The following is a 111,323-nucleotide window of genomic DNA, read 5'->3' as shown; positions in this document are numbered from 1 at the left end:
GTGTTTGTTCTCATATCAATTCCCTTCTCCTCAGTGCATTTCTATTTCCACATATCCTAATCTCATCTGCCAACAGTTGAGTGGTGATTAGGTCAGGCAAAGCAAAAGAGGGACCTGAGGTGATCTTTTGGGCAATCAGCATGTTCTCTTGTACAAGTCACTCACCCACCCACTCATTCACTCATTCATCTTCAGCTATCACAGACACACATAAAGACAATCATCCCCTCTCATTCTCACATCTATGGTCAATTCAGAGTGTCAGTTAGTACCTAATCCCCAAATCTGTGATCATGTTTTTGGGAGGGAACCGGAGAACCCAGAGAACCCCCACACACACACACACACACAGGGAGAACATGCAAACTTATAGAAGTCAGTCAGTCAGTCATCATCTAACCGCTTTATCCTCCACCAGAGGGTCGCGGGGGGTGCTGTGCCAATCTCAGCTACATCGGGCGATAGGCGGGGTACACCCATTCACTCTCACACTCACTCCTATGGTCAATTTAGAGTGTCCAATTTACCTATTCCCCACATTGCATGTTTTTGGACTGTGGGAGGAAGCCGGAGAACCCGGAGAGAACCCACGCACACACGGGGAGAACATGCAAACTCCATGCAGAAAGGCCCTTGTTCCAACCGGGGCTCGAACCCGGGTCTTCTCGCTGCAAGGCGAGAGTGCTAACCACTACATCGCCGTGTGGCCCACTTATAGAAGTCATTTTTCTAAAGTCAGATTTTCTGCACTTTAAGAAGGTAACTCGAGACATAACAGTGTGTTTCATTTGTGCTCAGAGAAGCTTTGGATTTTGAGTGTTTATCTGTAGAGAAAAGGTCATCGTCGCAGTGGAACAACGTGCTCTGTGAAAACTCTGGATGGAGGGCTTGTTTTTGTCGTGCACACAAAGTTTTAATCCTTAAAGACCCAAGGAGGTCAAAAGGTGAGAGAGGACATAGGAATACGAACGAAAGCATGGACGTTAATAGAATTGTTAATAGAAACATGACAGCCTGGAGCGAAGATAAACATGCCCATTGGGACTAAAGGTCATGGTAACTTTCTACAACCAGTCACAATGGCCATAATTATACGGATATAAGCCAGGTTAAAGACTACTAGAAGTGTCCAGTAAAGAATCAACTTACAGTACACCTACAATGTTGACACATGAGCATCATGTGAGCACAACTCAATGCAATTCAAGTCTTTATGTTCTTTTTACCTCTCTGGTCAGTGTCCAGTGTACCCTTTAGGAAAAAGAACTCGATCTCCAGCTGTCAAATGCTTTGCTCTGTCTGTAATTTGCTGCTAAGTGGGTACATTTTTTTCCACTTTAAAGAGCTGTCTGCTCTATCGTGCTCTAGTAAAGATGTGGCTTTTTAAAAATAAAGAAATAAATAAACTACACTAGAATGTTACGTAGAGTTGAATGAAACACCTGTTTGTATTAAAAACCAGAATAATCTTTATTCGGTTTAAAAGCTTCATGCTTGTATTTCCTCCGTGTGGTCAGTATTGACGGTTATCAAAGATGAACTCATTTGTGCACCTTCCTCTGTCTTGTGCTGTGTCGACAGTTCGAGCAGCTGGATTAGCGAACGCGAGTGGAGACAGGGAACGTGTTTAAACGTGACTCAAACTGCTCCTGGGTGAACAATAAAGCGTGCCTTTAATCTCCGCAGATCCAAAATGGCATTTCACCGTGAGCGCTATTCTGTGGACGGACAGGATGGTCGAGAGGCCGACAGATTGGGAATTATGTGCAGCTGGTGACAGAAGAAGAGGGATGCTGAGGAATTTAAGCCTGACCCTCTTCCAGCGAGTGCAAGGTCTTATGATGCCTGTGTTTCTTTTATAACATCCATGCTTCTCTAAGCGCCTTTCACTGTGTGACAAAGGACTATTTATCGTTCCATTATTTAATTAACAGGGACAAGGCTGTTTAAAAAGGCAGGGCATGTGCTGCACAAATAGTTCAGATCAGTCCCTTGAGATTTTTAAATGTAAAATACATTGGAAGTCCTGCAAATGCATGGCAATGCAACACAATAAATCATCACACAGCAGACACATCACAAAGCACACATTTCATGTGAGTCAACGTTTAACCTTCAAATTAAAAGATTTTATATATGAAATTTATCTGAATATTATTTGATGATGTATTGCACAATTTTACAGAAAACAGCATTTTAGGGGGAAAAGCAGTCTGTGAGGGATTCTGGAGCAAGATGATACATTTAAACACTAATTTAAGAATTTTATAAATCCGTCAGAACTAAGCAAACTGTATATTTCTAATTATATTACAATGGTGCCAGCAGTTGGGCGTCTTGTTCATTGTTAATGGGGAGGCCAGACGTCTGATTTGGGATTGGGAGGTTTGAGCTCAAACTGTGAAAAATGTGAGAAAATCAAAGAGTGCATAAATAGCAGCGCAGCATGAGATGGTATGTAGTGCCTGATTGTGAAACAATATATTTTTTTTTACAGTTTTAGAATTGTTACTCCCATGTTAATCAAATTTGAGTTGATTATCTATAATCAGTCCTCAGTTTGTCAGTCAATTTGAAATCACAGACCTCTTGTATTTCACCCTTGAAATAAAAATAATATATATATATAAAGACAAATTCAGCCGCCATCCAAGGACCTTTTCAATGAAATAGCAATTGGTTGTTTCTGTGGAACATTTTGCTCTAAAGCTTTGGATAAAGAGCACCTTAGGTGAGTCAGAGGTTTAAGGAATTGTATAGAAGTGTATTTTTTAATAAAGCTTCACCTTTTTATTGTTTTTGACACAAGAACACAAGAACCACGACCCCATGTTACTGTTTATTTAACTCCCTGTTCTATAGACCCCAGTTTTCAACTATAATATGTTCCTAATGCTCTGTAATGCTGTTTAATGCTACATGCTATACAGCGCAGATGCCTCTGCAGCTCCCTTAAACCCAAACATGTTAAAATAGTTCTGCAGCTCCGAGTGATGATATCGGGAAAGTCTAGAGGGGAATGTTTCCAACCTGGTAGGAATTTTGTTTTTGCACCGTGGAAAACTTGGTTACCACAGAGGTGATTCACAGCATCTTTTGTGCAAGAAGTGTCTGCGCTTTGGGATTACTGCTGCTTTCAGCATAGCTGCACTGCAATAAAGTGATAACTCACTTTAAACTACATTTCCACCACCATGTACATAGAGCTGGCCCACACACACACACACACACACACGCACACACACACACACACAGTTACTCATGTAACCCTATAACCTAAAGCTAAACCTAACCTTTCCCTAACCTTAAAGCTGTACACATAACTTCTAAATATAAACGAATGTGTGTTACATTCAAACCTGTGTTAAAAGGAGTTCACGCTCTCTGTGTTTCTGAGTATAGCAGGGTTTAGATCTTGTCTCGCTCCCGGCGACGTGAAGTGCGGGAATGTCACATGTTGTGTGTTTTGTTTCATGCCGAGACAGATGAATGCAAACAAGTTTACGTACGACTGAAAACACAAAGAAGCACCCACAACAGTTTTAGGAGTCATTTGTTATAGGATAAATGTCCCTGCACCACCGCTGCATGTATACACATATAAACGCTCTCTCAGTCAGGTCTGATAGTTTTGCTTGACAGAGAAGAACGAAGCATACAAATAATGTTATATTGTTAGCGAAAAAATCAATGTCCGCACCTTAAAATGGTAACGATTTATTTTATGAGGACTTACTATGTCCTCATAAACAGAATCTGAATGGACTAACGTCTCCATGCCTTCAGAGGACATTGCATTGACTTACATTCATTTCCTGGAGACTTACTCTGACCATAACCATAATTACTAATGACCTAATCCGAACTCTGACCCGAACCTAACTTTTAAACATGTCTTCACTTGTAGTAAATGTAGTCATTTACATTATGACGACTTGATTTTTGTCCCCATAATGAAGACACGTCCTCCATAATGTGACTGTGTCAAACAGAGTTAGGTCCCCACAACATTAGGGTAGCAACACATTTAAACTTTAACTTCCATCCTCTTTCCTTCCCTTCTCTCCAACAAACAAACACATTCTTCCTGCGTGGATGTTGACTTGAAGCGTACAGCGTGTGTGTGTGTGTGTGTGTGTGCGTGTGTTTGTGTGTGTGTGTGCAACATGACCCTCCGGCCCTCTGGCACCTGCACAACCTTCGAAATGCCTCGTCCCGTGATTGTAAAACTCTGGCTGATATTAAGAGGATCAGAATCTTACACAAAAGTCGCATTATACAAACCAAATTCACCAATGCAAATGCCAAAACAATACGTCTCTGTGTGGAATGACCCCACCGGTACTTCCTCCCTTTATCTTGCTGATTCCTGTTCAGGTCAAATAAGGTTGCGTTTCAACCCCCGGGATCTGACGCCATCCACGCAGCAGCTCAGTGTTGAGCACGGGGATCATTAGCTGTAAATCCAATGACCCATTTTCAAGTTGATGTGTCCAGGGTATTACATACTTGTTTGTTTGTTTCTGCACATGTCCAATAAAAAAAGGAGTCGATGAAACATCATTTAGAGAAAGTAAAGTGTAATACAGTCAATTGTACATAAACAAACACAAGAAATAACTCATATATGTTATGACAAAATAACTGGTCTTTAATGGCTTTTTCCCTATTCTGTTCTTTTTAGTCCCAGTTTGTCTTAAAGAGGACGGGAGACTCTTTTTAACGATCATGGAACTGAGACAGCTTAACAACAACGACTTGGTCTTTTTGTTTCAAACAAAAGAAAAAGAAGAAATGAAGGTTTTTACGTGATAGCTGAGGTTGGCGTCATTTCACACAAGAATCAACTGACATTTAGAAACTCTGTCTGGGTTTGTGACAGGAGGTCACATACCCAGGCACAGGAATCACATTCCAGTGATAACTGACTGCAAAGAATGAATCAAGACGTAGCAACTATAGGTGAAAAGGCTCAACAGAGAGAGGCACACTGAAAAATAAAGGTTAGTGAAAGAAAGCAGAGTGATTTTATTTCCAAAGTTACATAAGTGTGGAACTTTACTTTCGCTTTGTGTGATTTGTTCACTATATAATTCAAATTTGATCCTAAGTACATTACTTACAGTCATTTTTAAAGACACAGTGGATGCACCGTTTTTACCTCTGTGTCTGTGAAGAGCTGTGGCTGCAGGTGGATGTGGAGAGTGTGAATCTAGCTTTTATGTTATTGAAATAATTTTAACACTGCAATGTGATGACAAAATATGCCGTGAGATACAAAGGCAAGAAAGGCAGTCACTACATGCAGCTATGGTTCGGAGTGCCCTCAAGTGACAACACTTGAGGGCACATCTCCTCCCTGTCTGCAGACAGATATAAAGAGAAGGAGAATGATGTGAAAGCAAAAAGAAAATTCAACAATAGTAAAGGAAAACGTTTGCAGGTCCACCAGTGTCTTCCCACAGTCCAAAAACATGCAGAGGTTAACTGGACACTCTAAAATTGTCCATAGGTGTGGATGTGAGACTGGACTAGCGACCTGTCCAGGATAAACCCCGCCTTCGCCTGCGTTAGACACTGAGTAAAAGAAAAACTGAAAACACACGGATTTCTCTTTCAAAGAGAAAACAATAGCAGTTTCCCCTTTAGATTGGAGGAAGAACAAAGACAATTGCCAAAGGAATCTCTTGTTAGTTTTTGTTCCAAATACAATTTGTTCTCAGTTTGAGAACTCTTAGTCTCTTCCATACAAGTCTGCCGGACTTCCCTCTTGTTGTTTTTCAGCCTTTTTGTCAAATGAGAATTTGCAGCTGATTACCCACAGCAAATGCTGGATGTCACGAACAGTTTCCACGAGACATTGAAAACAGATGTTATCTTGCCTCTGTTACAAGCCTGAGTAATGCACCTGGCTGCATACTTTCATTACTCACTTAGATTACAATAACTCTGTATATATATCGTCCAACTACAAATAGCTTAAAGGTTTTTATTGGACTTCTAACGGATACAAAAAAGAAAAGTAACAAATCAGTCTTTATCTGGTATATTTGCACTAACCTAACTAATCTCCTGAGTATTTTCAGTATTTTGCCTCCAGGTCACATGACTTATCCTGACATCAACCCCTGCCATTCCTAGTCTGTCATTTGAAATCCAAAGGTGAGAGTATTTCCTCTGTTGCTGCCTCCAAGCTGTTGAATAGTGTCGGCCTTTACCATCACGCCCCTTGATGTTCAGGAGGAATAAACCCAGAAAATACACCAGTCATAGCTTAAAACCCTAAAGTCCCGCTTTCAACGTTGTCTGGTTTGATCTCATCTTGCTGTTAATGTAATCATAAGTAGTTCATCATTGCAGCTCACCTGTAAAACAACTCATGTTTCCAATGTGCCTTCCAAAGTGTTACCCTCTGTGTAACCCTTGGTTTGTAGCTGAAGTTTTGTACAAGCTGTGCCAATGTGTAACTGCTCTTTCCCAACCAGCATTGGGGCGGGATCAGATTTCTAATATTATCGGTAAGCAAGGCATTGTTTGCCTTCAAGGAGATGGATCGACATCAAATATTACAGATGGAATTGACTTAAAGGGCCTTCTGGCCCTGCTGGCAAGATCTCTGTGCCCCCTCACTGACACTCCCTCTCTCTCTCACACTCTCTCTCACTCTCTCTCTCACTGTGTCTCTTGTGTTTCTAGTAATTAGGTTATGTAAAGGACCTGGCAGAGGCAACAAGTTTAAAAAAAGGTGCTTTGGGGCCTGGAATTGCTCCATGACAAACAAACCACAATACTAGTATTTAAGTATTTATCTGATTTACTCCAAGCATGCACATATGACCGCTCCATTTCAACGCTTATATATTGAAATATGCTTGATGCTTCAATGTTTGCACGAAAAGTCAAAGACTGATATACAACTAACTCAGCCGCCTCACATGTAATGCTGCTACAGTTTTGATTTGAATTCTTGAAGTGAAACAACAGGTGTAACAGGTGTTCTGTAACTAAGGGTGTAGTTTACTGACAACAGGCAGAACAGCTGTAAACAGGTTGTCCCACATAGCTGTTGTTCATGCAGATTGGCTGCTTCCTTATTGAAAAGGAAAACACAACTAACCCACAGAGAGCTTTATTCACAGTTTGCTCTCACACAAGCAACAGCCCAGACATAAAGGGAGGTAAAGCCTTTTTGTTGCTTCATTAATGACCCTCGATAGAAAACATGGAAAAAGCCACGCCTGCTGAAGGTGAGTCCGAACTAAACGACTCTGTGATTAAGAGATGATCCACAGTCTTCAGTCTTCCAACGTGTAACGCTTCCTCCTCTCGTTTCACCTCCTCACAGAGCTGAATGTGGTGATTGTCGGTTCCAAAACCTCGCAAAAATATCTCGCCGGAAACATAATTCTGGGGAAAAACGCCTTTCCTGCAGACGATGCAACATTCGATAGCGTGATAGGGGAAGGGGAAGTATGCGAGCGAAGAGTGACGTTGGTAAAATCCCCTGGATGGCATCGAGGATATCCACTCTGTGACACACCAGAACTCGTCAGCATGGAGATGATTCTCAGCCCCAGCCTGTGTCCACAGAGACTGCATGCTTTTCTCCTGGTGATTAACGCTGAGCAACCATTCAGAGATGTAAACAAGAAGGCAGCGCAGGAGCACTTGCATCACTGTTATGGTGAGAAGGTGTGGGATCACACTCTGGTGGTCTTTAGCCACAGAGGCCACACGACGGCTGAGGAATACATCAGCAAGCAAGGGCCTCCGTTGCAGTCGCTCCTGGCGGCCTGTGGCGACAGACGCCATGTCCTGTGTGTAGAGGACACAGACAACAGTGTGAAAGTCAGAGAGCTGTTTCAACAGATTGACATCATGGTGGCGAAAAATGGCTGTTACCAAACTGAGAGCAGGCTGATGCAAGGTGTTAAGGAAAGGAGGGAGGAAGTGGTCAAAAAAGCCCAGGAGTTGAGTCAGTGTTCACAACGTCAGAGGCAAACACTCAGAACTCTCCTGTTAGGTGAGTCACAAATGAACAACATTCCTCAGTGTCTTATTTTGGTAGTTTTGGTAATAAGATGTAAGTGTTGCCATCGTCATGGCAACATGGCGATATATATAATTTACTGCACATCGTTACCCATACATACAAACTTTGCAGATCAACTTCTAAAATGTTTCCTTTGAAACATAACTTCATCCACATTTGAAGAGCTCTTAAGCACAGCTAACGATCTAGACAGGGAATTGTCCCCTCAGTTAAGAGCTCCAGTCTTTGTGTGAACTTTTTGAGTCACAAATTTAAATGTGTGTTAAAAAAAAAAGATCCTTCTAATAGCAATCTACTCACACAGATCCAAAACCCAGCCTGAGAGTCTTAATGGTTGGTTGGGTGTTTTCTGGGAAGAGTGCCACAGGGAACAGGATTCTGAAAGCTAAAGTGTTTCACTCTGGTGAGAGAACAATCAAACTCCTAAAGCATTGTGGCACAGTGGCCGGAAGAGAAATCCTCATCACGGACACTCCCGGATGGTGGAAATTTTTCCCATCAAACTTTACCCCAGCTGCTTTGAAGAGTGAGATTCTAAACGCCGCGTCTTTGTGCTCGCCACCGCCAAATGTCGTCTTGCTGGCGGTGCCCCTTGACACGTCGTTCACGGATGAACAGAAAAGGGTCACAGAGGACAACATGAGGCTGCTTGGGAAGAGAGTGTGGAGACATGCAATTGTGCTGTTTACATTTGGGGACACTCTGGGGAGCAAAACTATCGAGCAGCACATTGAGAGCGAGGGGAAGCCTCTCCGCTGGCTCGTTGACAAATGTGGAAAGAGGTACCATGTCCTCGACAACAGGAGCAGCGCTGATGGTCAGGTAACAGAGCTGCTGGAAAAGATGGAGGAGGTGGTGGCAGGTAATAGCTCCTTTTACCTCAGTGAAGCGGACGAGCCACAGCTTGAGCCACACAGAAGTGATAAAAAGACTGAGGAAGAAAACGAGTACCGGGCCAAGGAAATCACAGAACAACTTAACGTTGAGTGGAATCGCAAGAACTGGGAAAAATACCACATCATGGGAGGAAACTGGAGCCTACCTGCGCCACCAAACTGTAAGCAAAGACATGCATTCAATTACAGAACAGTAGCTGTAATTGGAACCGAATTAAATGAAGTTTACTCTCCCTGTGAACCTAATGCTTTTCAAATTGTCTTCACCGCTATACACATTTTGTGGACTTGGCTTAATACTGTGAACTATTATTATATTTACCAGTGCCTCTCCAAAAGTGATGATGACTCAGCAAGTCAAGTGTCTTTATTTGTGCCCTGTAGGTGCATTTGTTTTGCAGTGTTTGGACAGACATCTTACTTTAAAAAAACACATAAGATTAAAAAAAAAAACATTTTAAAACTATGTATGAGAGGGGGTTAAAAGACGGCAAGAATAAAAAAGGAAATAAATAAATCAAAGTATCATGACTAATTAATGTGCAATTTTGGAACAAAACTATTTTTATATCTTGCATCTCGGGACTGTAAACCTCTGACGGCAAACTCAGTTTAAGTCAGTCAGCAAACTGCTCTAAATTTCTTAAATATATACGAGACCTGTGTTGATCTGCCTCCGAGAATGAGAGCAAATCGATTCAGTGCAATCACCCGAAAAAACAAAGTCATCATGGTTTTGTCGATGTGGGAATACGACGCGCAGCTTCACCGTCGTGTGCAGAGCATGGGCATAGCAGCGTTGCACAGTGTACTTTTTAAATGAGAAAGCAGTTTATCCTCTTCACACATGTTAGATGTTATATAATCATAACTGTGGACTAAATAATTATGGAGCTAAGACTGGAAACAGCTGCAGTCTTTTGTGTTTGGTGTATGTTCAGGATTTTTTTGGTGTATCTAACAATACGGCTCGATGATGCCATAAAATATAAATGAATATGGTTTGAATACTATTGCTCTAGTGCATCAAGTCACTATATATAGCTATAACTATTGTATTTTCTCTCCAGTTATTGAAGCCAGGCCGAGTTCTGGGGGCTCAGAAGAGGAAGCAGCGATGGCGCACAGCCACAAAGATGACCAGTTTAATGCCGGTCTCAAAGTTGAAAGTGACGATGATGCAGCATCTGGGTCTCTGAAGATAATGAAGGGCCTGCTGGAGAGAGAGTGGGGCAGACGAGAGGCGTCGATGGAGCTTTACTATGATCTTTTTGCAGGTGAGTGACTCAGTTATCCACTGGATGTGCACATGTCTTCTGTCTTGACCTCTTTTGTATTCCATCTCTGTGTCATTCTCTGCCACAGAGACAGGAAACCCGTCCGAACCAGACGTTGACGAGCTGCGGAAATCGAGAGACAAAGTCTTATTATGGCTGAAAACCCAACACACAACGTCCGGACGTACGGCAAAGAGAGAGAAAACCTGGAGGAAAAGAAAGCATTGTCTTACACCTATGAGGAGAAAGAAACTTTTCAAGACTTGCTGAGATTAACTGAAGTACTTGTGGTAAATTTGTTCACAATTTAGTAGAGGCTCAGTGTAATAGAATTAGTGACATCCAAAGGTGAGACTGCAGATTGCAAACTCCTCTGCTCACCACTCCTAGATGTTTTTTTCTCCTTCATATGTGCAGAAAGAATTCACTTAAAAACGTCAAACACGCACACATACTGATAATAATAATAATAATAATAATAATAATACTAGTAATAATAATAATAATAATAATAATAATAATAATAATAATACTAGGAGTGCAGAGGGAACAAGCAAGTGAAATAACATAAAGGCACAGAAAGAGCAAGCAAAGTATTCCATAAAATCTTTGACAAGCCTTCCTACAAATGTGATTTTTCATTAAAACCTGTAATGGAACATTTACAGATCAGCGAGCAGCCGTATACGCTCATGCCAAGAAAGAAAAGCACAGATGTGATTTTTGTATAGAGAAGGCCAAGCGGCGCTGCACTGTGTCTTTGAGGATCTAGAGAAAACCTACAGTCGACTACCAAGAGAGGAACTGTGGTATTGTACAAGGTCAGGAGTCACGAATGAGGGTGGTGAAGGACATGTGTGAGGACAGTGAGACAGTGGTGTGCAGTCGGAGTGATGGATGGGTTCAGAGGTGGGATTACATCAGAGGTCAGATCTGAGCCCCTTCTTGTTTGCAATGGTGATGGACAAAGAGCCTGGAGAGGTGGAGGGATGCACTGGAAAGAAGAGGAAAGAAGGTTAGTAGCAGCCATCCAAAGCAATGGACAGTTCACTAAAGAGGTGAAGAAGAGGGTGCAGCGTGGTGGAGTGGGTGGAGATGATTGTCAGGGGTGATGTGTGAGACACGGATTGCTGGTGATGCTTTGGTCACATGCAGAGGAGTGATAGGGATTGTATTTGACAAAGGATGATGAAGATGGAGCTGATGGGCAGAAGGAAAAGAGGAAGGCCACAGAGAAGAGGTCATGAGGACATGAGGGATAGGGCAAGATGGAGGCAGATGATCCACTGTAGTGACCCCTAAAAGGGAGAATCCGGAAGGAGGAGAATGGAACTTGCATCCCTGATCTCCTTATGCAGGTTGTTCCACAGTGTGTGGCCTCCTTAAAACAAAGTCATTGCCTTGTACACGTGTAAGTAAATATTGAAGGCTTATCTTATTCTAAGGCTACAGAAACAGAACTGTTTTTAGTTTATTATAGTGATTTTACACATATCCAAGCACACTTGTGGTAGTATATCTATTTTCTACCCATAAACTTTGCTGTTGTTTGTTTGGAATTGTTTTTCAAACAATACGAGAACAAAGCGCGAATACAATAAAGCAGATTCCACACACTGTGGCCACTAGTGGCTTTGCTCTGGGCTTCCTATCACCAGGCTGCCAGTTAACTACACTCCAATGACCCTATGCATTAGTTTAACGCTACATTGCACGGTCAGTCAGTCATCATCTAACCGCTTTATCATCCACCAGAGGGTCGCGGGGGGTGCTGTGCCAATCTCAGCTACATCGGGCGATAGGTGGGGTACACCCTGGACAGTTGGCCAGTCCATCGCAGGGCCACACACAGATAGAGACAAACAACCATTCACTCTCACACTCACTCCTACGGTCAATTTAGAGTGTCCAATTTACCTATTCCCCACATTGCATGTTTTTGGACTGTGGGAGAACCCGGAGAGAACCCACGCACACACGGGGAGAACATGCAAACTCCATGCAGAAAGGCTCTTGTTCTTGTGCTAACCACTATACCACCGTGTGACCCACATTGCACGGTATATAATATAATTATAGAATTCTAATGCAGTCAGCTATCTATATATATTTGGTCTGTTGTTGTTTGTTGGACAAATTGTGATGAAATTGTCTGAACGTAAAGGCCCAAGGAATTAGATCTGGATACCTATTAAAAAAGATTAAAAATAAAATTATAAACGAGATAGAGTGTGACAATGTGGAAAAGAGAGTGGCCTTGGTGGAGCTTTTGTGCTCTCTAAGTTCTTTGTCTGGTGTTAGATTTAGAAATTAACATTTTATTTCCTTTCACTTTCCACTGCATATTTAATATTATCAGGTCAGCAAAATGCTGATGAAATGAAAGTTGTTAATTAAAAGAGTCTCCCCTTGTGGCCCTCAATGAATAAGCACTATAAGTAATGGACACATAGATGAATGGATTCAATTTTATGTGACAGTCACTCAATGTTGCAATATGTCAAAAAAAAAAAAAGTTATAAACATCACAGTTGGGTAAAGAGAGTCACGGAGAGGTGATAGCAGTAATGTGGAGAGAAGAGTGGTCGAGACCTGGAAATGTGTACTTGAATCCTGCTGAGGCCCTGAACAGGAGCAGCAGGAGCAGCAGAAGGGATTAGGAAAACCGTGGATTAGCAGCAGAGAGGCGAGGATCTGTCTGTTTTATCAGAATGAACGTTAATCTACAGCTAAACCATCGACATCTCTGTACTTACAGAGACTTCGATATGCAAATACATGCACCCTCGCAGAGGTGATGCACACAGTGACATCAGTTTACTCACTGACTTACTATTGTGTATCGTATTTATATATATATTTATGTATGGAAATGCATCCACATATTACACCAAAGGCCAACAGGTGGCTTTTAATAAAGATAACCTGTGGTAATAACGGGGTTATTGTTTTTTTGATTTTTTTTACAAGCAAATACACACGCTCATTGTCAACCAACGCTAAAAGTGGAAGAGCATAAATGCTGGTATTCCAAAAAATATCAGCAGTGCACCATAAAGACAGCTTATGTTCTCAATTTATTAATTTATTTATTACAACTCTGGAAAATTCCGCTGTCAGATGAGCTTGTCTTATTTCCCGCTGTCACTTGGTCCAAATGTCTGCAGAACCTTCCAGGACTATCATGAATAGGGGTGGGTCAAAATATCGATTTGGTGATATACATCACTGTTATGTAATTGTCTTGCAATAATACTGCAAGACAATCATATAGAGGATATATGTATATATACATATACATATATATACATATACATATATATATATATATATATATATGTATATATATATATATTCATTATCACAGAATGGTTGTATTGCGATATTATTGGTATCGTGGACCGTGCATCGCGTATCGTGAGGTACCCTGTGATTCCTGCCCCTAGTCATGAAGCTGTTGACTTGAAATAGCACAGCACAAAGTTGTGTTAAAGGCACAAGTTGGTGCCCATAAAAACTGTGAAGGGGTTTAACTGGCGTCATCCTCCTTTGTCCACAGCTGGCATTACAGGTGTATTGTCACATGTGTCTTAAGTGAGCACTTAACACAGTCACTGTGTCAGGAGAAGCTCAACAGGCTCTATAAGCATCAGTTATACACTACAATTAAACGTCAGTGTCAGTGTAAGGCAGCGGCATGTTCTTCAAGTCAGTGTTCACTCAGGACAGATGTTGATAGCAGCGCTGACTGAACTGGGCCTCTTACTGCTGACTGCTGGCTGCGTTTCACTGATAGATTTTCAAAATATGGAGAACATTTTGGAAGAAAAGAAATGCAGCGTGCGGAAACAGCGAGAAGGCTGCAGAGTTCACCGTGTGTGTTCACCGTGCACTCGTGAGCACAACTACACGTTGACCTACAACACACAGACTTATATAAGTTGAAGGATTCTGAGGCGCTCAAGGGGGCGTTAAGTTAAAACACCTTTAATACTCTGTGGCTATTGAACCATATCTACAGTAAGAACATAAGGGTGAACTCAACTCTGGGGCTGTTTGATACCTAGTGGGCATGTGACCATGTTGGCAGTCACATGATCGGTGCAGAACGTCCAGGATTTCCATGTTTGTATGTTACTGGTGTCAGTGAGCAGAGACACTACATTATTGAAGTGAATGAACAAAGACTTTGCATAATAAAGCTAATGTAGCTGAGGAATGTGAGAATATTATCACGCCGCGCTTTCTCATCAGTGCAGCAACCAAATTCCTACAGTGCAATATTACACAAAATGCTTTGTAAACATTTCCTCCAGCAACTGTCAAAAATTACTTCTTTTTTTTCTCCCCCAGGAAACAGACAGCTTAGAAGAAAAGCAAATGTCAGACAACAGTGTCTCCTCCTTCTTTGGCTCTGTCTTCTGGTTACAACCCAAAACATATGAGCAAAGGTCGAGACAGGTCATATTTATTATTCAAACCCAATACCGCAATTTGAAGGCAAACTGTTATGACCATTTTCAGCTGTTTTTATTTTCTTGGAATCCAATATGTCCATTGCATTATTTACAATAAAACAATGCCTTCATTGTTTTTCAAACAGCCTGTTATGCAGCCTCCTAGTTCTGCACTGAAACAAGCAATATTAGCTCAGGCCTCCTTAAATACACATGTTCCTCTACTTGAACATCCAGGGCAAGGGGTTACTTCTCATGAATCGACTTAGAAAAGAACCGTGGACAATAGAAATCTCTTTGCACAATGCTTCTCTGTGTACATTTATTCTATATCCACACATTATGTGTGCGCTGAAGTGCATTGAATGAGCATAATGCCACTCAAAATGAGAAAGAGCTGTGCTAAGTATTGTAAGTGCATCTTAAGTGTTGAAAAGGAGAAAAAAAATCTGACAGCAGTTCAAGGACAGTTTAAGTGCAAGTGCAATTACAATAAGAGAAATTATGCACAGATTCCATGAAACTGACAGTTTATGAGAAAATGTTCTCGCTATCTTGCAGGTTAATGTATTTTTCTTATCTAACTCATAACTAAACCTGACAAAAATCTGTCCACACACTAACACGACATGTGAACAGGGTGGGAAACTCCTCTGTGGTACAGGAAATAGGTGTCTCAGTGTCAGATTCTGGATTCAAAACATGAAACACTATTTGCAACACGTATCATAAACAGAACATAATCTGCTGCTGGACTATTTATTTTCTCCTTGGCAGGAGAACAAGCAGAGATGCTCAGTAATCGTGTGACTCCACAGTTTAGGAGCTGGAATACACTTTTATGAAAAAACTGCACTATTGACACCTTATGGACAAAAGTATTCAGACAGCTGACACCAACAGGGACTGGAGAGACATATTCAAATACATATACAGGACTTGAATATGGAGTTGGTCCCCCGTTTTGCAGCTACAGTATAATATAATTTGTATAGCACCTTTCATACAAGGATTGCAGCTCAAAGTGCTTCACAATAAAAGGAAAATAAACTGACTAGAAAAGAGATGCAGATACAACACAGGGTGGAATGAAAAGGAGCTTGTTGAAGACTAGAGTAAAAAGATAAGTTTTAAGTCTGCTTTTAATATTTAGTGAGCTGGCTTCACTGATATCTAAGGGGAGTGTGTTCCAAAAGTTTAGGGGAGTAAGTAACAAAGGCGGCATCCCCAGTGATCGCATGGGAGTTGGCAATGTAACTTGGTCCTAGCTCATGAAGTGCTTCGTATACCAGGAGGAGGAGGAGGAGCTTAAAGTCAACTCGAAATGTTACAGGGAGCCAGTGTAAGTGCAGCTAAGACTGGTTTTCTTTGTACACGACCTTAGTCAACACGGGTGTGTCTTTATAGTCGTTGCTTTGTGCACTGAGGCACCGTCATGCAGGAATAGAAAGTGACCTTGCTCCGAACTGTTGCCACAAAGATATGGAGGTATAGCATTGTTCCAAAATGTGTTGGAAGACTTTTACTAGAGACAAGTGGCTCGAGAGCACGTCACTACTGTAAGGAAGGAAGTGAAGGTCGCATGTGCACGAGTCATAGACGAAATTCAACGTAGGCTTCGGTGTCAGAACGTTCAAGTGAAAGCGTTCATGTGCGAGGGGGTGAAGTGGCGTTCAACGTGAGGAACATGTCAGACTGAGCAGTGTTGATACAATGGCGATGCAGAAGCCCATCACCTGCTCATCAAGTTATTGTCGACGCTGACGGGGAGCGAAGACATTCCCACAGTTTCTTTTTGTCTTTTTGTGTCGATACTAAAGCACCGGTGCAAGGCACTGAGTGGGAGGAATGTCGCTAACTCACAACAACACTTAATCACAACATCACTTAATCAAACCGTGACGGCTGACGTTTCTTCACCACACAAAAAAAAGCATGTGCCTTCCCTGTGCGCTCCTCACATAAGAGACAAACAGATTAGATTAAAACGACACGCAGCAGATTAAAATGGCACAGAGGGGAAGTGATTTTTATTCTTGTTGTGCGAGTCGGGTGAGGGCATATCAAAACTGACAAACAATTTGGGAGTCTTTCTCTGCACAAATCTCCCTATGTGTGTGTGTGTGTGTATGTGTGTGTGCGTGTGTGTGTGTGTGTGTGAGAGAGAGAGATTAGGTGAGGCAGACTGAATGAGGGAGAGAGAGAAAAAATAATCTCCAGGTTTTGGCAAAAATGTAAAGACTGTGTGGGAGGGATGGGAGCAGATATGATGAAAATAAAAAATGACAACATATCAAATGGCACACTGATTATACAGCAACTCTGCTACATAAGCCCTTCTGCACCTGACTGAGGTGGACCATTCACTAACATTATTATTTTATTATTTAGACGTACAAATAATTTGATGGTCTTCATTAAAACATCTTACATGACCAATGACACTACCTTTCACTCCCTGACCGTAAAACACATGCATGTAATTATAACCAGCTCCTCTCCTGAGGACCGCTGTATTCGCTTTATAATTTAAATGTTATATTTTACAGAGGGACTTTAGAAGAAAAAGAAAAGAAAAAATATAAGAAAATTCTGTTCATGTCAAATTCACAGAGACGTGAAAGAGATTAATATGGAGCGCTCCATAATTACAGTTTTATTCAATCAGTTAATTTTTAAATTACATGCAGTAGGATAATAAAAGAAGGTCCTTTATAACTTCCCAGGAGCTTGTATTTCAAGTATTAAATGAATATGAAAAAAAACCTCAGCACATGATTGACTAAGATGAGGAGATGTGAGGAATGACACATTAATGCTTTAAGCTTAAATGGCGTAAGTGTCTGCTGCTTCATTCATACAATAAACAGTTGAGAGACTGGTATCAGTGTTCTCATCTAACTCTCAGTGTTGAATCAGTTCTTTCATCATGCCATTGTTTTAGCGCCGTTTCCGTTGCTCGGAGGTGCACGGTGCCATGCAAAGCCTTTCCGTGCCGCTGCCCGGATTTCCCCGTGAGCACACCTAACTTAACTCAGTTAAACTGACAAGGCAGTTAGAAATGCCTGAGATAAGATTCAGGGCTTTAGCACACAGGCTAAATAAGGCAGGAGGAGGAGGAGGAGGAGATTGGTGAGATAGAGGGATGGATGTTTCATTTCATTCATCAGGTAGGAACTCGGTGTAAACATGTCACACAAAGCCTGTTCAGTCTGGATCACAGGGCCCTGCACTGATATATACACACACACACACACACACACACACACACACACTCCTGCTGCTGTTCATCCCGTCATGACTCTGCCATCGGGGATGTATGGATGATGGCGACTCAGCTGGTCAGCAGTGATGAACGGTTAATGGTAGCACTAAAGTGGAGGGTGGAATCCCTCTCAGGGGATTGGAGATGTACGGAGCATGACATGGCGGGGGCAAAAAAACCAGGGGCCACGAAATAGAATGTCGCACAAAATTAAAGCGAGCGAAGAGGGCTGAAGATGGACAGAGATAGTGTGATTAAGTTTTGTTTTAGGTTGGGAATGAGTGACAAAGATATCCTCAAAAGCCAACGTAGTTATCCCCGACAGGATTTCTATCCCCTGCTGCCAGAGCACGCAAGCATTCAGCGAGGCGGAGGCAGGGTTAGGTTGCTACCTGTAAAGTAACCTGGCTCTTAATATTCTGTTTAAATGCCTCGGATTCCTTGCAATGCCCGAGTTTAGAGAATATCTTTGAAAATAAAACTCAATCACGCTATCTCTGTCCATCGAAAAGCTTCAGCCCTCTTTGCTCGCTTTACTCGTGCAGCTCTCCCGGTAATTCATGAAAGTGTTATATCTATTCTGCCTGTGTGTGTGTGTGTGTGTGTGGGGGTCTCCGGTTTCCTACCACAGTCCAAAAACATGCAGTATGGGGATTAGGTAAATTGGACACTCTAAACTGACCGTAGATGTGAGTGTGAGAGTGAATGGTTGTGTCCTTGTGATGGACTGGTCAACTGTCCGTGGTGTACCTGCCTTCCACCCTATGTCAGCTGAGATTGGCACCCCCCTGCGACCTTCATGTGCAGGATAAAGCAGTGGAAGAAGGATAGATGGACCTTTTTCCATGTCAAGTCTGAGGCTCCATAGAGATGCCAACCAAGTGATGAGCACTGAAAGAGTTTTCCATCACTATACTGTATATAGAGACAGAATAAAAATGGGCCTATTCTTCTGTAATGAACTTGCACTTGATGGACCGTGACAAAGTTCTGCCTGCAGCACCCAAACCTTTTACATGGAAAACACATCTGTCCAGTATCTCTGCAAATTCCTCTCATTTTATTGGATTTAGCTCAACACAACTTACTGTTATGGAGATTTTTGATGATCAGGTGAGAGATGACCTATGATGGAACGTGTGGAGTCAGTGATGAGTTAAGTGGAAAGGTCTTGTTGAAGATAGCTCAGATCCGAGGAGAACTGAGTCAGTGCCTGACATCTGAACAGTGAGGCATCATCTCAGATTGTGGCGAGCAGACGTGTCAGGTCTGATGCATATAGTGAGTAAGACTTGACATAGAGTATCTGGTCCAGATGCTTGGCGCCTTGGTAGGGAACCTAGTTTGTGTCTTATTGTCTGGTTATAAGAATATGTGTGTAATTAAACTTAAAGTTGGCTGAAGATTAGAATGTTCTCTCAGATGCAGTGAAAGTGCAGTAAGCCACATGCAGTTAAACTTTTTTCCTCTCTGATATATTGAGACCAAATGTGACATGCAACACAAAACAGCCGCCTCTGATTTTCTCTGACAAGCAGCGGATCCCTCCCGAGGAGCGCGTTCGGACGACCAGCCAGGAGTTCAACTCAATGAACTGTGACCCCAAAGGAGTGCTGAAAAGTGGCCTGGTAACTCATCACACATGGGGTGGATTTTTGGGAGTGTGTGTAGAATAATGTGCAGTATTGATAGCCGATCAAGCATATGGTCCTGCACAGCGAGGAGCAGAACCTTGAGTGACAGCACCTTCCTCCATGACTCCACCGTGTTGACGCGGAGGAGGAGGTGGAGCATTACAGAATGGACAAAGGATGAGCTCATCGCACCAGTCTACTAATATAAAAATAGTAACTATTGCCTTTTATTGTATGGCTACTTTATGTGTTAAAAGGAACGACAGGATGACACATGAGACAGGACGTCAGCACAGTCTTCATCCGTTTCACTCTCCCACTTTTTCTGCTGTTTCCTCCTCCTTCTTGTGGGTGGAAGCTTCTTTATTCAATTGCGCAATAATATTCCACTTCAAAACACAGAATGTGCTCTCTGTCTGTCCATTTAGGCTGCTGTAGAATTATTTTACCACAAAATGGTTTTATTTTAAATTGAGATACACTCCTACCAACGTACTACACACAAGAAGAATTTAGGATCTGACCACGTCCTTCATTTTGTCATTATTGTATTATTTTTTTCAATAAATCCCTTCAGTATATTATTAATAACGTGTCATCTGGCTGTAGCTGTGACAAGGGTGACTGGGAACAGTTAAGCCACCAGATCTGGAGGGATGAAGGTGAAAGATATGAGATGTACAAGAGACACAGAGAACATGAGAGAGAGAGAGATGGAGACAAATGGGGCGCACCGTGAACATCACAGGAAAGAGCCAAAGTGCCAAAGAGGATGAGGGGAAAGGATGAGGATTTAAGAGTGTCGGACAAACATGTGAGAAGCGAAGGTAGAAAAAAATTGATTTATAGCCACTCAGATACGACCGTCTCCTCTGACCACTGTGTTTTCAATTAAAAATAACGCCAACAGACGATCTGTAGGGGCATGATACACATGAGGGCCAAACCCATGAAATGGGGGAGGCGAGCAGAGAACAGTGAAGTAGAAGAATGGAACAGGAACAGAGGAGAGAGTTAAATGTGTGAAAAGAGGATGAAAGGAAAATAAGATACAGAAGGGTTGCCATTGTGCGAGAGTAAATGACCTTGGCAACAAGCATTACTGTGACAGATTAAGGGTTAATGTCAAAGTGGGAGTCTTCGAAAGAAGAGTGGAACACTGTGTGGTCAGAGCCACACAGTGACACCAGTGGAAGTGGGGTCAGACAAGGAGAGAGACCGGGTCTGGATTAATATTGGTCTGGTATTCTTGTGACGAAGAGCTGTACAAGTTGAACAAAAGGAGCTCTAAAATGGCTCGGAGCAGGTTCCTCTCCTCCTTGATGCATACATTATGCTACATGTCTGTTTTCACTCGTGACCTATTAGAATAGATGTGACAGCTGACAGAAATGAGTCGTCACACCGGCTTTTGTTTTGGTCTAGTGTGTGTGCTCAACGCCGATTCCTATAAGCACTCAAAAATTGTGTACAGGACCTTCAAGGATGTCATTAAACTGTAATGTTCCAACACATGTTGGATGTTTAGCCTTTTATATTCCTGGTCACACAGCAGTAGAAGCAGCACATTACTGAGAGTGAAGACAGCTGATGACTCAGTGACTGACGACATAAATGACCTGATGAATGTAGCGGAGAATGAATGGCCGCTGGTCTGGTGGTACGTATGGTCTCTTACACGTGCAAGAGAGCAGTTGATAAGTCTTGGTTACCATAGTTACAGAGCCGTCTCTCTGGGATGTCCACACTGAGGCTTTACGTTTGATTCCCTGCCCACAGTCACTCAGAAACACCAGCTCGGTGTGAGTTCTGACACCACACACATGCACTGATTTGTCCAGACAGTTGAACTTTTAAGTGCGTGTCGGGAAGTAGCGATGCGTGTGGCTCTCTTTAACCGTGAGATTTCATGTTGCCCGTTCACCTCATGTTCATTCACTCAGTCATGACTTGCTTGAAAGGGTGTGAGGAGCCAAGAGGGGAAGCACAAGCCAGAAATAGACTTGAAAATAAATATAAAAAAAACAAAAAAAGAGAGACAGTGACGGCATCAAACCTACTTAAGATGCAGCACAGGGGATGCATGGGGTAAAAATAACCCCTAGGTTTATGTTCCTTTCTGTGATAGTCTTCTCCTGCTCCTCTTCCTCCTCCTCCGATGCACTATTTTTAGCCAAGGATGACTCTCCTGCGGGGAGTGTGAGTGCCTATGTCTGCTTCTGCACCACACGTGAGTTTTGCAGCACGTGCATCACTCTGGAATCAGACGCAGCCCACACCAGCCCCGCTGGTGCCAATACCAGAGGAGCAGGAGAGAGGAAGTCGAACACGAGGGCAGAGACAGAGTTGAATGATAGCCTGACTCAAAACGAATGATAAAAGACACGCATTGATCAAGTAATTAAAGCTGCAGGTGGCACATTTGCTCAGAAAATTGTTGATTGTGGAGTTTCACCCACATGTTGTTAACCCTCAGTGCTCACACCACGCTTCAATCAATGGGAAAATGTATTTCGGGCCGGGTCGGGTTCGGGCTTAAAGACCCGCGGGCCGATTCGGGTCGGGTTGTAATTTTCAGGCCCGTTGAGAACTCTACCACAGATGCACCCTTGGTAAATTGCTATGGGTATAATAAACAACTCCTTATATGGACTTCCTGGGAGTGTGTGTTTATAGGTTGCATATTCAGGCTTTAAAAATGTGTAGTTTTCGGTCTTCTTACGTGTTGTTGAGTCAAAGTTATGATTCGTTTTATATAGCATTTTTAGTAGTGATATAAAGTAGCAATAATTGTGCAGACGTCACAAAATAGAGCGTTTTTCTTTTATTGTTGATCATAAAAACGAGCCAGGTGAACTTTGAACTGTACGTATTTTGAACACACATTCTTATAGCCTTTGTATATACTGTATGTTTAAAAAATAGTCCTGGAAAAAAGGGTTAAAACTGTAACTTTTAAATAGAAACCAAAGTTGGATTCAGTCCACAATGTTAAATGAGATCACACAATGCTGTTTAAGCCTAGCAGCTCCACACAACTCTACCTCTGCACGGCTGTGTTTTGATGTCTCGTCGCCCTGGCAACATGCGCTGCATGCAAGAGCTGAAGACATAAAGAAAAGTTTCATGGACATCCTGTCTACTTTAGTTGTGAGGCTGTAAACAGAGGAGGTGAAACGGTGTCGTGCCCTCTCAGATCACATGGCTTACTCTCCCTCATTATTGCTCAAAAACCAAAAAAGTCGTCCTACTCTACCAATAATACTGTTTTTTATTGTTTTTGTATATGTCAGCTGTCCTTGAGTGTCCTAACAGGTGCCCATGAGTAGAATGTATTATCAATCAATACATTTGTCGTGGGTTTTTGGACTAGAAGCAGGATTATAGATAAATAACATTGGCTATGTTAGTGAAAAATGAAAAGAAAGAACTTTATAAATTATACATTTGTTTATGTATTTATTTTTGTTGACTTACTGATGTGGGATTACAGTATCAGCTCTGTCTTTGAGAAAAATATTGGATCACCATAAAGCTTATATTATATTTATAAACTTATATATTCTAAACTTATATTTTAGTCTTTCGTCTCTATGGAGACTTTCCCACCTTCTGATGCAGTCACAATTTATTACTGCTAGTCTTTTCTCTGGACTAAGTGTTTTCCCCCCAAATTTTACTTGGCTTGGCTTGGACCATAAACGTAGAGGACATTTTCGTCTTATTCACCTTTCAGACCCAGTGTGATGAATGTAAATCAAGCTTTTTCCTGCCTTAATGGCTGTGGCTCTGTCTTCGATTGAAAGAATCACAGCTCATTATCCCCTCTCTATAATTTCACTAGTTTTAAAGGCTTTTATCCGAGTCTGACTTCTCCACACGGCGAGTTTCTTTACTGTCTCAGTGTCGGCGCCAACCTTCATGAGTATGCCCTACTTGACTCTGTGTCACCATGGTATTAATGCTTTTGTTGATCAGATCAGTAATCTTTTACTGGGAATAAACTCTGAAGAAGGCGGTTGTGCTAAATTGTGTGGTACACATCAAGGCCATTATCTATTATTTAGTCTTTTTGTTTGACTCTGCACTGTAACTCTCACGGCAACACTATTTTTCTGTGATTTCACAAGGTCTCGGCTCCAGTTCTAAGCTTTGTTTTCAATACTTTTTTGTTAAAGGTGTGTTGTCACCACTGTCTTTGTTCTGTACCTTAGGTCCAATTAATATTACTGCCTCATATAATATATATTGTTGTTGGCATTCTAAACCTTACTGCTACATATATAATTCTATGCAAGACCAGCTAATTTTCCCCTGAATGGGAGCACTGTTTATTAAATCGACATAATGTACTTTTAAAGAAGACCCAAAACCTGTGATTGAGAATCATTAACTCATCAAGATAATGTTTACTGATATTGAAAATGAGAAGTACTGTGGGCTCATTTTCCAAAAGTCTTCAAACAAAGCTCTTTTTGCACCAGCATAGTCATCCCCTGGTGGCTAACCCATATATTTTTACTTTCAGCTTGGCATCAGGGAGGAAACCAGAAGACAACATCTGTTTTTTGCTTTTTTTTATACAAGGTTGGTTAAAAGCAAACACTTCACACTACCTTTTACTGCATCAACTGCACAAGATTAAATTGAAGTCACCAAGTGGCCAAAATGAATGCTTGCTTGTCACCAACAGAAGACGTTTTACACTCATATATAGAACCTCAGTGCACGTACATGAAGAATCCCATGTCATTTTCATAATAGAAGCCCCGATCAAGTTCCTCATATAATGGGATGCACTTATCATATGTCATCTCCATGCATAATGCACATTAAGCAATTAAGCAGTTTTTTTCTGTCATTATCCGTTGGAGTTTCCTGCAGGAATACAAATCATTTTGTCATTGTACAAGCTGCACATTTCTAAAAAAATAACCTAAACCTTTGCATTCTGCTCAGGACACGTCACTTCTAATCGATTACATTAACTGTTCTCTCGAGGATACCACTGAACACACACACACACACACACACACCAACGAGAGCCATTAAATGCACTCTGCCTAACTTGCAGGGTGAAAGATGGCACCGGTGTGTGAGGCTGGCTGTCTACTTCTGTCTCTGTGGTTGGAAATGTGTTGTTTCACTCAACAAATCAAGTGCCTACTGGTGAACGATCGCCAAACTCTCATGGATCTTCCACCTTCTGCCAAGGATCCAGTTACGTTTACAGTTGCCAAGTCTGCTTAGCCCAACTTTGGGCTTGTTTTTCTGTAAAGTTGATTAAAAATATCGGAGGTCGCGGGTTGCAGGTTCTTTGGAATTGTTGCTAAAGTGTAGTTGCGTATTTGGTCTTGTACCAAGACTGAGTTGTCTTATTTGACTACTTGATATTTTTGATACATTATTTAAACACAGGATAGTTTGTCCACTTGTTGTATCCATCCACAACCGCGTTCTCTCCACCCCCTTTTTAGTCTGTAAGTCTGATGGAGGAGGTTTTTAACAATGGCAGGATTTAAAAGATTTTTTGGTTCTATTTTATGATATATTGGTTTGAAGTCCTGGACCTAAAAGAAAAAAGGAAGATGGGTACATAAAAAGCAATAATACATGGATAATAAATGGATTCAGGATGGTATTTATGTGTATATAAAATTGATTTGCAAATGTTCATATATCATACTATTTAATTATTTTGAGAGAGTGAGAGAAGTCGCTCGTTTTGGGCTTGTTCTCGTAGGCCCAGTTTCTTGTTTCTCTCGCGAGATCTGGCAACACTGCCGACTCACCTGTACCGGGCTTCCGCTCCACCCTTCCGGTGCAAGCTAGTAAAGCTAAAGGTCTGCCTCTAGCTTGCTCTTCTGCTGTTACCGTGGATTTGAACTTGGATTATTTCGTCGCTGTTCCCTGGATCCAGCTGATGTCTGTCTGATACCGAAGACCGGCTTGGATGTGGTTCCGGTCCCGCCGCCCCTGCTGTCCCCGGTGAATCTCCTCTGTGCCGGTGAGTTCAGCGCTTTTTCGGACACTTTTACAGGCTGATTTAACTCTCATCTACAGACCTCACAAATAAAATAGGAACTTTATACTTTTTTTGTTTGTAATTGTGCCTAATTATGATCGTGTCATTATTGGAGATTTTAATATCCATGTGTCTGGTCCACACACTTGATCTTAGATCTTGTTCTCTCACACAGTGTGTCTGTGTTAAACTTGGAGATATGTGACAGTGAGTTCTCATGATCACAAGGCAGTTTTATTTGAGGTTGGATTATCCTGCGCTGCAGTTAAATCTCGCGCTCCTGCTCGGTTTTGTCGGATTATTAACCCTTTACCTGCTGCTCAGGTGTGAGGACAGAAGCCTCTCTGTGGTCAGATTTATAGGACAGCGCGTCTTTTAAACTGGAGCACATAAGAAAGAACAGTTTTGGCGTCACTCCACTGGCTGCCCGTGCAATTTAAAAATCTTTTTAAATTTAAAAATCATTACACACTCTTGTCTTTTAGGTCGATCAAAATCTTCTTTTGCATGTTAAACAGATCTCCTGCCTATTTTTAAAATCAGTGTCTTAAAACTCACTTTTACTCTTTGGCTTTTGACCCAGTACGAAACATTAATTTGACTTGTTTTTATTGTACATTGTTGTTTTTACCTGTGTTGTTTTAATGTTTTTCTAGAGGTCCTTTATTGTTTATTTTAGGTTTCTATATTTTACTTATCCTTGATGTACAGCACTTTGTTTCAGCAGTTGTTTTTAAAGTGGTTTATAAATAAAGTTGGATTGGAATGGATATACTGGAGAGAAGTCAGTATGAATGGCCTATTGCTCAGCTTTTCCTTGCTTTGCTCTGTGGGGTGTTTTTTTTATTTATTTATTTCTCACAGTGATGAAACATAAAGGTCAGTTCTTTTGTGAATGGGCAGGAGTGACTGAATCAACAAGCAGGCCAGTGAATCACTGGCTACACCTGGTGGTAGAGGGAGGAACTGCAGCGTTGGCTGCTAGTGGTGGGCAAGAATGGTGTTCATGTAAATGAATGGAAACAAGGTTTTTGTCACGAAGCAGTACAACACATAGTACAGCACATTGTATGCGTTACTTGTACGTTTATTGGCAGTTGTCTTGGGAGAACGTGTTGCAGTTCATGTGTTGAAATATTACAATTCCACTGTGATGATGAGAGGAATACACTTGTCTGAGCTACAGTACTGTGCAAAGGTCTTAGGGCATCACCAGCCATGTAGTTTCTTTATCGCTCTCTTTGTCTCTCAAATTCTGCAATGGGCCACACAGTTGGTGTAGAGTTCGTCTTCCAGAAACATGCAATATGGGGATTAGGCAAAGTGGACACCCTAAATTGTCCAATCTGTCCACTCTAAATTGACTGTAAGTGTGAGAGTGTGAGTGGATGGTTGGTTGTTTGTCTCTATATGTGTCCCTGTGATGGACTGGCGATCTGTCCAGAGTGTGACGCCTATGCTGCCCTATGTCGGCCGATATTGGTACAGCTCCCCCCGCACAAACCTCCAGCTCCAGTTTTGACAGAGCCAGGGGTCGTGCTATTATTCAAGTGTAAGCTTAGTTCACACTTAATACTTAAGACATGTAAACCTATAGAAGCTGTCTTTCTGGAACCGCACTGCGTGGAAAACTATTTTTGTGTTAGAAACACTGATAACCTCTACATTGTGGGTGTTTTCTTGTTTTTCCAAGGGAGAAGATTTTCCAAACTCACTGCAATTGATGTGACAAGAATGACACAGATATGTTAAGGTGGTTACGCCCCCTGTGGGAGTGCATTGGTAATAACTTTATTGCAAAAATACAGGTTCCCTCTATCCCCGAGCAACAACAGCCCAGAACTGACACACATAGTCTGCACACACCCACTAACAATAAACCATCTTTAGTAGTACCTGGTTCACTCTCTACCCTCCTCTGACAATCATGCCATTCGCGAAACACACACGTTCATCCTGGTTTACATTCATTCATCCTCTCTCTCCATCTTAATCTCTCCTTGTTGCTCTTTTTTGCATTCCATTGAATGAAACGTAGTAGTAGATGCAGAACAACAAAGTTCACCAGCAGCATTAAACATGAGATTCTCCTTCTTCCTCTCAGTGTCTTGGCCAGAGTCTGTGAGAGCGCCCGTGGGTGGGTGTGTCTGCCTCCTGACTGTCTCTGATACAGGATTGTGAGGGAAGGTTGATTTGCATAGCGGACTCATGCGCTACAATTGGCTACATTCTCCCACATCCAGAACTCCAAAACAAACAAACCAAAAACATTGACAAAAATTTTAACTTAAATGGAAAAAAAACAAAAGGTCAATGCTAAATAAGCTCTCTGAGTTAAGTGCCAACCTTTGGTTTAGTTACATCGATCAATCAACATCACTGAAGTCTTGAAGAACTTCACATAGGCCAGTTTTTTCTTTAAATAAGGACTTTGTTATTTTTATATAATATTTAATAAAGCATATAATAAATGTTCTCTACATACGTCAAAATGCTACTCAGTAAACGGGGAGAGAATTAATTTTTACCTGTTCATTATAATAACCGTTCATATAACTGAGGAATGGTTGACATCTCTAAAGAAGATAGCTCACTGGCTGAAAATATACCTCTAATACATATATATCATATAAAGTATGTTCATATTAGACATGTCACTGTCTCAGGCTGAAGATGAGCAATTTTTCTATTCACATCTGAGATTGCAAAATCAGCTTCAGTGGGAGAAAGAAACAACAAAATGTGAATTCGTAAGTGCCACTGAAGTTCACCTGAGGCCTTTAAGTAAAACAAACACCACTGATTTCTCTCAAACGGCTTCTCGGTCAAACAGCCTTCGGAAAGTGCACTTCTGCCAAATAATCTCGCAAAGCGCACTTGAGTCATCTCTCGTTTCACGGATAAAGCCTAAGAGAAGGATTTCCAAGCCTATATTCCCCTTTATTCCTTCTCGACTTTCCTTCCCTGCTGGCCTATTTCTGGTGCTACTGGTTCCTATTAGGAAGGAAGAAAGCAAGCAAGGATAACAGAGAGCAAGAAAGGAAAGAAGGAGAGAAAAGAAGCAGAGGAAAAAAAGGAAGCGCTTTTCTTGATTAATCTCCCGGTAGAAACGGGAGAGCTGTCATTAGGTCGGCGAGCGGTTTGGGGGCGGAAACTCCAGCTAGACACTTGTGAAGTGCACTCCACTCGTATTTGAAATGCAGACATGAGGAAGTACCACTTTAAGTTTATCAATATTCGTTAATTATCATTATCAACATTCCATAAGGTCTTATTAATTAACATACAGGTTTCATACATGTGTTTTTCTGTACATGACTTTTAGTTGTTAGAGAGTTCAGTCTCGGGCGGGTTTACTGTGCGCACACACAGAAAGAAGAAAACAAACGGACAAACCCGAAAAGAAAGAGAGAGAAAAAATATGGCTGTCCATCTGAAACAGTTCGGCTAAGTGTGCGTCCAACAGGAAATGCCCGTGAAGAAAGAGGAAGAGGCGTGGCTACTTGGTAAGAACTTCCCCCTGAGCTGAGGGTCCTGTGAGACAGAGGGCAAGTCTGCTGAGAGCTCAGGTCCCAGTCAGACCGGGGCCGATGCGACACCAACGGCAAACTGAAAATGCCATATGAGCGCGGCATGCTCGCCAGGCTGGCTACACAGGAAATCCCTCTGAAAACCAAGGGGGAGACAAGAAACAACAGTCCAGGGAAGTAGGGGAGGAAGCTTGAGGTTGTAGTTGGGTTCAGAGTGACTGCATAGACAGAATAGTAGGTTAAAGGAGGGGAGGGGAATAGGCAAAAAGGGGCGAAGCAGGTTGCTGCAGGCGCTGAGGGGGAGGCTCTACATCAGTGCAGATGTGCATGTGTGCGTGCATGTGTTTGCGTGTGCATGTCGTTTGAGGGAGAAGGAGAAAGATGGGGATCGTAGCTGAATTTGATCCTCCTGAGCCTGGTCTGTCAAGGTGAGGCCATCGAGGACCCTGGTGCCGCTGCCCCATGTGGGAGTGGACGCGGTGAGACATTAGTGGAACAGAGCAGGACTCTGGTCAGATGACAGCTTGACCCCCGTCAGACATAGCCAGAAACTGCCCGCGCTGCCCGACAGCTCCTGGACGAGAAGAGAGAATGAACAGAGGGGTCAGATAAAAAAAAAATATATATATCGCGTGTAACGTCAAAAATCGTTGTCATAATTCACACAATACTGATCTGTCAGTTCCACATAGCTAACGTTTTTTTGTCAAGACAGACGGAGGCGACGGCAACATTGCGTTGGTGAAGCAAAACAGATGCAAACAGGTTGGAGGATGACTGAAGACACAAAGATGCACCTATGAACGTTTCCTAGGTAATGTGGAAAAACTCAGTCTGAATGACTGAGTTTGATGGGATAAATATTCCTTGTCTCCATCCACACGGTATCAAAGGTGTACACACTGTAGCTTTAACATGGAGGTCAACAGAAAAGACTACATGTTGCTGAAAGAATCAACAGATAGATTTAATAAAAAATAGACAATGAATATGAAATGTCTTACATTTGGCATATTCTTCTTTGTTCTAAGTTTTATTAGATTACAAATGTGGATTTCATTAGTTTGAGTTGGTTAATTGTTTATTGAGTGATTTTACAGATTGTGCTCAAATGTGAGCATCAAAGTTGCTGTTGTATTCAAAAGATTTGATTCAACATTATTGATTTGGAAAAATGATACTGTTATTGTTTTGTATTGATTTCAGTGAATACTCAGAAATCTGGAGCAGGTGTTGACATGTGAATAAATTCAGGTTTCGGATTGTGGGAAACAATGTTTACATATAAGTGACACACAATCGTACACAGGACAACACAATATACAAAGTAAACCTTTTGGTGCACACCGCATTGTTTACTTAAGACCAGATGTGGACCCATTTGAATCGATTTGACCTCAGATCTAATCCGGTAGAAGATGGTGAATATAAATCTGACGAGTGAGTGTTTGCACTCGCTGCTTTGTAATCATATTGATTTCTAATTGGCTAATTATTAAATTATTGATAACAAAAGGTCAATTGGTTAATGCGACTATTTATGAGTTTATTAAAAAAGACGCATTATTAAAAGAGTGTTGATTCCATTACTTTATCACCCAGGTCATGTGGCGTCACTTCATGAAAGTAACTTCTTTTTTTTCATTATTATTATTATAATTATTATTATTATAACCTTTATTTAACCAGGAATGATCCAGTGTCCCGGCCAAGACAGATAGCGGTACATATAGGTTCTTTTATTATTCGGCCATCTCTAAATTAGCAACTTCCACATTCCTAAATACAAACCTAACAACTCAGTATAGACCAGCTGCTGCTCACAAATCAGAAAGGCCTCTGTGCAACCCTGGCACCTTTTAAATTCTCTACAGAGTGTTCTTCCTTATATCATTGTCCTAACGCTAATGGGGGAAAAGGACCGATGGTTGACCCTAGGTATCAGCAGAGGATGGTGCCGGTCCTCTTGACCTTTAGCCTCCCCTCTAGAGATAGATACCTTAACTCTTGGGTTCACAGAGTAACAGAGGATGCCCAAGTGTTAACATGTCATTGTTCATGTTTCGGCATTGTCTTGATTCTCCTCGGTACTGAGCTGTCTTCAATAAAGCTTCTCATCTTAAGTTAAGAGACTCTCTCCAGCATACAATGTAAAAAAAACAACAACCCCAAAACATTACAATAACAAAATAAATAATAAAATAAAGTATGTTCCAGAATGGAGGAGTTGTGTTTTTAAATACTTAAATGCCTCAGAATAAGTCCTGTATGATTGAAGACATGACGGGACCAGACCCAAGATAGACTTACTGTATAAATTAAGATACAGCAACACAAGCATACAATAAACAGTGATGTGTTGGCCGATTAAAGTCAGCGATGTACGTCAAAGCTCCATGATGGTCTATATCCAGAGTATGTAAAGTGTGAGAGGATCTGTGCACGTGTAACACGTCACCATGGTCGAAGACGAACATAAATGTTGCAGCAACAAGAGAACAGGACAAGACTTAATTCCACAATAAAAACCCGCTTAATGGGTTTATGGTACGCAGATAAAATAGAGTTATATTATATTACATTTTTTTTCTGGTGGTTGTTTTTTCCTGTGGTTCAAGCGAGTTATTCTAATCCAAGATATTAAAATAATAATACAAAATACAGTGTCTCTGCTAAAGAGATGCTGTCGTTGGCATATGACAAACAACATGATGTAAAAAAGGCTGTCAGGTGTGATATGTGTAAAAAGTGACACCTCTGTTTGTCAGACTCTTTGCTGCATAAGAGTGAATCTATATAACTAACACAAAAACATGCAGCGTGGCAAATTTTTGCATACTGTAAGGGCGATTTGCCCTGATTCTGTTTCTCTGATTAAAATAACATTTTTAACTTGAGTCTTGATTGTGTCACTTCCCAAAATACGGAAGTAAAATGTCATTTTGAGTCACCGTGTCTATATTTTGGATTATGATCTAAGTCTTAGTGTAATGTGACACATGACACATGGCATCTTTGCACAGGGATAAAAAAAAAAAAAAAAGGACTGACTGTCCACAGTAAAAAAAAACAACCCCAACACATAATCAGTCCACATCCCCGCGATATGGCCATGTGCAAACAGGGGCTTAGCCTACTTTAGTGCCGGATGAGTGTGCTTTGCCAGAAACTAAAATGCTCCCCGGTGTTTTCACAAAATACCGGGACACGACTTAAAACCTTGCTTTTCTGTTTTGATTCTAAAGCTGCTCTCAAAACATTCATCTGGCACACAAGTATACTGTCCCATTCTTAAGCTTGTGACTTTTTGTTGTTTTTAATGTAATTTACAGGTTGGTTTTTTTTTACCTGTGAAGCAGTGGAGGGAGGTGGTCATGACAAGGTGATGAGGATGATGGAAGAGATGATAGTGGTGGAATAGCAACAGGGACTCAGAAGAGAGGAAGTAAGCAAGGAGAGGAACTGACATCAGTCTGCTTCACCTTAGAGGGAGAAAGAGGAAAGAGAAGGACGAGAAGGCACAGAGAAAGAGGACAGAAAGGAGAACAAAAAGCAGGACAAACAGCAGGGAAGAAGAGCACAGGGCAAAGCCATGTGTAAAGTGCCACGGTGATGTATCAGGCAGATGTAGTTCAAGAGCACAGCCATAAGGGGGCAGCAGAGCTGAGGGAATGCCACTCACAAAGCTGCGGGTTGCAGTCATGCGGCTGCGGCGCGAGGTCACTACTGTGCCACTCAGGCTGCGTCCAATTTGCCTCCGATTTTCCCCATCGTCAGTCTCCGCCCCAAAGCGCAGATCACGCAACATCATTGGCTGCAGAGGGACAAAATGTCTGTCAGAGGTTGGGAAATGGATCCAAATGCTGACCTGTGGGGGTGGGGTGGAGGGGGGGGGCGGTGTTGCAATTTAAAGACGCCCAGTGTCACCTTGTTGAGGTAGGTGGGGGTGCTGGTGCAGTCTGCCCCGTACACACTCCTCTCCATGTCTGCGTTGGGGGTCTTAGAGCGAGCCTGCCCTCCCACTCTGGATATGAGCCTCTCTGATGGGCTGCAGCCTGGAGACACACACAGTCAGCAGGTGACACCGTGAACACAGCCTGAGCCTCCTCTGCAAAATACGACATGTGCCATTTGACTTAGGCTCATTAGCAACCTGAACACTTCTTCTTATATATGTCTTATATATGTATATATACATATATATTCATATATATATATATACATACATATATGTGTATATATGAATATATATATATATACATGTATGTATATATATATATATATATATATATATATATATATGTATATATATATATATATATATGTGTGTGTGTGTGTGTGTATATGTATATATATATATATATACACCATCAACAAATTAAAAATTCTGTGTATCATATGCAATATTTTATAAGCATTTTACAGTAATACATTTCTGGAAACTCTGACTTCAGATGGACCAAATTTGGGGAAGACGGTGACGACACCAAGAACAAGGAAAAGGGAGTTTTATGATAAATTGGATGACTGAAAAGAACCATTTCAGATGCCAAAAGCCATTAAACACCTAAATAAAGTTCTGTAATTAGTTACAATAATGTGGCAAAACAATCTCTGACGAACAGTGAATACATATAAAAACTGAAAAACAGCTTTAGGAAGTAACTCCATTAAGACTACTGTTGAAAAATAAGAGTCATTTTAACCGGAACCTGAATCAAATGCCACAAACTGTGTCTCAGCTCCATATTATATGCTGATTATGTACAATGTAATGTAAACTATATTCTGTTTCAGACTAAAAGGAAATGCTGTGAGATTTGCCTTTAGTGAATTTAGGCAGAAAAAAAACATGGATGTGACCATGACTTTACAGTAAATACAAGACGAGTAGGAATCAAACTAAAGAATGCACACATTTCTGTTTTGAAAACTAACAACAACCCTGATTATATTGTCATTTATGTTCAAATTAAAACTTTTTTTTATAATTTTATAGTGTTAAAATTGGACTCTTTTGTACTATTTGTAGAGTTTGGTCAAAACTCCACTATGTGATTATTGAATCCTCTCTATTCATTATTTGTGGATTAATATCTAAATGATGCATGTAGTTTGAATACTACTTATCATAGTGGCTCTTGGTTTGGTGTGTGTGTGAGTGTGTACACTTGTGTTATGTCTTTGGGACCTTTTCTGGCATAACCACTGACCTTAGACATTAGGACATTTGTCCTCAAGGAGACCAATAGCTAGTTAGGATTAACTGGCTATGTTTAAGGTTAAGGCTGTGTGTGTGTTTGTGTACCTGTCTTTCCTGCTTGTAGACTGGCCTGGTAAAGGGAGTCAAGCTCTGTCAGCTCAGCCTCTTCGTGTTCACAGCGAGGGTCACCGTGTTGCCCTGGGGCATGCTGGGAGCTGTAGTGCCCTGGAGACGACTGGCAACTGTAGCTGTAGTTCTGGCTGGACACCCGGGGCCCAATGGGAACACAGCAGTCTGGGGGTGTGCTGTACGGTGTCACCACGGCATCAGGGCGGTCCAAACTCCAGGAGGACCAATGACGTGTGCTGCCGTCAGAGGCGGCGCCGTGCCTCAGCCAGTGCTGAGTGGCGACGGCGGGGGAGTGGGGCTGCGGAGGCTGCCAGAGAGGCGCGAGAGGTTTCCTCTCCCCAGTTGCTTCCAGGGGGGAGGGAGGGGCGGAGGGTGGAGGGGGAAGGTGTGTGTGCGGGGGTTCAAGGTGTGTGGAGTGTGCGGTGTGTGTATCCCAGAGACGCAACGGAAGCGAGGGCAGAGAGATGGCAAGATGCTTCCCGAGAGGTCTGACGCTCACCCCCCCTGCCTGCAGCAACTCGCACATCCTCACCCCTGTTCCCTCCCTCCCAACCTCCTCTTCCTCTCTTCTCCTCCCCACACAACCACCCTCGTCCTCCTTCGCTCGGCTGGAAGGGGCACAAGGGTGAGTAATGTTGAGGGTGAGAGGGGGGCGAGGGGGAGCCGGCCGATAGAGTGGAAGGGGCGGGTCCGGGCCCAGAGCAGAATCCTGGTTGGGCACTGCCTGGTCTTCTTCCTCCTCCTGATTGGGCGTCAGCAGAACTTGGACCGGGCCAGGCTGTTCACTAGAGGATATAGGAGAGGGAGGGTGTCAGTCAGCCAGCAGCACGAAAATAAAGATGCAGAAGACAGGGGGTCTCTGACGTCAGGTGAGTTACTGCATAGAGGGAAGGTCATAACAGCATATCAGGATAAACAAGCAGACACCGATACACACACACAAACACACACACGCTAACGTACAAAACAAACAGCTACACACACACACAATGATGCAGCCCCGTGTGCAAGCGTTGCTCTGTGCATTTCGCAGGCCATGCCGTCACTTCCTGATCCGAAACATGCTGTATGTGTGACTCACGACACGAGGGGAGATTTCGTCTGTAATCTGATTTTCCAAACCGTAATCTACCCTCTGCTGCAGCGAGCCCTGGTGCAGTACATCAACACTGAAAATAAATGTTCTGCCTCAACAGTGCGGAGTAGCTCAGTCTCACTGGAACACTATATTACTTTATTGATTTACATATATTGATATGTGGAGGTTATGATGTATGTTGAGCATTAGTGGCTGTCCTCGTACATATTCTGCAGTCTGTCGCTGTGCAATGAACTACAGTGTGTGTGTGTGTGTGTGTGTGTGTGTGTGTGTGTGTGTGTGTGTGTATCAGCTGTGTGTGTGTGTATGGCTCAATGTGTGTGTGTGTGTGTGTGTGTGTGTGTGTGTGTGTGTGTGTGTGTGTGTGTGTGTGTGTGTGTGTGTGTGTGTGTGTGTGTGTGTGTGTGTGTGTGTGTTGGTATTTGTGAACAGCAAGTCAGTAAATTTGTGTGTGTCTATTTTGATCCAAGTGTGCAAGTGCAGGCCTATATGTGTCGAAGTAGGATCCAGTCCCCATCCCCCACATTAACTCTCCCGTCTCTTTTCGGCCTCAGTAATTACCCAGCAGGCTTTGCAGCAGCGGGCCATAAATCAGAGGCTTGTGTTGATCAATAGAGGAGAGGAGGAAGGTAATAAAAGTGGCTGAGTGCTGAGCTTTACCTCCACCTCCTCCTCCAGTTACTCCAGTCCTGCTGTTAACAGTTTGGATTTACAGTTTATTAATTCTTGAGCAAATTTAGCTGCAGTTTAAACTAAAAGCTGGGACTAACGTTAACAATTAAACACCAACAATCCTTGTCCTTATTCAGCTGCAGCACTGAGACTTCTCACAACATGTCACAGGAGGATTATTCTATTAGTAACTTCCAAGCTCAACACGAGCCTAAGTTTAATTTGCGATGCTCATTGACGTGTAAATTTGTGATAAACAATAAATACATTTATTGTATAAAGAGTATAAATTAGTATCTCTGGATTTTTGGTTCTGAAATCTAAAGGTCACATCTCATCTCATAACTTAAATAAATTTGGAGTCTGTCTGCTTTTAAATATTAAAGTTTTCGCTATATTTTGAAACAAAAAGCTTAAAAATAAACATTTTTCCATTTGCAGGAAAAGTTCTTGTTGAAAATAAACTGCTAACACTCACTTTTCCTTCACACATATACAAAAAGAAACGGAAAAAAAAGAAAACATCCTAACGCATCAAAAGTAAAACATACTGACACACAGGCACCGCAGCAAGAAGCAAAAACACAAACCACAGCACAGAGTCTCTGACTGCAATCTCAAAGCAGGACACAGGGCAGAAACTGCAGCTTCACAGTGCATGGAAGAAAAGATCAGCCGAGCGCACAGAGCACAGGGAAGCCTTGGCAGCACACAGCTACAAAGAACGACACAGAAAAACAATGAAGGGAAGCGGTGAAGCGCAGAAAAGCAGAGAGCAACACAACCTCGCTGTCATTATTCTCGATGGCAACACAGAGCTCAGAAAAGCAGGCGTTTACTGCACTGCAACAGACACACAAACACAGAGGGAGAAGAAGTTACTGTATATAGTCAAATGTGTGTGCTGGAAAACACATGCACATTGAGACGCACACGCGCGCGCGCACACATACGGAGACAGCAGGGTGCGAGAGTGCTGTGTGTGGGGATTCTGGGATTTTGAGCAGCCAGAGCTGAAGACAAACACAAAAAGGTGTTTTCAAACAGCCAGCACCCAAAACGACACACACACACACACACACACACACACACACACACACACACACACACACACACACACACACACACGGTAGTCCTGAAGTGGGTCTGAGGGTAAATTGAGGTGTGGACACACACACACAAAATGAGGGAGGGGGGGGTAAAAAAAGAGGGTCTGAGGTACCATTGCAGACACACAAGGAGATGACAGTGGTGGTACCTGTGAGGCCCCTGTGGACGGACGCTTCCCGTCTCCCGTTCCATTTCCTGTTCCTGCCTGCGTTTGATTGGGCCCCCAGTGCTCCTCATGCACGCAGCTACAGCCAATCCGCTATGAGCGTTAGCCTCATGCAGGGGTCTGAGCACAGCTGAGGATGTTACCAATAGAGCGGGAGATAACAAAGAAAAAGGAGGAGAGGAAAATAAAAGACAGAAAGATATATATATATATCGACAGGGAGAGTGAGGTCACCGGGGTATGAGTGGGACAAAGTTGAGACAGAGAAGAGAGAAGCAGAGCAGAAAGAGTGGTTATGAGGGGGCTGGCATGCATTACGCTCCTCTAGTCAACAGGTGTGTTCTATACAGTTGCAAAGTGGGAGTGGGTGTCCTCTTTAAATGATTACTAATAGTCTACTTTGAACTGATTAAATGAACAATTTAAAAAAAATAGTCAAATAGATTATTTGATTAAAAGCTGTTCTATGGACGTGACTGGAAGGAGACTACGAAGTAGTTTACATTAAGGATGAACTGATATGATGGGATATTGGACAGATAAAAAATGTAAAATCTAAATGGCAATCAAAACATTCTGTAATATTGCACGTGTCGCTATAAACTGGCTGTATAAAAAATATGATTTTAGCTGATTCATGTTGTAGGCTGCTTATTTCTTCTCTTACATGGAGAATCACGTCGGGGCTAAAATCGGTATTGGTAGATACCCAAAGGAAAACGTAATATCCAGCACTCCCCCAGTTTACAGTTCTGCTGCTTACGGTGAGCTACAGACAATAAATTCCACTTCATTCAGTTCACGTTCACACCCTGGGCCAGTTTCACACAAATTTATGACTATTTATTTATGAGTATTTTGTTCCCGCTCACATCCAAAGAGCACATCGGATTTGTGGCAGCTCTGGGGCTCATGGGCGTCGTGGTACTCCAGCCATCGATCACACCGTCTCTGCAATATTCTTTAACTGCAAATATCATAGGATCTACAAACGTGCATTTATTCGCTCACGTTGGCAAATTCAGTTCCTTTCCCACTTCACAACACGGGTGTTAATGTATCAATATGTTAATTTTATTGTGACGTTAGTGAGTCAAAGACATTAGACTAAATGAGGGGCAAAGTTGAGGCTACATTCATTGAGCTACAGGCACCAGACAGGAGGGAAAAAGAAAGGGACAGATCAAAAGATTTGTTTCCAGAGAAAGCTGTCTTTAGTACGTAGCCTTGTGAACGCACCCTGAATGGTGTTACTTTGTTATAACTAAGATGCAGTAGAGGAGAACAAAATGAACGATGGCTGAAGGCCGCCCTCGTTGTTGTTGTTGTTGTTGTCGTCGTCGTCTGTAATGACCTCTTACAGTGAGGCACTTTGTCTGGACTTCACCTGAAACCATTGCTACGGATGTGGAAACCCACGTTCTGTTATGTAAGCGCACCATAGTGATGCCATCTGTTCTTTTGGGGAAATGTGTCCTTTCAGTTAGTTCATCAAGGTTGAATGTACTCACAGCGATGTGTGTGCGCACGTGAGAGAGAGCCGAGCACATGTGTCCGTGTGTCAGCTACATGAGGATGAACACACACACACACACACACACACACACATGGTAGGACAGACAGGACACGGAATAATAACCCCTGATATAGATTTAGTTTGTGCTGAGCTGGAGGGGAAAACCTGCACACCTGCATTTCACACATGACTCACTCTCTCTCTCACACACACACACACACACACACACACACACACACACACACACACACACACACGAAATTTGGACTTACATTTTGTCTTTCCAGCAGTGTGTCAAACCTGTCAAGGCCTCTATGGACATAAGTCACAAATGTGTACTACTTAGTGTGCAGTAAGACGAGGCTCTTTCCACTTGATCACCTCTTTTTACAGTTCTTTCTTCTTTGGTGTTTAACGGCGGGTGGCATCCCTCCTGTTTGGACATTATTTAAGGTATGATGAATGATGTAATTGTACAGATAGTCGCATCAGAAAAAAAAAAAGCCCTCGTTTTGGCAGGTATTTTAAAGTCGATAATGATTCGTGCCACAGGACACAGCACATTTTCATTTAAATCCATTAAGGGCATGTTGAGTTGTCTCAAGTGAACAAATCTCAAAGTCATTGTGGGGCTTAAGGAAAAGTCTGGGGGATCGCCGCAATCATTAGGCGCCGTCGTGAATGTCTGTAGCAAATTTCATGGCAAATTTCTGGGTCAATGAAGTGAAAATCAAAATGTGCAAGATCGCTGCAGAGGTCCAAATACACTTCCCATAAAGCACCTGTTTGACCCTTCCTCTCCGCTGCACACCTACATTTTTCAAAACCACATTCTCCTTGTTTGTGATGACAATGTGTGGGCCCCCTAATCCTGAAATGAGATTACTCAGATGATGTGAAATGACAAATTGAGCCAAATATTCACCTACAAAAACCTCCTTTCTGAGCCACAGGCGAGATTAGAGTCTCCGCTTTTCCTGTGGCTAGTAAATTAACCGGTTAAATTAACATCTGTCATTAGCTGGGTGCTCCTTTTAAATGGGCTGACATTCAAGTTGCTCGTCAGAATGCACACACACACACACACTCACAGACACACAAAACCCCCCGATATATACAGTTATGAACGCACATACTGAATTAATGACCAAACAGAGAATATCGACGTAGGGAGACAGATGCAGCGACAGACGAACAGATGGGGGAGAGGACAGAGAGGAGGTCAGACAGAAACATGGACAAATAAGTCACTGTCACCACTTAACAAGACAACAGGTGATAATGTGACCCACCAGGTGAGGTTTTCACATAAGGATACGCTCGATCACAAATTGATGAAAAAAAAGGAAACGAGGAAAAAGTCTCACATCCGTCCATTAGAAATGTAATTGCCTCGGTTTAATTATTCTTTCGAGGTGAAAAGCGAGGGTGAATTTAAAATGAACCGAGTCACCGATGGCTCATTGGTGACTCAAAAGGCTCTTTGGAGAAGTTGCCTTTTACAGTTTTAAATGCAGGTATGATTCCCCTTAAAGAGGCAGTTCACACCTAAGAGACCCTACGATGCAAATAGTGAAAGTTTTCAAAAAAAAACAAAAAAAAAAACTCTAACCCATTCTCTAAAGAATCTACAACAGCGATTCCCAAGGTGTGACGGTACTGCCGGCTGTGATAAGTCATTAACTATAAATAAATAAATTTCATTTTCAGTTTTAGTAACTGGAAATATATACAATAGATTTAAAAAAAGAAAACAATCACATTTAAATGGTTGATGTTGGGTTTAACATTGGCATTTTATGTGTAAGTGTCTGCCAGTTAGGCCTAATATGTCAGTATTTGCACTCCATGTTCATTTTAAGAAATCTACGTTCATGGATAATTACACACGTTGTTGTGAAGCTAAATTGGGGGAGTTATTGATCCGTGTCTTGTGTATTGATCAGGGTCATGGTTTAAGGTCTGGGCCTCAGAGAGTTTTCAGTGGGCCCCTAGACTCTTTTGGTGATGGCTGCTCTATAATCTGTGGGTATGAGGACAAAAAACTGCCTTTTTTAAAAAAAAAAAATAAAAATAAAAATCATTTCCAATCCCTTAAACATTTATACTCCAAAACATTATTATTTCCTTCCTCCACTCACTGTTACACCATTCTTCCTTTTATTCTTCCTTCATTCTTTTCTTACCCTGGTGTTGGAGCTGGTCCAGGTCCATGAATTTGCTGGGTTTGGGGTTGAATCCCATGGCTGCCTCCCGCTCTGCCTCCCTCCGCTTCTGCTGCTCCTGCTGGCGGGCTCTCCTCGCCACCTCCTCCTGCAGCTCATCCAGCTCGCTGCGCCCTGAGCCTGAACACGGTGCACAGATATGAGGTGAATCAAGTGTGAATTGCAACAGGTGTGCGACGACGTACAGTAGCACATGCGCAGATGCACACCTGTGGCGGCGCCCCTGCCCCAGCTGGCTGAGGGCAGCTCCTGCAGGATGGCGCCACTGCTCTTCGACTTGGGCACTGAACGCCATGACGGGCCTGACATCAGCACCCGTTTCTGTTGCCCCACCTCCCTGTGGAGAAACACGCAAAGAAAATAGAGAGAGCAAGAGACAAAAGAGGAACACTGTTGAGAATGCCAACTATATAGATAGACAAATGTGTTTAGTGATTGATCTGTTGCTAAGTCCCTCTACCGTGGGACCATTTGTTATTATTAGTGTCACATTTATATTTGATGCTGATAAAGTGGAGCTGAATGGAAAAAGAGCGACAAAGGAACCAACCGAGGGAAAGAGGTAGAGACAGTAATCAGAATTTGTGGGTTTCCTACCTATCGGGGCTGCTGCTGTTTCTCTCACTGCTCTCGTAGCCACTCTCCATTCTCTGAATCAGACGTGGCTGATGCTCCACCCCTCTCAGAGGCGGAGGGGCAGGGGGACCCATCGTCCGCCCACTGCCCAGAGACCTGGGCTGCCCCACCAGCCCAAACCCCGTCTCCGACTCCCCAATCTCTCTCCGTTCCGCCTCCAGTAGCCCTGGCTGTGTGGGTGGAGTGGGTCCCGCCAAGGGGAGGGAGTCCCGGGGCTCCGGAGGATGAGAGGGACCAGGCAGGGTGTTGTATCCCAGAGAGGAGGCTCGCTGGCGGATGAAGATGCTGTCGATGTTCAGGGCCTCTCTCCGAGGCCTCCAGGTGGGCCTGTAGCGGCCTCCAGAAGAACTAGAGAGCCAGGGAGAAAGCTTTAATGTTACATGATAAATGATATGATTAAAAACTACTTAAAGACACACAAAAATGACCCATTTTACAGTTCGCACACACATACTTTAGAGCTTTAAACTTTCTGTTAATATGGCTCTTCTCATTTTGATGATTAGGGATATACACGCTTTCATGAACATCAACACATAATTGAAAGAAATGTTTTACAAAATGATTTTAAAATCAATTATGTGCAGTGCTTATAAAAAGAGGCCAATGTACAGTGTGTTTATACACTGAGACATAACCCATGTGGTCGCTTTGGATGTTTTGCATTAGTTGGAAAATTCTGTCCATGAAGACGTTTACAGACCACTGGTATCTCTGAATCATCTGCTAAATGTCAGATAATTATCTCGATAATTATCTACAATGACTGATTTGGAACATTTTTGCCCACCCATAAGTATTGTATTGTACTTCAGTTGATTCAATATTTTTTCAGAAAAGCCCAATAATCAATTAAATATCCCCTAAAAAATGAATAATTTTCCTCAGATTTGTCACGTGACCCCGACCTCTGGGGTCGTTTGGACAGAGTGTATCTATCAATGGTGACGATGTAATGGATCCATATTAACAACCTAATAGTGTGCGTATGAATTCAAAGCCTTCAAATACCCAATGTTTGACTTTTCACAGATGGAATAGGAAAGAACAGATTCAGCGAATAAAAGGACTAAGGAGTCACAATATGAAAAGTAGCACTGATGAGAAAACCACAACATTCCTCCACTCGACATTACTTCCATAATAACCACCAGTATGTACGTCGTCAAGTTCTCATCCGTCTGTGGTGACTTTTGCCAAACTTTTGATAGATTTGAATAGAAACCTAGCTATAGGTGCAGTACCTGGACTTGCTCTCACTGCTGGTGCTTTCATCCTCCCAGTGGGGGCCCCCAGCCCCACTCTCGCAGCCTCCTACTCCAGACGAGGAGGAGGAGGAGAGGGGACGAGATGAAGAGGAGGAGGAGGTGAGAGGCCGGCGGGAAGACAGGAGGAAGACGGCCGTCTCCTTGTACTCCTGCAGCGGAGGAGAGGGAGGGCGGGGGACCCTCCACTGCTGACTCTGAACATGTGAGAAGAGGTTGGGGGAGTAAAACCAATAACTTTTATTTATCCCACAGGGAGCAATTATCTAGGCAGCAATCCAAGTAAATATGAGGATGAGCACTAATGAGGCGCATAAAGAGAAATGTCTGTGATGATGAAGCACGGGACAAACAAGAAAAATCACTTCATTTCCTCTGAAATTTGAATCCTGACCTTTGTTTGCTCTTAGTTGCTCTGCAGATGTACAGTTACTCTTACTCTCTGAAAACACTGTGGTCACTTGTCTGTTTGCACTTGTCGGGAGTTTTCAAATTTGCTCTTTGTGAGTTTAAATTTGCCTCGTGGGTTTCCCAGCATTTACCTCTGGCGTCAACAGTGTGCGGTGGCGTGCCGATGTCGTAATTACAGACCACTGTGGTCTGGGATTCACTGGAGAGGTGGCTGCCTGTGGACTGGTGGAGAGAGCGGCTCCGAGAGGCGCGGTGACTCGAGCTCTCTGTTGAAGAGTCGGTGCGAGTGTCGCTGGATATGGATGGCTCCCGGCCTGGGAGAGAAGCAAAGAATGAGATGTGACCTTTTAGTTAATCCTGGTTTTCAATATGTTAATAGTCAAAGGAGGAAAACAAGTTCAGTCCCTGCAGCATATACAGAAGGATTACAGGGTTGAAGGTCAGATCTTTAAAGCTGTAACCTTGCATGCCCCAGATGATAAACACAAAGTAATCTGATCTGATCTGTCGTCTTTGCTGTACCAGAGTCTTCGCTGTCGTAACCAGCCTTGCTGCTGCAGTGCTGGAGCTCCAGCTGCGGGTTGGAGCTGGTACAGGGGTTGGGGCTCTCCTGCAGTATCACTGGCGTCCCACGGGGGTCAGCGTAGAGCAGCAGCAGGGGCTGATAGTGGCCTTTGATACAGCGAGACACCACGTCCTTCCACTTCGGGCCGATCTGTAGGAGCAGCATTGGAACAAGCACACTGCATGTTTCCCTTCCGTAAAGAAATGAACTCGTGTTCAAATATAGAAATGCAACAAAAGACCAAATTTAGCTCCAATACCTGCAGCCTACAGAAAGCTAGGATTACACCTTTGTCAGAGAAGTGGCATACAGCAGAGTCCCAGTTGTGCCTGCTCTCTCAGGCACAACTGGAGATGCAGCAGAAACTGTACAGTGCACCCTCCCTGTGCTGCAGCATGCACACTCCATACTGTGTCTTACCTCTTTGACGTGGGCGTCGTCGAAGTACATCCACTTGCGTATCTTGGTCTGGAAGAAGAAGGTGGAGTAGTGCTTGCCGTAGTAGCACACCATGCCCACCAAATAGAGCTCCGCCTGACGAGCCTTCTCCTCTGTCACACGGTAGAACAACTATAGAAAAAGAGAGAGAGGGAGGGAGAGAGAGAGAGAGAGTGAGTGAGTCAGGAGGGGAGGGGGGAGGACACAGGGATGGAGGGAGGGAGAGATGCAGGGATGAGAGGGAGAGGTGTGCAGTACAGGAGGAGATGGAGCAGCAGAAGAGTTAATGTGAATACAAGCACATTTTTGCTCACCTAGTATATACTGTATATATATATATATATATATATATATATATATATATATATGCTCTATGCAGTAATCCTTCACATTCTCCTCTTCCCTCTCCTTGTATGCTGAACACACTGTACAGTGCTGCGGCTTTTCACGCACAGATAATTCACACAACTCTTACAGTAAAGTCCGCTGCTGCTGATGCTCCTGCATGTGTCCCATACAAAAATGCTAGTGCTGATTTTGTGGGATTAAGTGCATTACTGTAACATGACCTTCTATTTATAATCCTATCTCATTTTAAGAGTTGTGACAAGACCAGTATATTAAAAGAAGATGAAAATAACATTATAATATAATGAACATGTCAAAATATAGGCTAGTGAATGGCTTTTCAGTTGTACAGAACAATTATCAACTCACAATAATGAAGAAAACCTGCAATTCATTTCTGAACACGGTACCTGGGAGGCTTGAAAAATGAACATTTATTGTTTTTTAGACAAACTCTTACAGAGAGGAAGGATGTAAAAGAGCAGCTGGGAACACAAAAATAAAGACAGCACATGCAAAAGGAGACAAAAGCAGAGCCACATCCACACATGGATTAACTACAACTACTCAAAAGGAAAGAAAAAAACAAACAACAACAATTCGATAGTTAATTCCTCCAATTGTAATCTCACGACTCCCCGCCTCTCAGAGCAGCGTGAGAAACAGGAGTGAGCAGCAGAGACACACGCTACAAGACCAAGTGGAGAACTTTAACTACAACACATTCATAGTCACCGATCCATTATTCATACATATCACATCAGAATGTGGACAATGGCATTAAAATGCATCAGCGTTGCTCAGTCGTGACACGGAGTATCAGGACACGTGTGTGTGTGTGTGTGCGTGTGTGTGTGTGTGTGTGAGGGTGTGAAAACTGCAGCAGGAGACACTTCTGTACATGAGAGTAATGGAAGTCAGGTCGATGGTGCGTGTTATGATTTGCCGTATAACTCCGGCAGCTGATGTCACGCAATCCCATCATGCAACACTCCAAAGCGACACCATTTTGACGGGAAGCGGTGCCATTCACATGTACACACACTACACGGTTCTTCCTCAGACACCGCACAAAGCATTATCCCTAACCTTTATCTTAACCGAACCAAAATTCAAATTCATCCTCATTAGGACCAGGTTTTGGTCCTGACAGGGTCAGCGTTTATGCCAGAAAATGTTCTAAAGAGGTAACAAATACACACAAACATGCAGACTAAGTGAGGACACATCAGTGACATAACCATCACAACTAAGTGCCTGACCTTAACTCTTACCCAAACCTAAATGCAATTCTAACCCTAAAACCATGTCTTAACCCTGAAAAAGCCCTTTTGAAAAGCAGTTACATCAGTTTGCGCTGCCTGAAGGTCACACACAAGATGCTCTGAGTTTGACCTTTGAGCACAGTGAGTCAGAGCTGCTCCAGTGACTAAAGGATTAATGCCAGTCTTTGGGTTCATTTTTTGAATTTAAGCTTCTAACAAAGAAAATAGGGAGAAAAACTGCAAAACAGCTCATGTGCCAGGTCTGTAGGGATGACAGTGTATATGTGTGTGTGTGATCCCCTTACATCTCCCAAACGGAGGCAGGTCCCCAGGCTGTGTATGACGTCCTCTGCCAGGTCAGAGTGGTCCGAGTCCCACACCAGCCCGATGGACACAATCTCTGGCGAGTTCATCAGCACCCGGCGAATACGCAACACCTCGCCACAATTGCTCTGTGATGGAGGGTGGGAGAGGAGGTTTAATAGAAAGGAGAGCATGTGATCCAACAGGATTTATTTATCCTCTGTTGTCAGGCACAGAGTGGAACAGCGGTGCAAACCATCCCTTCGGTTGGCAGCGATAGACACACGCTCGCATGGTAGACACAGGGATGAGGCAAAAGAGTCGGACAGTGAGGGGCAGAGATTAAAAAAAAATACAAAAACAGGAGAAATAGATGATGAAAGGGCTGTAAGAGAGAATGACAGAGGAGGAAGTGCTGTGCTGACTTGTATTTGTCCCTTGGGCCTTCTGTTGAGTTCAGAACCGCGTGTTCTGAATCCTTCCTTTGAGTCATGACCCACCGCAGAGCTGGTGCACACACACACACACACGCACGCACGAGCGCGCTGGCGAGGTGGGCTCGGAAACAGCCTGAGAACACCCTGGCAACCAGACACGGTGCCAAACACAACTCACACGCACATATGCACAAACACACGGAGAGAGCTCTCCCTTTGTGGATGACGGGCTGTCTTGCGCTGGCACGGGAAATGGCAGGAAGGTAATTTGCCAGGGTTTGCCTCTCAGTTCTCAGAAAGGGACACAAACCCCGAGCCAGGAAGCAGCAGCCAAAGCAGAGTCGCGCTGGGACACAGGCTATCTGTTAGCATGGGACACACTGATGGGACACAAAGGTTTACTTTAGAAACTCTCGGCACTGACGGCATTATTCACCAAACGATCAGGCAAACAGGTTCACTCGGCTTCATAATGCACCGCTGATCGATTTGGTGCAGTTGGGTCTCGGTGTATTATGTACAAAAAGGGTCTTTCCTTTTTCCGTGCACTGCTGTGGCTATGCAGAGCTTTTCAAGAGAGAGAGAGAGTGTGTGTGTTACATAACGGTGCTGTTGGTTTGTAGAATGCTGATTGTGGCATTCTTCAGAGCAAATGAAACAAGTGAGGAAAGCGTTCGCTCTTATGCTCCATCATGACTCACGCGGCATTGAATTAAAGAGACAATCCTAACTTTAACAGTGGAATGAAAGATGAGGAGGCAAAATGCTTGGACTTTTGTATGTGTATGTGTGTGTGTGTGTGTGTGTTTGAGTGTATTTGCACGGCAGACATTTTCTGCTTGTAATCAACCATCACAAATGAATTGTGGTTGTGGATGGGTTTCCTGGGAAGCGGGATGTGTGGTGGTCTTCCCCTCTTCATGCTGTGAAACATGGACAAGTTACTGATGAGCAGCGAAACCATCACACGTCTAAATGTGTGTAAAATGACCGAGATGTTGTCGTTAAAAGCACTGAACTCCAATTGTTTTACAACTCGGGCCTCGTTTTCGTAGTTTCGGTCATTACACACTACATTACACACTGGGATATGGCAACGGCAGCGGGATTACTATGACAAAGTCTGACGAGTGACATTTATTCAATTTATTTATACAACTGTTTTGGATGTGAAAGTAAAATGCATGTTATATATTTTTAGACCTTAAACAGCTTCAAAATGGGTCAATGACTTACAAAAGGCTCATAAAAGGTGCCTTTTTCATTCCCACGAACACTGTCCTTGCACTACTTAACTTTGGTGAGCGGATAAAAAAACTGCAAGAAGTGTGTAAAAAAAAAAAAATTATAATCTGAGACAAAAGACTTAGAAGTCATCACAACACCACATTCAGCAACAGTTATATAGTATTGCTTTAAAATGGGACTAATTGTCTTGTGTACCCTGTGGTTCATACCACATTAATCTCAGGGGACACACACTTATTATGCCAAATGCCTCATGGCCAAATGTACAGAAACTAAATGCAGAATCTTGTTTTACAAATAACTGTTGCTTGTAAATGAAAACATTGAAAATGACGTTTGTGTTATGAGAAACTTGATTCTTCTTCTTCACGGACTTTAACACTTGGCAGGTGAATTATGACATACAAGGGACTGCTGCAGATTATAGTAATATGAGTGTATGTCAATGGATTGATAGCCATAGTTTTGTTATACCTTCTGGAAATGTGCAGTAGTTTAACACAATGCAATTCCACTGAAACGGGAACTGTGATAATACGATGTCGCGCATTGCTGCACCTGTTGTTTCTGACTGAACTGGTCTGAATACGAGGTTGTCTCCTCACTGCGGTGGTCTTGTTCCTGCCAGTGTTTCATTTTTGCGTTGACCATAAAAAAATAGTTGTAGATGGCAGCCGCAGTACGCATTTACTTTGTGGACTATATTTTTTTGCAGAAATGATGACAATTATGAGATTCTTGTATGCAACTCGTAGCCTTCATTGTAAGCTGAAAACACAATGTGGAGCCCACAGAAGTGATGAAATTCACCAGGATCCACAGGGTCTTTGAAAGCAATCCAACACACTTTGAGCCCTGCATTAATTTCACTAGCTCTTAAGCAGTGGACTTGATTGTTGTTTGTTTGACAAAATGATGTCTGATGTAGAAAGTAACTTTAAGTCATCTCATATGTTTGGGTTTGGGTATTCCATGCATAGTCCTGTCGATTATATAAATAGAATTTGTGCGCACACACATACAATCTCTCAATCTGGCACCTCCAGTGTCTTCCAGCAGCTCAAATACCATCACTTTGTTTGAACAAAGCCCAGGACGGTAATAACAGAAGATCAGCACTGCGAGGGATGGAAGATAAACAGAGGCAAGTTTATGTGACTCCCGCAGGACTCCGCACACAATGTCAGCATTAGGGCCGGGAATTAACTATCTGTGTTCATTAGTGTGTTTGGTGTGGTGGAGGTGATGCTGCTGCTGCTGCTGCTGCTGCTGCTGCTGCTGCTGCTGCTGAATGAAGAGAGAGGGAGGCAGCTGCTAGACTGTGTCCAGAGATGAGGCTCGTTGGCAAAGTGTGGCGCGCGAGAGAAGGCCCTAACAGCACTCTCCCATGTGGCGATACCGACACACACGTGTGCCAGACAAAATAATCTCACACCTTCACCAACTGTGCCAGAGATCAGTCATGATTTGTGAACAAAAATATTCATTCCTTATTTCCGAGGAGCACGCGTCCTGTGCACATTGCTTTACTGCACAGGAGGCTGATGAGGACAAGTCCGAAAACATCTCCCTTATCAGAGAGTGAGAAAGAAAATGGGAAGAAAGCGCACATGAGCGGATGGTTATGTAACACAGAACATGGAGCAAATTATACTTTTAAAATAAAGTTCTCTGCACGATTTTGGCATCACAGATTTGGATTTGTTTTTTATAAGGAGGAAAGAGAGTTAGCTGTCCTTCTATTCTAAAAAAAAAAAACAATACTCCTTTTGGATTACACTAAAAGTAAAAGGGTGTAAAGACGGTGTCAAATTGCTAAATGTACGTGTAACATGTGCGTGTGTGTGCTCTTACAGGACAGTTGCGCAGGTCTCCCATGTTGCTGGCGTTACGGAGCAGTTCTCCAAACATGTCCGGTGTGGGTTTCTCTCTGCACTCCAGCATCCTCACTGCCTGGTTACTGCAGCATTAGCCACAAAACACACACACACAACAACAGAAATAAGTAAAAACAAAGCAAGTCTGCAGAGGCTTTTGTGAACTGAAGAAAAGAAAAGAAAAAAATGTATTTGTAAAACGGCTGTCTTCAAATAACGTTTGGTCCTGAATAATGCTCAGGCCAACTGGACCCATGGGCTCATCTGCTTTAATAGAGAAAAGGAGCACCAAGAACAAATCATGATTACCCAGCCATTCTGAGAAAAATCCTAAAGCTACATGACGAGTATCCAACAGAGAGCAGTAACGGCACGCAAACATTATTATGGCTACGGTTATTAACGCTCAAGTTCATCAAAAACAGGAATAATTCTAGTTTTGAGAGAATCAAGCCAGGCTTAAAGCAGAAAATCTGAGCTGTGTTCATCCCTTTTTGAATGCAACTGTCCTCTCAGGACAAACTCGAATGCATGTTATTATTGTTTTTTATCTGTGAACTGGTGAGAGTTTGTCTCGCAAGTTCATTCATTCAAGTTCGTTACCACGTATGGGGATTATGAGTGCAATTAATCAGCACTGTTTTTCCCCTTTCTAAGTATTCCTCTGAGCATAACGATGTAAAAAAAAAAAAGCTCTCCTCCCCTTGTCCTTTCCTCCTCCCCTTTCCCTCACTCCTTCCATTAAACTGAGATGAACTCAACCTCTCAACCCCCCCCCCGATTTCAACCCTTCCGTCACCCTCTCATCTCCTGAGAAAGCAGAAACTGTGTCTGAACATCTTGTGTTCACTTGTGCACAAATCACCATGAAGCAGACATTTATTTGCCTTGTTGTTGCCCTCTGATTATCCTCCTCATTTTGATTTTAGCATATTTGGCCATCGCCGCGAAAAAAACAACAGGCTCCACTCGGGGTAAAAATAGCCTGGCATCGCTAGCCGGCAGCTGTAGTGGCACCGACGTGCACCCAAAAACTTGAAAAAAAAGTGTTTATTTGTACTTCTGCCCCTCGTTTATCCCTTTATTTCCTCTGCTGTGTTTTCCTTCCAAAGGAGATATGGAGTGATATATCCCCTAATTTCCCTCTTGTTCACAAGGCTTTCCGACCCACTGTTTCACTTATAGATTTATGTCGCCCCCCTGGGTGCACCGAATCAAACAGCTGATTGATTACTTCCCCTGTTCCTTATTTCATTGACTCGGAGCGTGTGCAGTTTATATGTACAGTAACAGCTCGGAGGATGCGCACATCTTTCTGCTGTGTGTGTGGATGTGTGTGTGTGTGCAGGCTACCTTAAGAGATAATGAGACACATTATGCACAAACTCACCTGCTCTTGAACATATACCTGTGTGCGTAATGTGTGTGTCTGTGTGTGTGTGTGTGTGTGCAGCCGTGCTCACAGTACAGTTGTTCAGCAGGGATCCATGCAGGAGAGAAGAGAACACGCTGTACCTTCCTTTACTGCCACCCAGCCTCAGCTTGCAGCCAGATATACTGCATAGTGTGTGTGTCAGAGTGTGTGCGTGTGTGTGTGTGTGTCTGGACTTACCAGAGGGATGTCGTGGAGATGTAATGAACCATCTGAATGAAGGGCAGGGGGTCTGATGTGGCGCCGCAGCTGTTACACACACACTGCCAATGCAAACACACCCTCAGAATCATCACAAGACATTGTGTGTGTGTGTGTGTTTGTTTTTTTTTTAAAAGGTAAATAAAGCCCCAAAGTGAACCATGGGACAGTCTCCTACCTGTTCAAACAGAGTCATGGCAAACTTCTGGTGTGGTATGCAGTGTTTGGCTGTGCAGATGTCCTCTCTACTCTCAGCACTGATGTGGAAGTGGATTCGCATCAGGAGGTTCTCCTGAGAATCACATGGACATCAATTATGGTTGTGTGTCTACGTCGGCCTACGTGTTTGTTTTTGTACAGTATGGTTGTGTGTGTGTGTGTTTGATGGTTCTCTTGTTAATCCGACTGTGGGAGCAGCCTCTATATTTCATACGAAGCCGACGGATTTCCTGACCGAACACATTTACTACCAATCGATCAGACAGCGGCTCTAAGGCGCACACATAAAACACACACGCACACTGTGGAGGTCTGTAAGGCAGATAGAAAGAAAGGGAGAGAGAGTCTGAAACTGAAAGCAACAGGAAGGCTCCAGGAGACAAAGTGCTGTGAGAAAAAGCACCAAACAAGCACCAAACAAATGAAAACCTGTGACTAATGACGTACTCTCTCGTTTACCCTTTCTTGAATTCATTCGTTAGCTTCCCCGCCGATCATTTTGCAAAATTGAGTCCCAGCTGACACTGGGTGAGATGTGCGGTACATGTGATGACAGTGGTCACTGGCCACTCGAGCCTCGCACATGCAGGACATGTAGAGTCTGATTTCATGTCTTCTAGGACTGGGGGGCGGCAATCACAGGGGTACCTCACAGTACGATACATGGTCCGCGATTCTGTGATAATCAATATATTGCGAGACAATCATAAAGCGGTACGTCACAATATTGGCCTGTGAAAAGTTAAAAGGGCAGGATTTCTCCATTTATTCACAACATAGAGAACAAAGTGCATAGAGTCTGCGTGTTGAACGTGGATGGAGTGTCTCTTAACGTTGCTTTCTCCACCATTATCCCACTGTAAACTCCCTCTTCTTTGGCACCTTAATTTGTTCATTAAAATATCAATATTTGCCCTGGCGTATTAATTACTGTATTGCACGGGGAAGGACGATGATATATAACTGAATCAATATTTTGACCCACCTTTATTTCGGACTGTGGGAGAACATAGAACACAGAACAGTGCTGACCGCTGCACCACTGTGCCAGTGGAAATAATAAGGGTCTTTTTTGCCATCATTCAACTGACTAAGCATGAAAAGGAAAGAGTGGAGGTTCAGTGATACCACTGATTTCTGTTCAAGCAACATCATTGACGTGCATAACATTGGGTGATTTTCTTTGTTGTTGTTGTTAATATTATTATTATTATTCTGCCTCTGTTTGGTCTTTGTGTAGAGAAGTGACTGTGTCTAGCACCGCTATCATACCTGAGGGTGCGTTTGTGTGTCTACAGGCCGGCGGGGATTTAGTGTTAATCCCATTAAACTGCTGAATGACCGGGTTTTTTGCAGTAGAAGTCACTTCTGAGGCTTTTTGTGGGAACGTCTTTGTGTTTTCAGTCATACTCCGACCTGTTTGCTTTGCTAACACTTTGCTGCTGTTGCCTCCTGTCTAAAATGAACCACTTCCTGTGTGCAGGATCTAAACACTGCGATGCTGAGCAACACACAGAGCAACAACACATTGCGCCAAGTGATTTGACAATGAATGTAACAGATTAAATGACACTGCAGGCCTACAGCACACTATACTGTATACACAAGTAATTCTGCAGTCATTACAACTCTTGATATTCTTCACAGTTTTAATGCAACCTTATTACATCTTTAAGGCTTAATTGGAAACGTGTGAATTGTTCGTAAGTGCAAAAATGCAGCGGCTACACAAAATGGCCCAACAACACAATGCAGAACATATTACTTTGAGCTTGCTGCACTGGTTATCCCTGCAGCGAAGCCCCGGGAGTTCCTCAAATAAGCTTCCTCGCTTGTTCAATGTGTGTGTGAGAGTGTGTGTGTGTGTGTGTGTGTGTGTGAGAGTGTGCCCATGTATTGTCGCAGACTCACAAAGCACTCGGCAGCGTCATCCATGATACCCAGCTGAAAGCGTTGTTCGTCTTGAAAAGTCTTGGCCAGAGCGCTCCGCAGTGCATCTGACGGCAGCACACGCTCACTGCTGAACTGGAACTGAGCAAAGATACTCTGCAGACACACACACACACGCACACACACATCCATAAAGAAATTCATTAATTCTTTATTTTACTGCTACAAAAACACACATACCTTAAATGCTTTTCCTGAGAGACCCCTTCACTGTTGGAGTGTGTCCATGCACACACGCGTGTGTATACACAGTGTGTTAGTGTACGTTGTTTTTTCATTATTTATTATCATCATTATCAATTCTCTCAGAGTGAAACCGAACCCTTTTAACACATTTGTTCAGTAAATCAGCTCCGTGTTCTGTCAAATGATCCATAAAACAGAACCAGTGAAGCCAGTTGTCAGCTTGTCAGGACCAAAGGGGCTGCACAACAATACCCAGGCCGGACTTAAACAAACGCCCCCACAGCACAGCTGGCCTCAATATCAGTCTGTATCAATAATAAATGGCATTTGTAGTACACTTTTTTTTTTTTCCTTCCCTGATAAAAACTGCTCTCCGAGTGCTTTGTAGCGATAAAACAGAAACCAAATCAAACTGTTGCAGCGGGACTCAGAAGGAAAGCTAGGCCACTTAAGCGTGTTTCAAGGGCAACATCGAGAGACCAAAGAGGGGGATCAGTCAATATGGAGAAGAAAGTGTTGTTTGCATCCATGCAGGTATACATACAGACAATCATTTCTGTTTTGCCCTAATGCTGCTTTAACAAGTCCATGTGTCGACATATATTATTATTTCAACTAGGGCTGAACCGATTGCTCAATTAATCGATTATAAAATGTTTTTAAGGAATCAAAACAATTTTTCCGACTTTTCAACTTCTTAAATGTGAATATTTCTGAATAATCTTTGTTTTTTTTGGACAAGACGAGACATTTGAGAACATCATCCTATCCAGGTTTGAGAAACGCTGGTCAACATCTTCTGACATTTTATGCACCGAACAATTCCTCGAGGAATCGAGAAAATAATGGGTTATCAAAAACATGAGCTGCAGCCCTGATTTCAAAATATGTCCAGGAGACGGTGGCTTTGCTCTTATGGAACATTTGTTCACAGAAACACCGCATTTTAAATGCTACTTAACAGATTTCTCATTTATTTAATGGAAAGCACGGCTGACCTCATCTATACATGTGGTGTCGATACTGTAACTACTAAAAACTTAAAGTTGAAAGCTTAAATGATTCAGTAAAACAGTTTGGATTATTAGATTTGAAATAAGTGATTTTGTCCTTCTGTTCTGCTCTTATTTTAATGGTAACATGACCCTCCCCCGCTCTGCAATTTTAAATAAGCTATTGATTTATTTGGTAAATTTGAATTAAAACCAACTTTGCACAAATGACTTCTTTCTGCTAGTTCAGCATAAAGATTTCAAACTATATATAGAGATATAGAGATGTCCCGATCCTAATCTCAAGTAGGCGATTGCTGATCTCCGATCTCAAGCATCGGACTCCTCAGAGATTGGCAATCGCCCCGATCACCTCTCCCCTGATCTCTTGTTTTCCAGCTGTCAGCGACTTTGGTGAACAGGTTCTTCATGTAGCTCAGTTGTAGAATGTAGCAGGACTTGATTTGGGTGAGACTCGCAGGGGCATTTATTTTACATTACCAGTATTTAATGAAAATCGAGTCTAAAAGTGCTTGTGCGCACTCACATGTACATGCAGAGAAGCGATATTTTCACCATTTTGGTTGCAGTTTAATTCTACTGCAGCTGTAGCTGCAGCCTTGCAACGGTATCTCTAAACTTCAGACAGGATCAGGGATATTATTTGTTTCAATGATAGTGACCTTTAAAAAAAAAAAAAAAAATACATAAGATGACATGTGCAGCTGTTACACAAGTATCACATCAGGACTCCACAGTATCAACAGAACAGATCAGGAGATCTTTACTGAGCAGTCTTGGTGGGGGTAGATGCTTTCTGGGGTTCTTTTACTTATTATTCATATAAAATGATGTAAAAAATAAAATAAATACCAGTACTTAGTAGTAAGAGTGGCAGTAACAGTGGTTTTAGTAGTATTTAGATAACAACAATCACTCTGTGGTTCATGTGGGTTGAAAGATACAAACATGATGTGATGATTTAAGGTGGAACATTAATATTCAGTCCAAACTAAAGCAGCGGGACTAAAATATTTGATTGTGGCTAAAGTGGCGACGTCTTAAGTGGGGGAGAAAAACCACCGTGGATGCTTTCCACAAATGTTGTATTTGCATTTGAATACCAAACGTGCGCTAGAATGCGATTAGAACGTGTCACTAGTTTGTTTGGAATAGGCTGTTTATCGCCACTTAAGGTCCAGCTTCAACTGTTTCTCTATGGGACAGCACAGAGTAGGTTTTCTTCACTGAGCTTGATGGTGATTGGACAAAAGCTCTGAAAGGCGGAACCAGTGTTTTGATTGACAGAAACATACATGACAGCGGAACCTCTTCTACCTCAGTCGTGTGTGGATGTTGTGAGGGAAATAGCTGCTCATTGTGTGTTCTTTGCTCGGCGACACATGCACTCTGTAAATAATAACACTGTTTTCCATAATTATCACGTTTCTAACTACAGTCCCTAAAACAGGTGTCAGTGTGACGCTTGGGAGCAGCACCTGGCCGTCTGTCCAAGCGATAATTCAATCAGTGATTATTTGGCTGGAAACCAGCGGGTGCTCCGTGTCCAGAAGACTCACAAACACGACATGAAGTGACAGAAAGCTGTTCCAACACGGGCTCCATGTTTAGCTGCGTTTCGAATGTGCAATCAAACACAAAGCCTCCGCAGGCATTAGCTGATCTATTTTGTATACGTTTCACAACTTGATTTGTGAACATGTTGTAGGAGATATGATGATATTTTATTATCAAAAACCAAAACAGCTTACATTTCTGTGGTACTCTCAGAATAGCCTCTGCATGTTGTCTAAATTGATTGCTGTGGTTGTACTTTTTGTCTAAATTGATTGCTGTGGTTGTACTTTTTATTTTATTTTATTTCATTCCAAACAGCGGCAAGTTATTAAAGCGCGATTAATTAATTATTTTTCTGGTTATGGCTTCACTGCTCGGTTAGGGTGGGATCACAGTTTTCGCTGAACGCTGCAAATACTAAAGACTGCTCAGGACGACAATTATATTACCATTGCTGTAAAGTATTGAACGGTTATTGATTGAAAGGATGTGTTTAGATGAATTGATTATCAGTGTGTACAAGTGATTTATCGTTGCCTAGAAACGGAGATGAGACACTTGTGAGAGGTTGGGAACAAAAGAATGTTTTCGTTTTTTACTATTACATGATAAATTATATTATAAAATAATGTGAGGGTGTCAGACTTTGAGTACGGACTACATTGCTTTAAATATTGCATAGTTTACTTCACACCAAGACCTATTTGGCAAAGTAAATGTGTACTAAAGAAATTCAAAGAGATGTTTGTGTTTCATGATATAAATATAAACCTCACATCTCCATGGTTACCTAAAATTAAAACACTTGGATTTCTTTCACAGTGACACCAGCAAGTTTTACTTTTCTCACACGAAGTTCCCAATAGGTGAATGAATGCTGACACGTCACTTGGACTCGACCAGTTTACGTCACAGATCCACAGAGATCTGAGATTGTCTCCTAGGTTTTCCGTTCCCTTTCTTTGCGGTCGCTTGTTTCAAAGTGTCAGAGGTGATGTTTTTTATCGTCGTTTAGCAGTTGTGGACGGTCGTGATCGCAGAGAGCGAGAGCGCTGTAGTCTGCGAGTATGATTCAGTGTGTGCAGGCCGAGAGTTGGCAATGGGGAGGGTAATGCAGTCGTGCTGACAGGAGCACTGTGTGTGTGTGTGTGTGTGTTCCAGGTATTACTCATGTTGTGGGGACCTAAATCTGTTTACACAGTTACGTTATGGGGACTTGTCTTCCTTATGGGGACAAAAAAACAAGTCCCCATAATGTAAATAATTCAATTTTAACGTGGAGGCATGGTCTGTATGGTTAGGGTTAGTTTAAGGTAACGGTTGGGGTTAGGTCAGTAGTCGCTATGGTTACGGTTAGAGTGAATCTCCAGGAAATTAAAGTAAGTCAACATAGTGTCCTCTGAAGTCATGGAAACCAGTGTGTGTGTGTGTGTGTGTGTGTGTGTGTGTGTGTGTGTGTGTGTGTGTGTGTGTGTGTGTGTGTGTGTGTGCTGACTGCAGCAATGCGCCAAGGAGAATGGAGGGGGGAATATACCCTACAGTGTGAAGGAGGGAGGAGAGGAGGAGAGCTGAGGCTGAGTGAGTAAGAGAGGGAGATGTGTGTGTGTGTGTGTGTGTGCACGCACGGACACGCACAAGCATGCATGTGGTGGTCTTAATGTGACGAGAGGAGCAATCTACACCAACTCCTACATCCATGAATCTTTCCCCTTCCCTCTCCTATATACCCCTTCTTCCTATTTATCATGTGTGTGTCTTTGTGTGTGTGTATTGTAGGTATATGCATCTAACTGTGTGTGTTTTGACTGTTGAGAGAGATAAAGTGTTGCAGTGATTTCTGGAGGAACCGCCACAGGCAGCCTCAGAACTCGTGTTTACTACGACAGCGGGCCCCTTTAGCTGCTGGAGATAAACCCAAAATTCACACATGACGCCAAAATAAAAGAGCCCACAGTTACCATTCGTCTCTTTAGGCTGCGCTCAACGGCTGGCTGAAAAGCTAACATGCCATTAAAGCTCATTTGGCGCATGTCTCGCCTGGTTATTCGGAGACTTTAATCCTCCCTTTTGTAACTACGGCTACAACGCTGACTTTAAGACTCACTTTATATCCGACAAAGGACGTGTGATAAAAACCGTCGATTGTACCTTTGATTCCTATACAACCCTGTCTTGTGTGTGTGTGTGTGTGTATGAGGAGCATCCTTGTGTGGTAAGAAAGATTTGTGAGAATCTTGTTGAACGTGTGTATCGCAGTGTAACGTGTGCAGCATGCAAGTTAGATTTGTGTGCATGTACTGATGTGTGTTTATGTGCTTGTGTGTGTGTACGCGCAGCACCATTCCAGCGTTGGCTCTGCTGGATCAGCACTTTCAGTCGGCCAATTAATTACGGAGAGGCGCATGAGACAGAACAGCGTGTGGAACACACACATCGCCAGTGCTGCGCACACACACACACACACACACACACACACACACGTACAGCAGCGCTTCACACACACACACACACAACTCTTCCCCTCACTCAGACACTTATTGTCATCGGCGACGCAACAAATGGCCAAAGCGGCGCCGCATAAGTCTCGTTCATTACGAGGCTTTCATGATGTTACACGTCATCATCTTCCGCTCGGCGCGCAGCAGCTGGCGGAACACAACAGTGGTTCAACCTGTAACTATGTCAGTAAAGCTTTTACACTGGCTGCGTCTAAGCAGCTCCTTACTGGTAAAAATGGCCTCGTGCAGAGTGTGTGGTGTTTTGTTTTGGAGGTTTTTTTCCCCCTCTACACCACGGTGAAAGAAAAAGAGGCAGCAATACAAATAAAGAAAGGCTGTCAAACAATTTAAAGTGCTGCAAAAGGTGTTTGGAATCAAAGTCTTAACTGAGAGGAAGAGGGGAATATAAACCTTGTAAACTTGCCACTGATTTTAGCTCCTTTAACAAAGGAAAGACAGGGACGTGAGGTAAGGAAGGAAGGAAGGAAGCTAGGTAGGTAACAGTCCTCTCATCCGCCTCTAACACCTAGAAGTAGCTCTGCTGCCATGAATGAAGCCACTGCTTCATTCATGCTGTCATACACTCATTCACGTCTATATTAAAGCCAGCAGTTACCTTTCCCACAAAGCACAAGGAACAAAGTGCACACCATAAAATGTTACATAAGTCCCACCAGGTAAACCTATTTTTTTAGATGTGTGTAATAGATTGCATATAAATGAATCTACAGTGTGTTATGTGATTTATTTCTTTTTTATGTAAAGACTCGTGTCACTCGTATCAAGACACATCACATCACTCCGCAGGTAATCTGAGGGAAGTCTGGTCAGGACAAAATCCCCTTCACGACCTGAGTTTCACAGGTGCGAGCGTCTTTACCTTCAAAGCGCAGAAGATGCACGAGTCCTCCATGCACTTGTGCGTCGTTAGCTGTCGAAAGCTTCGGCGAAAGATGTCGAGGTGCCACAAAACCTGGGAGACAAGACACACGCACAGAAAGAGCCGATCAACGAAAAGATCGACTTCTGATCGACTCACTCGAGATCCTGTATCTAGATATGAGGTTACTTACACTCATTGCATTGTTATACAGTCACTAAGTATAATAATCATTAATGTTCAATTGTCTGTTCAACATGCAGTCATGAGTTAGCCAAGAATGAAGACATGACGGTGACACAAAAGGCTGTCTGACACTGTGTGCAACAGCAGTCAGTGACAGTGAAAGTGTTATGATGACGTGGTACATGTACATGTCAATTTAGAGTGTCCAATTTGCCTAATCCCCTAATCTGCATGTTTTTGGACTGTGGGTATGCGGCGTATCAAAAAACAACTCACCACAAAATCACAGTGCGGAAGAGGTTTGGCTTACAAATCATTCTATTACATGCTGAAACGATGAGGTTTCTGTGTGATATTTAACACAGTGATCACAGGTGGAATCCCACTGTGAGTCGCAGTCCACGTGTCGTGTCATGAAAACATCACACGAGCGATGACATCGACTCTGGTTACAAACTTTAGTTTGATGTTTTGGGTTCATGTGGCTTTGAAAGTCAATTGAAACTGAATCAAACAAAGAGAGAAGGACGCAGAGAATCGACACCTCAGACTGCAGCTCTGTGTGGCTTTCAGCCATTTCCCCGCGCGAGCTTTTCGACTTCATACATTACAGCAAGAACGCGGAAAACGACCATTGCATACCCCAAAGAAACGACTGCATGCAGGTAAGACAATCGTGTCTTACCTGGTCTTACTGTCTCTCTTGCCCTCACACACTCATGCATGTATACACACACACACACACACACACCCTCTCTCTCTCACTAATGTATAATTAGAGGAAAGAGCTTTTAGTACATTCATTCAACAAGCTGAAAGATAATATTGACACAACTCTGTCCCCAAGGCTTCCCCTGAAATATGCAGCACACACACCTACAATATACAATATCTGTGCATATAGACACACACACACACACACGTATAGTGCCACCTTAGCAATACAGGTCTGCATTTTGTGTGTGTGTAAGGAGAGAGTGATAGGTGGAGGAAAGAGGGGGTGGAGGATGACAGACTGCATGCTGACGCTAGTGTATGTGTTCTATCCCCAACCCCCCACAAACCCCCTTTGCCCCCACCTCTCCCTCTCTCTCTCTCTCTCTCTGTAGTTTATTTGGCCGTGATGAATCGGCTCAATGCACAGCACTGCAGCAGCCACAAGGAGGGCACACTCTCTCCATGCCCATCTCTCCTTATTACTATCCATCCATCTATTTATCTATCTCCCTCTTAAACACACGCAACATTTCTCCCCCTGCTCTGCTCTCATTTGTAACGTTTAATTCTCCCCTCTCCCTTTTCACCTGTTCTTTGTCCTTCGTCTCTCACCGGCTTTAAAACAATGGAAAGACTGCAGAAGTTTCTTGGTGGGGAAAAAGAAACTACTGTAGAAACATAAAAAAAAAAAGTGAGACATGCACAGAATAAAAAATCTGTTGTTGTTTTTTTTTAAAGTCACTTGCTCCTTGTATTTGCAATTTCAATGACAAAAAAAATGAGACTCAAGGAAGAAACATTCCTATTGATTGGTTGTGGTGGCCTTTGATGGGACTGTCCTGGTTTGTATTATAAAAAAAAGTAAGCTCAGGATAGCAGCTCAAAAAGACCTTTATTTGATCTTAATTGCTCTGCTGTTTCTATGCTAACTCAAGGTGTCATCAAATCAACCAAGACTAAAATCTTAAGCATTACAAATGGCGCTTTTCCACCATACGACTCGGCACAGCACGGCCTGACTCGGCTCGGTTTGGTATAAGACACGCCTCTTTCCATGACTATAGTACCTTCTCTATGTGGGCGGGGTCGTCGTAGCATGGCTGCACAGATCTGCTGTGACGAAGCGTGAGAAACTAGTGACGAGCAAAGCAGTTTTTCAGTGTACTGAGTCATTAGAACTGGTTCAGTACTTCCTGCATGCATGACCGGGGTTGTGATTGAGCTCACGACTGCCGGCTTTCGCCAGTGCTGTTGCTAAATACACCAGACGATTTTAGAAATGTCCTCGCTAAATGTTGGAGATTAACGCGCTTTCGGGATTTTTAAGTCTTTTTAACTGATCTACAGTTCAGCATTGTTCAGTTTGATTCCTGACTCTAAGTCCCGATTAAACATACTGGTTCACAGCAACTGTGGCCACAAGTGACATTAATGTTGGTAAAAGTATGGAGAATATGGCCGGGGAGACGATCTAAAGATTATTCTGACAACCAGTAAATCATGAAATCATATATGGTAAGTGATGTCACAAGGATATCTCTGCATTCTCTAGAACTGTACACATGACCTAAAGCTTATTATTGATTGGACATCATTTATGATCACATGGTGGGAATGACTATCTGTGAACACAGCAAATTACATCATATATTGATGTAATGTGTTAAATCCAGTGAATCAAATGAGATTAGACACACAGTCTGCATCATACATGAGCCACGTTGTTTGTCAGCATACAATACAATGTAAATTGTAATGTAAATTAATATTATGATGGCGCAAAAATGCACGATTGACCTGGTGAATGTACTATACAGTGCACACAGACAGGAAGTGCAGCCATCACTTCATATCATGTGACACAAAGAATAAAACCAGATTAATGTAAAAAAAAAAATGTAAAAATGTAAAAAGAAATTCTTAAAAATCTTAATTCCTTTCCTCACACAAGCATGAGGAGAATTAGAGACGCAGCTGTTGTCATTCATGATCGGAAATATCACTGTCACAGTGAGCAATGAGGTGATACACAGTTCATACAGCATTCTATGTAGACAATAAAGGGATGTATATATATATATATATATATATATATGTATGTATGTATGTATATATATATATATATATGTATATGTATATATAAGATGTATATGTATGTGTAATCTACATCTGCATGATCACATAGATCCACTGCTTTTTTCCCTGAACTTTTGACCTCAGTTCTCTGTCAAAGCAGATATTTAACTTATTATAGCAGCTAAGCACAGGCTAGAACTGGACTTTTAAAAACATATTAGTCTGATTATAAAATTGTACTGAATCCAATGTTGGACTCACACACTCGGATAATGCGGTCAAATGACTGCATGTGTGTGTTTCATCAGACCCAAACTGGCCTACATGATCTACGCACAATCCACAGTTCCAATTCCCAGGTTTAGGCCCAGTAATAAAAGAAGAAGCCGGTACACAGAAGTAGAACAGCGTGAAAAATATGGTGAAATCCAGGCCGCTACATTTTATCTCCCGACAAGGAGTTAATGCTTCGCCATCTCAAATAACTTGGTATTTTTAAAGTTCATGGATGGTAAGAAGACTCGTAATGGCGCTTGACGTGAAAACTTAAGAACCCTATGTAAGCTAAATGGAATTCAGCCATGTTTTTTTATCGTTTATACCTTACCTTACCGTACCTGTTTTTCTTACTGTGAAAAGTCAAAAAGTGGCAAAAAAAAAAAAGGCCGTTTAATAAAGTCGTTGAAAATGTTGAAGCTCAGCATTTTGTGCCTCTCATTACGCCCTGACCTCCACACTGACCTTCATACCTGCTCACAGTAGTTGAAGTCAGCACTGAGTGGAGAGCATGTACACTACAAGGCCCTTGTTGCTTTTTAAAGTCTTTGCACTCGTGTTCCCCAAGTACAAACAAACATGGCTCTCTTTTGTTGGAAGTCTCATTGTGCTTCCGGAGCAATCCTGCACCTCCACTTTGATTTAAAAAAATAAATAAAAGTATAAAGCAATCTATAAAGTAAATGGTCCTGTATCCACTAATGTATGTGTTTCTGGCAGAGACGTTTAAATGAATTTAGCTGAACTTATGCAAATTTGTGGTGCGAGAACACATCAGCAACCAGCTCTGTGATGAGTATTAAAGCAAAGCAGAGTATCAAGGTGAACACTTGAGTGGTCTGTTGTTGACACTAATTATTGTTTTAAAATGACAACAGACGGTAAAGTCACATGACTTCTTGGTATTTGATCACTTTTGGATTATTTTGAAATTTTTAATATCAGCCCTTTAAGCTTTTGACATATCTATTTTCACTGGTCATCATCAGGACATAGTCTTTTGTTTTTCCTATAACTTCAAATCGATCCGTGTTTATAAATCAGTAAACAAAGTCGTTCAAACTCTCCACCTGCAAAAACTGGTTAAACATTGGTGTGTCAATGTAAATTATCTATTTCGGTTACGTAGGTTATAAACAATATATTTGTCAGAAAGGCCGAACATTTATGAATGCAGGAACTCATTTTAATGGACTATTTTTTTAGGGGTAGGAATCACCGAGTACCTCACGATACGATACGCGATACATGGTCTCCATTTGATTTTCAATGTTAAGGTCACGATTCGATTTGATTCTCTTTGAGATCTTTTATTTCCTCTCTTTAACACAGCTGCGTCTGCCATTCTTAGACTTTTAGACTAGTTTAGTCACCCGGTGAGTGAAACTGGCAGGGACTCAATAAAATATCAATATTTGCCCTAGCGTATCGATTATCACCAAACATTACACCAAATCCATATTTTGACCCACACTACTATTTTCTAGAGTTCTCTGCGCGCTTTAAATCAGACTGACTGTATCTAATCCTTGTAATGCTTTTAACGTGTTTGAAAATGAACATTCAACCCTGGAGTCTACCGGCGTTGTTGTCACTGGAAGGGTTAGTGTTGCGTTGTAGCGCAATGTTAGCATTAGCAGCGGGCAGTGTAATGTAAGTCATTGCAGACAGGGCACGGCCTCTTTACACCACTGTATTTTAACATTGGTGATAATGGGGTTGCTTCAAGAGCTCAATATTTTCTCAGGTGGTATTTGATGTAAGGAGTTTGAGAACCATTGGTCCAGTATGTACGTCTATATAGTGAACAGTGTAGTATCTTGCCAGGGGGCATTACCTTGGTTGTCTGACGTCAGCTACAGGAGCTCCATAGTTACTGAAGTAAAACGATTATGGGAAGTAAGTGAGCACATATGTTTCTGCTGAAAAAACAAAAATCCAGTGGACTCTAAAACTCCTTTTAGTTGTTTTATTTACACAATGAAAAGTTGCTGAGCAAGTATACGCTTTACCTCACAGCACCTTCCTTCCTTCACGCTCATTAAATCACTGTATCCACAACAACCGCTGCTGCTGCTGCTGCTGCTGCTGCTGCTACTGCTGCTGCTGACTCTGCTGCCGCCTGCAGCACTTCCACTGCAGCAGTCGGGGTTAAGTACCTCGCTCGAAGGGGCCCTCAGGGGGCAAAGAGGCAGGAGTGTGAAGTTATCTTACTTCCAGTGTGCTCTGAGTTCAAGACTTAAACTTTATAGCAAACAAACAAGCCCGGCTTAGCTCTTCGGTTATCAGATTTCAATCGTCAGAAAGCTTCTTTTTTTTTTTTAATAAGAAATAATGCTTTGCTATCTGCACCGCCATAGTCCGGGGATTAGCTGATACAGTATTGTTCTGATACAGGTATTGGAAAAAGAAAAACTAAATTCCACATGAATGCTTCACAAGGCACAGGCCGAGTATGAGGAACGTACATTTCTGCCACACTGCAGTGACCATGTGAGCTATGTGCTAGGATAAAAGAACAAAAAAAGCAAAATAGATCTGACTGATATGGATATTGGTTTATACTCAAGGTTGTGGTATTTGTATCAGACGTAGCATTGCAAAGAAGTAGCATTGGACCATCCCTACCATGGTCAGTCAGCATTTGGTGCTCGAGCGATTTCAAAGCATCTGCATGGTCATTTTTACACTACATGAACCCTTGTGAGTCAATCAATCATTCATTCATTCATTCATTCATTCATTCATCCATCCATCTTCTACCACTTCACCCCCCACATGAGGGTGCTGGTGCAAATCCCAGCTGACATAGGGTGAAAGGCAGAGTATACCTTCACTCAGACATAGGAACACTAATATAGATTAAACCTTGACCCATAATTGATCATCTCAAACAACATATAAGCCAACTCACACACACACACACTGAGAGACAGCCATGTGTGCCCAAACACACGTGTCAATACTTAGTTTGTCCTCACATGTGTCCTCTTAAACTTCCTCCCCTCTCTGTGAGTGTGTCCTTGAAGTGGCCCACTTTTCTTCCGTTCAAAAACGGAGACATTTTTCATTTCACAAATAAACTTCACGTCCTTCACTTTGTCTTTTCATTCATCTCGCTACTCTTCTCTTCTCACCCCCACCACCCCCCTCACCCCCCATCGCATCCTCTCACCGCAGACACTCCCCTCGTACTCTCTTACCTTATTTGACTCTTTGGTTCCGCTCGTTCTCTTGGGAGTAACCCCTTTAGTCCTTTCCTCAGTTTTCTCATACTGTATGCTCCTCATCCCTCTTTCTTCTCTTCTGCTCCTCTCCCCTCTGTTCTTCCTGTCATCTATTCCTCCACTCTCTTTAACTCTCCCTAAGCCTCTGGTCCATCACCTTCCTTCCTCCTCAGCGTACTCCAACCTCTCTCTCTGACTGTGTGTGTGTGTTTGGGTATGATTGTGCCAGCAGGAAGTCTTGGGAGGAGTGAAGAGAAAATGTGTGTGTGTGTGTGTGTGTGTGACTGTAGAGATGCAGCAGCAGCAGCAGCAGCGCAGTGTAAGCATCTCCACACACAAACTGAATGTCCATACTGAAGACAGACTGGCAGCTGTGCCAGAACCCACACCAACAGCCTTTAACGTGGTGCCGATCTTGTTCCTGTCGCATTCAAGTACCGAGCGGACTGGAGCAAAACACGCATGGATGTGTGTCTTAGCATTTACGCCACTAAAATATAGATTATATTCATATTCATTTAAGTACGTCTCAGGAAGTAATAGCCATCTTTGCCAATTGTGTTCAAATATTAATGACATATCACAAGAGGATACACTACGCTTTAAAAATGCGGTCAGCCTGGGTTTATCACACTAATACATGTTCTGCTTGTCCTGGCTCTGGACCCCGGCACATTTGATTTGAAAGAAAATGACGACCGTGAGATTAAAATGCAGATTTTCATCTTTTATATAATGGTCTTTACACCCACGCCGGATAATCAGTCGTTTTTTTTCTTTTTCAATTTAAACCAAATTTGTCCAGTTTGAGGGAACAGAAGGTAACTGTACAAGTCACGATGACATAAAGTCAGATTACGTCAGCGTGTTTAATATGTTTTTTTAGAGATTGTCTGAGCTCTCTCCAATCCACGTTCAGCTGGACATCATCTTCTGATCCTCTGCTGGCCTGCACTGCAGCCTCCCTATTTGGCTTTGGTAGCAGAGAACACTGCATTTTCTGTTTTAACTGCAAAAGCATCTCTAATGGAAAATGCCTAAATTATTCGTAGTCACTAAACCAAGGTCACGCGTGTCTTCCACTTTTGCGGAAAACAGGTTTTGACACGAGCCTGTGAATTGAGGTGATGACTTGACTTTGACATGCGTAGCTCTCATGACAGTAACTCCTAGACCGTTTCAAAAACTATGGACTGGCAATCTGTCCAGGCTTTACCCCGCCTTTTGTTTTATGTCAGCTGAGATTGGCACAGCACCCCGCGTGTCCCTCACATGGAGGATAAGGCGGTAGAAGACGGATGGATAGATACCAAAAAGCAGAGAAATGGAGCTTTGCACCCAGGGCAGAAATGGGCAGAAGCCCTCACTCGTTGAACACTTTCTGAGTCTGGGAGTGTGTTTACACCACTGACCTGCAGAGCGCTGTTGAGGAAGCAGCTGTTCTGTCCCGGCTCGTTGCTGAGGCCTTTGCTGGGTGCAATCGAGGTCATGGTTCTCGGGGTCACCAGCCCCTGCACCCCGCCTACTGCTCCGCCGCCTGATGCAAAATAGTTCCTCTTCCACGACATCACTACCCGGACGCCCCCGTTTCCACGGCGAGGCGGGGAAGGGGAAGGGGCGGGGCAGCAGAGCAAGCGACGGCCTCTATGTCACTCCCATGAGAGAGAAAGATGGAGAATGAGACAAAGGCAGAGGAGGAGGAAATGAAGGGATGGAGACAAGGGAGGTGGTGACAGTAGATCGAGGAGAAGTGATGTGTCCTGGAAGAGGATTTGGCACCCATAAACTGCTCCCGCTTTCCAGCCGTATTTCACAAATCTGAATCAGTCCTCTTGCTGCAGTGAGTGGTTGTTGTTTTTGTTTTTTTTGCTTCCTTTCTTTTTTTAGCTCCTTGGATTTAGTGGTTTGTGTTTAAGGACATGAGAGCTTGTCCAAGGTGTCCTTTGGCTGCTTCTGTCAGATAAATGTCGATTAGGTGGCACTGCTGCTCCCGCGTGGAAACTCCTTCCATGTTCTCTTCACTTTAACTTTGCCTGTAAGACACAAAGAAAGTAAGTAGTTAGGACTCCTTTAAGAACTTCCTTTAGCAAGATTATACACATTGATTTTTCTTTTTATATTATTCTAATGAAACTGCTTCATTCTGTTTGTTTTTTCAATTGAACTTAATCATATGGGTTTATTTGTTTTTTTGTAAAGACGAGACCCCTCACAGATAGCAAATATTTCCCCGAATGTAGAGAAATAGTAGTGAAAAAGTAGAGAAACACACTGAGCAAACATTAGCAAGCAGCTCCTGCGATACTTACAGTGTCTGCAAAACAGCACTGGACTAACATGACGTCAGCAAACTATGTCGTATCAATTATTAGATCTAAATCACAGCAGTTAAAGAGACACATTTGCAATGCTACTGTCTTTCTTCCATCCAGGCGGCGTGCAGCAAACAAGCAAACAAAACATTCAACTGTACACAAAGTTAGACTTAGTATCAGTTTTAGTTGAACATCTTGCAGTCAAGACATCTAATGTTGCTTCACTGTCTTCACTGCAGCTGTGAGGAAAACGGAAACAAAAATGAGGCGGTCGGTGTGTGTTTGTCACCAGACAGTATGTGTGCATGAGTGTGTGTATAATGAAGTTGCGTAACACCATAGGGCAGTGACTAACAAATCCGCAGTCCTGCCTGCCATCTTAACCCCCCCAGTTCCCCCTCCCTCCCCCTATAGCTTACCCACTTTGCCAAAGCTCCCTCTCGCCTGGTTGTCAGGTTACGCTGCTGCCACAGCTCCCCCCTGGCGAAAGGCCAAAGGGCGCAGGGATGCTGCGGCAAGCAGGCAACAAGCATGGGCTGTTGCCATGGCGATGGGCGCATGGTCTGGGATGGCAAGGTGGGGTGATAATCTATCAATCAGATCTATCTATCTATCTATCTATCAATCCGCCTTCATCGGAAATTCGACAAAAACACTGAACAAATCCAAATTGATGGAGGATTTAAAAAAAGATTTGGCTGGCTGTGTGTGTGTGTGTGTGTGTGTATGTGTGTGTGTGTGTGTGTCCACATCTTCCATGGCTAGTTACCATGGAAATAGGCCAAGCAGCAGACACGCGGGGGAAAAGCTGAACCATGTGATTTAACAGAGACACACACTGTGCTGCACTGGTTGAGAAATCACACACACAGAGAAAAGCACACGTGCACACACACACACACACACACACGCTCACACATATACACACTTGGGTGGCAAGTGATGATGCTGATTTGTATTGATGGCGGAGAGAGTTCCTAGAAGCCAGAGTGAGTCAAAGCACAAGTCAGTCCAACTTCCTGACCCTGCATTGGCAGACTACAGGAAACCAGAACCTGTGGTCACAGGCCAGACCAAGACATTTCTACATGTGATGTGTGTGTGTGTGTGTAGTTCATGTGATGTGGCGTCATTCTCTAACCCTGCCAGTCCCCACTTGACTTTGAACATAAGGACATGTCCCGACTTCTTTGGTTGTCAGGATGGAGATGGGACTAATTGTAGGCCAGAGTGAATGTATGAATATTGATGCAACTAAAACAGTCGAGGGGGTAGCAGCTTATTTACTCTATTGTTGTAGTCATTAGTCATATTGGTGGATCTTAGAGTGTTTTACCGATATCCGATCATACATGTTGTGCATCCCTACACACAAATGTTCCCTCCGTCAGAGCTGATAGTTTTGCTTGACTTTCCCGTTTTTTATCTGTCTCTTCTCAACCCAGTCGTGCTGCTTTGCTTATCTCTACATCACTTCCACTGTGCCGAGTCTCACGTCACCTTTCCAATCTGTGACCTGCCACTAAACTCTTTGCCTGCAGATTTTTGAGGGATTGGTGGGAGTTTATCCAATGACAGAATGTGGAAGGAGGCTGGCTCAACGGCTCCTTGATCCCAGGCTGCAGTGTGACACCTCTATGATCCTCAAGGCTGTGATAGAATGTAAACATGCTGCAAAAACATCCGTGCGCATCCATCTGCCCCTCCGTCAGATCAACTTTCCGGAGGAATGGCCCGAAATATGACCCATGCAACCATTCTTTCCTCTTCTCTCTCTCTCTCTCTCTTAGTCCGACTTCCACTGGCCATTGTTCTCTTCTCTTTCTCTGCCTCCCTCTATCATTCCTTTCCATCTCTCTGTGCTTTGGAGACATCATGAGACTGGAGTTTTGGTGAAAAATTCTTGTGGAAATTACAAGGTAATTTATTTCTCCTTGGAGATGGATTTGGCGTGACACGGTTTTGCTGTGTTTCCATCCAAAGTATGCAAAACATTCAGCATCAATCTGGAAAATCTGTTTTTTTGCTTGTGACTAATTTTGGTAAAGTGATGCCACTGTTTCTTTTAAGATCATATTAGGCATATTTGTATTGGTTGTGATCAGCCTCGCCAAAGAATGGAACAGTTGTCTTGTGCGTTAAAAGTGTCCAGTTTCAGAGCCAATATCACAGTTCTTGTCATTTTTCAACAGAAAGCAGTGGTATTAAGGTGTTGCTCTCACTGCCTCCGCTCTGCTTGGCTTTGCAGATGATTCTGAAACCCGACTGTGGGGATTTTATTCCATTCAACCACAAGAGCCTAAATGAGGTCAGTGGCTGAAGTTGGGAGATATGGGTTGGGTCAAAGCCATGTGAGAAATGGAGGATGAGGTCGTGGTCAGAACTCTGCAAATGAGTCCACATGAGCTGTTATTCCACTAACTTTTGTCACAAAGTCTGATGGACACCAGGTATAAAATCTCACTATATTTGACAAACTATTCTCCCAGTACTAACCAGTCCTGCACTCGTCGGTTTGAAAGATAACCATTGCTTAGTTATGAATGTGGTTAGGTTTAGGTAGAAAAAACTAGGTAAGTTCATGGTTGTTCCTCAAAGCGTCAACATCATCTCCCTAAAAAGAAATTGCAGCATAAAAATACACCACAAAGTCCCCATAACAGCTTTAAAACCATAAACTGTACATGAAAATTGACATAGAAGTCCGGTTGCTAAATTAACTCGGGCTGCGATGATCAATTGATTTATCAATTGAACCGATAATATGGAGTGAGTTAATTTAATCATCATTGTTACTCGATATGAGAGTTTCTTTTGTAATTCATTTTACCTCCTTAAAAGTGAATATTTTCTGGTTTCTTTACTCCATTTAACAAAGAAATCATTGAAAATAAATCATTTTGGTTTGTGGACTAAACAAGACATTTGAGAACATTGTCATTTCGAGGGGAACACACATCAACATTCAAGTAATTGTTTATTTAAGAAAATAATTCATTTAGTTGCAGCCCTAAAATGAACTCCTCAAAATTGGGATTCGACCGGCTCCAAGCCGGTTTTCGAAACTGGAAATACACATTTGTCACCTACAACCAGCACTTATTTGACCTACTCAATCACACTGGTGTCCACTCATCAGTGCCTTAGTCTATTGTGTCATTTCCTCAAAGGGGGCAGAATCATCATGATACCAGCAATTCGTCATTGAGACCGTTAACTTTTCAGGAAAATGTTAACTGACATTTTACATCAAGTCAGAATTACAAGCCAAGTTTCCCATACATGTGGTTATGGAAATTTCTCCATTTATTCACAACAACTCAAGTCCCAATAAGTTTCCCTCTTTCATTTGAGCAGCGCCACCGTGATGAGACAGGAAGTAGTCTTAATTTGCCCTGGCCTATTGATTATCATATTGCATGAGGAAGGACAAACCGATCTTTTGACTAAAACGTACACATATGTACCAGAAATCAAACATTTTCCATGGTTTAGTTAATGTGGTTGGCCAGTACAGCAAAGTCTACACAGTATCTTTTCACGAGCGTTTGATTTCTCCACAGACAGAGAAGCCAAGTGTCTTCTTAGGACACTTCAATGTTAGACACTATCCCACCACAAGCTCCATTAGTTTCTGGACTTCATCCTGTTTTTTAAGCCAACATCATAGGAGCTCCTTAAAATGATCAGGGGAGGAAAAAAATATGCCCACAATTCCATTAAAACTATCTATTAAAGGATAATAGAGTGATACGAGTGAACGCTCGAGAGGAGCTACTACATTGTGCTGACACGCTTTCCTCAACTTCTGTTTCCAAGGTCAACAGTGAAACTCGGCGCTCAAATCATTTCACCTTGCAGCTTTACAATCGCCTTAATTGAAACTGGTCGTAGGGTAAAGGGCCACAAAGCATGTGGACATATTTTTAGACATAAAATCTCTGTCCGACATCTAGAATATGACCTCGGCAAAAGGTCAGACGCAATCAGCATCATTTCTCCCCACTGTTCTTGATGATGCGGTTTTGTTCTCCATTCCATGCTCATATTTATTACCTTTAACTGAGCAGGAAGGGTTTCAAAATTCAGACGAGCACGGATATAAAATGCTGCTGATGACACGGTTTAGAATTTGAATGTATTGTCAGTGGTAGTCTCTCTCCCCCTCTCTCGCTCTGCTGCGTGTCGGTGTGGTTCGGTGACAGTGACACCAGCGTGAAGCGGAGCTGAACAGAGAGCTGATACTGTCCCTGAGGACAATAGCAGCCTGTCTCTCACCCTATCACCCTCCCACTCAAGCAAGCAGAGAGACAACATGACACATATTTTCATGCCGCGTTAGAAGACAGAAGTCTTGATCTTCGCCATTCGCACGCCGCGCTCCTCTCTTCCTCCGCCGGCAGTGCCATCCTCTCTCCTTCTCTTCTCTTCCCTCCCCATTCACTTCTTCCTTGTCTCTCACTTTCTTTCATTGACCTCTATTTCCCATTCTCAGTCACTCTCTCCACTTTTATCCCCATTCATCTGTTTCTTTCCATTTCCTAAAAAAATTCATAGGCTCCCTCTCTCTCTCTCTCTCTCTCTCTCTCTCACGCACACACACACACACACACACACACACACACATGTTGGTTTTCCTGTAACTGGGTTATGTGTAACTTCAAATAGCTCTACTTGACAATAGGAAGAGCCCAGAGTTCCTCATCCCTCTGTGCTTCACTTTATCCCCTTTGAACAAATGTATATATATCTATATATATATATATATTGTCCTCAATCTATTGTCCTCAATCTATAATCTAATCTATATTATTTTCTTGATTAAGCGAGTGATCACTTGGTCAGAAAATGTTATGTTTTCTGACCAAAATATGTTGGTCAGTGTCTGTCAAAATTGGAAATAGTGATGTTCTCGAATGTCTTGTTTTTGTCCACAAACCATGATGATAATAATTTCTTTCTTCTATGGAGCAAAGAAACGAAGAAGAAATTCACATTTACGAAGCTGAAACAATCTGAAATCTTGCTTTAATCACGATAAAAGCTTAATTATCAAAATAGTTGACGATTCATTTGTTTATCGAGTAATTGTTTCAGCTCTGTTTGCGATATCAGAGAGAATGGTTATTTTTACGTCATTATTCTCATTTTCAACGGGTCTGTAGAACATGATGTGTATAGGACAATTTTAAAAAATTTGGCACATTTTAGCACTCCTGAGATTTGAATATTGCAGATTGATCAAATTTCAATTAATTGCATCGGGAATTAAGCTACCAAACCTGGAAATCAAGATGTTCTCCAATGTCTTTTCAGCTTTAATGCTTTTTTTGTCAAATGGAGAAAAGAAACCAGAAAATATTCACATTTAAGAGGCTGAATAATCAGAAAGCTTGTATTAATTGTTAAAAAAAACAACTTCTAAAACTGATTAATCGATTAACAAATGATTAATTGAATAATTGTTGCAGCACTAGCTTGAGCACTAACCTCATTGACAGTTTGGCGTGAAATAAATCCGACTTTCAGTCACATCGTTCCAATCCAAAAGCCCCTGATCGCTGAATTTGACAGACATAAAAAAATAAAAGATAAACACACACATAGTGTCTGTGTGTCATGTGTGATGATACAGTGGGCACACGTGCAGCTGCACGTGTGAGCGTATTACCAAGATAGGGAGAGACCTTTTTTATTTTTTTTTGCAAGACTCAAGGACATTTCCCCGCTCTGGCTCCATAATATTAAGAGTATACATGTGAGAACACGCACGTAATCGCGTCCCCACGCACACAGAGACACAACACACACGTGCACACTATAACCTAGATGCAACCCATTATCGCCATGGCACATGTGCACGTCACACACACCCAATCCTATTAGTGGGAAAATATTGAGAGGGGCGAATATTATTTGCTCAGTATTTGGGCTATTACGTAACCATCCTTATTTACAATGCATGGTGGGAAATGTGAGGTTTTTCTTTTTACAGTTGAGGTCACATTAAAGATAAGGAAAGGAAAGGAGAGGATGGTGAGATGAGAAGAAGGAACAGAGAGAGGAAGAAGTAAGACATTATACTGAAAAGCCAGCCATGTCAAAAACAGAAAAACAGAGGCCAAGCTCTCCTGTGGATGGTAAAGGTCAAAGGAGACATTCAGTATGAGCATGCCTTTCTTTTTTATCTCCTCCTCCTTCATCCACTGGGATGACTTAATCTGCTCCTCCTTTTTACCTCAACTCTCTTATAATCCCAGACATGTGGACCCAGCCACACCAAGGACACTTAAATGGAAATGTCAGCGATAGATGAATCCCCTAGGAAACCAAGACACGAGCTGGGCTCGGTCACGCATGACTACGTCTGGAAAGGAATACACTAAGGATTTAAACCAATTAAAGTATGTGCATTACATACATTGTGCTCGGCACTGTTTCACCACACAGCTGTTGTTGGCCTGCAAGTGCATTCAATAAAGCCGTGTTTGCATCATGGTACAGTTCAGTACCAGTCAAAGAAACCTTGAGACTGGATCTGGGGTTTTCAGTAAATCGTCCTGAAAGACGAATCATTTGTTGATGAGTAAAGAAACTGAGTTAAGGCAACGTCAGCTCTCTCTCATTCATGACGTGTGAAGAAATGCCTCGAGTTTAGATTCTTCACTTTCAATGATGCACACAGTACTGTACTGGACAGCAGTAGGTGGCAATGCATGTCCCAATACATGCCATGCTTTATTATCTATTTAAAATTAAATTAGGCCAGAACTTCAAAAACAGACATCATGTTCTATTGAAGAAGACCATTAACTCCTCAGGAAAATGTTTACTTATGTTATGAATCAAATAACGAATTAGGACTATTTTCAAAGACCAAACTAACTTCTTTTTGCAACCAGTGGAGTCACCACCTGATGGTCATTCAAGAGAATACAGATTCCAGACACTTTTGGTTTGGCTTCACTTTTGTGCCAGTGGGGACATCAGTGAGAGGACTCGCTCAGAGAGGGCGACATCCCTGGCAGTGTGGACTGAGTACAATGTGGGTTGCACCTTTGTGCCACCTGGGACGCAAACACAAGAGGAAGCTGTGTATACGAGGACATGCAATGTTAACATCTTTCATTAAAAATCTAAAGCAGGATAACATGCAGACAGCAGATAAACATTCATTACAAGAGTGGGGACCTCTAGATAGCTCAGTTTTAAATTAGATTGTGGTTTTATTGGAACAGCTTGATTATAAAATGATCATTCATGATTATTTACCTCTCTACTTGTGTATTTGTTTGTAAGCCTGCTAATAGCTGAGACTGTTCCATGACTTCAGCATGAGCGAACAGAGGCTAATAGATGCAGACAGCTGAGATGTTTTTGTTCAGTATTTTCTTAATTTCTGGCTATTGATTGATTTCACGGCATCAATTCATAATTCGATACAGATAGATATAGATATAAAGCAGGAAAAATCACTGTCATCGGAGTATGACAGTGAAACTAAAAATGATGATAAAAACAGTAGTTGTATAAGTGCGTGTGTGTTTGTTTGCTACGTCTCTTAACCTAACCTTCAGATTAGGAGATGATACATTCTGATACCCACAGGTATTGAACTGGCTCAGGCACAGACTACTCTATTTTTGGTCCTCTATTATGAAAAAAATCCCACAGGGGGCAAAGGTTAGGGGTCGGGCAGGAAGTAAGGAAGTGGATGGATGGAGGATGAGCAGTTTGTATTTGTTGCAGTAATAATTATGCGTGGAGTTTGGGTTAAATACCTGGTTAGTTAGGTTGTCATTTAATGTTGTGTTGCATTAAATCTATTTTCCCTTAAAACAGTTTGAAAGCTTGTAAGGACCCCAGGAAGAGTAGCAACTGTCATCATACAGTGGCTAATGCGGATCTGAAACATCTAACAAACAACCTTTTAAAGAAGACACGATTAAAGGGATAGTTCAGGTTTTAGAAGTGTGCTTGTATGAGGTATTGACACATTATCAACGCTGACTTCCCCAGGCACGCTGCCATTTCACTCGCTCTCACTGATAACATTGGTGCCAGCAGGGACAGAAGAAGCAACTGATTTTAGCAACTTAACAAAAGGCTTACCAACAAAACTTGTGTTCCTGCTTAATTCCTATGATATCTTAAGAATGTGTTTGCCACTTAATCTCACCATGAGACAGTCTTTTCTGCCTGGAAACCACTCACTCAAGGAGCTACTGGTCTAGTGCTGGTAAGTTTGTGTCGCTTAGGTAAATCTGAACAAATTATTTTTTAACACTAGATAAGATTTGAACTTACTGATGGAGGCAGCAGTGTCTCAACAATTCCTGTGTGGTTTACGATCTTTAGTTTCCGGTCCGAAAACAGTGAAATCATATTGTTACGATATCAAGAAAATATTATTATGACATAACATTTTGTTATGATCAGCGGTGAACATAACAATCAGCCTTGTTTACATGCATGGTTAGTCCGACTAAAATCAAGCTAGTCTTAGTCGGACTAACATACATAGTCCATAGTCCGATTACTCCAGCATGTGCATGCTTAGTCGGTCTGGAGTCACACAAGGCGTTCTGCTGATTCACCAAAATTTCCTCCCCAGTCTTTGACCCAGAAGTAGAACTAGACGGAAATCATAAGGCGGCGGCATCTTTCTTTCAACCACGAGAGCCGTGCTCGGTCTAATTTGTATCACGATTAACATGTACAGCAGGTACGAAACATACAGAACCACAGCAAGGTCCATCTCACGGTCCATCTCATCGTCATACATACATGGCCAGTAAATGCATTTTCTCTTCTATACCTGTATACTCGGACTCGGCAAGTTGTCTGAGTCGGACTATGACCTTAGCTCAGTTAAACTCTGCATGTGAACGTACTGAGTGAACGTGAACGCATCTCAGGCTGGTTCACAGAGACAGTTGAGCTTGGTGATGCACTCAGTGAAGTCAACACTGGTAACATGTCGGTACCACATACAGCCACACTTGAACCTGAACTATCCCTTTAAGGTTGCTGTAAACCAGTGTTTCCCAACCCTGGTCCTCGGGGACCCACTGGCCTGCATGTTTTAGATGTTGATTCAAGTGAACGGGTCATTATCAGGCTTTTGCAGAGGTTGATGAGGAGCTGACCAGTTGAATCAGGTGTGTTGGAGCAGGTCAACATCTAAGACATGCAGGACAGTGAGTCCCCGAGGACCAGGGCTGGGAGACACTGCTGTAAACCAATACAGTGTCCTCACAAGTAGCCAAAACAAATGTAAGGAAATGGCCACTAGCCTATATTTGATTTTTAAAGTATGCACATGAGTACGCGCGCTCATGAGGCGCACACGCACGCAGCAGAAGGCGGCATGCTGCCGGTGACGCGGCCCGGTGAGGGGCCAAAGTCATCAATTACGCGGATTGAAACCGCAACGTTAAATCAATGGCGGCCCCCGGGGGCGACGACAGCCGAGCGTGAATCCGCCATGGTAAAAGGCTGCGGTCTCCTGGTCATCCATCAACAACTCGACACTGAGTATAGAGTCCACCAAAGCCCCCCCTGCACCAGCAGCCCCGCCGTGCGAGACCGAAAACACGCAGAACACATGGACAGAAGACCACGCGCACAGCAGCGGCATGCACCTGACTACATGGGCGTGTGTGTGTGTGGATGGAGGTACATACCGTGTTGTGCACAATTACAAATAACACCTGTGACTGTGATGCAGCCGGGGATGAAGTGAAGTTGAGGCGAAGTGATGCTGCAGTTGCAGCACGCGAGGGGGGGACGCGTGGAGTGGAATTACCGAGTCAGGAGGAGGAGGAGGAGGACACCTGGTTACATATCACACTGACAAGACGAGAAGACAGAGACGGCACGAGACCTGCTGCTGATGATGATGATGATGAGAGCCATGATGATGATGACAACGATAGAGAGGATGACAGCCATCCTCAGAAAGGCTGTCGCGTGAACACATCTGGTGAGAGTGTCACATCTGGCTGACACGTTGATTAGCCCCCACACCCACGCACCACACAGCACCCCACCCCCTGAACCACACACACGCGTGCCCCACCACCACCTGGACTCTGGTGGACGTGATGGCGGTGTGTAATAAAAGTAGTGTGTCGGTTGTTTTTTTTACTCACCCCGTGTGCCGTCCGTCCGTCCGTCTGTCACCGCCGCCGCCAGTCTCCGTCCACTCGCGTGTCCCACCGTGTGATTTAACGGCTGAGGGAGGGCAAGCCGTGGGCGCATCCAGCCCCCGCCAGCGCCATCCAGCGCTCCGGTCGCGGCACGCGGCTCTCGCGATACCGAGCCATCCTCCTCTCCTCCGGCAGCTTCTGTGTGTGTGAGTGTGTGACGTAGCGTTTTTTTCGTCGGGCGGTTTGCTCGGCCCGATGGCGCCGCCTCCTGGGCGCCGGGCGAAAGGAGGGGGAACGATGATGTTATTCCGTGGGCGACCACGTGGCCATAACTGTGTCAGCATGTACGCAGGACATTCGCACCCACTAACAAATGAACTCAATGATCCACAGTCAGGTAACCTGCTGCCTGCGACTATTACTCTAATACTGAGTGTTTCAGTTGTGTAAGGCTTGTACTTGTACTGCACTATATTTGAGATCTATATCTCATTATTTTACTGAACACACAAAACAATAAAACGCATGTCAAATATTAGACTTTTAAATATGAAGCCTACGAGAAATAAGAAAATCAGAGGAGAGTGCTGTATTTGGGTCACAAACTATCTGTAATAACTGGTTTCTTATGAAGAAGAAAAGCAACTGTTGATTTAAAATAGAAAAGAATATCAGAACATCCCATGGTTTAGAGCAGGGGGGTCAAACTGGCTGTGTGGCTCAGCTGCCAGCGAAGTGATAGAATATAAACAAGAATATAATACTTAATATATGTGCTAGTCATATTTTTACTGCACTAAAATAAGCTTGTTGTTAAGCTGTTTTAATTACAGTTGTCCATGTTGTTATTGACTTCATTTTAGATTTATTTCTCTGCTTTCGATGGTAATAGATTTATTTAGCATCATAAATATGTTGTTATTAGTATGTGACGTATACACCGTTCCCTATCAAAACGAGCACTTTTACTTTGAAATGCTGTTATATATCATCATGATTAGAATGGCTTTGTGAACTATGATGGAATAATGTTTTGTAATTTGAATGACCTTTGAGTTTGACCCCACTAGATTAGAGGTTTTAAGGCCCTAAACTACTCACCTTGAAGAATATTCTGTACGTTTCATTGAATTTGGCAAACAAATATTTATTGTCTGGTCTGATCACTTATGTGCAATACCTTCAAGGCCCACACCTTGACGTATAGACAAATTAAAAATGAATAGGAAACCATTAAAATCATCCCTGACATCATATTCCTATCAAAAGTACTAAAAATGTCATGTTGACATGCTGAGTATACTTCTTCTGCCACAGCATGCAGTCGACATTTGTTTGATTGGTGTCATTGGAGAGCTGCCAGCACCAGTTTACAGTCTCAGCCTGAACACGCCGACTATTCATAGAACAAGTGAGAGGTCATGAGGACGGCTTTGAGTTTGGCAGTAGGAGAGTCAAGAAAACGAGTCCAATAAATCCTTCAGGAACACGTGAAAACACATTTATTAACCTTGGTTATTGATCACTCTGCTTGTCCTCAAGATCCTTTAACTCCCAAATGTCCAAAAATAAAAAGGTAGATAAGATTAGATGCTGATAAAGCCATCACGTTAAAAAGTTAGTACCTTTGGCCTTGATATTTTGACATATTTCAGTAGTTACTGACAACACTGACGATGGCTTTGTCCTGTTCACACTGTCAGGACAGTGAGTCAGCATGCAGCCTCAAACCCAGGGAGCTAAATTAAAGTACCCGTGCTTTTCTGACTGCGACCTGTCAAAATGGCTGCCATGAAAAGGGCTAACAGATATGGTATATGGTTAAAGAAATGCGATTACGCATTTTCCAACTAGAAGTAATATATGATAAATTAAGTTAACTTCTTGTTAACTGTTAACAGTGTAAATCTGGAGCTTCTAGCATCACTGTTTTCCGTCTTCTTCAGTGAATGCAGTTTGCTATACGCACAAGGATTAGGTGTCAGCATGTGACTTAAGTGTAAAACTCTGGGAATTTAACAACAGGTGCACACGAAGCAGATACTGTAACCCATGTCTCCCCTCTGTAAGGGTGCTATTGGTCAACTATGTGCAACTTCATCCCCCGCAGCTCCAAAAAACAAAAAAAAAGCACGACAAAGTGGACGACCTCTGGATAAATATGCAATAAGACTCGATACTTTAACACGCAATAATGATTCATGATGAGACGCAGTCTGTAAAGGGGGAACTTTATTGCATAAATACATTGTTTTTAAGAGTGCGGAGTGCTTTTCTGTTTCTGAACACACAGGCCTCACATGAACTCACAGTGTACAACATCATATAGTAAGAAAGCACGCAGGAGAGAGGGCGGAGGATTATTTTCCCTTGCTCATTTCTTTTCCATGCAGTTAAAGTACATTTTGACATGTGACCACCGGAGCTTAAACCATTTTATCAGCGCTTGTGTGGCATAAATGAGATTCTGCCCTCATATAAGGGTTGTGTTCTTTTTATTGTATTGTGTGTGTTTCAGGCCATGAGCGTTGTAAGCGTGTCTCTGTCCGCGTGTGTTCACAGGTCGTCCGTCTCTCCGTCGAAGGCCATGTTGTCCACGTCCATGTGGATGTGTGAGTTGTCCTCGCTGCAGATCCAGCCGATGGGCGTGCGGTTGAACGAGGGGCGTGAGCGGATGTCGGCCTGCAGAGTGGGCACCGGCTCCGGCTCCTCGGTGGCAACATTGATCTCTGGCATCTCGAAGGTCAGCATCTTGGACGCCTTGTCATAGCCACCATATGGCAGCGCCATCCTGCGAAGGACGGAAGAAAAAAAAATGAAAACAGGAAGCGGAGAGACAAGGTAGCGTCACGATGCACTTCTCTGGTGCTGTGCACATACAAAGGACATATGATACGACAACACACTGCATTTAATATTCAAATCCTCACGTTTTCATAAAAAGCTAAGTCTAAAATGCCACAGTTTGCTGAAATATAAGTGAATTTCTCACATAAAACATAGTTTGGTGTGTGTAAGTCCAACGGTCTGAGCAACCAAGTGCCAAAAAAGACACACAAGTGAAGTGAACCACATACAGGAGACACCTAATGTCAACAAAGAGACACACAATGACCACAAATAGACAGAAAATGACCTAAAACAGAAACATTATGTCTCAAAATGTCCAAAATAGAGTATAAAATAGAGAGACACATACTGTAGTGTCCATAAAGTATGTAAATAAACCACAAAGGGGCGCACAATGATCACTAAGAAACGTATATTTATCACAAAGAGATACGCAGTGTCCTCAGCGAGACACACATTTACCACAAGGGGTATTCAGAATGACCACAACAAGATACAAATTTACCACAAAGAAATGCACAATGAGCCCAAAGAGACACCAAATGACCACCAGGAGACCCTAATTCACCACAAAGTGATTCATGTCAGCATAGGGCACACATAAACCACAAACAGGTGCAAAAACAACCGCAGGGAGACACAAAATGGCTGACAGAGTCACATGTTTACTACGGAATGTCCACAAAGAGACAGAAAATGACCACAAAGAGGCATAAATCATGCACATAAAGACATAAAACAGCCATAAAGAGACGCAAAACAACCACAAAGACATGCAAATTGACCACCTATAATATCTCTGAGTTGGTTTTGTGTCTATGTGAGCGTGTGTCTTTTATGGTCTGGATGTCTCCCTCCTGTGTGGAGGTGGGAGGCCTCTTTTCACATATTTGTGCCCAAGGACTTGTTTTCTCATAATCCGTCCCCACGGCTGCTTGTTTATTGCTTTTCAGACCCATTAGTAATTACAAAGGGTCCAGCTACGCTTCACGGGTTCCACAACAGTCATCAACAACATTAAAATGGACAGCGGTTTAAGATGAGCCCTGGAATCAAACGAGTGTGTTTGTGTGAATGCGAGCGACGTCACCTGCGCCGCTGCCAAGCAAAAGCCACGGAAACAGCAGGATGTCGCTCTCAGCACTGATGACACAGCAAACTGTGCTGGTTGCCATGGAGACGGGGGGCACTGTGGGAGCCACCGAGACTGATGCTGCAGTTAGTGCGCCTTTTATATCAAACGGCATTTTAAAACATCCTGATTTAAAAAGGGCAGAGAATGAGAGACGAGATCGTACTGTGTCACTCAATGTGAGATTGTGAGGACATAAAATAAAAACAATCACTGCACAATTTCAGGGCGACGTTCACACTTTTTTTTTTTGCTTATTTGTTCCCACAAAGGTACCAGATATAAACCTTTGAACAAACTGCTATCTCACCTACGCACATGTGGTCCTTCACTGTGTGTGTTAAGCGGGCGGGATTGTGTCCTACAGACGAGGGAAGACGTCATCAAGAACTCCAGCAAAACTCAGTGTGTGTTTGTACCTGTTGAAGCTCTTAAACTGGGGCAGTTCTGGGTGGATCTGGATGGGTCCCGGCATGACGCCCTTCATCGTCACTGTCAGCTCCTCATTGCCCTTCATGGCCCGTTCCCATGGTGATATGTAGGTCCGTACATACTGCTTCCTCCTCCTCTCCTTCTCTGCCTCCTCATCCACTTCCACCTCCACCACTGAGACGTCCAAGAAGCAGCAGGGAGGGGAGGACCAGGAAATGGAAGTGAAAGCAACGAAAAGAAAATAAGTATTGAAGATTTGGACATTAAGCATATGATGTTGCTTCTATGACCCGACCTTCTTTGGGGAGCTCAGGCTTCGGTGGAATAGGGGGAGGGGACATCAGCAGGTTCTGAAGGTTCTGACAGTCAGACAAGACAGGGAGATGATCAGTAACCACACACACACGCACACACACACACACAGCATACACACACACAAGCACGCACAGTGGTCACGATGAACTTCTCAACCCTCTGCTGCCTCATCTTGAACATCTTGGAGCCCTTGTTCTTGAGCAGGGAGAGCTCTTCTAGCATCAGATCCTTGGGCGTCTTGATCTTGGTGCCCAAGTCGAACTCGGGGGTCTCACTGTCTGACTCTTCATCTGCTAGGAAGAAGAAGAAGAAGAAGAAGAAAGAAAAGGAAGAGGAAGAGGAGGACAAGATGAAGGGACTGGATATGGAAGCAAAGATAGTTTGAGGAGAAAATCAGGCAGAAGGGGAAGGGTTGTGGTTTATCACGTGTGCTTAGAAAATGCAGTGTCACAATGGTTTTCAGTGAACAAAATATTTATTTACCAGTACTTATATTCATAAATAGCAAAAAGGCTCTCACTCAGTGGACTCAAAAATGTTAAAAAAGCCTTTTTACCTTTATTAAATCCACAGAGTGAACGTTATTACAGTAACCATGGCCTCAACTCAACAGGAAGTCAGGTGTTTTGAATTTTGGCGTCCATTCAGACGATTTACACCCTACGTAAATGAGCGAACTCGTCTGAGCGCGTTTGCCCAGAAGTTGTCGAAAGGTTTAGCAGATTCAAAAGGGGGCGTGGCCACGACAACCAACGGCGTTTTGGCAAATTTTCGACCCTTCGCCACAAACACGAAGTGCCCTATAACGTCGCCATACATTGACCGATTGCCTCCAAACATCATACGTGACCCAACAGACCGACCCTGAACACAAACACATTATCACTACTATGGCTACCGTGGCTTTGCAGTCATTTTGGAGGGGATTATCAAATAAAAGGAAAGACTGTTGCGTGGGGAGTTATTTGCTTTGTTGCTAAGAAACAGATGAAAATGACTGACATCTAACATCTCTAAAGCTCAGTGGTTGTTTCTTGTGTCTAAAAACACAAAAGTGTAAAAGTGTCTCTCGCCCTCCTACAGTATAGAACAACAGCACTCTCATGTCTTCACTATTTCAAATCTGTACATCTGTCAACAGACTAAAGGCTGTTCAGAGATCGTAGATGTCGAGTATCTGCTGCACTTGCGCGACTAAAATAAACCTGACTCATGATTTCTCACTGTTCAGACAAAACGGTCTCTGAGCATTTCGCTGCTATTGAGATTCAGGGGATTGCGCAGGCTTGGCTGGGGTACAACTGTATATGCACTCACCGAGGCTGTGCTCGCTCCTGTCAACTCAATCCATTTGGCAAATTAAAAGGTGTGTTTAGCTTCAAATTAATGCCCGATATTGAATCAGGGATGTGACTGTAAAGGACATGCGTTTATCCTCTGGCCTCTGTACCATACCTGCTGCGGTGAGTGACTGTCAATTCAAGTGTGTGTGTGAAAGCCACGGAGGAATCGTTGCCGTTACTAGGTCAAAGCCGTATACTGTGGAGAACAAGCGGCACCAGGGAACGTCACGACAGGTTTCGTCATGGTTGAACTCTTTATGGAGGGAAATCTCACTCACTCACTCACTCACTCACTCAGCCTTCCTCCTTCTTTGCAGTGATGGAGAGATCTGATGGATTTTACTGCTCCACAGAGTTCCTCATAAAACACTCTCATCCACCACATATACTCTGATATCACTCATAAGTCCAGCCATAAAGAGCACACACACACACACCACATCTATAGAGCAGGGAGTTGGCATTGCAATGCTGCAGAGAGCTGTTAGCAGTACCTCGTAAATCAGGCTTGTGCAAGTGGGTGTGTATTAAGTGTGTGAGAGAGAGAGAGAGAGGAAGAGAGGGAATAATCGAAGCTGCTGAGCAGAGAGAACTCTCCCATGGGCATATTGATTAGAGCGTTAATTCAGAGGAATGTGAAACTGGAGCTCGCTTGCTGCTGACTTGGGAGGAAATTGGACAGGCTGACAGAGGTGGGACAGGAGGAGGACAGACAGGCGTCATGCACAGTGTCAGGCGCGACTGTGAGAGCGACACAGTGGCAGGAAATGATGGAGGGATGCGTTAGAGGGGGGGAAATGAGGGATGACTTGACATCAGACAAAGAGGACAGAAATGTGGAACAGAAATAAGCAGATTTTTTTGACAGATATAGTGTAAGGGTGTGTGCTCAGACTCAATAACTGTGGCAGCATTTCACTTAAGGTAAAAAAGATCACGAAACTCAGCGTGGATTCACCCTCACACATGACAATATAACTGGACGAGTGGTGCGTGTTGTCATGTGACTCCACACTCAAAATCTCAGTGATCAGTTTAAAGCAGCTGATACACAGACAAATATCTGCCTAAATTGGTTTACCACACTATTCTGTCATCATATTATTATATTATATGTTATTTTTTCACTGATGAATGCACTGCCAAATGTTTAGGTGAGATACACTTCTGCATTTGTTGGTTGTCAGTTACACTAAATATAAAAACATACATCAGTGTTCGGTTTATGCTTAAGTTAAAAATACCCTCCTGATGAAGTGCAACCTTGGCATTATGTTTACATTAAGTACAATAGCGTTGCGATACATATAATAAAAGTACATTTTATTATATATTATATTCATTTTTGGAAACATTGGGATTTCCACTAAATGTAAAAATAACACAGTGTGAGTTTGATCAGTGTTCTGCTGCGCAGCCAGGGTTTGAACAGATGGAGCGACTGTTGGGTCTGGCACGGCGGCGTGTACTTTCTGTTTGTTGTGGGTCTTTTCCTAAAGTAAGTCTCTGGTGCACAGGCAGTGATTTTTTCTTTCTTTTTTGTTTCTTTTGGAAAAGAAACAAAAGGATCTATAGAACGCCACAAACGGAGGAAGAACAGTGAAGTGACAGACGCTGTGAGTCGATATGCAGCACAGCAATAACAAACAGACGCTAAAAAATCACTTTAATTTGTTGGTTTCACCTCAATATGTGAACCATTTACTGCACTGACTTCAGCCACAGATTACACATACAGTATAGCCTGCATTGCTTTGCTGTTTGATAAAGAGACACATCCCTGAAGGAGCTGTTAGATATTGGAATTTTGAGTGTGCATGTCTGCGGGTGTACTTGTACCAGAGGACCACATAAGACCACATAAGACCACATGCCTTGAGTCAGTTTACAGATCCAGATTGTGCTGATAGCGGACACCAGAGAGCAAATCCTACCATCAGACATGACATTTAGTGTGTGTGAATGTGTGAATGTGTGAGTGTGTTTACCATTCTGGCTGATGTTGGACAGGTCTGTGACGATCTTGTTGCTCTTCTTCCTCTTGTTCGAAGGGGCTGGCGTTGTGAAAGGCATGGCTGCAGGACAGGACAGGAGGAAAGTTATTATCATTATCATTATTATTATGTCGTTATGGTATTGTTCTGTCTGTAGGGGGCGTCACATCAGAAAATACTTTAATGTTGGTATTGTTGGAGTGCAGCGTCTTGTATTCCCCCCCTCAGTGACCAGAGGGAATCTATTAATGCAGGTTTGAAAATTGAGCAGACAAGTACATAATAAATCAGTGGTGGACACTTTATAATAGATTTTACGTTAACGTTGTTTTTTTTTTTTTCTTATCCATGCAGCTGCTGTCCTGAGATCCACAGGGAGGCTATTAAAATGTTGGGGGTCCAAAGTCGGGGCTTCACTCTCTGAGGCCTTGTTCTTTAGAAAATCCTGGCTCAATAATAAACCCAGCGCACGTCAAATTTCTTGGTTCTTAAAGACCAAACAGGCAGTGCTAAGCAAACGCATTTCGAAATCATCAACCAAACCGATTTTTAATTTAATTTACCTGGAAAATGCGTGGAAAAAGTTGCAAATCAATTCTGAAATGCTAGCAAACTCCACCAGAACTCTCTCAGACTGACCCTGATTACGTTAAACACAATTTTTAGCCTGTGTGTTTTTAGCCTCCACATTCCCCAGTGGGAGCCAATTCCCACTGGCAGTTTTCGTCTCTGTGGACTGAGCGCTCAGACGAGGACTGGCAATATGTCGCTGCCTATCGCACAGGTCAGAAACACTTATGTAAGGCTGTCGAGGTAAGTTGCAGAAGGAGAGGAAGAAGTTGAACTCGTCTATAGGGAGAGAGAGAGTGAATGTAATTGCTTTTCATGTGCTGTAATTCAAGCTCATTTCCTCGCCGGGGATTCAGGCCTGTGGGAGCTATTTTTATAGAACCCATGTTCTATACCTCTGCAACGAGCCGGACTGTCTTCAGCACATAGAAACACACACGTACACACACACACACACACAGTGGGAGACTCAAATAGCTTTTCCCTGTGGCCGGAGACTACAGGTGATTGGGTAAAGCAAGATGGAAGGAAAATGGCAGAGCTGATGGCAAATCCAGGAGCCGTGTATGTGAGGGTCTTGGGTCCAGGGTCCTGTTACTGTTCCTGTTCTCCCCCCACGACTGGCCTGTTTTAGCTCCAGATAAATCTCGGAGGGGACAGCTGGGCAGGAAGGGCATCAGTCAGCACATTCTCCAACACACACACACACACACACACACACATCCATCCATCCATCCATCCATCCAACCAACCACGTCGACTAAAAACTCCACCGCAGAGGGACACATTCCGCACCCACCACAGAGTTAGGTGAGAAGTTGGGGAAGACGAGCAGCGTTGTCCACCATCTGCTTCTCAGGGTTCAGATTGATTGATTGATTGATTGATTTACCAAATCCACAACAGAGCTCTTAAAGTGTGAATAGTGTGAATTTAAAGGCTTTTGTGAGCAATTACCGTGACCTCGAACACAACAAACACGAAGCCAAGCACCTGCTTCTGATTCCCTCTTTCATTAATACATCTTTTGCAGCGGCCTCCACAGGTCACATACGGGAGCTTCCCTCCGCAGCCACGGGAATCAAATGACTGTAACTGACTCCTACAGAGCAATCAGAATTATTTTAACAACTCACTGACCACTGATGTGAGATAATCCGCAAACACTCAAGGCATCTCCGAGGGAGATTTCTGTGAGTATTGTCGCAGCACCTTTTTCCTACCTAAGACCCAGGTATCCACAGGAAGTCACAGATCCAAGAAGGTCCCAGAAAGGATGAGTTTTGCAGAGGGAGGAATCTAGAATCCCAGGTAGATTGGTGTCACACGCGGGCTTTATTGTACTGCCTGCTCTCCTCTTCGCCACAGAGAGAGTGAAACCCTATCAGCAGGGCTGCTGCAGTGCTATGGACCAGGCCTGGGGGGGGGCAGGCAGTGAGGGGTGGTGAGGTGAGGTGAAATGAGCAGGGGTTAAAGTTGGAGGTGGGTGTGGTGTGTGAAGAGTGATGATAATAACAAACAAAATTCATCAGCTTTCCTGATTCAAATGCCTAAGTATTTATTTAAATATAGAAAAAAATTGATCTTTCATTGATATGAATTGTTTCATTTAACCCTTAGTGGTCACACGGCATTACATAGTCAGGCTTTAAATGCGTTTGTATTGAGTGTTGTGGAGACAAAGTTCTGATCCATTTTACATCACATTTTTAGTAGTGATATAAAGTAGCAATAATTGTGCAGAAGTCACAAAATAGAGTGTTTTTCTTTGTCTTTTTGTTCATAAAAACGTTTCAAACAAGTGAACTTTGAACCGTGACGTATTTCCAGATTTCACAAATTTCACGAATGCGATCCAATTTTAAACATTAGGAGTAGTTTTTGCTCACGTGCGTTTATATAGTTGGTCTCATCAGACTGCCTCGTGGTGCTGGAAAAAAAGGATATAAGACACTCTATATTGCACATTCTTGCAGACTCTGTATATACTGTATGTTCAAACAGCCGAAATGCTCTGTGTCTTAAGGGTCAAGGTGCTGTTCATGTAGAATTGACCTGGAAAGAAAAACAGTTATGAAGGTGTCAAATACACTGGCTCATTATAGAACAGTGATTTATTGTAGAGAAATCCATTCTTATGACCAACCTATGGGGTTACAGTAATACAATAAACACTACTAAACACAAACATTGAGGTACTTTTTGTGTTATTATTGCTTAAAATATCTTGAAGGTTGGTCCAAAAGTCCAAATGCTGCTGTGATTGCAGTTACATGAATGTCTCACTAGATTGAGCTTTATGTCTTTTGTTATTTCAATATTTTCAGCTACAGCCCAACCAACAGTTCTTTACATAACTGATGAATCTGTCGATGACTCTTGATTAAGCGATTTGTTTGGTCCATAAAATGTATTTTAAAATTAAACAGCTTTGAAGATTTATTTTTTATTTGGAGCAAAGAAACGATAAAATATTCAGCCAGACAATATATGTCTGGCTGCAGTGACACCGCTCTATCACACAGTTTGTCACATCATGTTTATAAAATGAATTGCTGGACAGAGCAATGTTTAATGTTGAAGAAGACATAGATACACCAAATGCTGTGGCAATCTATCTTGTGCTTGTGCTCTGTCAAAATCGCGTCATGGTGAGCCAAGGAGAAAGGGCAGGGGAGTCCAACTCAATGTGGGGTTACTATTGAGCTGTTACTTCCAAGTAACAGATCGACTGACAATGAATTAGAACACAATTAAACAGCTCTCACTTCTTCTCCAAATCAATAACCAGGAAATTATTAAATTACTAAAAAAAGAGAACATCATTTGTATGTGACCTGACCTACACCTAAACCCTGACCCTTGACCCCATCGATTCAGCTCTGTTGACCCACGCACACACGCACATTGTGACGAAAGATCATCTTTGTCACTGAGGGTCAGAGAGAGGAGATGTAAGAGGGGAGGGCTTTCATTTTCCTCACAATCTCATTGTAAAAAGCCATCAGATTTAAGAACTTAGCACTGGGCCAAATAGCTGGGGATTAACGGCTCTGAAAATTGGTGAAATGGGCTGTGTGTGTGTGTGTGTGTGTGTGTGTGTGTGTGTGTGTGTGTGTGTGTGTGTGTGTGTGTGTGTGTGTGTGGTGATTTAGAGCACAGATACACAACAAACAAGGGGAGAGAGAAACGGAGAATTGCAGAGTCAATGTATTAATGTGGCCGAGTCATTAAGTGCAGTTACAGCTTTTATGTTTGTTTCCTGTGTGACCTAGATTGTAGGAAATTAAATGTGCAGCACATTGAAGAGATTTTTCCCCCTCTGTGTGTGTCTATGTGTGTCTGTGTGTGTGTCTGTGTGTGTGTGTGTGTGTGTGTGTGTGTGTGTGTGTGTTGTGCCTTCCACTACAGCAGCAGCTAAGTTTACAAGTAAGAGCTGAACAGGGCTAAAGTTAGCTGCTCAAGTTGGCCTCATCGGTCACCTGATCCCAGTCAGGGGTCATAGGTTAGATCCCTTTCTGTAGCCATGGTTGGGTTTCACTGTGCCAAAGGCGGTTAGGTGGCTGTCATTAAACAGCTTTGAAACATATAGACCAGTGATCCTACACATCCTGTGTTGATCAGCTATTGAAACTAAAATATGAATTAGCAAATGATTTTATCTGATCTCTTCCTACTGAGCTGAAATACCAAACATGTTGTGTGTTTACAGTTACCTTTTATATGGCATGTAAAATGAGAACTATCAATGTTTTTGTGGCAACTGTGCATCACTGTTATGTTAAATGTTCCTGACATTTGACCAACGTTAAATCACTAATAAGACATGGGAGGAGACTTTTAACACATGGACAGCAAATCCTACAGTGCCTCCATGTGGTGAAAGTTTAAAAGAAAACATTTTATTTTATTTTTTATTCCTTTTAAAGATTGAATATTTGTTCTCCAAGCTGTCCAAATCCCAGCAGAACAATTACACTCAGTCAGTAAAAGCCTGGAGGAGATAAACTGATGAGAGGAGTATAAATTGGGCCTGGTGTGGGAGCCGGTGACTGTGACATGGATTGCAGAGGCAGAGACAGAGTGACAGCTGAGGTGAGTCATGTCTATTTTTATTCAGCCGCATGTCTGTGTAAAAGAATCACAGCTAAACAGACACATTACACTGTCCTTGTTCCATATCAGCACATCAGAAATCACATCTACTGTAAAAAGGCTTTTCCCTTCTCTGTGACAGCTGTGCTCCTCGCCACGGAAAAAACAAACCAACTACAGAAAAACAAAGCATACACTGCTGCAGAGTGCAACTAAAAAAAGACACTCAGTCATCAAATATATACTGAAAAAAATACATTACAGACGGGGAATTAGTCTCATTATATTTGTTAGTGCTTTACTTTTTCCCGTATGATGTTGTTAGAACACATACCGGAGGATAGGATGTCTCTCATCAGACAACGTCACTTCATCAATGTCTTTTCACATTCTCAACTTCGTCTCTCTTCCAACAGTCTTGTCTTGTCACATGCCCTGTTCTTCTTTATTCAGGTTTGAACTTCATTCCTTAAATCTGTTTACAAAACTTAATTTTTCATCTCTTCCCGTCCCATCAGTCTGCTTTGGATCTTTAATCATTCTTTAGTTTACACACCACATTTCCTTTGCAAAATAGTGTTCCCTTTAAATGTGACTAAATGTATGAGATAAAGGCATAGGAGTATAATTGTTAGTGACAAAATGTGCTACATGTGTGTCCGATCCAAAGAGACTTAGCGATACAAGGTGGCTGATAAAACCCAAAGCTGCAGCTCTGATTAAAACTTTGCAATACTAAAAACACATTTATTTTTAATGTTTCTCAAAATGGCTCCCTGTTCCCATAGAGCCCTGGTTTCTTATGTCTAGATCAGAATCAGGTCAGTGCATAGTGGATCCAGGGCGCCAGACGCAAGGCTGAAGACCGAGGTTGGAAGTGCTGAACCTGGGTCTTGGTACCCTGGTCAGTTGAGCGCTGCCGAGTGCCAGCTGAGAGGCACCAGTTGGAGCTAGTGGACTTAGATCTGGGGCACTCTTAAATTCCTTGTTGGCCTGCACAGTGCTCGAGGGCTGAGGGTGAGAGAAATTATGGGACTGGACTGGGTTTTTAGCAGAAGAGGAGAACGTGGGGAGCTGAGGGAGTGGGATGGTAGGAGCTGGAGGCAGTGAGGGAGACAGAGGGGTGTTGGTCCACTGAGGTTGGTAAGATTGGGGTTGAGGCTGATAGGAGGCAGAGGCAGGTCCAAATATGGGTGGAGGAGATGTCACATCAGAGCGCCACATTGGTTCACCGAGTGTCGTAGCAGATCGAGGGACAATCACTTTGAGGGCGGGCCCTGTTGCTGTCGGAGGAGGCGTAGAGAAACGCTTGACTTCGTATACTCGTGCTGTTTTCTGAGGAGCACTTGTCACTCCTCCCTGCTGTTGCTGATAAGTCGAGGTGACCTGTGGAACCCCACCCCCATAGTTGAACAGGGAGGAATTGAGCTGGTAGGGCTGATGACTCATGATGTCGACTGGCTTGATGCCGGCTTTCTGCCCTTTAGATCTAGCTGGCCCACTCTTTTTCACCTCGGGCTTCTTCTGGGCCTTTGGCGGGCAGGAGGGGGAGAGGAGGGGGTTGTAGTTGATGGGAGGTGGAGCACGGATGTTGGATGAATACTTCCAGGTGGCAGGGAGAGAGGGCGTGGGTGAGGGCTCCCTCGTTTGGGTGGGAGAGTAAGGTTTTGCAGCAACAGAGGGAGATCGCTCTACCACATACCGATCCATTCTGTTTTGTCTGCGGGCAAACAGCTGACCTCCCTTCCCTGCTAGTTGTGGCACCTGAGGAGCTTGCGGTTTTGGAGCCACGGGGGGTGGTCTGGGTCCACGTTGAGCCTGCATGAAGTTGCAAGCTTCTGCCCCCAGTCTCAGCCAGTCCTCCTCAGGACCTGACTCGTGCCCAGCCTCCCCACTGGGTGCAACTCCAGATTCAGCACACGGGGCTTTCACAAAGTGGTCATCCATATTCTGGACCATCGACAACAAATCAGGGTTCGGAGAAACATCTTTGTTCTGGACTGCACAAAACATTGGCTTCTTGTTGCTACAGCGGCGGGCATTATGCAGGATTCCAGTGCGAGTAGCAGGAACGGAGATGCGCTGCTCGCGTGTTTCAAGTGAATCAGTGGCGGGAGCCTCTGGAGGAGGTGCAGTTGCCATGGTAGCATGGGATGCGGGAGTCGCTGCACCTGTCATGTTCATGTAAGGTTGGGCAGATGCAGGTGGAAAGGACTGAATGGCAGGAGAATGATGGGTGGCTTGGGTATTTGAAGAAACCTGGGAAGGATCAGGGTGATATAATGGGGAGATGGCTGGAGGAGAAATGCATGTGGAGAGAGGTGGGTATGTAGCAGGAGGAGAGGAAAAAACCTGGGGAGATGGAAGGGAGAAGGGTTGAGCAAGTGATGGACCCACTGGGGTGCTTTGAGCTACAGATGGAGACAAAGAGTTGTAGGGGGAAGCGTGTACTGCAGGCTGAGGAGAAAAGGTGTGTGGGTTTACTGAAGGCGGGGAGAAGGGTGCAGAAGACAGAGAGGAAGGAGGCGAGAGAGCTGAGGAGGCGGAGTTAACAGAGGGATGAGCATTACTGTTGTTATTTCTTGGAGGGATGTACAGCGAGGTGCTAGACACGGCTCTCCTCCCATCAGGCCCCGATGAATGGTGAGTAGGTGATAGAGTCACCATGGAGATGGCTGCCACAGGACTGTTTGTGGGTTTGGGTTGGGGAGGGCGAAACATCACAGAGGTTACAGATGCTCGAGAAGGAGTAGGGCCAGGGGTGAAGGGGCGTGCAGTGCGGTTCAGAACACCTAGATTAGGACTGAAGTTAGCATTCAGGAGATGGTCGGAGTCAGTGATTGAGCTCGGATCAAAATTAGGATTTTCATGTTGCCCATTTTGACTGGGTAGTGATGTCTGAGAGGGGGGGCTCAGAATGACACTAGCCCGACTAACAGCTACAGACCCACCGTTGGTCAGAGGCACAGCTGAAGGAGACATGTGTGCAGGGTGGTTGCTGACTGACTGCTTTGCAAAGCTGCTCCCCAACCTTGAACCCTGATGAACTGAGTTTTCAAGCCCTGAACCTTCCAAACCTGGGCTTTGATCATCCAGGCTCACAAGTCCTGGAGTTTGATAGGCAGAGATGTCCAGCCCTGGGCTGAAATTGGTTTTAGGTGTTGTTGGAGTGGTTGGTGTAGTTGAGGGACAGGCTGAGCTTTTCCTGTCCAGCAGATCCAGATAACCAGAGTCCCACGTCGGGTCAAAGGACGTTGAGAATCCCTCCTCGTCAACTTCTGAGCCACTTAGGATGGAACTCCCTCCTTCTTCCTCAGTCTCTCCTCCTGTCTCCCCTTCTGTGTCCCCTCCTGTGTCTCCCTCAGCTTTACCAAAGCAGGTCAGTGTGTACCTCTTGGCCCTCTGCCGGCGTTTCTTGAACATAAGCACCCCTTTTGAGTTGGGGTTGGGAGCGTCAGTCAGCAGGGACGCAATAGAGCGGCATTTAGTACGAGCTTCTTTCACCTGTTTCTCCACAAAACTCTCCCCACGCTGCAACTCTGCAAAGACAAGAAGAGGAAAGACAGAGAGACCAAAGTTAATGTGTGGAGAGAGACAGAAAACAAATATACAGTAATGGGTTTTTTGATCAATACATAAAAAGGCACAGGCGGCAAACAATGGCAACAAAACTGTGAGCAGGTGTTGATTTATACAGTGTTATCACAGTGAGGAGATGCAGTGAGGATTAGCAGTGACAGATGGGAGTGTGTGTTGTGGATTTAGAACAAAGAATTCCTGCTGTCACAGTCACTGCGCGTGTGTATGTGTGTGTGCATTTCCGCTTAGTCCGATGCTATTTGCGTCTCTGTAGTATCTTGGCTCACCTCACACGAACATAGCTGTAGTCTGATGCTGTCAAATTTACCAAGACGTAACAAAATAATAATCCCACTTACAATGTTGACTTGATATAATTATAATTCATGGTGAGGGGGACGTGAACATACAGTATGTGGCAAACGTCATGGCGCTCCATCAAAAAGCTGCCGTGTCACTGTCATGTTCACGATCACTACAAAACAAAGTGGAGGAAAAGTTCACGGATCATCACAGTCATCGTTTATCCTCTGGGGCCTGACAAAAAAAATGCACCCTAATCCATCTCTTAGCCGGTGAAATATTTCAGTCTTGACTAAAGCGATGCACCAACAGACCAACATTAGCATCCTGAAAGCCATGGTTAAAAATAAACATCATATACAGATATATACTGTATATATATATATCTGTATATGTACATAAAATAAATATATATTAATAAATATATTACTGTTTTATACACGTATTTAAAGCAAATTAGGACGGGGACACATCAACGTATGCAATTTCTATTCCAATTTTGAAACGACAAAATGAGATACACAATCACAGAAAGTCAGTTAAGTGCAGTTAGGAGTACAAAAGTGACAGGTGATGATGTTCAACATTATATGATGCTGACACAGCATAGAAATAAGGTCATTTGTCAAAAAAATAATCACCTTTAATGTGAGTGAATCTGTGTGATATCTTACCTGCGTACACAGTGTGTGGTACTGTGTGTCCACCTACATCTGCACCTGAAAGCGATGTGAGGTCCCTCATTTCACAAGTGTGTGTGTGTGTGTGTGCGCGCTTGTGTGTGTGTGTGTGTGTGTTGCCTTTACCTCCCTCAGACCCTCCCACACACACCCTCGCAGCGTTCAGCTCTGCGATCTGTGTCTTCCAGCTCCCCTCTGGAGTCAGAGTCCATGTAAAGACCTTTGTCTCTGTCCAGCAGCTTAAATCAACACATGATGTCAACCCACTATTCCTGTCTGTCTGACAGGCATCAAACACCTGTCCAATCTCCGAACACACACACAAGGACAGGAAGACCCCTCATCACCAAGGTATTTGAACAGCAGTGCCACTCAGTGTGTGTGTGTGTGTGTGTGTGTGTGTTTGCTTGTGTATGAGTTCATAAAGCCAACAATAGTTTGCAGACGTAGCGCGGTCGTAACTCTTAGTTGATGCTGCTGACACGTCTTACCTAACGACCGCTTGTGCACACGGACTCACAGCACAACAGCAACAGTGTTTAAAATCAAATATCCCAAGCCCTGGCGGCCAATGTGTGTTTGTAACACGAGAAAGGGCAGTTCCCTGGAAACATCTGTCATCGTTCATCCTATAGTAAAGCCTGTGCAAAAGTCTTTTAGGCCTCCAGCTTCTTATTTATCACCACTACTGCTGCAGTCACTCATATGAAGTCATGGCTCAGTCAGTCATACTTGTTTCGTTGGATCAGCTGTGATCATCGCTACCTTACAGCTTAACATTTCTTTCTTTGGTAAGAGCTTAATAAAAACATTGATTTTTTTTTTATATTTTTTAATTTTGTGTGGGACATATCCTCTAATCAAAGAGTATAAACTGTACGGATTTGTTTAGTTTTAGGCTTCACATTTATTACTGTAGTTGTTATGGTTGTCATAACAGTGTCTTCATCAAACTCAAATATACAACATATGATATATTGTTATTTGTTGTTCCTGAAGTTCGAGCTGAACTGGGGAAAGAAAACGTCTGCACCTGATACCTGGAATAATTTACAGTCTGACCTTCAACTTCAGAACCCAGTAACTTTGAACATGGTCAAAGCTCTGGTGAAGATTTTGGAGTGCAGGATGTCTGAGTGCAAATGTTTTATACGAGCAAGTTTTAATTTTGTGTATCTATGAATTCAGATTTTCACTGCAACTGTGCTGCGGCGACCTCAGCCAGGTCTCCCCTGTAAAATAGATTGTTGATCTGAGTGGGACAGATTAAACCAGATTAAATAAAGGCTAAATAAATGATAAACGTTTATAAATAATAAATAATAATAATAATAGTTTGTCTCTTGTTAGTGTGGAAGGTGGAATTCATGACTCATATAGTAGAGAAGACTATGAATAAAAATTGCGTGATGTTATGTATGATTTATTGTGATTTATGGGTTTTTTGAATCACTTTTATATGATTGTATCCTTGTTTGATTTGATTGTGTGTATATGTTTTTTGTTGAAGAACATCTTAGGGTATCTATTTTCACTTACTGCGAGTGATCCACCTGAGTTACATGTTTCACCTGGTTTATTGATTGTAGAAATCAATAAAAGGGAGGGGATTGTAAGGGAAAACTCTATTACTTGGCCTTTAGATTAACAACGTATACATTCCTAGATAGAAACCTAAAACCTCATTACAGACCAGCTGTAACTCACAAATTACATATTCTTACAATAAGGACTCTGTGCAACCTTGGTTCCCATAAATTCTCTCTGGTATCATTGTTGCTCTGAAATCTGCTGAGAAAAGGCTGATAACACAGTGGAATGCAGTCCTCCCAAGGTTGACTCTCGGCATCAGCAGAGGAAGGCGCCGACATCTTGACCTGTAGCCTCTAAGCAAGGCAGTCGTATACATTAACTCGAGGTTTCGCTGGCAGAACGAGAGAGAACGCCTATATGTGTCAATGAAGCCTTTCAACTTAACTCATTACTTCATCATTGGTCATCTCACCTGATGATCAAAATCTCCACAACAACACATGCAAAACATTTTCCTTCCTTGTTCGGTCGGCAACTGGAAAGTATTGAAAACAGTCCATCACCATGTCTCAGATCAACAAGAGATGAGAATAATTATTCTGTCAAAAGCCTCAAAATGCATATATATTGAAATCTGTAAATCTTCACAAATCTAGCATGTTGCTTGTACTGACTTAAACTTTGAGTCAGCAAAATTTAACGATTTATACAAAACTCTCCGCAATCACATATGTCCCACAATTTACACATAGTCACGTGACACACAGGAACACACACTCTTAAATCAGAATCATGTCCAATCTGTCAATCAGAGGCACTGATGCCTACAAACACAGCCAGTGCCCAGAAGAGTGACAGAGGAGATGCAGTGGGATATGTCTGGTATATCTCACTCAATCACCACCAGCCAATAAATGTAACAGGATGCTCCAGTTATAGGAAAACTTACCACTAGGGGGTGATCTAGCTACAGTTTTGAGTTTAACTGCAGGGAAAACCGTTTGAGAGATCATGTGAGTCTAGAAGAAACTGAGATGTTTGACCATATGAGATATTTGACCATATTTGTTCAGCAGATATGTTCACATTCTTCAACTTAATAGATGTTTGGGTTATTCCACTACTAAGTCAATCTGAAAATCATTCTTTATCAACCATTAAAATTTATTTTATAAGTTCCTTTTCTTGTAATATTGGTGTACTGCAGTTTAATGATGATATACTCACTGGCTTGCCGTGCTTTCTCCTTGTAGGAGGTGGAGAGTTCGTCACTGACAGGTGTCTGCTGTGGTCCTACCATGGGCACCAGTTGTTTGCTGGAGCCCAACATCATCGCCTCTTTCGCCCGTTCAGGAGACACCAGTGGCGAGCAGATGAGACCAACGCAGCCGCCCGCCTCCTGGAAGCCACTGTCAACCTCTCCCTCTGCTTCCACCAGCCCCTGGTCTGATGTGTGAGGGGTCAGAGTGTGTGGAGTGTGTGCTGGTGTGGCCCACTCTGTCTGGAGAGGCTGATAGATCAGCTCTCTGCGAGGGACACCGGGAAGAAACTGAGCATCCCACTGACCCTGCAGGGAAACACCTGGATCTGTGGCGCTCTCGTACCTTAGAGCGATGAGAGAACACGGCATAGTGAATCATTTTTATCACGTGAAAGTGCAAAAAATAGTACCCCTGAGCAAGGTACCTAACCCCCATTGATCCTGGGGTGCTGCTCAGTGGCTGCCCTTTCCCCCTAATTCTAGAAAGGTTTCTAGTAGAGGATGGGTTAAATGCAGAGAAGGAATTTCCACTGTGGGACTAATAAAGGATTAATTTAAGATTTAAGAAGTATTAAAAACAACAAAACATGTGGAGAACATAATGTACAACCATATCAAACATGTAGTGCACAGAGAAATCAATCACTTCAACATGAACAGTATGGATTTCAAAGGTTTGACAGTTGGATGTGGACAAAATACTGTAACTCGTTTCAGCTTTTAAGGGGAAAGAAAAGTATTAGGTCTTCATGTCTCACCCGCTCATCTCTGAGGTCTCCTCCTCCTCTTGGTTGTCATAGCGAGCAGGTGAGCGCGCATGAGGAGGTGTGCGGCGCGGGCGTCGGTGAGGGAGTGCCTGTGTGTCTGCGTCGCTGTCTGTTTCCCCGTAGTAGGCCTCGCTGTCTGGAGGTGAAGTTATGCCCTTTGGTATGCCAGGAGGGGAGAGCAGGGGAGGCTGGTGGGAGGCTAACGGGGCAGCAGGGGGAGACAAAACCCTCATGGGGGAGCGAGGCGATGCAGAGCGACCAGATGAGGAGTGAAATCCAGACCTGGTAACACACATACAGTTTATGTTAAACAACATAAAACTTTAAGAGAATTTGTGGGTGTCAGTGCTCTGACCTTTTAACCCTCAGGCTGAGTGTAGCACTCTGTGCATCTACGAGACTCATGGCCTGAGCATGGCTGAGCTCTGCACACATTTGGTCACCAATGGCAACCAGCTCATCGTGCTCCTTCAGTCCAGCTCTGCAGGCTTTGCTGCGTCTGCGTACCTGCAGAGAGGAAAGAGTTAAGTAACACAGAGATAAATACCAGCAAAGTAAATACACTTATTGTCTGCTATTTAGATTTTTCTCAACCTTTTGGGCCACACCATAGTGTCTTATACTCGAGTGTATGACACCATTATGGATATGACAACTTTTATAGCAGAGGACACATTAAGTACATTTTTAAGTTGAGGGAAACCACACCCACAGAGTCTTACATTTATGGAAACTAAAATTCAGATTTTTGCTACTGTAAGTACTGCACTGTGACGTTAAATATTTGACATTATGGAAAAGTCAAAGGCTATTCTTTAAACCTCTTGTGAAAGTCCCACAGGTGTAGTGTGACGTCAGCGAGGGCCTCTTTTCCCACTGAATGACCTGTAAGGCTCTGCATCTTAACAGTTTTCAGCAGCTGGCATCTAATAAATCACTGCATCAGAATAACTAATGAAGTCATGCAGCTGCTGCAGGAGGTCGCTGAGAGATGATGTCACAGGATCTTTCAGGAAGCATGTGGGTGGGGGGGTTGATGGAAGGGAAGGTGAGACCCTCTAAAAGAAGACGATAAGGCCCTCCCCTCTGTCTCCTTACACTTATCGCTGCTGATGACGGTAAAAATGTTGAGTGTGTACCAGCACCTACTTAACAAACTGCAATACACTATATTGCCTTATCAGTGTCTCTCGAACCAAAACATTTCATTCCACCGACACATACAAGGACAATGTTTATGTGCCAACACACACGTACACATGGAACACAAGTGAACATCATGAAAGAGTGGTGTCGAACAGCTGCATCACCAGTCTGGCCGAGAGGTATGAATGTTATTCACCATATGTTCACCACATACCCAAAATAAAACACATTCCTAGACTGATGAAGAAAGACAGGAGCCAGTCTAATGAGAATAATGATACTCACTGAATTTAGGTTATTATATGTTAGGTTAAAAGATTTTAATGGACCGGGATGTGTGTGTGTGTGTGTGTGTGTGTGTGTGTGTGTGGTGTGTGTAGTCTTTTTTCCATGCTCTAGGTCCTTTTAAATAAGCTAGCCCCATCCTCTACTTTGCACTCCATTCTCTAGGCAGCTTATCTGAGGTATGTAATACACACACACACACACACACAAACAACCTGTAATACACAACAACATACACTGTCAACAGAAAGCACACACTCTTATCAGGACGCATTAACAATGACCTTATCTTCTTCTAGATCCTGGATAAAGAGTAAAGAAAGGTATATTTTTTTGGTCAAAGCCACTGAGCCCCCATTTTGAATCAGTGGTTATGACAGCTTATGAGTGGCCCGGCCAACGTTTAACAGTACGTGTGAGCGAGGTCACATTCCTCCTCTCCAGAATAGCTTTTCTTATTAGAGACAACATCCATGTCTGTCAACAAATATAAACACAGACATAAAAAAGATTTGGGAGAATCCAAACATGGAAATGGGCATGAAATGGGCTTTAAGTTGTCACATTTTATGTTTGGTGCACATAGGCTATGTGACGATGGGAAACCTTGTGTGTTTGTGAACACCACATCAGTGTAATACAAGTAATGTGCATTTACCTTTCTCAAAGAAACCTCCGTTTGACTGCATATTTACCATCAGAATGCATTAATGTGTAGTACACACTGAACTGTGTGGGTAAAATTGAACTGCAAATGTGGCTGCATTCAACACATGAGCGATAAGACCAGACACTGAGGGAGCAGTTGACACTTGTAGAACTAATTGTCGAATCTAATCCTTCTGCAGTCCAGTGATGCTCATTCATCTTTTTCTAAAACTAGTTAATAGTTAAGTTAGACAACTACACCTAGTATTTATCTATGTTACCTTCTACACATCTTGTACATCCGGTTACTACAAATTTAAGCTCTTGTTGCAATCAATGTAACTTTTATATTCTACTTTTATCCTGACTGAATAAATACATTTATAGCATTTCTAATAAAAAGCTGGCATTACCAACAGCAAACCACAAAACTGACCATCAAGGCCGCAGACCTCAATTAACAGGTGCAGTCTCTATGAGACCCATCTCCTCATGTTACCGCCTTGGCAGGAAGTCTCACCCGCAGCGTACTGTATGCACACTCACGCGCCTGCATGCACGCACGCACACACACACACACACCAAACACAAATACTGTATAGACTTCACTTTACCTTAGCCACCTGTAGAGGTTTTTGCTGCTCTGCTCCTCCCTGCAGCCTGAAGCCCCAGGGGGCTCCTCCTGTAAGGGAGACCACTATCTCCTCCGCTACCATCCCAGCTCACAGCCCGCTGTGTGGATGAGCGTGTGCGTATATGTTGCTCTGAGTTCGTCGAACCCAGCAAGTATCAGTGAGGCTTCTGTCTGTGGCCACAGGGAATCACTCCACCCATGAGCAAACAGGGGGTGGCTGGCTTTCATCTGGCTTTCAGCTGTGTTGGAGGGTGGGCACTCAGGAGGGTGAGAAGGGGCAAAAGTGTGTGTGTATGTGTGTGTGTATATCCTCCCTTGTATTCAACACTTGCCATGTCACTCTCATGCACGCTCTACAGGAGAGGATGCTTGCTGATATACGCTCCAGAAATAACCGCCAGCACCATTCCCTCTTTGACCCCCAGCTCAGCCGGGCTGGACAGTAGCCAGGACACACATATTTGTCTTCATCTACCCACGGCACCCCAATCTTAGATCGCTGACAGGGAGCTGTAGCCGAGATATTTTAGGAATTTCTCTTCGTTTACTGTCTATATAGTTTACCAGCTTTCAAGAGACTACTCGAGGGAGCTGTACCACAGTGGCCTTCCAAGAAACATATTTCTGAGCAATCAGCATCAGCTTTACCTCTGGTTTTCAAGAAAAAGTGACTTATCATCCCCTGATCAGAGTCATGCCACATTTGTGATGAATAGTACATTTTAATTATTTATTTATTTATTTAAGATCACTTATCACTGACAAACTCTGGCTATAATTCCCATTAACTGTAAGTCTTATGTTTTCACATTTGCACCATGAAAATATAGACAAATCTGCACACATTGGCATGAGCTGGTTTCTATGTGACGGTGCAGTTGGGCCGCTTTAAATGTCTCCCTCTTTATCATATAATTATTATTATTTGAATATATGATTGGAGGCAGCAACTAATCCTAATTGTTTCCAGTCTCTGGGAAACGTTAGAAGATGTAAGACAAATTTGTTTCAATGGAAAAGAATGAAAATGAATTAGTTAAAGTTAGAGTTAAATTAAATTAAAGCCTCAAGTGTAATAGTCTTAGGTGTTGTTGCATTTAGTTTATCTATTGGTTTTCACTTTGTAGTAGATACAAAATAACTTCTGGAAAATGCAAATCTTAAGTCTTATATTTTTCTTCTTTTTAATGGTGTGGAGCTTACTTAGACAAGGCAAGCAAGTATTCTTACATCACCTCATACTGCAGGAACATTCAGCTGTCAGCAGTTTTTTTTTTAACTTGTGCATATCCTGATTTCTGCAACAGAAGTAGAGAGTGTATTTTTTTTCCCTCCATGTCACTTCATGAAGAACATTTTAAGTGGAACGCTTGTTTACCTAAAAAAGCTTCAATCACAATTTTATGTGGAGCATCCTTTGCAGAATAAACAACACAACAGTTGAAAGGGAAAAGACATTCTCTAATATAGACCCAGTTTATCTTCCAATCCAACTAAAGTCATTTGGAAGAGAAGTATGAACAATTTCTGTGGTGGATGCTAATGTTGTTTTTACTAATCATAGCAGTATAATGTTCCTGCCTGACTGAGTTTTTGCCCGCAGTTATGTTAAATTAAGCAGTATGCATGGCATGCTCAAATCACAGAATTATTTGAGACTTCCACTCCCCCAACTCATTAACTATTCAATGTGGACTCCTGATCCTGCGGGGTATTGACATTAATTCCCCACACTACTGGAGCAAGCAGTTTGGAATGTTTAAAAAAAACACAACAACGAAAGATTCCCCAAACCTCGCTCGGGCTATCTTCAAAAGCTAAGTTTTTCAAAACAAACTAACCATTTTGCTCATTTGCGTATTGCAGCCTGCCTGGAGAAGAGCCCCGTCGATGCTGCATTATTAACCGAAAAAGCTAATTATGCATTTCACTGGCCCATGTCCATTACAAGAAAGACAATAACAAGCTCATCAGCAGTGACGACAGGAAGAGCTCTTTAACAAGTTGTTGATGACAAGCTTGAAGACTTGTTACTAGGATCATGTTCTGCTCCTGCTTGTCTAAACCAATCTCATTCCAGCAGCTCACGCTTTGCCCTGACCTTGGACAGTGGATTTCCTTGAGGGCAGGGTGGCCACTCTGGAAGTTGAACGAACTGGCTGAGGGTGGAGGAAACACAGGAGCTTGTGCTGAGGCAGGCAGAGAAATGTATGAATGACTGCAAAGAGAAAGGCACCAAACCAATGAGGACGAGGAGGAAATCTGTGAGCCAATCACAGAAAGCTGCTCCTCTCCCCCTCCAGCATCTCCCTGACTTCTCCTCCTGACTGTTACCAGGTCACTGTGCCTGCCCGAGCCTCTGAATAATCTGTTTCATTGGGTCAGTGTGCTTCTCACAACGCGCCTGACTGGCTGGCTGGGCATACGCGGTTGCTAGGGAGCTCAGCCAATCCGAGCAAGGCGGAAGTTTCCCCTCGGTTTCTAGGCAGGTTTCACGTGCTGAGGATGTTTTGGCGGGAGAGTGGAAGAACATGAGCGGGAGGGGCGGCCGCAGAGTGAAGTGGAGCATGTGATTGTGTGTGCGCGAGAGTGAGTAGGTGTGTGTGCAAGTGCATGACAAGTGTGCATGTTTGCGAGCGCATGTTCACTTTGCCCTGCCTCTTGCTTTCTGATGCAACATCGAACTGTGTCTCCTGGGCTACTAGGGACCTTGTTGTGTTTTTTTTTTTTTTCTTCCTGTCCTCGCAGGAAACGGGAACCAATTGCTGTGCTGTTGCCATCGGAGCGGGGAGGTTTGTTTTCCCTCCACTTTCATTTCTGGTACCTCCCCATCGACAGTTACCGTAGAAACAAGAGCAACTCCATCTCTATTTCCATCCATGTCTCCTTCCTTCAATGATTTTGCCTTCTTTTTTTAATCCACCGCACAGCACCTACTTATCAACACTCCAACAGCCAATGAAGTATTTAGAAGGCTGTGTGACATCTCTGAAGAAGACTGTATAAAAGCAGAGATGAAGAACTGCACAGCACATGCTGAGCTTTAGTACATCTTGTACAGTTGCAACTCTTGATTTCTGTCAGAATGTAAAACATGTCAAGAGTGAGAGGTAATGAGATTAGCTGTCGTGGTGTTTATTGAGAATAGCTGTCGACTCCTTAACTTTTAAAAACAAGCCACCCCAGCCTCCCCCTCTTTGAACCCCCCCAACCGTCAACAGAGGGAGGCAGTTGATCATACATGACATGGGCTTTCCAAAATCCTATTATTGCCACTTGAGTGCATATGGAGTTACAGCAAGTCATACTATCACCCCGGCAGGATGAAAAACAACTTTGCTGTAAACTAACACAAACCTTTAATTCATAAAAACCCTTACAAGTGTGCTTTTAGCTTAATTGGACTTGCATAATCTGATTAAACTGTCAGTTTGTCGACAGCCTGACAACCTACTTGGTTCTTGCCTCATCAGGGTTTTGTTGTGCCACCACTTTCCCCTAACTCAGCAGTGCCTTTGTTGAGATTATTACCATCCTACCAAAAAAAAGAAAAAGGCATCCATTTCCAAACTAAGGTCTGTGCAGATTAAAAAACATGGGTGCAGAAATAATTTGTTAAACTGCCAAAGAAAGAATATTGCTCCACTGATGCAGTTTTATTTAACAGGTTCCCAGGTCATATGGGGTCACTGACAAGTGTGCTTTAAATGCTCTTAGTCATCTAACTCAGCGTCATGAGTCAAACACGGCTTCCTGTTCAGTTTTGACTGAAGTCTTTAATGAATAGGAAGCAAGTTTAGTTGCCTCCGTGTCACTAGATGTGTGTGTTTGATAAAAACCAAGAGTAGAAGCTCCCTCCCTTTCAATAAGTGGTAGCCTAAACCAACCACATATCCAACAATAATTCAACGTTATTTACTGTCAGTGAACCGTTGCACACAACAACAACATTGTGTTGGCTGTGAGGACGCTTCTAACCTATGGCTGTACGCCAAAGGACACTACAAATTAAAGCCGTTGTTTTAGATCTTGCACAGGCGTCATCATGTTGGCTAACCTGTTGTTACACCAGATGGTTTGTGACACAGAGGAATCTTAACTGTACAAAAAAAGTACAAGACAGGTGGTTGGTTCAACCTGTCCTGATCACACTGTGATCTGGGTTTTGTTTGTCTCTTTCTCTCTCTGTGGGCGTGTCTGCCGGTGACTCTCCCTCTTTGATTGGATGATTACAACACACCTGCTGCTCATTGGCTCATCTGTCTGCTTCAGTGTGAACCCTCTCATGAATTCGTACATCTGTCACTGTTACCGGACCATTGGACCCACTGCCACGCCAGTGCCGCCCAGCCCGCACCTCTGTCCCATGACTCATCACCGCTCTGTCATCCACATCCCTTGAACAATTTCACTTGTCTGTTGCTGCATCTGGGTCCAAATCTGTACATTTACAACAGAACCATCTGTCAATGACGGATACCAAAGCCGGTTGAGAGAATTAAGGAAACATTCTTTCCATTAAGAAAAGTCTTTAGTTCTAATCTTTTCTCTTCATCCATCATCTACCGCTTTATCCTCCCCACTTAAAATAAGCCGGTATACCCAAGATTTTTCAATCTGGGTGAACTCACAAAAACTAATTTCTATTGCCAGTGGTTGGTCGACCGTGTTGCTTTTTTTCAATCCTGCATCACCTATGTGTGACAAACATGCCAGAAACTATGGAGCTCTGTGACAATATTACACTCCTGATTTTAAGGTTCAATAAAAACATTCATGGCTAACAGCCATGCTAATGGCTGGAGAGTGAATGCATGTCGTAGCGTTGTGCTGGAAAATGAAATGGCACCGTAATTCGAAGCAGACAGAGAAGAAATGATTGTGTTCACCAGGTCTCGTGTTCCTATTAATGCCAATTATAGTTGCAGTCGATTGAACCCTGCATGCATTGCAGCCATTTGACCAGCGAAAGTTGAAGACAAACCTGTAGCTGCTATTAGCGCTCTCATCATATTATGACACTGATTGGTCTGAACAATTATGGTATCAGAGGCAAACAGTGTGGCGTGTGGCGAGCAAGAAATCCAGCTGCCTCGAGAGGTTACAGTCTGCCAGTCAACCTGACAAATGGTTTGTTTACCACCTGAGCGGCTGCTGCTCAGTAATCATCAAGCGCTTACTGCAACTTGCCACCACAGCTGTAAACATATGAAGACAAACTGAAAGACACAGTATGACAAATTCATTACCATACTACACTGCATCCAAAATATTCTCAGTTTTATTTCTAAAAAGGATTACATTTAATTCGTGGCATTGAAGCGGCGTCAAAAAAACCCAGCATAATCACCGGGACGCGTTTCCCCCGGGTGGTTCTGGGCTTCAAACGTGCTACCTTTGGATGAACTCAGGGAGAGCCGCGTTCATTGTCAAGAGCGCCTCCTGTACCTGTGGTTAAAATCAAAAAGTGTTGACAGAACAGGCAGGAGGCGGGGTGGAAGCGGACAGAGGCTTCCAATAACCTGCAAAAAAAAAACTTGGCATCACTGTCACGTAATTTCACAATCAATTTTCGTGAGAAACTGTCTCCTGAAACGGGGATTTAGGTGCATAATTCAATGGTAGGAAGATCAAAACCAACAAATTGTGCATGCAGTAAGAGTAGAAACAGCGCCAGAGTTGTTTGGGTGTGGAACGGATTTAAGAGTGAAGACAAAGTGTCTGGACGTCAGGCGCTATTAAATTAAATTGTATTCCTATGCTTTGAACTTTGAAAATTTTAAGGCTTTTCACTTATGCTGGCAGAAACAACTCACTGTGGAGAATTTGTGACGGCCTTGCTGGGGAAAGAAAAAATGGGCTGGAGCATATTGTCTGCCACTACCTGACATATTAGAAATACTGGGAGTTTCAGTTTAGATGACAAGTTCTGAGTTCAACACCAACACAAAGGCTGTTTATCTGCTTCAAAGAGGTTGACGCTGTGCACCTCAAGTGACTTCAAACAGTGGAGGAGATTGCACAACGCGTGATGTTTGCGTCCCTGAATCATCCTGTATTGACAGTGAATCACGTTACACTCTCAAACTAAACAAGGGGAAAAAAAATCTAATTTGCAGCACAAATATTAATGTTTCTGAGAAAGACAAGACTTCAACAAAATGTAGTTTGTTACTGATTAAAAACTACCGTCAGTGGGATATCTGACAGTGATTGAAGCGCTCTATTCCTGGAGCTTTAGTCTGTGTGCGCTAATTAGTTATTGATAAAGGGAACTCGGGGACGAAAAAAGCGATAAAATACTTATGGATATTCGACCCCCCCATTTCTTTGTTTTGCAAAAGCATCACACAGTGGACTAATTAATTTTTTTAAGGTTCCACCTCTATAATGCTGTTGTAAACGGCTGAATATCACATCAAACTGATGTTTTTCACTTTTAAATTCCAGTGGGAACCATTTATATTTTTCAAAAGGCGCTTTAATTGTGAGGTTTTTTTTATTAATTAAGTAATATGAAGCTCAGCTCTTGAAATCATCTAAACGTCAGTGGAATAAAACTGCACATGTATTCGATGCTAAATAAATGAATTCTTGAGTTGTTATTGTTGGCTCTTCCTTTTGCTGTCTATGAAATACAAACCTCATCTCAGGTTCATTGTTAGTGCCAGTGTGTAAAATCAAAATTAAACCAAAAGATTGGATTTGATTGGATTGGTATTCAGTGGACTTAATGTTTACATTGTAATGCAAATATACCAGTCTTGTATAAAGTACTTAAAGGGATACTTGAGTAAAAGTACAAACATCTTACCAGAAAACGACTTTGGTAGAAGTTGAAGTCACTTTTTATTATAAGTACTTAAGTAAAAGTCTTAAAGTATATGACATTTACTGTACTTAATTAAGTAATTTTCTGATATGAAATGTACTTAAGTTTTAGAAGAAAATGTATGAAAAAAGTGAGGAGTAAGGATTGACCAATGGTACCTCAGTGGTAGGGCAAGTTGTCTTTCCACTGGAAGGTTGTGGGTTCAGTTCCTGGCCCTGCTGGTCTACATGTGTCCTTGAGCAAGACACTTAACCCCATGTTGCAGTGTGTGAATGGCAAAATTATAGTGTAAAGCAGCTCGTCAAGACAAGAAAATCACCAACTCTTCTTCTGATTTTATTTAAAGTAACGAGAAACAAAGATAGTTAGAGGAAATCTAGTGGAGTAAAAGTATAAGTTGCTAGAAATATAAATAACACAGTGAAGTACACATATGTGGATTTTGTAGTTAAGTACAGTCACAAAGTATTTGTACTTTGTTACATTACAACACTGAAATACAGAGCAAAAGAACCTCTTGAATTGCAATGGTTTTTATGGCACCCAGTAAAGTATGGTAGACCTCCTTAGAGCAAAGCAACTGAAACATGGAGTTATTTTTGTCCACACAATCTGCTTCAGTGTTCTTTGACTGACAGCTGATGGGCTTTATTGGGGGTTTACACCACAACCCCCCCTAAAACAAACAGAGAGAGAAAGAGCGAGTGAAAACATCCATCATCTGATCTCTTCCTCCAAATTTTGGGTGGGGTGCCTCTCGCTGCAGCATTGACTTTTTTTTTTTTTTTGGAGGGGTTTGGTGTGGATGGTGGGGGGGTTGGGAGCCGGTCTTAAACAAGGCAGAGGGGGGTTGTTTGTCAGCCTGTCCATAAACTTTGTATAGGAAATGTGTGAAAAGTTGAGAGAAAATCACACTTCACACATTACCAGCTGTACAACAAAGGAAAGTGTGAAAACAACATAACATCCTGTGCACACTGGTGTCTGACCAGCGCTGCACGATAAAAACCAACAGCATCTGCTTCCATGCAGAAATTGTCTCCTGGGAAAAGATCTGACTCACACGATGGATCAAGCAGTCTCACTTTTCTTGCCTGGCTGTTTTGCACTCAATAACCCCTCTCTCTACACATCAGGCTTCATTTCGCCCTTCCTTTTCTTTTTTTTTTAGAGTGATGCCATGCATAGGCGCTCCCCCACCCAGCCTACAGTGACGGTCAGTGGCTGCTGTTGATTCCACTGTCACTGTAGATCCATCACCATTTTCAACAATGGGAGGCCTCAGGGGTTGAAGTCAACTAACAATAGCTCAATGCTTAGACTGACCATACACCGGTGTTTCCCAAACTTTCTATATGGGGACCTACTTTTTTGAAGATGGCATAATTTCGTCATCTAAATCACAATATAAAAGTGCATGGCGACGGATTTACAGCCATATCTGTAACACCTTTTGAATAAGTTGTGACCCATCTGTGGGTCCTGACCCAGTGTTTGGGACATTTTTGTTGTGTTATTGTATGTTATCTTGTGTTTTACTGCCATGCATGTCATTTTATGTTCCACCATCTTACCTTATCTTATCTGAACTTATGTTGTTTACTAATGTCTCTTGTCTTGTGTTTCACTGCCATGCATGTTATTCTATGTCATTCTATGTCTTGTTATCTTGTCTACTCTCATTTTATATTGGGTTTTATTGGCATGCATGTTATGTTGTTATTTTATGGCATGTTTTTGTATTTTGTTGACAAGCATGTTATGTCATTTTATGTCATGTTACCTTGTCTACTCTCATTTAGTTTTGTCTTTTGTTGACATGCATGCTATGCCATGTTAATTTTATGTTATGCTACGTTCTTTTATGTGATCTGATCTTGTGTTTTACAGCATGTGTGTGATCGTGAAGTTTGTGAATCTGCTGGTGACAGCATACATCGCTCCTCACCACTGCGGACCCAGCAACTGGGTGGATGTAATCTCTCCATCT

The 111,323-nt window shown here is 42.9% G+C and overlaps 4 protein-coding genes across 8 annotated transcripts; 1 reads left to right on the top strand and 3 right to left on the bottom strand.

The window, feature by feature from the left end:
• The first annotated feature begins 7,030 nt into the window (after positions 1–7,030).
• On the top strand, positions 7,031–10,718 carry LOC122758865 (GTPase IMAP family member 8-like). Its single transcript, XM_044013246.1, has 5 exons — positions 7,031–7,247; positions 7,346–8,023; positions 8,358–9,110; positions 10,020–10,226; positions 10,315–10,718. The coding sequence occupies exons 1-5, from the start codon at positions 7,223–7,225 to the stop codon at positions 10,494–10,496; spliced, it is 1,845 nt and encodes a 614-aa protein (XP_043869181.1). The 5' UTR covers positions 7,031–7,222; the 3' UTR covers positions 10,497–10,718.
• A 16,637-nt stretch (positions 10,719–27,355) lies between these two features.
• Positions 27,356–79,115, bottom strand: usp54b (ubiquitin specific peptidase 54b). The gene is made up of 20 exons (XM_044014469.1): positions 78,938–79,115; positions 67,881–68,501; positions 59,987–60,079; positions 53,814–53,948; positions 51,862–51,975; positions 51,663–51,745; positions 50,028–50,133; positions 46,491–46,637; positions 44,555–44,704; positions 44,092–44,284; positions 43,678–43,883; positions 43,138–43,355; positions 41,855–42,241; positions 41,467–41,594; positions 41,219–41,377; positions 37,499–37,646; positions 34,446–35,254; positions 33,065–33,192; positions 32,820–32,951; positions 27,356–29,711 (listed from the first exon to the last, which is right to left on the bottom strand). Exons 2-20 carry the CDS (start codon positions 68,034–68,036, stop codon positions 29,625–29,627), a joined length of 3,579 nt encoding a protein of 1,192 aa, XP_043870404.1. The 5' UTR covers positions 68,037–68,501; positions 78,938–79,115; the 3' UTR covers positions 27,356–29,624.
• Positions 79,116–81,149: 2,034 nt separating this feature from the next.
• myoz1b (myozenin 1b) lies at positions 81,150–88,974 on the bottom strand. Of its 5 annotated transcripts, none has more exons than XM_044013147.1 (6): positions 88,783–88,974; positions 86,995–87,081; positions 83,796–83,956; positions 83,644–83,707; positions 83,336–83,522; positions 81,150–81,725 (listed from the first exon to the last, which is right to left on the bottom strand). In XM_044013147.1, the coding sequence occupies exons 2-6, from the start codon at positions 87,077–87,079 to the stop codon at positions 81,491–81,493; spliced, it is 732 nt and encodes a 243-aa protein (XP_043869082.1). In that variant the 5' UTR covers positions 87,080–87,081; positions 88,783–88,974; the 3' UTR covers positions 81,150–81,490. The 5 variants fall into 5 exon arrangements, with proteins under 5 accessions (XP_043869082.1, XP_043869080.1, XP_043869084.1 ...); XM_044013145.1 differs by having other exon boundaries at positions 88,794–88,973; XM_044013149.1 differs by having other exon boundaries at positions 83,796–83,953; positions 88,794–88,972.
• A 2,692-nt stretch (positions 88,975–91,666) lies between these two features.
• Positions 91,667–102,727, bottom strand: LOC122759733 (synaptopodin 2-like protein). Its single transcript, XM_044014799.1, has 5 exons — positions 102,482–102,727; positions 100,144–100,295; positions 99,780–100,070; positions 98,988–99,364; positions 91,667–95,204 (listed from the first exon to the last, which is right to left on the bottom strand). Exons 1-5 carry the CDS (start codon positions 102,581–102,583, stop codon positions 92,488–92,490), a joined length of 3,639 nt encoding a protein of 1,212 aa, XP_043870734.1. The 5' UTR covers positions 102,584–102,727; the 3' UTR covers positions 91,667–92,487.
• Between the last annotated feature and the right edge of the window lie 8,596 nt (positions 102,728–111,323).

The sequence above is a fragment of the Solea senegalensis genome, linkage group LG18, assembly GCF_019176455.1.
Source record: "Solea senegalensis isolate Sse05_10M linkage group LG18, IFAPA_SoseM_1, whole genome shotgun sequence".
Classification (NCBI taxonomy): domain Eukaryota; kingdom Metazoa; phylum Chordata; class Actinopteri; order Pleuronectiformes; family Soleidae; genus Solea; species Solea senegalensis.
The sequence above is the reverse complement of the archived record's forward strand: the minus strand, read 5'-3'. Positions and strand labels throughout refer to the sequence as shown.

Excerpts from the sequence above, each read along its gene's own strand:
- LOC122758865 (XM_044013246.1), top strand. The coding sequence starts at position 7,223 with ATGGAAAAAGCCACGCCTGCTGAAG. Across the intron at positions 9,111-10,019 it reads CCTACCTGCGCCACCAAACT|TTATTGAAGCCAGGCCGAGT; the intron begins GTAAGCAAAGAC and ends TTTTCTCTCCAG. Across the intron at positions 10,227-10,314 it reads TTACTATGATCTTTTTGCAG|AGACAGGAAACCCGTCCGAA; the intron begins GTGAGTGACTCA and ends TCTCTGCCACAG.
- usp54b (XM_044014469.1), bottom strand. The coding sequence starts at position 68,036 with ATGTCGTGGAAGAGGAACTATTTTGCATCAGGCGGCGGAGCAGTAGGC. Across the intron at positions 53,949-59,986 it reads GCATCTTCTGCGCTTTGAAG|AGTATCTTTGCTCAGTTCCA; the intron begins GTAAAGACGCTC and ends GTGTGTCTGCAG. Across the intron at positions 51,976-53,813 it reads ATGACGCTGCCGAGTGCTTT|GAGAACCTCCTGATGCGAAT; the intron begins GTGAGTCTGCGA and ends TGTGATTCTCAG.
- myoz1b (XM_044013147.1), bottom strand. The coding sequence starts at position 87,079 with ATGCCTTTCACAACGCCAGCCCCTTCGAACAAGAGGAAGAAGAGCAAC. Across the intron at positions 83,957-86,994 it reads GTCCAACATCAGCCAGAATG|CAGATGAAGAGTCAGACAGT; the intron begins GTAAACACACTC and ends TCTTCTTCCTAG. Across the intron at positions 81,726-83,335 it reads CAGTTTAAGAGCTTCAACAG|GATGGCGCTGCCATATGGTG; the intron begins GTACAAACACAC and ends CGTCCTTCGCAG.
- LOC122759733 (XM_044014799.1), bottom strand. The coding sequence starts at position 102,583 with ATGGTAGCGGAGGAGATAGTGGTCTCCCTTACAGGAGGAGCCCCCTGG. Across the intron at positions 100,071-100,143 it reads CTCAGCCTGAGGGTTAAAAG|GTCTGGATTTCACTCCTCAT; the intron begins GTCAGAGCACTG and ends GTGTGTTACCAG. Across the intron at positions 99,365-99,779 it reads GAGACCTCAGAGATGAGCGG|GTACGAGAGCGCCACAGATC; the intron begins GTGAGACATGAA and ends CATCGCTCTAAG.